Source organism: Myxocyprinus asiaticus, chromosome 24 (genome assembly GCF_019703515.2).
Source record: "Myxocyprinus asiaticus isolate MX2 ecotype Aquarium Trade chromosome 24, UBuf_Myxa_2, whole genome shotgun sequence".
NCBI classification, from domain to species: Eukaryota; Metazoa; Chordata; class Actinopteri; order Cypriniformes; family Catostomidae; genus Myxocyprinus; species Myxocyprinus asiaticus.
Window position 1 is genome coordinate 16,624,708 of NC_059367.1, and position 126,033 is coordinate 16,750,740.

Below are 126,033 nucleotides of genomic sequence, written 5' to 3' on the forward strand. Positions count from 1 at the left end.
GAAGGGAACAAAGTCCCTTAGAAGACATCATTATAACTCTCCTAAAATGTACCTCATACATGAGGTACATTTTAGGAGAGTTATAATGATGTAAAGAGAAAAGAAAATAGATTTTACAGGTGTACTTTAATCTAATACTTTATCTTAATTATATATTAATATAATTATACATATTATATACTCTGCACCCATCTACTGAGGTACTTCAACTTGAGAATTAACATTCCTTGCGTTTGAACATCATATTATTATTATTTTTTTAGACATTTCCGTTGAAGCAAAGAATTGTGGGTTGTGAGTGCCCACGAAGGAAACACCTTATGCATCCTCTAAATTCCTGTGAAAGAAGGTCACATTAGAAGTGTCCTACTCGCTTTTCTGAAATGAGACAGTCTCGATGACGTATGCGGCCGACAAATGCGACCTCCGGAGGATGCTTTTTTTTTTTTTTTTTTTTTTTTTTTCAGATGCAGATTTTATTCCATACAAGTTTCACCGAAAACTGAAGTCAATTCTGATGCTTCCATCATTTATATATTGTTTGACACTATTATGATGATAACATGAGGTTGTTATCAGCTGAATCTCATTACCAGAGTAACAGCAGAGTAAAGCTACAGGAGTGTTTGGTTCTGAGAAACAGTTTAAGAGAAAAGAAAAATCCAAAAGTTAAAGCATCAATTTTCTCATTGGTACAAGCGTTTAAATCGGCATCTACTACACTAGTCTGACAATCTCCTTAACAATAGACATGTTGAGCAATCTGTCACATATGAAACGTTAAATATGAATATAACACTTCATTAGTTTATAAAGCAGCAAACAGTGATAATAATGCTTCATTAAGTTAAATGTTGTTCCGTATATCTTTTAATGTTACTGGGTCAGGACAGTTATAATATAATGACTTTACTCAACAGTCAAACCTTTTGCAATCAACACAATATTTCCTTTCAAAAGTTTACATTTCTAACATTTTCAACATTCTTTTAAATTCTACAGACAGAAGAAATAAAATCAAAAAGGGAACCAATTAAACAGTAATAACATGAATAAGAATAACATTAAGAAAACAAACGTTTCATCTATTTTGGCAATATTTCCCAAATGTAGCAGAAAAAGAACTTTTCATCAGAGGGAAAATAATAAATCAAAGTAAAGTTCTACACGAGAACAGACTCCCCCCCCCCCCCCATTAGACTTTTTGTCTAATCTTATTGTTTATTAAAGTTTTTATATTTTGGTTTCACAGCGCAACAAGAATCAGAGTCCCAGAAGTTTAAAGACTTTTTTTCTGTGAATCTAGAACATGTTATTTTGATCACTCATTCAAACAGTAAATATCAGATCTCATTTGTGTTGTATACCGTTAGTTAACCATTAGCTAAACCGATCTGCAACACAAAAAACATTAAAACACACAAGAACAATAAACATCAGGCTTGTTCGTGTGCTTTGAAGAAAGAGGAACTGACACGTTAAACACATACGAGGTATTTGGTCATATCAACACTATCACTAACAGCTATTTGGCAATTTCAGCTTCAGCAACATTAATAAAAAGCAGTGGTCATTATTTCTGATTTTATAAACATTTGAAAATATTTCTGGTATTTGCTAGTCGTCATTAGTAATTTCCAGAATACAATCTGTGAGGTAATCAAGAGTGTTTTAAGAAGCTTGAGCTACTCTATATTGGGTTCTGAGCATTACGCTTTGGTAAATGGTCAGGCAGACAACAATGAAGAGAGTTTGTGGAGCACCGTTAAATAAAGAGAACCGTTCGATCTTTGGACGTCCCTCAAATTTCGCAGGAGGCGGATTAAGACAGAACACGAGTAGCAACGCTGAGGAAACACTTTCAGACTCTAAAGAGTCACGGCAGGTCCATCAGAGGCTGAAGATCTTCTAGAACGGTTCTGAGGGCATCAGTTCAGATCCATCAGAAGGCTGGCACACGGGTGGGCACATCTCAGAGCTTTTGGTTGAGGTAGAAACGCTTGACCAGCAGTAGGCAAAGGGTCATCTCGAGAGGTCAGAGGTCAGGCTGAGGCACAGGGTCTTTGGATGTCCAGTGTTTTGGTGGGAGGAGTTTAAGGGGAAAGTGGGCGTGGCTGGTGGCTGCACTCAGGCTAATGCGGTGAATTATAAACGTCCAATCACAACGCACATACACATTTAATAATAATAAACCAATCAAGCTCTTTTAATCCTATGCATTTTTGGTTTGTTTACAGTTGTTTGTTTTAGTTCTGCTAGACGCACACTTGTATGCACTTTGGTTGATTTGTTTGGAAACTGTAAAAAGTTTTCCTCTTTAATAACTGACAGATATCTGATGTGAGAAAGTAAAACTAATAGCTCTAATGTGGTTTGGTTTTAAAATCAGTGGCTCTGTACCAAAACGGCAGCATCCCAACAAAAATGGCATTTCAAACAGTGGGCATCGTAATTATTCCTTCAAAGACAACATGCACTGGTCTAATTCTGAGACATGTTCATTCAATAATATATCAACTATTTAACACAATACTGGTGTGTTTAATATTAAAATATTATTAAGAAAATCATGTTGAGCTCTATTGGTGTCAACTGTGATTTCCTGTGGCACACAGTGATGTTGCCTAAGTAGTGTGCTTCACATCAGTCACGTCAGTTAGGATGCTGCCTATGTAGACAGTAGACAGTGAGGCAGCTCACTATGTAACAGCCTGTGTGAGAAATACTCTTACATTCATCATTCACACATCTGAGGCACTGAAGAAACTCTCGTTTACACTGAACTCTGACTGACGTGTGTGTGTCTGGAGATTTCACATCATGTAAGGCTTTGGCGGGGGTAAAGGAGGAAACAGTGCAGCCGAGAGGAGAGGGGTGTGGGGAAACTGTGGTAGAGGTGTGTTCACCCTGTGCCAGTGCTGGTGCCCGTGTTTGTGCCCGGTGGGTGGAGAGGTTCAATCATGACCTCACACTGACCTGTAGCTGCCTGATGCTCTGCTGTAACACCCTGCGGCGTTAGCTCTATAGCATCAGCAGCAGTGCAGATGGTGGAGTCTTTAGCTGTCGAGTCTCTCTGTGAGCCGCTTCCTCCTGACAAACTCCAGTCACCCTTAGTGCCCTTATTACAGAAGAAACTGTGCCTGTATCCAAACATCAGGAACAGAGCGCAGAATATGATGCAGGCCATGCCAGTGTGAATGCCAACCACGATGCCAGTCATTGAGCCATCAGCAACCTGACGACAGTTACACACACTCTGCCCTGCTGCTGTATCTTTCACACTCTTTCCTGTCTCAGCCAATGAGACGAGTCGCTTGTTGCTGATGCTGTCACCGTTTCCATTAAAGGCAGTGAGCTGAATCTCATACACTCCTGCAGATTCCAGGTTAGAGATGGTGTGTGTGTTGATGTGGCCGGGGAATCTCTCTTCTGTTCCAAACTTCTGTTGTGGCAGCATTCGATGAGAGAGTTTAAATCCCTCCACTCGACCCGGTTTACTGGGCAACTCCCAAAACACCTGCATCGCTGTACTGTTCAGAACCTTAGTGATAAACTGGGCATACTGGGAACGCCCCCTAGTGTCGTGGTGATGATAGTGTTGGACTGTTGGCTGGCACCCAGCGGCGAGTACGCTTTCACGTATATGGAGAAGGTGGTCGCTGGCTCCAGATTACTGAACTCATGCTCAAATGTGTTTTTACTAACGGCTTCCTGAAGCTCACTCCTGTCAGGCTCGCCCAGTTTGCGGATGTGCAGCACGTATCCGATGATGCGGTCGGTGACGTGTGGTTCCGGCTGCTTCCAGCGCATCTGCAGTGAGGTGGTTGAGAGTGGTGTGACCGTGAGGTCCTGAGGGGCTTCTGAGAGTTCGGTGGACTGAGAAACGGCGAGTCTGGTTAGTTCCGGCGCCGTTCTCTGCGATACACTGATAAATGGCCTCGTGTTCAGCGGTGATGCACGTCACAGCCAGCGTACTGTTGTTGTTGGTGAGTTTGACGTGGTCTCCAGGTGTGAGGACCTTCCCGTTCTTCAGCCAGATGAGGTGAGGATCAGGAACACCTTGAGCCTGACAGGTGAAGACTGCGCTGCTGCCCGCAGGTTTAGACACCGACTGCGGCCACTGCAGGAACTCTGGAGGAGCTTGCACCACCAGTGCAGTTCTTCTCATTCTGGTTCCGGGTCTGTTAGCGGAGCACACGTACACACCAGAGTGCTGCACAGACACGTCTGAGATGATGAGATTACCTGAACCCAACACCTGAATGCCCTCCACACCGATAGAGTGGCCGTCCAGTCTGCTCCAGGAGACGATGGGTCGTGGGTTACCGGTGGCGATGCACTCGAGGATGGCTGTCTGGTGAACGTTTACAGTGAGATTCTGAGGACCAGAGAGAATCACCGGCTCCTTATACAGATGATTAGCTGCAACTGTGACAAACAGTTGTGCCTCGTGACTGTAACGAGTGTTAGCGATGTTTTTAGCGACACATCTGTACGTGCCGCTGTCAACACGACGCACTCCAGTGATGTGCAGAATACCGTTGGGCAGGAGTGTGTACCTGTTATCATCAGTGTTGAGTGTGGTTCTGGTTCTTGCCAGGTGATGTTGGCCTCCGGGACGCCACTGACCGCGCAATAAAAGCGAGCGACGCCGCCTTCATCCACACTCATGGACTCTGGGTGCGTGTGGAACTTCGGTAGCGATGCGAGCTGCACATGTGCTTTGCGACTGATGATCAGCCCGTATCGGTTCTGCGCTGCGCAGTCGTACTCGCCCACGTCACTCTCGTCACCGTCACGCCGTTTCTGGAAGTTCAGAATCAGGAGCGTCCCGTTATCCAGCACGGCCGCTCGCACTACAAGAGGTACGGGAAAGCCGTTCCGTCGCCAGGTAATCGTGATAGGCCCCTCCCCCTCCACCTGACAGTCCAGCATGAGGGGGCAGTCCCTCACAGCGATGACATCACTGGGTTCCTTGATGAATGCCAACTCTGAAGCTCCACCCAAACGAATAATGTTTGTGATGATGATGAAGAGGATGAAGATGGTGATGATGAAGGTGCATCATGAGGGATGTTGAGACCCTGATGAAGGAGAACTTCTGTGAGCTGTGAGCGCGAGGAGCGACAGCAGCACTGGGAATATCTTCATTATTTCTGCGGTTCAGATGAGCTCAATAAACTTTCATTTACTCATGACTGATGCTCTGAAATCACACATTTAAAATCAGGTGAAAATGATCCTCTTCTGCGGTGTTTTAATCCTGAGCGCGTGTGTGTGACTGACACACTGAAGCGCGTGTGGTGCGCTCACACTCCTGCGGGGGCGGGGCCCCACCTCCGGAGGATGCAGCCTTCCAAACGAGACACAGCCAACGTCATAAAACTCTCACACAGAAGAGCATCTCCACCTAAGACAACACACCCTACTGAGTAAGGACCATAAATCACAAATCTCACTCACATCTGCTCCCAAACTTAGTGCAAACTAAGTTATGACTTATCCTGTTCTGTAATGTAAAAAGGTTTTCTTATCATACATGTTTGGTATCATTCAAGAGGTCTCAGTGCAACTGGTAAAACGGTCTCATTCCCAATCAGCAAAGTCAAATTACAAGTAAGATTTAAGAATTTAGTAAAATACTGTATTCTGTCAGGGGCATGTCCCTCCCAGATCTCTCACAGGGACTCTATGCTATATGCAGATTAGGTGTATTCTTTGTAAACATCAAACAACCTGGAGTGGTGTAGTGGACTAAAGCACTGAACTGGTAAGTGGAAGGTTGTTGGTTCAATCCCCACAGCCACCACCATTGTGTCCTTGAGCAAGGCACTTAACTCCAGGTTGCTCCAGGGGGACTGTCCCTGTAATCAGGGCACTGTAAGTTGCTTTGGATAAATGCGTCAGCCAAATGCATAAATGCATAAACAAACACATCTGAAATAACAATGGAGTTGTTTGGTACTTAAGGAGAGATGGCAAAGGAATCAGGGAGTCTGTAGTCAGATATCCCATGCTTATTGCTGTGTGTCATTTTCTATTGCCAGGTATGTTTCTTTGACTTGTCTTTTATTTTTAGGAATGTTTATTTATTCTGATCATGTGTGATTGGCTTTGATTGATTTTGTAACTTACATTTTAAATCCTACTTGGCAAATAAATTGTTACTTTTTGATTTATTTGGTATACATCCGAAATCATTGATCACTGGTAGATTCGAGGGACGCCTTTGGTTACCGCAAACTTATGTCCAGGATAATGATCATTACTGGAGCTTATGAATAGGAGAAAACCACGGAAGACCAGTCACTGCTGATCACCATCTTAGCAAGTTGTATGAAACGTGACTAAATAAAGCTATCATCTGCTTATGAGCAAGCAGTAGGAGGCCGAACCAGATGATATTAGTAATCCCTGCAGCCGCTGACTATGAACGGAACTGGGTTTGTAATTATGTAAAACTAGGTAATTAATCGGCTGGCATATGACTCTGAGTGACTATCGGGACCCGAATGAAAGGATAATGAAAGTTAGTACGATTCAGAGTAATCAATAACTTAAAAAGATTAAATTAAACGAATGATCAGAAATCAGTTAGAGCTTAAATCTAAATTAGAGGTTAAATTTAAATTGGAGTCAGATTAATATAAAATTGGAGTCAGATAAAATGTATTTTAATTAATCAGTTTAAGTCAATTGATAAAGTGTTTTTGCTTCAGTGCTCAGAAAAGACAGCACAATGCAGAAACCTTCAGCCATTTTATTTGAATCCACTTCTGTCAGCCAAGAACAGAAAACTGAGGCTGCAGTGGGCAGAGGCTCACTAAAACTTGACATAGCCTGGTCTGATGAATCTCGATTTCTGCTGAGTCACAAAGATGGTAGGGTCAGAATTTGGCACCAACAGCATGAATCCATGGACCTAATCTGCCTTGTCAACAGTCCAGGTTGGTGGCGGTGGTCTAATGGTGTGGGAAATGTTTTCTTGGCACACTTTGGGCCTGTTAAAACCAATCAATCATCGCTTGAATGTAACAGCTAATTTAAGTATTGTTGCTGACCATGTGCATCCCTTCATGGCCACAATTTAGCCAATTTACTTCTAATGGCAACTTTTAGGAAGATAATGCACCATGTCACAAAACAAAAGTCATCTTAAACTGGTTTCATGAACAGTTCACTGTTCTTCAGTGACCTGCCCAATCACTGGATCTGAATCTAATAGAACATCTTTGGGATGTGGTAGAAATCGAGATTCACTGCATCAATGTACAGCTGACAAATCTGCAGAAATTGTGTGATGCAATCATATCAACATGGACCAGAATCTTAAAGGGATGTTTCCTACATCTTGTGGAATCCGTACACAAAGAACTGAGGCTGTTTTGAGAGCAAAGGGAGGCCCTACCCAGTATTAATATAGTGTTCCTAATAAAGTGCTCAATGACTGTAAGTTTCTGTTTGAAGTCCTAAAATTCTATGTAGTATTAGCACCAGGAAATGTCAGATAAATACAATTTAATTTCTGCATGCACTCACCACGGCTAAATGACAATGAAAGCTTACTTCACTATCCATTACATAATCATGTGTAAACAGTGTACTTTCTGCAGTACCTAATTACACATGTCCAAGGCTGCATGTTACAGCAACTAGAAGCTGCTACATTGAACATCTGTGCCCATAAAAGGGAACGGTAACTGTAACCCTTGATAACATACTCCAAATTGCAAAACAATGACTTGGACTAAAAATAATAATATAAATAACCAAATACATTACATATATTAAATTACTAATGTCATTTTTCTCTTTATTTAGGCCATAGAGTTAAATATAAAGTTTTGTCTTCTCAGTCTTAAAATATAAAAAGTTACATTTAAAATGAAGACTAAAGAAGAACAAACAAAAGTGTAAGGTCTAAACTCAAAAAAGTAATTTATTTCACATAAATAAAACATTCTAACAATTCAGGGGCCACACAGTAATCAACAATGTTATTAGTCAATGAACAAAAATTAAACAGCCAGAGATCTCAATATTAATGTTAAATTTATTAGCATGTCTTGTAGTTAATCATAAAATAATAAGTTACAAAAACATATTTTAACCCTCTGATAAACAGATACCATCATCTGACTTGTAGCATTTACAGAAATGCTATTAATATGAGTTTACATTCATAACTGTTTACTCAATATTTTTGTTAAAAAGTTCTGGCTACATATAACTTATAAATGTAGTGATTTGCCTAAAACTAAAAACAGGGGAAAAAGCAAACACACAGCAAAAAATAAAATAAGAAAACTGACAATTTTATGACTTCATTGGTCACCTCAGATATTGGTAGCTGCACAATCTGACTAACAAACTCTGTTGTTCACACAATGTACAGCAGAGGGTGTCCACTTCCTATGTAGGGATCTCGCTGTGTACAAATGTTTATGAAAACTTGGCTGCTTGTGGAGGAGGTCCTAAAAACCCTCCAGCCTGTTTGGTGGCTGCACGAGAGGGAGCGAGACCAAGCATCTTCTGGATATTCTGTGGGTACACATTTATTCAGTGGTAAGGGTTAGGACAAGCATTACATAAGGCCCTGTTTACACCTGGTATTAAGATGTGTTTGTGTAAATGGGGTGCAAAACATTTGTAATTGGATTGTATTGGATCACTTCTTAAACCACATTCTGAGTCAGAAACACATGACCACATTGTATTTGTACTTTAAAAAGTGCATCCGTCCTAATGGATCCCGTACAGCAATGAAGGACCACCTATTCACCCGTCAATCAACCACTGCACTAAAAGAAGGGTTTTAGGGCACCTACACACTACAGTTTACGCTGTGTCAGATAATGCTACAAAATCCATAGATTTTAACGGTGCAAATGAGTTTGTAAGAATAACGCTACGGCATGCGACCAAAAGTTGAGAACATTTAAACCACTGCTTCAACGCACTCTGTCATAGACATCTGTTGATCAATGAGAATGTCAGAGATGCTGGTCTAGTTGTTCTTTCAGAAATCATTTTGCTGTGTTTGCGCTTGATTTCAAACTTACCCGGCTCTTTCAATGCCCTGAAAACGAACCTTTCAGTTATACAGTCATAAAACCAGAGACCCTTCCATCCACTGAATAATTAATGTGTAAATAATAGATAAAGATTACCTGTCTAATTGACATGGTGCACAGGATGTAGAGGAAGATGAAGGAACAATCAGTGTAATCTTCACCAAGGAGGTTGCGGTGTGAGAGGCCTTGGATATAGGATAAGGGAACGAATGGAAGCTTGGCCACAACACGACCATCAAAGCTGGATTGAGAAACAAAAAATAAGATCTTAAGGTGCAAAAATGAAATAGCTGTCCATATCACACAACTTTAGCAAATCAAAGCAGGTATTACTGAACAGTGATAATAAAGTGGTGTGAGTAATGTATGGGCCAACATACATGGAATTGAACATGCCCATCAATGCAGTGAAGCAAAAGCCAATGGCAAACATCGACTTCATCCGTACCTGCAATTAAAAATATTTGTAATGCAATACTATTTACAAACAGGCTGCAACTTGCAAGATTTATCATTATAATAAGAAATAAAAAGCATAAAGTAATCGTGAATTCTTATATAAATTTGAGCAGAAAATATTACAATACCATGGACAGGTCTCTGTTATTGTTCTTGAGTTTCTCCTCTTGTCTCTCTGTTGAAAACAATATTAAAGTCACTCAATTTTTTCCCCGTGACAAATTAGCGTAAAAATTCTATATCGTCTCACTCACCAATTTTTTTCTTCTGCTGACGCCCAGCTGATTCAGTAATTGTCTCTTTCTTTTTCTCCACTAGAACAAGTTGCACAATTTTAAACCATGGCCACATGGATTAAAGATATGCCAAGGACACAGAGATATAGACACTGTATGTAGACAACGAAAAGACATCATCTGTTTAATTAACTTACGTTTTTTACTTTGTTTTTCAACCTCTGCCTTTAGTCTCTTGTACTTGTCTGTGCGGTATACCAGCACCCATGTTATTCCTGTAAAAATAGAGCGAGGAAACCCGTTATATATGCAGTGATTATCTGCTCACACAGAGCTCAATACATTCGCTTCTATCTGACAGGTAAGGCACGTGAATTTAAGGTTTACTTACCTTCCGCTAATAATGCCGTGCAAATAGATATAAACACAATCAGAATCGTATCTGCAAACATTGTGCTCATTCTGGAGAAAGTTCTAGGAGTGTAATTATGTGTTAAATCTGGATACTTTTGGTTCAAGCACACGCTCGAGTGAACAGCAGCGTCAGCATTAAAACGGTGACATCATCCATGTGCGTCCAATTGTGTGTTCGAGTTCCTCGTGGGTGCTGAATTTGGTTGCGCTACGAGCTCTTGACTCCTGCTAGTGGCAGTGACCCAATATTTATTGGACATGAACGAAGTACTGATGTAACAAAATGCAAGCCATAAGGGATGCTTTTCTCTAATTCATACTTGTGGACAACTCAACTGAAATATTGCTGTTAATAGACACTTCCTTTAATTAACAGATACAATTACTGTACATTAGTCTACTCCACTCTTAATAATAATAATAATGTTCACTGTAGGTACAGTATCCAGGATCTACATTTGCAAGACTGTAGTGTATGTTAATATAAAAGGAATTAACAAAAACATTCCAAAACACAGTCTTTCGAAATAGTGATTTAACTTAGCTTTCTAGTGAAACATTTAGCCAAACAACAAGAGAGGAGGTGAGGGATTTAATAATTGGTGTATTAAAATATGTTTGTTGATAGTGTATTGTGTACACTATGCAAATACTTTAAAGTGATGATAGTTAACCCAAAATGAAAAGTCTTGCATAATTTACTCACCCTCATGCCATCCCAGATGACTTTCTTTCTTCTGTTGAACACAAACAAAGATTTTTAGAAGAATATCTCAGCTCTGTAGGTCCTTACAATGCAAGTGAATGGTGACCAGAACTTTGAAGGTCCTAAAAACATGTAAAAACAGCATAAACGTTATCCAAACGACTCCAGTGGTTAAATCCATGTCTTCACAAGAGATATGATAGGGGTGGGTGAGAAACGAATCAATATTTATGTCATTTTTTGCTATAAATATCCAATTTCAAATTATTATTTTCTTCTTTTGTTTTTGGCAATTCACATTCTTCCTGCATATCGCCACCTACTGGGCAAGGAGGAGAATTTATAGTAAAAATAAATTAGAATTTTGAAAATATAAATTTAACAACTGGAGTTGCATGGATTACTTTTATGCTTCCTTTGTGCTTTTTGAAGCTTCAAAGTTCTGGCCACCATTCACTTGCATTGATTGGACATACAGAGCAGAGATATATTTCTAAAAATCTTCGTTTGTGTACAGCAGAAGACAGAAATTCATACACATCTGGAATGGCATGAGGGTGAGCAAATTATGAGAGAATTTTTACTTTTCGGTGAACTATCCCTTTAACTTAGAACAGTGTTAATGTGAGAAATTGGACTATGTCCTTGTGTGCCAATGTAAGAATATATAAGATGGAAGAAAATGCTGTTGATGAAATTAACAAGAAGCAATTCAATGGTATTAGTGCACATACTGAACCAGAAAATACCAAGTAGTACATGCAAAGCACTGCACTGCAGACCACACTAAAGTAAAAAATAAAATAAAATAAAAAAATAGTATCATGGTGTTTCCATGGGTTTTGGACATGGTACCATGGTAATACTGTGGTTTTTGGAAACGCTATTAAGTATCTTGGGGTATCTTTTAAATACCATGCTACATGAATATGGTAATCATTCAGTGCCGTAGTATCAATGTACCATGGTATTACCATTTGATACTGTAACCAGGGTGCCACTAAGATTCACTGGGCCCGGAATAAAATTGTATGGGTGGGCCCAATGAGTAGGCTTAGTGCAGTGGTTCTCAATAAGAGGGCCTGGGGCCTATGGCTGGGCCTCAGCAAACTTCCAAGGGAACCTCAATAAGCTATAATATAACAATCTAACATTCTATACTAAATCTAAAAATGCTAATAAATGCTAAAAAAATTCAAGATACAACATGTAAACTGACACTGTATTTCTTATTTTAATCCAACAACTCCTTTCAACAACTGTTTTTATTGAAAAAAAAAAAAAAATGGGGATTTCGGATTTCATTTTGGACAATGGAGGGCTTTTACTCCAAGGCCCCCCATGTCCAAGCCCCAGATACCAGGCGTGTCAATAGTTTAAAATACTTGCCACAATCCATTTAGTGATTCCATATGTTTCAGGAACTGTCAGTTTATCTGTTGTAGGCCTACATGATATGTTTTAAGTTAATGTCAGCATTTAAATAGTTATCCTATTTTAATATAAGTTAAAATCAATTTAAATCATTTTCAACAAGTCATCTTCAGGCCCCCTTGGAAGTCTGCTGAGGCCACCGACCCCGTAGCTGAGAACCATTGCCCACCCCCCAATCACGGGTCTCGGCTGTCCCTCCTGATGACACTCCTGACCATAACCACCATAGTAATACCTTTTTTGGAGGGATCAGATTTGTAATAGGTAAGTGGCGAGTTCTGCTAATTCCGGAGAATTTCCTACAAGCAAATGTAATATAGCACACAACAATGTTCAAAAGGAAAAGGTTAGACAACTGAAAGGAAGGAGAGGAGGAGCGCCGCCGCTGCTTGCCGTGGTAAAAGCAGCCCAGAGCTCCAGTGTGCGCACTGACAGCATGGCAGGAGACAGCGAGAGCAAGTTGGACAACCCAGCCGAAAATGAGCATGTTGTCAGGCAACCTTTCCTCATCGGGGTAGCCGGCGGCACTGCCAGCGGAAAGGTTGGCATTCTGCTTTACCTTACATAGATCCATACATTAAGGAGATATATAATCATTCCTTTTTGTGTTTGTCTGAGAGATGAAAGCAAACTGTCCGCGTGGCTCATTGTCACACGAAATAATCAGTGTGCTGGTTACATTTATTTTATTCCTCGTGACGGTTTGATGTCTCATAATGTAACAAAATTGGGCAGATTTACTTTTAGAATTTAAGGAGTGATTTAATTTATGTAAAAATAAATATTTAAAAAAAAATCCGATTTTAGCAATTAAGATGAAAGAAAATAATATATAAATGATTTTAAAGCTGGTACATACTTACAGTGAGAAGATAAGTGAGTTCTTTGGTAGTTTCTGTCCCTTATTAAAACAAAGATGTTGATTATTTCCCAGCTTTTGACAGCCCACCCATACACCATCGCCATAGTGGACTTGGCAACTTATTAATAACCATTTAATCAATATCATTTTCATCCGCAGTGCTCACAATCCAATTTAATCGGATACATTTACGAAACGTTACAAGAAGGTTATTAATGGTTATTAACCGCTTTAGTGTCGAGGCGACATATTGAACCGACTGTCTTTTGTTGCCGGTTGAATCACCACAAACCCTCTGACATTCCATCAGATTCATTAAAATCCCATCAGCTGTTGAACGCCCTAATTACAGTTTTTAAGATACAATGTGTTGTGAAGAAAGCAAAACTGTGCGGGTTATATGCTATACAACATTTGCACGCGCCAGAGGTTTTTTGATTGTGGGATGTTGTCAACTGTTATCCTAGCAGACACAAGCACAAAGAACAGCGTCTATTTATTTAATTTCCTAAAGGTGGAGGGTGATATTTGAGCATGAAATAACAGTTGATTTATATTTGTGTTTGTCATTAAACTTAAATAACTACGGTATCTTGATGCTAAAGAGGAGTAATTGCGGAGCTATTGTTGGTCAACGTTATTGAGGTCAGCGGCACAGTGTGTCATATCTTACCTCATTACGTGCGTAAAGGCGTGAGTAGCGCAGCGATGCGTCAAGACGGCTCCTTTATTCAAGCGTGTTTGCTTTTGGGCCTATATTTTTTTGTATATTTCGCACTAAATGTTTGTAGAGCATATTTTTTTCTGCTGTTCATATTTCAAATGGCAATTTTATTTGATTTATAATAATAAAAGTGTGCTCCTTACAAAATGTATTTTTTTTTCTTCCTTTTTTTATTTGTATTTTATTTATTTTTTTAAAAATTTCTGGTTTGAATGTGTTTGTTTCTCGTCTGGTTCCGTTTGTTTATCAAACATAAATTTGTATTGCAAAGTTTTCTGCAGTTTATGAATTATTTTGTGACTGCTGTTTCCCAGCTGTCAGGTGCACACTTCTTTCTCCACCACACTACATGGGAAAATGTGTTGTTTCATTTCTCAGTTTTGAATACTTTCCCTGAAGCAGTTTGTTTTCAGTCTTGTTGAAATGTCAATCCCGACTGTTTTGTCCATATGTTATGCCTCGAATGTAGTATCTTAAGTGTACTGCTTTAAGGAAAACAGTTTTATTTATATCCTGCATTCTCTTTGAAAATGCTCTACCAAAGCAGATAGTGGTAGTATTCATAAATTTTGCCAGTGACTCAGCCTTCTAATGATGCCTTTCAGTTTGATGTAGCCAGCCATTTCTCATTGGACATCTTTGTTTTATGATTGTCTGGTACACCTAATGTGATACTTACATTAAAGGAATATTACGTGTTCAATACAAGTTAAACTCAATTGACAGCATTTGTAGCATAATGTTGATTACCACAAAAAATTATTTCGACTCGTCCCTCCTTTTTTTTTTTTTTTATCCCCTTTTTTCTCCCCAATTTGGAATTCCCAATTTCCACTACTTAGTAGGTCCTCGTGGTGGCACGGTTACTCACCTCAATCTGGGTGGCGGAGGACAAGTCTCAGTTGTCACAGTCAATCCGAGCATCTTATCACGTGGCTTGTTGGGCATGACACTGCGGAGACTCACAGAATGTGGAGGCTCATGCTATTCTCTGCGATCCACACACAACTTACCACGTGCCCCATTGAGAGCGAGAACCATTAATCGCAACCATGAGGAGGTTACCCCATGTGACTCTACCCTCCCTAGCAACTTGCTTAGGAGACCTGGCTGGAGTTACTCAGCACACCCTGGATTCGAACTCGCGACTCCAGGGGTGGTAGGCAGCGTCATTACTCACTGAGCTACCCAGGCCCCTTTGTCCCTCCTGTTTTAAATAATAACAATAAAAACAATCTAGGTTGAATTGGGCTCATTTTTTGGAGGGTTTAAAGGCAGAAATGTGAAGCTTACAATTTTATAATAGAACTTGTGTTAATTCCTCTGTCAAAACTCATGTATTATTTGAGCTGTAAAGTTGTTTAAATTGCCATTTTTACAGTCATTTTAGGTTTTTAGGGGTTGTTGATATTATGTCATCATGGCAATGAAGTTGTAAAATTGGCTATAACTTTACACAGAAATGGTTAGTAAGCGATTTTATCACAGTAAAATCATGTTAATATGAATTTTGTTTGTGTTGTGGCTAATCTTTTGAAATAGTGATTATTTTAAAGTTTACGGTTTGGCCCCCATTCACTTCCATTGTAAGTGCATCAATGGAACCCAGATTTGTGCTTTTTAGGAGGGGCAAGTCAAAATTTCTTTTTGTAGTAATCAGCATTTTGCCACAAATGCTGTCAATTGAGCTTACAACTTAACAGTTGTTAAGTAAATGAATAGGCACACTGTTAAAATAAAAATTTCAAAATGAATAATTTTAATCAATATATCCAGTTATTCTGTGAATTTGTGGTACAATACTGTAGGGATTCTTGGGAAATCTTTCTAAGTCAAAGTCGTGTGCCTGCCGTAATTATTCAGTTCAAACAGAGTAGACCGTACAGTGTTTTCACGGCTACTAGCATTTTTGTTTATTAATCAAAAGGTAAATTAATCTCTTGCTTTGCCTGCAGACCAGTGAGTCAGTCAGTGCTACAAGCTTGGCTGGAGGTTGATAGACTACAGTATGTGCACAGACTACATTAGCAAATGTCCAAGTTCCTTGTCAACCACTGCATCTTATAATAGTTCTTAAGCTCTTTTGCATAAGTGTGGAAAAGTGTAATTATTACATAAATTGTTTATGAAGTAAAAAAAAAAAAAAAGAAGGATGCTATTCTGCATGCATTACCAGCTATATCACTGAGCTTCAAGTTCAATGTTATAGAGGTTCTATCACTCAATATTGATTGGACATTCAGATCCATCAGTTCTGAACTACCTCTTTAACTCTAAAAGGTAATACACTACATTGTCAAAAGTATGCTCTCTTTGAACATTCAAATTTAAAACTATGGGCACTTTACTACTAAAACAGCTTCTGGGAAAGACTTTCCTCTAAGATGTTGGAACATGGCTTTGGGATTCAGACACAAGAGCATCAGTGAGGTCAGGCACTGATGTTGGGCGATGCAGCCTGGCTCTCAGTTTGTGTTCCAGTTCATACCAAGGTGTTTAGTTCTGGCTTTGTAAAGGGCAGTCAAGTTCTTCCACATCACTCACTAAATATTTCTTTATGAACTTGTCAGGCTGGGGCAGAAAAGGGCCCTCCCCATCACTGTTGCAACAAAGTTGGATTTCTGTAGAATGCCATTGGATACCGTAGCATTAAGATTTTTCTTCACTGGAATTACTGAATAGGCAAACTGATTAATTAGAAGGGGGTGTCCACATACTTTTGCCTTGTGTTTTAAAAATTCTGAAGGCCTTGAAGAAGACCATGACTGTTTCGTCTTAACATATGCTTGGTGTATATGTGTGTAGCTGCTTGTATATTATCAGGGACAGCTTGGACTGTTTGTGGATTATGCTTTTTTCTTTTCTTTCTTTTTTTTCTCCCCCTTTTCTCCCCAATTTGGAATGCCCAGTTCCCAATGCGCTCTAAGTCCTCGTGGTGGCGTGGTGACTCGCCTCAATCCAGGTGGCGGAGGATGAATCTCAGTTACCTCTGCTTCTGAGGCCATCAATCCGCACATCTTATCACATGGCTTGTTGAGCGCGTTACCACAGAGACGTAGCATGTGTGGAGGCCCACGCTATTCTCCGCGGCATCCACGCACAACTCACCACGTGCCCCACCAAGAGCGAGAACCACACATAGCGGCCACAAGGAGGTTACCCCATTTGACTCTACCCTCCCTAGCAACCGGGCCAATTTTGTTGCTTAGGAGACCTGGCTGGAGTCACTTAGCATGCCCTGGATTCAAATTCGCGATTCCAGGGGTGGTAGTCAGCATCAATACTCGCTGAGCTACCCAGGCCCTCTTGTGGATTATGCTTTAAATGGATTGAAACACTGACAGGCAGCATTGCAGCTGGTTGGGAAAAGCTTTGTAAGACATTTAAGCACAATCAGGCAGGTATGACTTAAATACAGAGTTACATATACCTTTGTAGGATTCTGTTGCATGTGACAGCACTATACAATACAGCTGAAGTCAAGAAGTTTACATACACTTTGGTTGAAGTCATTCAAACTCATTTTTTAACCACTCCACAGATTTAATATTAGCAAACTATAGTTTTGGCAAGTCGTTTTGGACATCTACTTTGTGCATGACACGAGTAATTTTTCCAACAATTGTTTACAGACAGATTGTTTCTCTTTTAATTGACTATATCACAATCCCAGTGGGTCAGAAGTTTACATACACTAAGTTAACTGTGCGTTTAAGCAGCTTGGAAAATTCCAGAAAATTATGTCAAGCCTTTAGACAATTAGCCAATTAGCTTCTGATAGGAGGTGTACTGAATTGGAGGTGTACCTATGGATGTATTTTAAGGCCTACCCTCAAACTCTGTGCCTCTTTGCATGACATCATGTGAAAATCAAAAGAAATCAGCCAAAAACTCAGAAAACAAATTGTGGACCTCCACAAGTCTGGTTCATCCTTGGGAGCAATTTCCAAACACCCGAAGGTACCATGTTCATCTGTACAAACAATAGTATGCAAGTATAAACACCATGGAACCACGCAACCATCATATTGCTCAGGAAGGAGACGCATTCTGTCTCCTAGAGATTAACGTAGTTTGGTGCGAAAAGCGCAAATCATTTCCAGAACAACAGCAAAGGAGCTTGTGAAGATGCTGGAAGAAACAGGTAGACAAGTATCTATATCCACAGTAAAATGAGCCCTATATCAACATAACCTGAAGGGCTGCTCAGTAAGGAAGAAGCCACTGCTCCAAAACTGCCATAAAACATCCAGACTACAATTTGCAAGTGCATATGGGACAAAGATCTTACTTTTTGGAGAAATGTCCTCTGGTCTAATGAAACAGAAATTTAACTGTTTGGCCAAAATTACCATCGTTATGTTTGGAGGAAAAAGGGTGAGGCTTACAAGCTGAAGAACACCATCCCAACCGTGAAGCATGTTGTGGGGGTGCTTTGTTGCAGGAGGGACTGGTGCACTTCACAAAATAGATGGCATCATGAGGAAGGACATTTTTGTGGATATTTTGAAGCAACATCTCAAGACATCATCCAGGAAGTTAAAGCTTGGTCACAAATGGGTCTTCCAAATGGACAATGACCCCAAGCATACCTCCAAAGATGTGGCAAAATGGCTTAAGGACAACTAAGTCAAGGTATTGGAGTGGCCATCACAAAGCCCTGACCTCATTCCAGCAGAAAATTTGTGGGCAGAACTGAAAAAGCGTGTGCGAGCAAGGAAGCCTACAAACCTGACTCATTTACACCAGTTCTGTCTGGATGATAGCGATATTGCTTTTAGACAACAGTTCAATAAACAGTTTAATAATATTAAATATGTTATTTACATCATAGACAAAAATTGGCCTGTTAGTTCCTGAATTTCTTCTTAGCCAGCAAAAATAGCTCCAAAAGAAGCCCAAGCATCAAGCACGTTATCTGCATTGCTCTCATACTATGTTTTGAATTAGTGATATTTCGTTCTTAAACTGTTCAGTGATTTTGAACAAATCTTTTAAGTTACAAATTGTTCTTGTTAATTCCATTGTTTTGGCAGTGAATGAATAAGTTTGATTCATTACAAATCAGAGTCAGTGATTGAATGACATCATATATAAAATATAAGATGCTCATTTGTCGCCACCTGCTGCCATAGATATGCAATCTCCAGAAATGTTCACTTAACGAATCAGTGAAAAAAATCGAAAGAGAAGCGGAATGACAAAAAGTGAAGCACCCAGTGCCATTGGACTGTATATCAGCACTCTGCTGCTCGTCCAATCAAATTTTAGGACTGGAACTAACTGTTGTATAAATATATTTATAGGGTATAGGCCTAGCATATCACTGCACTAGCTTTCTATTATTTTATGTAGTTTGATTCATGACTTGTGATGTTGTTGACTTTTTAACATTAAAGGAATAGTTAACCCAAAAATTTAAATTCTCTCATCATTTACTCACCTTTATGCTGACTCAAAACCCGTAAGACTGACTTTCTTCTGCAGAACACAAACAAATATATTTTGATGGAGATATGAGCCATTTGTGTTCATACAATGCAAGTCAATGGGGTCCAACACATTCGAGTTCCAACAAAGACATAAAGCTAATCCATAAAACTTAAGTGTTTAGTCCATGTCATCTTAAGTGATATGATCGGTTTTGGGTGAGAACGCAGTGTTCTGTGCATGTGTCAAGTTCGAGGAAGTGTAATCAAGCTTCATGATCACCCAACCTAATATATCGCTTCAGAAGGTATGGATTAAACCACTTAAGATGTGTGGATTACCTTTATGCTGCCATTATGTCCTTTTAGGAGCTTGTAAGTGTTGGACCCCTTTGACTTGCATTGTATGGACATAACAAAAAATAATTAATAAAACGGTTCATATCTCCATCAAAATATCTTCTTTTGCAGTTTGCAGTAGAAAGAAAATCAAAAGAATTTGAGTCAGCATAAGGGTGAGTAAACAATGAGAGATTTAAAATTTTGTGAAAATTATTCCTTTAATACTTAAGTTTGCTGAGGTAATGAAACCCTTCTAAATAAAAGGTGTTCCCACAGATTGTATGTCTTTTGTAAAGTCAGTTTTATATTTGAAGGTAGAGAAAGTTGTTCCTGTTTCCCCTATTTCGTACTTGGCTTGTCCTGTTCAGGGTGTGTCCTTCACCATATCAGTATGCTTGGGGACTGAGGTATGTTTTGGCTCGTAAGTGTACTGTTTTTGGAAATAAGATCCGTTTTTATGAATCAAGTCAGTCCACCAGAGACCAGGCATTGCAAAGCTGCAGAATTGTGCATAATTCTCTCGCCTTGCAGTGACAAAGTGAGAAAGCACCTGCTTGTGCTCTCATAACTGTTCATTGTTTGTGGTTTTTGAGTGTAAGGCGTGTCACCTGTGAGTGTATGTAGGCTATAGGCTTTGTTTGTTTAATTTTTAATAGCACTGTTTTTGTGTCAGCAGAACAAATACATTTATGGATTGAATAAACACTGCATAAAAGAATTAGAAGGCATATTGTGCAATCACAGAGCCAGTTCTGTTATGTAATGTTCTGTGTTTATGCCTTGAACGGGGGTGGTGCGGTTTTGCTTTTTCCTTATGAGTAAAAGATTTGAGGCTTTTTTAATATTTCATGTTTTTCCATTAAACAGGGGGCACTTAAACTATTGGTTAACTACAGGTACCAACAGTCTTAGTTGGTATTTTGTACTTATTTTTTCAGTCCTATCCAAAGCTCATGAAACTTGCTTTAAATGGGATAGTTCACCCAATAATGAACATTCTGTCATAATTTACTGACACTCATATTGTTCCTGTATGACATTCTGTCTTCGATAAAGCACATAATGAGATGTTATGCAGTATGACAGCCTCATTCACTATCATTGTATGGAAAAAAGATGCAATGCAATGGAATGGTGACTGAGACTAACATACTGCCAAACATCCCCTTTTGTGTTCCATAAAAGAAAGTCATGCAGATTTGGAACAACCCCTTACAAAAAATGCTGCAAATTTGCTGCTCGTTATTGTCACATGCAAATGAGCATTTTATTTGCCGCAGGTGTTTGCCAGAAGTTTGCAGCTCTGCGGCAAACTTTTGTCAGCAATGGCCAATATGCTGCAAGTTTGCCGCAAAGCTCATTTGCATGTGAAAATGACCAGTGGTGAATTTGCTGCAAGTTTGTGGCAAATTTACAATGAACTCTCGATTTTTGTAAGGGACATGAGGGTGAATAAATGATGATAGATTTTGCACTGTTGGTTGAACTGTCCCTTAAAGTACATGCATGGAACCTACTCGCATCACAGTCTTGTAATCTCTGTTTCTCCAGTCATCAGTTTGTGGGAAGATTATGGAGCTTCTTGGCCAGAATAAGATCGACCATCATCAGAGGCAGGTGGCCATCCTCAGTCAGGACAGTTTCTACAGGGTACTGACCTCTGAACAGAAGGCCAAGGCTCTCAAGGGACAATTTAACTTTGACCACCCAGGTAGACCAGCATATGTTTGGATTGCTTAATTTTAATTCTTTTGGTTGACCTAATATATGGTTTAGAACTCTGATTACGTCTTCATTACATTCTTTATTGTATTGCCAGTTACCACTGCTTGATGTAGTGCAATATATACTTGAGCAAAATATAGCTTAGATCATGACATTAGATGCAGTCTGTGTACTTTGGCAGCTGTGTATGTGTGAGTCTGAGTGACTGTCTGCCTGACTCAGCCACCCTCAAACACACACGCATCCTATGCCAAATAAAGTGACTTATCACAATTTGAACAGTTTCAAATTCTATGCTGCGACCGTTTGTATCATCCTGGTTTTCTCTGTCCCACAGATGCGTTTGATAACGAATTGATAGTCAAGACCCTTTGTGACATCATGGAGGGAAAAACTGTCCAAATTCCAGTCTACGACTTTGTTACCCATTCAAGGTCAGTTCAGACTGCAAATGAGAACGTTTTTGGTAGCTATGATTATCTTTGCATAATGTGGACATGTTTGTATTTATGCAGTCTGTTTTTCAGGTATTTCCAAATACGCTTGTTTGTTTTCCTTACACATTGCAGGAAAGAGGAGACGGTCGCAGTGTATCGAGCAGATGTGGTTTTATTTGAAGGCATCCTCATGTTTTACTCACAAGAAATCAGAGATCTGTTTCAGATGAAGCTGTTTGTTGATACAGATGCAGATACACGTCTGTCACGCAGAGGTGTGTGTGTGGGCTTTATTAAGATCAACTTGTCTCAATAAAATCTAGGCAGAGCCAAGTTGATACATAGTGTAGTCGCTATTGGATAGTGTATTTCACAGCAATTTGATTCATATCGTCATACAGTTCTCTCTCTTTCCCCTCTGCCCACAGTCCTGAGAGACATCAGTGAGAGAGGTCGTGACCTAGAGCAAGTGCTGAGCCAATACATAACATTTGTGAAGCCTGCCTTTGAGGAGTTCTGTCTGCCAGTGAGTTTCTTCAATTTATTGTTGAACTATACCTTATATATGCTGACTTTGTAGTATTTGGAGAGGATCTGTGGCATTTTTGTAATTATTTTATGTATTTTGTATTCATTTTTAGCATTTGGGGGTGTATATTTGTTATAGAGCTGTTTAGTTTTGCAGTGCTTTTCAGTCTGGGTTTTTTAAAATGGCAGTTTGTAATTTATGAGTAAAATAAGGTCTGTGTTTAATGTTACTTTAAGAGACTTTACCATTTTGCTCTACAAAATAAATTACACACAGCCAATTCATTAAAAAATAATACAAATTATTTTTAAAAACCGTGTGAAAATTATCAGTGGCAAATTTGTCGCAAGTGTGCTGCAAAGCTTATTTGCATCAGAAAATTATCAGTGGCGAATTTGCAACAAATTTGCCATGAACTCTCAATTTTCGTAAGGGTCATCATTTACTCATGCCATCCCAGATGTGTATGACTTTCTTTCTTCTGCAGAACACATTTTTTTTTTTTTTTTAAAGAATATCTCAGCTCTGTACGCCCATACTATGCATGTGAATGGTGACCAGATCTATGAATCTTCAAAAATCACATAAAGGCAGAATAGAAGTAATTTCTAAGACTCCAGTGGTTAAATCTATGTCTTCTGAAGCGATATGAAAGGTGTGGGTGAGAAACAGATCAATATTTAAGTCCTTTTTTCTATAAATATCTTCCTTTGACCAGCCCTGCCCAGTAGGTGGTGATATGCACAGAGAATTCGAATCGCCAAAAAAATAAAGAAGAATTTGAAAGTTAAAGTAGAGATTTATCGTAAAAAAGGAATTTTAATGCTGACTTATGTGATTTTTGGAGATTCAGAGTTATGGTCACCATTCACTTGAATTAAAAGGACCTACAGAGCTAAGATATTCTTTTAAAATTCTTTATTTGTGTTTTGTAGAAGACAAAAATTCATACACATCTGGGATGGCATGAGGGTAAGTACATTTTTGATACATTTTTGGGATAACTATCCTTTTAACTAATGTTAACCACATATCGCCTCCGGTTACACGTGTAACTTCGGTTCCCTGAGATGAAGGGAACGAGACATTGCGAGAATCGCTATGGGGAATTCCTTTCGACAACTTGGTTAAAGCGCTTGTACAATAATGCCAATGCTGAGATTAGCAATGGTGTTTGAGCCCAGCCCCTATAGGGGCGCAGTTGGCCTAAGCGGTTGTGTGAACACCATTTCTTCTGAATTTTCTGACTGAGGGACAAGAGCGCATCTCTCGAACCTCGAAACTCTGAAGTAGTAGTGCAGCTAGATTTCACAATGTCTCATTCCTTTCATCTCAGGGAACCGAGGTAACTGGAGACATTCTCTTTCAATTCAGTTCACTCAACATTGCGAGAATCGCTATGGGGAACCAAGTTCCATCATGCCGCACTATGTGACGTCATACCCGCTGAGGTATAAACACTTGAAAAAGAATAGGAAGTCACAGGCCTACAGGACGGTGACTTATTAAAGACATATCTTCAAGTGTATGAATGAATGAATAACGCCACATGGTGAAAACCAGATGGAAGTTAATCTCTATGAGCCATATAAAGACACACAATCTAAATTTAACCCCTTCACAACCAAAGGTTGGGAAAGGAAATGTATTCGTTATTGGAAGTGCTTGTGACTTCTAAGGGGGGCAATTTCAACAACAGCCTATATACAGGTGGCTGTACCAAAATATACATATATCAGGTAGCCTGCCTGTAATAAAAAGGCCAGGGCTCACCTGCTGAATGTTGGAACAATAAGTGCTCTAGACAGAGCGGAGTTTGGAAGAGATGGACACCACGTAGTGTTTGTGACAACCAACCTGCTGCAAAGCATATGTCCCGCAAGGACACACCATATGTCCATGCCCATGAAGAGGCCATATTTCTAGTTGAGCGCACTTTCACACCAAAAGGGCATCTCCCGCCCTGCGATTCATAAGTGAAGGCACTCGCATCAATGATCCAGTGAGAGAAACTTTCCTTGGAGATGGACATGCCTTTTGTGCGTTCTCCAAAACAAACAAAGAGCTGATCCTACAGCCAAAACTGGCGGGTGCACTACACATACATGTGTAATGCCTGCACAGGGCATAACAAACAAATGCATCGACTGCTCCTCATCCGTATTAAACGGTGGGGGAAAGAAGGCATGTAGGCGGACCACTGAGCCCGAAGGGCGTGAATAGAACCTCAGGCACATAGCCTTTCTGGTTTGATGGTGGCTTTTGAAAGACCCAGCCCAAATAGCAGGCATGAGCTGTTGACCGACAGCACCTGTATATCACCCACCCGTTTAACTGAGGCCAGAGCCAATAGGAGTGCTGTCTTAGAGAAAGCACACGCAACTCAACAAATTCCAGTGGTTCGAATGGGGGGCTCGTGAGCACATTCAGCACCAGGTTTAAATCCCAAGCTGGGAGTGTTGCAGGGCGAAGGGGATTAGGCGCCTTGCTCGCTTGAGGAACTTAAAAATAGAACATGTCTGCCCATGGAGGAGCCAGCCTCGGGGGCGTGGTATGCCGACATACAGTTGTGCTCAAAAGTTTGCATACCCTGGCAGAAATTGTGAAATTTTGGCATTGATTTTGAAAATATGACTGATCATGCAAAAAAACTTTTATTTTATTGTCTTTTATTTAAGGATAGTGATCATATGAAGCCATTTATATCGCATAGTTGTTTGGCTCCTTTTTAAATCATAATGATAACAGAAATCACCCAAATGTCCCTGATCAAAAGTTTACATACCCTTGAATGTTTGGCCTTGTTACAGACACACAAGGTGACACACACAGGTTTAAATGGCAATTAAAGGTTAATTTCCCACACCTGTGGCTTTTTAAATTGCAATTAGTGTCTGTGTATAAATAGTCAATGAGTTTGTTAGCTCTCACGTGGATGCACTGAGCAGGCTAGATACTGAGCCATAGGGAGCAGAAAAGAACTGTCAAAAGACCTGCGTAACAAGGTAATGGAACTTTATAAAGATCAATCACTTATTAATAAGTGGAAAATTCAGGGATCTCTTGATACCAAGCCAAGGTCAGGTAGACAAAGAAAGATTTCAGCCACAACTGCCAGAAGAATTGTTTGAGATACAAAGAAAAACCCACAGGTAACCTCAGGAGAAATACAGGCTGCTCTGGAAAAAGATAGTGTGGTTGTTTCAAGGAGCACAGTACGACGATACTTGAACATAAATGAGCTGCATGATCGAGTTGCCAGAAAGAAGCCTGGTTACAATATGCCCGACAACACCTTGACACGCCTCACAGCATCCCCACTGTGAAGCATGGTGGTGGCTCACTGATGTTTTGGGGCGAGGGGGGGGTTGTGAGCTTTATAGGCATGGGGAGTCTTGTGAAAATTGATGGCAAGATGAATGTAGCATGTTATCAGAAAATACTGGCAGACAATTTGCATTCTTCTGCACGAAAGCTGCGCATGGGACGCTCTTGGACTTTCCAGCACGACAATGACCCTAAGCACAAGGCCAAGTTGACCCTCCAGTGGTTACAGCAGAAAAAGGTGAAAGTTCTAGAGTGGCCATCACAGTCTCCTGACCTTAATATCATCGAGCCACTCTGAGGAGATCTCAAACGTGCAGTTCATGCAAGACGACCAAAGAATTTGCATGACCTGGAGGCATTTTGCCAAGACGAATGGGCAGCTATACCACCTGCAAGAATGTGAGGCCTCATAGACAACTATTACAAAAGACTGCACGCTGTCATTGATGCTAAAGGGGGCAATACACAGTATTAAGAACTAAGGGTATGCAGACTTTTGAACAGGGGTAATTTCACTTTTTTCATTGTTGCCATGTTTTGTTTTATGATTGTGCCATTCTGTTATAACCTACAGTTGAATTTGAATCCCATAAGAAATAAAAGAAATGTGTTTTGCCTGCTCATTCATGTTTTCTTTAAAAATGGTACATATATTACCACTTCTCCAAGGGTATGCAAACTTTTGAGCACAACTGTATAAAGGTGTTTGCAGGTTATCCAAAATAACATTTTCAGTTTATGAGAGCACATGATTCTGGCATTTTATCAAGAGGAAGTGGGTGGTGAAATGTTGGAATGCTGTTGTTGTTGTTTTTCCAGGATGTCATCTTGACTTTATTTCCTCATGGCTTCTTATATTTTTTTCCCTCTTATTTGTTTTTCTCTCAGACAAAGAAGTATGCTGATGTGATAATTCCAAGGGGAGCTGATAACCTGGGTGAGATTTTGAGTGTTTATTGTCCAAATGTCTTATTAGAATTTATCAGGGAAGAGAAGAGGCTCAAATACTTTGATATAGAAATGTTATGGAACAGTTTATCATATAGTTTGTTTTGAAAAAAGGAATGTTTTGAGGGTGCAAAGCAAGGCCAGGTTTAGTCTTTATACCTCAAGCGTTCCCACATATTTGGTCTTTTTCTCACCCCTAGTGTCTTTTGTTTCTCAGACAGTCTAACTAGTCATCAACTAAAAGATTTTATTTTCGTTGACTAAAATTACGTCATTTTCGTCACTAAAACTGACTAAAACTAATGAATATGAGATGACGAAATATTTACTAATTTTAAAGGACATTTTCGTCAAAAGACTAAAACTATGACTAAAACAAAAAACTTTGAAAAAAAATAACTGCAGCTGTGTAATTATATTATTTAAAATATAATGTTTTACTTCAAACATTGCTGAGATATAATGCATAAATATCTGCATATGCATAAAACTCTAAATGTGTCTGTGTAAAGTGATTAGAAATGAAGTAACAGGTCACATTTCTTTTGCAGTGCCAGTGAGCCATATTGACACTGATTCATTCAAAAGTGTTTGTATATGATATACTTTCACATCTAAACTCCATGTTCAGTTGTTTATTTCTCTCTCTCTCTCTTTCTAGTTGCCATAAATTTGATAGTGCAGCACATTCAGGATATTCTGAATGGGGGCTTGACCAAACGCTTGAACGGCTACCTCAACGGCCACAACACACCTCGTAAACGGCATCCCTCAGAGTCTAGCAGCAGGCCACATTGACCAACCCTCTCCCAGGATGTTAGGAAATGCAAGAGAGAGGGAATGTTCAAAGGAGGGATGCAAATGGAGTGGAGGAAGGGAGGGAGGGAGGGAGGGATGGAAGGAAAGAAAGAAAGAAGGATTTCTTGTGCATTCTATTAATGAGTCAACACTGTATTTAAGACTAAACAAATCAAGAATTTCAAAGACCGCCTTCTTTTATTTCTTACTGCTTCCTTTGTTTTTAGTTTTGTTTTTTGACTGGCTACACTTGATGATTTAAGGTTTGGAAAGAAAATAGAACTTCTAGTTTTGGCATGGTTAAAGGTCAAAATCGATTTTCTTTCACTATTTATTTGTTTATTTTTGTTTCATGCTTGTACCTCTGAGAATGTTCATTTAATAAATGGGGGGATGCAAATTGAATATTACATGACATTACATAAATACAAGGACATGAAATGGTAATGAAGATTGAACTTTAAATTAGTATTATACCTCATTAACTCATTTGTTTCTATCAGAAATAACTAAATTTGCAAACAACTATTTTCGCATCACCAGAATACCCATCAGAGGCCAAAGATAATGGATGTTTTGAAATTACTTTCTTTTCTGTTTCTGATCTAGTTGGTTTATTATAAGGTGTTCTGACATTATTTACATGATGTCCCTCTAAAATAAGTTTCTTACAGATAAAAAATAACTTGCCTACATTTCACTTGAACTATTCAGGTAGTGTTGCTGGATCACAACAGGCCTCTCAGGGTGCTATTATTACAACAACAATAAATCATAATTTCAGCCGAGCTGAGACAGTGAACATCACTGATTTGAAAACTGGAAGACCACTAAATTGACGGCATTTACCATTAAATCTTACAATTAAATTAAGCCCTCATTAAGCATGGTTATGTAATGTTAAACCAAACCAAGTGGTTGATTGTGCAGAATTGCATTAGAGTGTTAGCATCAACAGTAAGCTATTTGTCAAAAGAATTATGTTCATGTACTATGCACGGTTCCCTTGACTCTAATAATGCAATTTGATACTCTGTTCATGGCGCTCTTTAACTGGACTTCGTGAGAGGCATTTAGACAAATATTTGGGATTTTTACTTAAAAAGAATTCTTTATCCTATTTGTTCACTTTTCAATGTCTCTTTCATGTACTTTTGTTTTGTTTATAACTGACCTGTGACTAGTATTTCATCTGTGTTGTGACATCCTAGATGTCTAGACTACCCATAAAGTATACACCATGATGCCACTTTGGTCAGTCTTTGACAAAGCTTACCAAAGAGTTAATTTAGTGTTCTTGAACAGATATTTTCACACTTTTTTTTAAGTTGTCTGGAATATACACACTGCTTATTTTCCTCTGTAGCTGTAGAGCTGCAGAGAGGCCATTTCGTGGCACTCTGCGGAAATCAATTCAGGGACTTGCGATGTGAAACACCCACCTGTTGACCCAGAATTTTGAACGAAACAATCCAATTTTAAAATCTGACACTGATTGTAAATTAATCCCATATCTTTTCCTTTTGCTCTTTGATTTGAAATCTTCAAACAGACTTCCACATACAACTGGGTTAATAATGACTGTTCTTATTCAATTTAATTTAGATTTTACTGTATTTTCTTATCTGGCTGACTTATTTATTTTTTCTTCAGCATTGCTGCTATGATACAGGGTTACTCATTTACGATCCAATGTAAATTCTAAATTATCAATTATTGATTGATGTAAATTAATATTTATTTGACTGAATAATTTCATGTTTCACTTTGACATGAGAATAATTTGTTAAAAATTAATCATCAGATTATTTAATCAGTGTAATAATCATCCTTTTTCTGGTTAAAATGCAAAAATCTAATTTTGTGACAGATTTGATGGGCAAAGGAATTCTCATCCCTGGGCTTTGTTTGTTTGGCCAAAATTGTATAAATTATTGCAAATATTGTGTTAAAGTCTGGTCCATGTTCTCATTTTAGTTTTTTTTTTTTTTTTTATATTAAATGTTGTATTCAATCAACTTTGTCATGAATAGATTTGAAATTATCAACAAATGTTCCTAAAGTCTGAATCATATATAACAGATTTTGTGCCCTTGTCATATTTTGTATGTTGAAATGACTCTTTCCTTTATTTCCGTGTCAAATTCCTTTTGAAATGTTACATGGCTTAGCTAAATATGTGTAGATATTACATTTCTAAACAACATTTGTTTGGAAACACCTACACCTCTCATGCACTATTGCAAAGGGTTTGGATATATTAGCACAGATTTAAACACCAGCTTTTGACCACACAGCCCAGTCACAGGACCTGACTACAATCATGGATTCATAACTGCGATCATCTCTTAACAGTTTCCACACTCAGTGTGTAATCCTACTTGGCTGAAAATGATGCAAATATTCTAGTAAATTATTTTTACTGAAATGTGTAGGGTTCCGAAGATTTAAAATGTTGCAACTGTCATCGTATAATGTGCAATCAATTAGTTGGTTCCTACACTACTGTCTGTAATAATAGTCAATTCTGCTTTTACCAGAATATATGGCAACCTTTATGTGTTTATGTTGATAACAGACAGAAATCCCAGACTGAAATGGTTGTCTGAAAACAAAGAGGGGGATGTCAAAAGTATAGGGTTCTGCATGATGGACTTGTGTTTGTTTAAACATGTTTCTTAAATTATTTATGCCTTTGAGTTTTGGTGCTTCCAAAGGGGTTGCAAAATGTTCAGAAAGTCTAAATAATACTGAAAAACAACTCTTCTTTGCGGAAAAGGTTGCATGTTTGAACGATTTTGTTGGACCAAACAAAGCTACTGTTACAAGGCTTTAAAACAACATTTTAGTGATATTGCAATGAGTATAAATAACACTTTATTTTAAAACATTTAACTCTTAAAGCTGGAGAAATAGATGGGCTTTTTTGTTCCTTTTAATGCATCTCTGTGTGGTTAAATTCATAACTGTATCATCCTGTAAATGTGTAAACAATTGCAGATAAAAGTTGTATAATAGAGTGATTGTGAAGCTGATTAAAATAAAAGTTTTTGTACTCCTCGTGCTTGTTAAATATTGGTTGCCTTAGAGGAACACACATAGCAATCTGAGAGCTGTATAGTCACATTCGCCGGTGTCAGACAAAGGTCAACGCTCTCTTTTATAAGCTTTATTGCAAGCTGAACAAAATTACACAATGGTCTAGATTAGTTCAAAGATAACATGAGAGCATACATCAAAGTTCAGGGGGTTATATTGTCCTTTCACCCCATAGAAATAGGAAAAAGCCACCTTAGGCCTAGTTCCCGCGTCATCATTATGCGACTATTGCATGACGTCATATGGCGCCCTGCAGTACTCATGCGATTTCATGTTGGTCGTTTAAGCTCAGGCGATTCATTCAAGGAAGAGGATCCGTGCGTTAATTTAGATACATAGCCCCTTATTTTAATATTTTGCACAAGTATGTCCACGAGTGACTTCTATCTGAGGTACTATGTGGGCCATAAAGGAAAATTCGGTCACGAATTTCTTGAATTTGAATTCAGGCCAGACGGTAAGTGAGGCGCCAACTTTAGCTTGCTAACGTGCTAACATTCTTTATGTTGATATGCATTTTGCATGATCCTTCTAGTAGGCCTAGAATACTGTTCTGGTAATCTTGTAAGAAAGTTATTAAAGGCTGATGTTACTGTCTGATTTGTTTAGCAATGATAAATATTTGTTGTGTAAAACATTTACTAATATTTTAATGCAGTTGGAGCATAGAATGTTCCAGCTGTTTATTTTTGACAAGTATTATTTCTTATATAGTTGTTCGTTTTATGATAGGATACTTCAAACTGACTTTTAAAGATGAAATGCTTTCACATAAACATCTTTTTATGGATTATTTTGTGTTTTCGTCCAGGCAAGCTGAGATATGCCAACAACAGTAACTACAAGAATGACGTCATGATCAGAAAAGAGGTAAAGTAGGCTGCTTGATGACGTCACGTTTATCATACATCTGAATAGTTTGCATTAAATGGGTTTTATGTGTTTTTTCCACCTCTTTCAGGCATATGTTCATAAGAGCGTGATGGAAGAGTTGAAGAGGATCATAGATGACAGTGAGATCACAAAAGAAGATGATGCTTTGTGGCCTCCTCCAGACAGGGTCGGCCGACAGGTTTGTGGGCAAAAATTATTTCTTGTTACCTCAGCATTTTAGTATTATTTTCGTACTCCAAAGTATGTACTTGCTTTTAAACCACTGTCTTAATATAGTCACTTATATGAAAGAACTACATCATGCATCAAGTTTTTCATGCAAAAACACTGTTTAGTCATTGCTGTGGTCACCATATGGGCTTAAATCTCATTGAAAATGCTAATCATTCCTCTCTGTTCTTTTTAAGGAACTCGAGATTGTCATTGGTGATGAACACATCTCATTCACAACTTCGAAAATCGGATCTTTAATTGATGTCAACCAGTCCAAGTAAGTATATTTCATAGATTGATTCTTAACCCGTAATCATGTAGCTGATGCATTTTTCCAAAGTGATTTCCAAAAAAGGAACATCACAAGCAGTTTATCAGACAAGAGCCAATCACTGTAGATCAGTGAAGCCAACAATATTCACAGCAATGCCGAGTTTCAAGAGTACACGAGCAGTGCAGAAGTAAAAATGTATAAAAAAAAGAGAAGAGAGTTTATTCTTCAATCACTTACGATTAGAGCTGCATTTTGTAGGTTCCCAAAAATCTCCTGGTTACTTTTGTCTACTCATAAGCAATGCTGCATTCTACAATGTCAGGCATACTTTTTGTGATCTGTGTTATAAGAGTGGTAATATACATTGGTGATCTTACTCCTCAGGGATCCAGAAGGGCTCAGAGTGTTCTACTATCTGGTCCAGGATCTCAAATGCCTTGTATTCAGTCTCATTGGGCTTCACTTTAAAATCAAGCCCATCTAACTGCCCGGCTGCTTTTACTCTGGATGAAAATCATATTTTGGTTATTGTTTCTCCCATTGTCAACATTTGTATATTGCTTGGTGGTTAGCTTTTTTTGTTTGTTTGTTGTCTTTTTTTAAATAAAAACTTGGTCTATTGTTTCTCTTCACATTTACATTTGTTTCCCCATTTCAAAAGCACATCATTCTTTTCAAGTTGGGTTGAAAATGCATACGATTTTCTTTCAAAATGAGATCTTAAAGTGATAGTTCATCCAAAAATGAAAATACCTTTATTTACTCAACCTAATGCCATCCTAGATGTCTGTGACTTTCTTTCTACTGCTGAACACAAATGAAGATTTTAAGAATATTTCAGCTCTGTAGGTTCAATGCAAGTGAATGGGTACCAACATTTTGAAGGTCCAAAAAGCACATAAAGGTAGCATAAAAATCCATAAGACTCCAGTTGTTAAATGCATATCTTCAGAAGTGATATGATAGGTGTGGGTGAGAAACAGATAAACTGGTGGCCAAACGTTTGGAATAATGTACAGATTTTGCTGTTTTGGAAGAAAATTGTTACTTTAATTCACCAAAGTGGCATTCAACTGATCACAAAGTATAGTCAGGACATTACTGATGTAAAAAAACAGCACCATCACTATTTGAAAAAAGTCATTTTTGATCAAATCTAGACAGGCCCCATTTCCAGCAGCCATCACTCCAACACCTTATCCTTGAGTAATCATGTTAAATTGCTAATTTGGTGCAAGAAAATCACTTGCCATTATATCAAACACAGCTGAAAGCTGTTTGGTTCGTTAAATGAAGCTTAACATTGTCTTTGTGTTTGTTCTGAGTTGTCACAATATGCAATAGACTGGCATGTCTTAATATTAGGTCAAAAATGGCAAAAAAGAAACAGCTTTCTCTAGAAACTCATCAGTCATTGTTTTGAGGAATGAAGGCTATACAATGCTTGAAATTGCCCAAAAACTGAAGATCTCATACAAAGGTGTACACAACAGTCTTCAAAGACAAAGGACAACTGGCTCTAACAAGGACAGAAAGAGATGTGGTAGGCCAGATGTACAACTAAACAAGAGGATAAGGACATCAGAGTCTCTAGTTTGAGAAATAAATGCCTCGCATGTCCTCAGCTGACGGCCTCATTGAATTCTACCTGCTCAACACCAGTTTCATGTACAACAGCAAAGAGAAGACTCAGGGGTGCAGGCCATATGGGAAGCATTGAAAAAGCCACTTTTGAAACAGAAAAAGAAAAGGTTAGAGTGGGCAAAGAAACAGTTACTCACTCACCCTACCCATTACCTTTTTTGAACCGTTGCCCTCTGGTCGAAGCTTCAGAGCTCTGAGCACCAGAACCATCAGGCACAGGAACAGTTTTTTTTCCCTCAGGCTATCCATCTCATGAACAGTTAAATTGCCCCATTGAGCAATAACTATGTGCAATACACAATTTAGTCTTTTTTATATTTATCCAACCTCTTCTGCCATTTCATTCCTCTGAAGAAAAAAAAAATGCTATGTACATAACAGATAACAGATTTGTATTAGATTTGCACTACGTATGTATGTATGTCTGTGTGTGTATGTATGTGTATAATTATTTTTTATTATTATCTATGTCTTGCTGCTGTATTTGTATTGTTGTACACTGGAAGCTCCTGTCACCAAGACAAATTCCTTGTATGTTTAAGCATACTTGGCAATAAAGCATATTCTGATTCTGACATTGAACAACAGATAATTGGAAAAGTGTGTTATGGATCTTAACCCCATTGAGCTTTTGTGGGATCAGCTAGACTGTAAGGTGCGTGAGAAGTGCCCGACAAGACAGCCACATCTATGGCAAGTGTTACAGAAGTGTGAGGTGAAATGTCACCTGAGTATCTGGACAAACTGACAGCTAGAATGCCAAGGATCTGCAAAACTGTCATTGCTGCACAGGAGGATTTTTTAATGAGAACTCTTTGAAGTAGTTTAACAAGTTCTGAACACACACTATATATATATATAAAAAATGATTTATTTTTTTCAATTTGTAATAGTAATTTTTCATGTTATTAATGTCCTGACTATACAATTGTGATCAGCTGAATGCCACTTTGGTGAATAAAAGTACCAATTTCTTTCCATAAGAGCAAAATCTGTACATTATTCCAAACTTTTAACCATCAGTGTAAGTCCTTTTTTACTATCAATCTCCACTTTCACATTCTTCTGTTTTTGAAAATTCATTCTTTGTGCAGATTGCCACCTATTGGGCAGGGAGGAGAATTTATATTAGAAAATGACTTAAAAGTTGGTTTGTTACTCACCCACTCCCATCAGTGCTTCTGAAGATATAGGCTGAGTTCTGAATTGCATACTACTCGTACTACTTCTGCCACATCTGTCTATGGCAGAAATAGCAAGAGTAGTGTGGTAGTATGCAATTCCTAACTCTGCAATAGTTTTAACCATTGGAGTCTTATGGATTACTTTAATGCAGCTTTTATGTACTTTTTGGAGCTTCAAAATTTTGGTACCTTTTCACTTGCATTATGAGGACCTACAGAGCTGAGATATTCTGCTAAAAAAACGTTTGTGTTCAGTCATACATCTGGGATGGCATGAGGGTGAGTAAATGGGAGAATTTTAATTTTTGGGTGAACTATCCCTGTATTGGTAGTACTGATGTTTGTGCTTATGCACTTTGTACGTGGAGGTCAAAAACAGAAGGTTGTACACAATAGGCATGTGATGCTCACAAATATGTTCATTTGTGGCTGAACTATGTCAACCAATGAAAATGTTTATTCAGCTTTGTTACAGACAATATTTACCATCAGATACATTTTCATATGACAAACATCTCTCTTCTCTTTTTTTATTCCTTTATGTTCTCACATCTCTTAAGGCACAGAAAAAAATGAATTTTTGTGGTATTACAGCAAAGATCTATGTTAGTTATTTAATGTAAATTCATTTACAAGCATTTGTGAACGCTTCATTTATATGTACTTCAGTTGTGTATGATGCAGAGATACATTTGGATAAAAATTAACAAGTTACTTCATCTTGAAGTGAAAAATCCAATGTCCTAAATAAGTACATTGATAGGTGAAAGGAGCATTTAGGAGACAGTGCTTGGTTTCTGTCAAGAGTGTAGATGATTGACATACCTCTACAGTGACACTAAAACTCATCTCTAAATTAATAAAGGGGATGGTTTAACCTGGAAAAATTGTATTGCAAAAGTCCAAATACAGTAGATTTGCTATACATTTTTTAATACACTTGCATTTTTAAACATTATCTAGCTTTATCTAAGCATTATCTAACATTAACCACTGATATTTTTTGCTTATTGATCAGTTTCTTAAGCATCACACGTTTGCTATCCACAAAGTATAAAGCTCATTAGTTCTACAGTCAACTTTTAAAGATAACAATGACATACAATAAGTCATTGTCTGATAACAGAAAAACACAAAACATAGATGTTCTGAATCCAGACAATTTGAAAATGCCCAGTGCTCTAATAGACTTCTTCAACAGATTAAGTGATCTTTTAATGAATGGGCTTTCCATCGAGGACTGTAAAAATGTCTTCCAAGGACTTGTGAACACACTTAAGGAATTCATGAACATTTCTGGAAGGGTAGCTGGACACATTGCACCCAATCCATTCATCATGGACACCATAGCCCACTCCGAAACCATCAGGTACCACAGGAGCGAATCCGCCAAGACTGACTGCAGGGCTAGTGAGAGTACTGGTGGACAAGATATTGTGGTTTATGGTGGCATAGGCTGAGTCCAGGTACAGACTAGGCAGTGCCATTCCTTTAGAATTAGCCAGGTTGCGCATGGCAAAAAGATGCCGATCAAACCCTTGACCTAGGTGTAAATGCAAAAAGAAATTAATGACAATGATATACTTAAAGTCTAATATATAGATACAATTTCCCATTTAACTAATGATGTTTTTGATCCAAAATAGATTCATAACACAAATCTGACTATCTCAGTATTGGTAAGATTAAGATCAATTTAGCTTTCAAATGCACACTACACCTTTTGAGTGCGATTTACGAGTTGTTACACTCACCCATGGCTGCCTCTTTAGTGAGCTGGCTGTGGTATTTGGAGCATTCATTCAGCAGCCCTTGTAACTGTTCAACTGTGTGCTGTCCAGGCTGCTGGACGAAGGCCTTGGCACAGCATTTTGTGTGAATGCTAGCAGGACGTATAGTTTCCGTGCGACCGTGTTTAAAGGCTGCAGTGCTGCAGGACTCATATGTGGCAACAGTCTGCCCGTACTGCCGTAGGAAGCCCATCTGGAAAGCCAGTTGGGCAATGGCATCTGGGCTTAGCTTATTTTTCTTAAGTTGCACCTTTCCACCTTTCTTGAACTCCATAGCATCAATGGTGAGCTTTGACACCGCGGCATGGAAGTTCTCTTTGGCCTTTGTGATTCCAGCTTTTAACTCCGCATTGAGTTTGAACTCTAATTGCTGAACTGCAGAGGCAGAGTCCACAGATGCTGGTGGAGAACCAGGGCCAACCAGAGGCTTCTCTGTGGTGTCCTTGAAGACCTCATTCTGGAAACGTAGGACGGCCACGCCATCACCCCAGGAGTGCTCAAAGTTGATGGCCGCCTGCCCATCCTTAGCCAAGATGATACTGAAGGACTTGTCATACCAGCGGTTGCAGCCATCCCCATGAAGCATGTTGTGGGAGATGTGGATATGGTCTCTCATGTCCTCCTCATCCAGGCAGAGGCAAAACAGAGCAGTGTCTACTAAATTCAGAGCTTCACCATTTCCAGAATCCAGAAGCTTCTGTCTTAACCCTGCCCATGTGTTTCTGTTCTCACTAGTCAGAACACCCAAAGGAAATGCAGGAGCAGGTGTAGGGTCTGTTAGGATGTATTTAAGGTGAGCTTGAATCTCAGCAGGATTTACCAGGTTACCATCCCGATCCAATGCATCAAACACATACAGGTTGCCTCGTCTTATCACAAGCAGGTGGTGGCCCTTCTCATCTGTAAAGAGCTCATCGCGATTGTACTTTGGTATACGTGTGGAGTTGAAGAGGCGGAAGTATTGGGACATATCCAGAGGATACGCATTTACCATGTAAGCTCCGAACCATGAGATGGAGGAGGGCACCCATCGGATCAGCTTCTTGAAACTGTCTGTGTCACTCTTGGCAGGGTTAAGGTGAAACACCTCAGGCTCAAGCAGACCAGCACGCAGGGTCTTCATAAACCGCACAGCCGAGCAGACCATGTTGGTGGCCCGCACAAGCTGATTGTTGTACTCAGGTTTGGGGTCAGGATTAAAGGACATGAAGGGGTTAAAGTTAAGCACAACAGACTCTCGTGCAGACAGGTACATGTCAAACCATGGAGCTACAAAACAAAACAGATAAATTGATTAATGGGCCTGAAAATCAGAAATATTAATTCAGTTATGCATAGAATGGTTCAAAATGGAATGGAATCCTACCTGAGATATAGCTGGTGTGCTTGTTGTTCTTGTCCAAGGCCACAAGTTCTTCATGCAGCTGCTTGCCTATACCATTCTGGAAGTCATGTGCTACTTTCTCTGTATTACTGTAGGATTTCAAGGGCACAGAAACAGACCGAAAAAAATGTCAAAGCTCGAGTTTATTCAGCTAAGAAATATTTATACAGATCCCTTAGATCATTACCTGTACTGTTCATCATTAAGCAGGGGTATTTGGGCTGCCAAATATCTCCGTATTGTATCCTCCAGTTTGGGGACTGGTAATCTGTAAATGTAATTAATTATTAAATGTAATTCAACCTTTACAATTTACCACAAAAATAAATAAATAAAAGGAACTAAAATTGGAGCAAGGGGGACATATTTTCATGTAACACCGTGTCCCCATTCCCCTTGCAACCCAAGCGTAGAGTTTGCACTTTCACCTACATTCTCTAATATGACATCAAACCCACATAGACATGTTTTAAATGTAGTATTTAGAGTTACAATCACTGTCAGCATCATATTCTTTTTGTACCTGTCCAAAAAAAAAAAAAAAAAAAAAAAAAAAAAACCATTGTAGAGATGCATTCTATGACATATGTATGAAATCCCCCTACCTTGGTAAACTCTTCTGGTAGTGCATGGTCGGGACGACACTTTTGTGCAAATACTCAATTCCAGCTCCATCATTAATGCTGTATTGGCGCTGAGTGGTAGTCAGGACTGTCAGGGCAGTATTATTCCTCAACAGTTTTAATTTACCCAGTGTTGAGTAATATTGCGTATAAAGCAACCCTGCCATCATGCAACTTTCAATGTGATGAGTTATAAATTTTGTATTTGACTAAAAATATATTTTCCTTCAATTATAAAGCGTCTGTCTTGTTTGATAGTTCTGCAAGCTACCAACACAGTGAATGAATTCAGGGTGTCTGATAAATGCAGAGCAAATGCAGTCCCTGTCAGTAGCGCCAACAATTAATCTATTAACTACCTGTGAAAATATTTGTCAAATTTACTACCTAAAAAGTTTTGTCCCAACAAGTTGAATGTTTATAAAAATCCGGCTACTTTACAGCTAAACAACAACAACAAAAATCTGATTTTAATATTTGATTCATTACTTCCGCCTCACGAACTGTCCCGTTTTTCAAAATAAAAGCCCATTGCTTTCAATCAAAGTCACATTCAAGACAAGTAAGTCCTCTCGGCGGCCATCTTTGGAACGTTCGCGAGCAGCTATTTTCTATGGATACAAGCGACTTAAAAAGTCGCAACTCCGTTGTAAAAAACTCTTATTTATTTGAATGGGGAAAGACCGAATCTCCAAAACGGTTGGTCAACATTTCGATCAAATAACATATTTCAAATCAGCTGTAAAATCTGACAAAAATGGTATCATAAATTGTGCTAATTTACCTCAGATCACGCAAAAAAAAACAAAAAAAAAACAAAAAAAAAAAAAAACGCTATTATCAGGTTGGTTCAGCTAATGCGAATGCGCTTTCTCGAGTTGACTGACAGTTGATGTCTGTATCTAAACGGTGATTGTTTTTTTTTTTTACCTGTAAGGCGGGACTTCCTTATCTACATCCGCCATATTATACGTTCCATTTTATCCCATTCATTTTAATACAAGTGGTCCGTCTTGGGCTAAACAATCTTTGGTTCTTTGGCAACGCAATTTGTAGGCAATGAAAATTAAATTTTCTGTAATAATAATAATAATGTTTAATTTATAGCGCCTTTTCAAGGTTCAAAGTCGCTTTACAAGAAAATTACATTCGTAAACATTACATAAACACAGTTACAAGTTAACAGTTAGAGATTTACATATAATGCACGGCGAGACAAGGTAAGTTTAGTCAGGTAAATAAAGGCTCTGCTTTGCAATCCATCTAATGATTCGACTGAAATGCATTTTGGACCTTTACTCAAAACAAGGATAAATGATGACATCTCACCAGAAAAACATCACTCCATCAGATAAAAGCAATAAATAGTTTTAAATTATATACTTATTTTATTTGTAAATGTATAGCTAAATTAAACTATATATTATGTCAACGATCCCCAAATGTCCAAATATATCAAGCATTGACTTACATGTCACAGGCATGCAGACTCCAAGCTCACAAACCCCACGATTGGAGGAGTATCTCCCTTTCAGTCTGTTCCTCTCATATGATTGGTTTAGCCGCATATGCCTAGGAACATGATTGGTCGTCGGATGTTCCTTTTGGGATGCTGTAAGTATGAATGACGGACAGCATCAATGGGAATCAGCTAAATCAGGCTCATACCAGCATCATCTGCACTGGAAGCGCGATATAATTGTCCATATTTGGATTAGAACTGGGTTGAATCTCACTTTATTTTTAATTAAAGAGGAAATTTAGGTAAGCGAAATATATATATATATATATATATATGAGAATACATACAAATCACGACTTGTAAGGGACCGAAAGACGCTGGATTCTTATAGCGTTTATGTCCGAGTTGGAGGAGGGGGTGAATGTATTTATCCTCCTTCGCTATTTCTATTACGAACGCTGTATTTCATTTATCGAGCATTAATTTTCGACATTCAGTGGATGTAAGCCTGTCGTCTTTTTCACAATAGCTTGCATTTCGTCCGTCAGACCGTTATAGATGCATGCTGTCTGCATTGCGGTGCAAGGGTATTTAAAATCTTGCGGAGATATGATTATTTGGACACTCCAATGATGATCCAGCACAAAGCATTTGTTAATTCATTCAGAATACCAACAATAATGTTTTTCTCAAATCTCCTTTAAATTCCAGATGATTAATTTCTATAATTTCTATTGGTTGTAATCACATATGTGCCATGCCATGGGATTCAGTCCTGAGAGATTAATTTGACAAACACCCTGTACTGACCTCAATACAGTCTTGATCTTATCTTTACATTTGAAGCTGCCCAGACCCCCCCCCCCCCCCCCCAAAACACAGTGGCTTTATAGATTTATCTTTCTTGCATTTAAAATATTTATTCCTGCTTTTCTCCCCTCCATGTCCAGCAGACACAGAAATGGGAGCTCTGAGCAGACATGAGTTTTTCCAGGAGGTGGGAACAGGTTGCCTGCTCCCGACTGTCCTGCAGGGTCTAGAACAAGTATGGCAGCTGATACTCATCTGCATAGTGTGTAGGCTGCTGTGGAGATTTGGTAAGATGGGTTATACAACAGAGTATTTACTGTAAAGCCTAATGATTTCATGCCATTAAGTACAAAAACAGTCAAACATAAAATGCAATTTAACCTATCATCCTATCTCTCTCAGGTCTGCCCTCTTTTATGAAACACCTGAGTACGGTATCAGGTGGCTTTTACACTCTCTACCTCTTCTTTGAACTGCACATGGTTTGGGTTGTGCTTCTCAGCCTACTTTGCTATCTCATCCTCTTCCTGTGTCGTCATTCTAGCAGCCGTGGCCCCTTTCTGTCCATCACAATCCTCATCTACCTGCTTCTAGGGTGTGAAGACACATTATCTCAAACTCTCATCTGTGTTGCATTTTATTATAGATAATAACTTTTAATAGAGCCTGGTAAATTCGAGGTACAGTGGTATATCATTTTGTGCTTTCTGTTTCAGAGAGTTGCATATGATGGATACAATTACCTGGCATAAAATGAGAGGTCAGTCTGTAATGCTATTTTGTTAAAGGGATAGTTCACACAAAAATGAAAATTCTCTCATTTACTGACCCTCATGCCATCCCAAATGTGCATGACTTTCTTTCTCCTACTTAACACAAATGAAGATTTTTAGAAGAATATCTCAGCTCTGTTTGTCCATTCAATGCAAGTGAATGGTGGCCAGAACTTTGAAGCTCAAAAAGCACACAAAGGCAGCATAAAAGTAATCCATAAGACTCCGGTGGTTAAATCTATATCTTCAGAAGTGTTATGATAGGTGTGGGTGAGAAACAGATCAGTATTTAAGTCCTTTTTTTGCTATAAATCACCACTTTCACTTCCGCATTCTTCTTTTGTTTTTGGCGATTCACATTCTTTGTGCATATTGCCACCTACTAGGGAGGGAAGAGAATTTATAGAAAAATAAGTCTTAAATGTTGACCTTTTTCTCACCTACACCTATCATATCGCTTCTGAAGATATGGATTTAACCACTGGAGTCCAGTGGATTACTTTTATGCTGCCTTTATTTGCTTTTCATAGCTTCAAATTTTTCACCATTCACTTGCACTGTATGGACAAACAGAACTGAGAAAAAAATATTTGTTTTTGTGTTCTGCAGAAGAAGGGCATAAACATCGGGGATGGCATGAAGGTGAGTAAATGATGAGGGATTTCATTTTGGTGTGAACTATCCCTTTAATTGATATCAATGACCAGGCTAGTGAGATAGTGGATAGATGTTCACTACACATGACTGTGCCTAAAATGGAAATAATATTGTTGTCATGGTCACCCAGGTTCCCAGATAGTAGTGGCCATGAAAGCAGTTTCTCTGGCCTTTGACTTAGACAAAGGCATAGTAGAGAAAGTGCCCTCCCCAATGGAGTTCATGGGCTACATTTACTTTGTGGGGACGGTGATCTTTGGACCCTGGATCAGCTTCAATAGCTACATGGATGCAGTGGAGAGTCGAAAACTTGTGAGTCTCATCTTAACAGCCCTCTGTCTAAAAAATGGAATTAAAGGAATAGTTCACCTAAAAATGAAAGTCTCTCATCATTTACTCACCCTCATGACATCCCAGATGTGTATGACTTTTTTCTTCTGCTGATCACAATCAAAGGTTTTTAGAAGAATATTTCAGCTCTGATGGTCCATACAATGCAAGTGAATGGTGACCAAAACTTTATAACTCCAAAAAGCACATAAAGGCAGCATAAAAGTAATACATAAGACTCCAGTGTTTTAATCCATGTCTTCTGAAGCGATCCAGTCGGTTTTGGGTGAGAACAGACCAAAATGTAACTAATTATTCACTGTAAATCTTGCCATTGCAGTCTTTAGGCACGATCAGGATTTCAAGCTCGATTACACTTTCTAGTGCTTGACGCATGCCCAGACCGCTAGATGATGCTAGGAAGTGTAATCAAGCTTGAAATCATGATCGCCAAGGAGACTGCTGATGTCAAGATTTATTGTGAAAAGTAGTTATTGTATGGTCTGTTCTCACCAAAAACCAACTGGATTGCTTCGGAAGACATTGATTAAACCACTGGAGTCATTTGGATTACTTTTATGCTGCCTTTATGTGCTTTTTGGAGCTTCAAAGTTTTGGTCACCATTCACTTGCATTGTATGGACCTACAGAGCTTCTTCTTCTAAAAATCTTCGTTTGTGTTCTGCAGAAGAAAGAAAGTCATACAAATCTGGGATGGCATGAGGGTAAGTAAATGTTGATTTTAAATAAACTTGTCTGTTCTTTTCCATAGAGCGTCTCCTGGTTTATGAAGTCAGTCAGCAGCTGTGTGAAGAGCCAGCTCTGTCTGGTTATCTCCAACTGTGTTGCACCCTATCTTTTTCCCTATTTCATTCCAGTCTTTGGAGACAAGCTTCTCCGCAAGTGAGTGTAAATTAGAGCAGCTTCCGTTTGACAAGTCCTAGCCATTATTAATTAATAATGTCTGTATAATGTTGAATGAACTAGTGTACTGAGGTTTTAAGATGCAAAAGGGTTCTTTCATTGGTGTTATAAAATTGCTGTTGGTATGCCATTTGGAGATTTTCACAAATATGTTGTCTTTAAAAAAAATGACCAAGGGGTGGATTGAATTGTGCATTTGAATATAGATGGAGAAACATGTTTGGCTTGTTTAGTTTATGTTTTGAAGGCTTTCCATTTTTACCCTGAAAACATTACAATATTACAAATGTGCTTCAAATGGAAAAATTTGATTTTATTCAAGTCAAAAATATTATTTACTGAATCAACCTGAATACATAAGGTTACACTAACTAAACTAATTTTAAGGGTTAGACCAAGTAAAAATAGCTCCTTAAGGTAACAACTGCGGGTTACAACTTTTTACAGTGTCTGATCTGTCATGTCTTCCTTTATTTTTCCCAGCAAGAAGAGGCGAAAGATAAGGTATAATCCAACTTACTGTATATTATTGATTAGTAAAATGGAATAAAACATACATAAACATTGAGCATGAAGAATGAAGACAAATGATTGCATGCATAAGACGTGTTTATCAGCTAAAACAATCCACTTATATTTGGTTAGACTAGAGAGTTATGTATAATTATTTAAATTGTATCCACTTCTATCCATTAGTTTTGTATTGTGTTTATTTATAAATTTCACTTCATATTTCAATGTTTTTCAGAGGCTCTATTACAAGGTAAGCAAGCATCAGCCAAGCTTTTACTGCTAAAACGCAATAGTGTCATGTCTGTACTTTTTTTTGTCTCTAACCTGTGATAACCTTCAGCTTTGTGATTTCTCCTTCACCAGGTGGCTACAGGGCTATGAGAATACCCTGTCCTTCCATTTCAGTAATTACTTTGTGAGTTACCTTGGCGAGACAACTGCCACACTGGCAGGAGCTGGTTTCACCGAGGAAAAAGACAATCTTAAATGGTTTGTATAAATGAAAGATTCAAGTACTACCAATACACTAATGAATAAATGCCACTAAAAAAATAATAATTAATTGGCCTTATTACTTATATTCCATTTTCTCCCCTCCTTTCTGTCTTTCACTCAGTCTATCTATTGTGCTGTTTCTGTCTTTCCAGGGACATGACAATAGCGAAGCCGCTAAATGTTGAGTTTCCAAGGTCTATGGTGGAGGTGGTCACTTCCTGGAACCTATCCATGTCCCACTGGCTCAATACTTGTATGTTTTTGTATGGTTATTTGTTCAAGTGTTGGTATTATTTGCTTCTGCAACACCCAGAAATGTATTTTAAAATTTGAAAAAGTTAATTCCATTTTCCCTCCAAAGGCCAGCCTTGAAATACAGCATGACCAGCTTTAATTTAGATTGTTTATACAATGTTTTGTTTATTGTTTGTCTTATCTCCAAGTATTTGTATAAGTCCTATTTTTCTTTTTTCTTCCTTTTTTAGATGTGTTTAAGAAGTCCCTTAGATATGGGACCTTTACAGCTATTATCTTGACTTATACAGTGAGCGCCCTGCTTCATGTGAGTGTTTTGGCTCTTTGACATTGTGCACTTGGTTTAATTAATTGCAGTCTTTCTCAGGCTTAAGTAAAACATTTTATTTCTGTGCCCACAGGGTCTAAGCTTCCACATTGGGGCAGTGCTATTTACCCTAGGCTTCATAACATACATTGAGCATGGTGAGTATCTCTTTAATAGCTAACACATATTAATGCTGAGGTATTTTTTTGTTGTCAATTATTGCAACATTCAATAGCTCTACTTAAAATTTACATCAATACAATTGAATTATATTTAGTAATTTTTTATTTCTCAAATGGAAGTGTAAAGACTTTTACACGCTATTGATTGTCTTTCAGCTTAATGGGCTCTCAATTGTGTGTGTAATGGATTGTGCATTTATTGTCTGTTCCAGTGCTGAGAAAACGATTGTCGGTCATTTTAAATGCATGTGTCCTCTCCAAGAGATGCCCATCGGACTGCAAACACCAACATAAAAAGGTCTTGTATATTGTCATTATTGCAAAAAAAAAAAAAAAAAAGAACAAATCTGTATACAGTATCTAAAGTGACCTGTGCTAGTTATTTTGTTGTATTATTACCCTAAAATGTTTTTAAAGATTTCCTGTTTCAGTGGTATGACCAAAATTAAAGGCTTGTAACTCTACATTTTTTTAAAGAAAACTTTAAAAACAATTAGTGATATAGATTATGATAAATTATGAGACTCTCAGCCTAAGAAACTGCTGACAAAAATTAACCAAATATTAACTTTTTTTTTTTCTTATTTTTCTGATTTGACATATATCTCAGGGTTTAAATATGGTAGATCCAAAAAACTGTTCCCAATCATGTCAATTGTAACAAAGCAATCAAATGTTATAGCATTACAAAAATAATTTATCCTTGTGTCCAAAAATGTCTCCAAGTGTTCAAAAGCCTCTCCAAACAAATAAAACATAATAATTGTACATAAGAACTAATTACAAATTCAAATACAACAATGACTAAAGGTGTGTTCTCTCTCCAAAGCATGCAGGCATGATTAATGAGATCTCATTCAGTTCCATTCTGTGTCACTTGAGCCATCATTCAGTCTGTGTCATGTACTTAGCGCCATCTCCTGGTGGCCATTTGTAATCAGAGAGAACGATCTTCTCTGCCCATATTTGGAAGACTTCCACCTCTGGATGTGGCGACCTAATACGACTGGTTTAGCGTTCCATGACGCTGAATAATGTACTACATCATTTCCGATGAAGTTGTCCGATCCAGGAAAGCTAACGTGTTTTAGCCAGATAGCACATTTTGTACTGTGTGCACATAGTGCTTTGTGTGGATTATCTAATGATCTATGCATCCGATTATGTTGTGTTTGGGCTCGTTTTAATGGAAATCCCCTCCTCTAAGTAATGGTATGTGATATTTTATGTTCTGTTTATGTTTCATGAAGTTGTAAGCAAAAACACAGCTTATAAGCGATACCTGTTTAAATGTAACATGTATGTCAAAGACTTAGCTTAGCTATTAATAGCTACTTAGCTATTACTCGCAATATTTTTGTCTTTGTACAAATAGGCTGGTTGTGTTCTACTCTGTGAGAGCTTTCCAATGACATATGACACATGGCTATTTGATCAATCTGAAGTTTTTATCGATTACATTAATATGTACAGTGCAAAATTATTAATAAATTATCAAAACTGAACACTTCTGATTTGTCTGCAAATTTTAAAGCACTTGTTCAGTTTTGGTCATAATGCCTACATGCATTGTAAAGTACAGCTTCTAAGCTTTGTGTTGGTCAAAACTGTAGTTATTAATATTTTGATAAAAAAAAATTTCTGCTGACAGGCCAATCCGAGCTTAAAAGGTTAAAACAATGTATGATATGTTATGTCTTAAACAATGTGACAGATTTATTTCTAATGTTTACTTTTTTCTCCATAGGCAATGTGGGTATATGTAGTTAACGGGACTTTTAGTATGTTAGCAGTGCTACATTTAACATACATGGGCTCTATCTTTGGCTCCAGCATAGATGATACAGATTCTGATGAGGTACCACCCATATTTTCCATTAATTCCTATGGCATCCTAATTTAATGTTATTGATTTTTGTTTCAAATGATATATTTTTGTCCACAGGATAGCATGGCCAGCCACACCATTCAGAAATGGACACAGCTCAGCTGGACAAGTCACTGGTTGACCTTTGGCCTTTGGATCCTGTATCGCCTTATTTTATGAACACTGAGACCTACACACATACAGAAAGATTAGGAGATAATAGCAATAACTATGTTTTGTACATATGGACTGTGGAGGGGCCATAGCCATTCATGACATCACTGTGAACTCTAGATGAACTTGACTGGGGATCAGAGTGCTCACAAATCCAGGGGAAAAAAACGGATTTACATTTACTATTGATCCAGATATCTCAAAAGTGTTCTAAATGACATTAGATGCTGCACACTAAATGTTTTTCAAAGAAGGGTTATTTCATATATGTTTTAAATTTTTGTTCAACTTCTAGATGTGTGAAAAGAAAGTAAGTATTCTCATTAGTTGTTTTAGAGAGCCCTAAAGTCAAACTGCACAAATAAAGACTCAACCAGTGCTCTAGAATTCTGTTCTATAGTTCAGACACAGTTTAATGCCATTTTAGAGATCAGACTTGCTCAAAAGGAGTTCTACTGTTGATGGTCCCAGAAATCCAGAACTCTGGAGTATTGGTTGGTTCATTTGTTCAGCCTTGACTTGGCTTTGGCATCTTTCATTTTCATTCTCATTCTAGATGGAAAATTGACTGCTAATGCTGTTTCACTAAAGCACATACCATGCTGCAATTCACAATCAGAATATGTCCATACCTGCCTCTGCTGGCATGAGAGACAAACTTGCCAAATTACCTTTTAAATGATCATTCATTCTCATAGGGTTCTAAATTAACATACACTGAATTTCACATCCTCTCTTTTGAATAAATTGTTTTAGTGGTGACAGTATAGGAAACTATAGTAAGCCCTATTTGTGTTCAGCTCTGAGTGTCTTTACTAATGTCATGGTTTGACATGTCTTATGTTTTAACTTGTTTAAATGTACATTATTGTTCACATCCTCCAGCACACCATGAATTTAATATTTGGGTATTTTTTATTACTCTGACTTTATTATTACTATTTAGTATTTTTAAACATCATTACGCTGAATTGGACACTGCTTGATGATGAGATTTTAAGTGCCAAATAGAATAATAATTATAAATAGTTGATATTAGTGTTTATATAACTTTTTATTTATTGTGTTCTTACATTTTCAACTTAAGATTCATCATGATATTTATAAAAAATGTTTTACTATATTGTTAATTCAACCCATACTTTTGTTTGTGAATAACAAATTAAATAAAGACTTCACATTACTTGGATGTACAGTCTTATGAACAGTTGAAGTCTTATGTACAGTTGAAGTCAGTTTACATACACCTTAACAAAATACATTTAAACTCAGTTTTTCACAATTCCTGACATTTAATCGTAGAAAGCATTCCCTGTCTTAGGTCAGTTAGGATCACTACTTTATTTTAAGAATGTGAAATGTCAGAATAATAGTAGAGAGAATGATTTATTTCAGCTTTTATTTCTTTCAACACATTCCCAGTGGGTCAGAAGTTTACATACACTTTGTTAGTATTTCGTAGCATTGCCTTTAAATTGTTTAACTTGGGTCAAACTTTTTGGGTAGCCTTCCACAAGCTTCCCACAATAAGTTGCTGGAATTTTGGCCCATTCCTCCAGCCAGAACTGGTGTAACTGTGTCAGGTTTGTAGGCCTCCTTGCTCTGCCCACACATTTTCTATCAGATTGAGGTCAGGGCTTTGTGATGGCCACTCCAATACCTTGACTTCAAGTCATTTTGCCACAAATTTGGAGGTATGCTTGTGGTCATTGTCCATTTGGAAGACCCATTTGCGACCGAGCTTTAACTTCCTGGCTGATGTCTTGAGATGTTGCTTCAATATAGCCACATAATTTTCCTTCCTCATGATGCCATCTATTTTGTGAAGTACACCGGTCCCTCCTGCAGCAAAGCACCCCCACAACATGATGCAGCCACCCCCATGCTTCACGGTTGGGATGGTGTTCTTCAGCTTGCAAGCCTCACCCTTTTTCCTTCAAACATAACGATGGTCATTATGGTCATTTTGTTTCATCAGACCAGAGGACATTTTTCCAAAAAGTAAGATCTTTGTCCACATGTGCACTTGCAAACTTTAGTCTGGCTTTTTATGGAGGTTCTGGAGCAGTGGCTTCTTCCTTGCTGAGTAGCCTTTCAGGTTATGTCGATATAGGACTCGTTTTACTGTGGATATAGATACTTGTCTACCTGTTTCCTCCAACATCTTCACAAGGTCCTTTGCTGTTGTTCCGGGATTGATTTACACTTTTTGCACCAAACTAGTTTCATCTCTAGGAGACAGAATGCATCTCGTGAGCGGTATAATGGCTGATTGGTCCCATGGTGTTTATACTTGTGACTTGTGGAAGTCTTGGCTTATTTCTTTTGATTTTCCCATGATGTCAAGCAAAGAGGCACTGAGTTTGAAGGTAGGCCTTAAAATACTTCCACAGGTACACCTCCTATTCAGTACACCTCGGATCAGAATCTAATTGGCTAACTGTATAAAGGCTTGACATCATTTTCTGGAATTTTCCAAGCTGCTTAAAGGCACAGTTAACTTAGTGTATGTAAACTTCTGACCCACTGGAATTGTGATATAGTCAATTAAAAGTGAAACAATCTGTCTGTAAATAATTGTTGGAAAAATTACTCGTCATGCACAAAGTTGATATTCTAAACGACTTGCCAAAACTATAGTTTGCTAATATTGTCCGCAATGCTGACGAAGGTCATCGCTGACTTTGGACACTTACTCCACACTTAAAAAATGTATGAAATGTATTGAATTAAATAACAAAATATCAAACCAAGTGGTTTCTGCAGACAAATGTTGCTAGACCTTTACACAGGTGATCTATCAGTCACCACAAGTGTAGTTCATCACATTTACGTGACCACAGGTGTAGTTAATCACATTTACTATAGATATGTTCCACTGAGTGACACTAACAAGTAACACTAAGTTATATATTATTTTTATAATTTTTAAACCTTACAAACGCTTTTTGTTATATACGCTTTTGAAATTAGTTTGACTTATTTCGATTTTTTTAAATGTAATGCACAGATGTTCATACATTTAAAGTGTTAAAATACTTTTGATTGCAGTGTTTCTTTTATATACGAAGTCCATTGCTTTATTTTATTTACAGTAGGTGGCAGCAGCGCAAAAGAACCCTGTGGAAGCAAAACGAAACGAACAACACATGGGACAACATGGCGATGTCCTCGCGCATGCTATTCTTGTGCCGTTTGACAGGCCAATCTTTAGGGACTGTACTCGGTCACAGCCGTGGAAAAAAACTCGTAGCCCAAAGATGGTATATTACTACCAGTGCGAGGAACAGTGAGTAAAATGCATGCTTTAAAATGTATGCACACACCTCAATGTTGACTCTGTCCAGTCAAACCCAGTGTAGGTCAGTCAGGGGTATTTTGGAAAATGTTGCTACAATATATCGTGCAACATTTTTGTTAATTAGGATGTCCTGGTAGTATACCAAGCGTAATAAAATTGCATTAATTGCACATTTATGTCGGCTCTATAGTAGACTACCGGCATACAGTTATGAGGTGACCGACCTCCTCGACAGAAAAGCCAAGAATAGAGGACATATCAGCTGCTCGTGATGTGACAACAGATCAGGTCAAAGTGAATTACAGCCCAAATGTCCCTGGTACGATGCGGCCATGTCGTGCGCTCGTCAAATTGCTTGCTCTCACTACACGTTATCATAGTAACCATAGTTTCTACCAAAACACCATACTTACTATTATTGTTAATTATACAAAATAGTCTATTCTACAACTAAAAACTGAAAACTTTTAATGCGTTTTGGCTGTTTGTTTACACGACAACAGCGTTTTGGAGCCTGAAAACGCAAACTTTTGAAAACGGGTTTCAAAGTGCAAGTTTTGAAAACGATGCCGTTATCGTCTCTGTGTAAATATACAAAAACGCGAATTTGTGAAAACGATGACGTCATGCGCACGCGTATTACGTGTTCAGTCTATAGGCATGCCCGCGAGTACTTCAAAACAATGCACAAGACATTCAAAACTACAATGGTGGACTACAGGACTGTGTTTGTGCTTCTCAAGATTTTGAGTTTGACACTTCTCCAGCAAAGTAATTGTAGTAAAAAAGCAACCTCATCATCCGTCCAGACAAAATTGCTCGATGCTTTCGCCATCTTCATTGTTTGTATTCACCTAGTGTTTCTTTACAAAGTGACATCGCCAACTACTGGCCTGGCATGCATAATACAGCGTTTTTAGTCGTTTCCACGGATCCATGTGAACGGGGATCGTTTTGACAACGTTGTCGTCTGTACACGAAACTTTTCAAAAACACAAAGGAAAAACGTTTCCTTTTTAGTACATCGTTGTCGTGTAAACGTACTTAAGTTTTCAAGATTTTTTCTTTTCACGTTTATGCAAACTTGAGTAAATATTGCATCAAATAAGTGTTTCACTTTAGACATTTTGTGTACATCTGATTTGGCAGTTATATCGGTCATCGTGCCCTCTAGATATTGGTATCAGCATGGGCCATCGAAAAACCCATATTGGTCGACCACTACATAACACTAATACTAAAAAGTACCATGAAATGGTGTTTTTTGGACTTGGTACCACGGTAATGCTATGTTTTTTTTTGGACATGTACGACGGTAGTACCATGTTTTGGGTACAGAACTATGGTATTTTTATAATATTCCTAAAAGCAATGTAAATAAATATTTATAAAAGGATAGTTCACCCAAAAATGACAATTTTTGCAAAATGTACTCACACTCATGCCATCCCAGATGTGTATGACTTACTTCTGCTGAAGACAAAGATTTTTAGAAAAATATTTCAACTCTGTAGGACCATACAGTGCAAGTGAATGGTGACTAGAACTTTGAAGCTCCTAAAAGCATATAAAGGTAGCATAAAATTAATCCATAAGACTCCAGTAGTTAAATCCATATCTTCAGAAGTGATCTGAAAGTTTGGGTGAGAAACAGATCAATATTTAAGTTATTTTTTATTTTTTTACTATAAATCTCCACTTTGACTTTCTTCTTTTGTTTTTGGCGTCTCACTTTCTTTGTGCATATTGCCACCTACTGGGCAGGGAGAAGTATTTGTAGTAAAAAAAAAAGGACTTTCATATTTATCAGTTTCTCACCCACACCTATCCCATTGCTCCTAAAGATATGGATTTAACCACTGGAGTCATATGGATTACTTTTATGCTGCTATTCACTTGCATTGTATGGACCTACAGAGCTGAGATATTTTTCTAAAAATCTGTGTTTGTGTTCTGCAGAAGAAAAAAAGTCAGGGTGAGGAAATAATGAGAAAATGTAAATTTTTGGGTGAACTATCTTTTTAATACCTACATACATTCCTATTTCATACTTATTCAGTACCATGGTAAATATCTAGTAAGTAGTACTACCAAAGTATTACCATCACTGTACCACAGTACTTTGTAAAACTCCCAACAACAGTATTATAGGTGCAACTGTTTTTGAATGGCAACTATGGTTACCATGGTAAATTTCTATAAGTGTTATTATTAAGACACTGGTTCAGCCTTGTTGCTCATAAATTTTATCTGAATTGTCTGTATTTAAAAAAAAAAAATGTTTTAAGTTTTTTTTATAATTTAAAATTACATTTATAACAAGTTTAAAATGTACTATACAAATGTATTAAAGTAACAACGTAATTTAAATGAGCATTAATTTTTATAAACATATTCACGCTCTTTTTCTACAGAACTACAGTTTAAACTTGATGAGCAGACAGCCCATAGCAGTCTTGATCTTTTTAAGAAGGACACGGGTGTGATCTATCGAATGCTAGGCCTGGACCCCTCTGTCGTTAAGGATACCCCCCTCCGATTCCGGGACTGGGCTGTGGTTCTTGCTGACACCCAGATTGACTCTGGACGGCACTACTGGGAGGTCACAGTTCAGAAGTCCCATGAGTTCCGAGTGGGAGTGGCTGAAGTGTCGACATCACGCGATGAATGTGTGGGCACAAATTCCACTTCCTGGGTGTTTGCTTTTGTCCAGAGGAAGTGGTTTGCTATGACCACCGGTAAGCAGGTCCCAGTGCCACTGGTGGGGAAACCCGATCGGGTCGGGCTCTTGCTGGACTATGAAGCTGGACGGCTCAGTCTTGTGGACACCCAGAAAGCTGAAGTGGTGCACACTATAAAAACACGGTTCCGCTCACCCATCTCTCCTGCATTTGCACTCTGGGATGGAGAGCTGCTTACACACTCTGGACTGGAGATACCACCAGGGATTCAGTGACACCCACTTGCTTATGCACACATGGATGCTACATGCCTCTTAATGGATAGAGAAGGTGGAACAGAGGCTTTATGGAAAGACTAAAGCAATTGTGATGGGAACAGCACTTTCAAATTACTGTCCTAAACTAACTGAATTAAGCTGAGTAATTTTCCCAGATCTGTCTGTATGTTCAGCTGATGAGAATATCCTCACAATTTACTGATTGTGATAATGCAGATGAACTAATGAATCTGTATATACACATATACTGTAAGAATACTCGATACTCGTAAGTCCATTTTCATTTTATGTTTCGCATCGGTGCTCGATTACGGTGTGTTGAATTCAGCTATATGAGAGAAGTTTTTCTTTAAAAAGACACTTTTCACCAGTAATAATTCTTTATTTACAGTTCATACACTCCATCATCCTTTTTCTTTGTCTGTTTCATTCTGTACACTTTACATATACACTACCGGTTAAAAGTTTTGAAACACTTGACTGAAATGTTTCTCATGATCTTAAAAATCTTTTGATCTGAAGGCGTATGCTTAAATGTTTGAAATTAGTTTTGTAGACAAAAATATAATTGTGCCACCGTATTAATTTATTTCATTATAAAACTAAAATGTAATTAAAAAAAAAAAAGTTTTTGAAATTGATGACTTGGACCAAATAATAAAGAAAAGCAGCCAATAAGTGCCCAACATAGATGGGAACTCCCAGGGTGATACCTCAAGAAGTTGGTTGAGAAAATGTCAACAGTACACAGATTCTAGGCAAAGGGTGACTACTTTGAAGATGCTAAAATATAACACAGTTTTGATTTTTTTTGGATTTTATGTAGTCACAACATAATTCCCATAGTTCCATTTATGTTATTCCATAGTTTTGATGACTTTACTATTATTCTAAATGTGAAGATTTTTTTTTTAATAATAAATAAGTGTTTCAAAACTTTTGACCAGTAGTGTACTTTTTCACATTCATTTAGAACTAAAACACACCGTAACTTAACCTAAATGTTATTTCCCTGTCCAATCCAAGTTCAGTTTTATATCCAGCAATAAAGTTTGCAGACTCAAGTCTCAAATACCATTTATTTCTTGCAAAATAAGATCCTTGCTCAGTCTTAAACAGCAGGCTCAGTTAAAGCTTTTGTGCCCTATAATAAATTAAATTTTTAAATTACTTAATACTTTACAAAAATGTCTATTAACAAGCTTAAGAAATTCAAACATCTTAAGAAAAGTTCAAATATACAAATACGTGCTGAAAATGTTTAGCTCAAAAATATTAATAGCCCAAATGTAATGGAAAGCCTCTTCATATGGCCTACTTGATTATATCATAAGTAGTCTACAGGATCTACACTTTGTGTTTACACACTTGTATTGAAAGCTAGCTTACTAAATTTACACAAAGTGTGCAATATGCATTTGAGTTTTTACTTCAGTAATGACTAACTTTGGAGTGTAAGGAACAGCTATAACAGAAAATAAATCCAGTGCACTTAGAATAACCATTTCTAAATTGGTCCAAGCACAAACCAAACTGTCCTTGATGGACTGTACTAAAAAATTCTAAGTACTTGGTAGTTTCATATTCCACAGTAGATTGAAATGAGCTCAAAGTGATATAGAAAAGAGCGAAACTACAGTAATGAGTCTAATGACTCTTATTAGAGAACAGGGAGCATAGCACTATATCACTGTGCAGGCACAGTAACACCTGTCTTTGTCATAAATGTAGGAGGCCCCTGTTTGTCATCTCACACCCACATGCTTCCCTGGAGTCATAAGAGACAGAGGTTTGGGATTTTCAATGTCAGTGCACACTTATACTAGACCCTCTATGGTCTCCATGCTCTTCGATTCCTCTGCGTCCATTGTGGAATCAGAGCGTGAGTCTGTGTGGAGCTCCTCCAGCATTAGTGTGTGTGTATAAATGCTCTGGTACTCCTGTAGTAACTTGACCACACCATCATGTCCAAACTGCATAGCGTCATCGAGTGGTGTGTTCCCCCATCTGAAGAACAAATAGATAGGGATGCATACTAAATTAATAGATAAAAACAGAAGAGATCAGAAATAGAGCTATAGAGAATAGTGTTTTTCTACCTGTCCTTTGCATTTGGGTTGACTTTGCAGGTTTCAGTTAAAAACTTGACAGCATCTAAGTGCCCTGAAAGCAGAAAAAGTTCCCTTAAAACAAATAATAGGAGGTTTCAGAGACTTATGAATAAATGACTTCAGCTTTGTTCACACTGCACCCAATTCCGATTTCCCAATCCAAACTTTAGGACAGACTGTCTAAGCTGTCATTATGCAAATGATAAAATAACTATTGTTATCAATTAAATAATAACTACAGCACAATGTCATTGTCACAATGTGCATTAATTTATTTATTATACAGTGAATGCCACATAGTTCACTATATGGGGAAACTGTGAGCAAAAATAAGTAAACTTTGGACACATCAGTGGACACTACAGTGCATGACATTACATCTACATTTTGCATCTACATAATGAAAAACTACTTGAAATCCGATCTGACCATTCAATAATCTGATTATTTGGATTTTAAACCACATATGATTTGGTTTGAATCAGGTTTGTAAAAATGGTTTGGATCAGGTTTGTAAATATCAGCAAACAATTAGATCATCAAAAAATTTAAATCATATATGACAAAACAACAACACGTATTTTTCTGCCTGTCTGAACAAAACCATTATTACCTTCTGCTGAGGATACATGCAGGGCAGTACGTGAGTCATAGTCAGTCAATTCCATATTGAGCGCAGAAAGAGCGATTCTGTGAAACAAATAAACCTCTTATTGACGGTACAGACTATGCCAATTAAAATGTTTGAATGTATTTTTAATTGCTAATAAATTTAGGGCTCATGTGATATAGTTTTACCTCCTGAGAGCTGAAACATCACCACTGTAAGCAGCAAACATCAGATCCACCAGAGACTTGTTCTATAATATCCCACATTGTAAATATAATGAGTGATCAACTCTGAGTCAGTCTTGTTAACAGTATGTGAAATAGCTAATTCAGTCTGTCGGCTTACCCTCTCATGGCCTGTCTGTCTGCGAGGGTCTAACTTCTTGGCAAAATGTCTTAGATTGTCATAGTTGTGGAAGTTAAAGAGGGAGACCAGCTCCTAAAAGAGAAACCCAATGGTTAATGGTGTGGCTATGTCCGGAATAGCATCCTACTCTTACTATTTCTGCATAGTAAAAAAGTTTCTGCATGTACTGTATGAAATGCCTAGATGACCTACTACATTTGCCAAAACTTGCAGTTTACAACCAAGTACACTGCATGGAATACTGTATAATGCAATAAACGTCCATTTCCAGTGTGACAAATAAACTGGAAGTAGCACAGCCGCAAATTTAATTCTAGTTATGTAATTGGACTGCCAAGTGTTAAGATGTTTTTACATTATTTTGGAGTAAAAAATTTTTTTTTTTTTCAACGAGATGACAGCTGGACACCACTAGCTGAATTACATGCGCATAATAAGGTCATAATGGTCAAAACAATGTAGAATACTTCTGTTTAAAATGTTTATCATTGCACAATACATTGTGTTCAGTGTATATGGGATCAATATTCCATCAAAAGTATTGCAGTCACAGATCCAAAAATAATAAGTGTGAATCAAAATAATAAGCGCAGATAAAAAAAATAATAAGCGCAAAAATAATTAGCGCAGATCAAAATATAACAAGCATGAATCAAAAATATATACATTTAAAATATGCTGCAAAAAAAACAAAAAAAAAAAACAGAAAAATTAAAGCAAAGTCAGGTTTTCCTTAGTTATATTACTGTTTTTTGTGCTCTCTGACAATTTTGCTCATATTTTAATTTTTTGTATGCTTACGCTGTATTTTTCTTTGCTTTTGTTTCAAAGTTCTGTGCTTGGTTTTCTAAAACTTGTGAGTAGAGTTTCCTGTAAATCAGGGGGCATTATTTTGTGTCCCTATTGGTCCACTAGTTCTTGATCGACAGCTACTCCTCTAGCCAGTCATTCGAAGAGGGGAGGTGACATCACTCCAATGCAACTCCGACGGCTGCAGCTCAATATTATATTATTTGTGGTTGATAGATACGCTGCTTGTGTCTGTTTTGAGTATTTTCTGTATTTTCAGCAATAATGCACACCTTTTAGATTTTTTATATAAATAAAAGTCCAATTATATGTAAGCATTTCTATATTCATCAGTATTGTAATAGGCCTTGGTGTCGGGATCTGGATTTTATTTCATGGAAAAGCAGATCAAGTTGGGTTCTGAACTCACGACTACATTGGTACAGCTAGTAAAAACATGCATCAAACATCCACACCAACCCAGCATTGTTTTTTGTTTTTTAAGATATGTAGCCAATAACCTACAAATAAGGAAGTCTTAAATAATGCCTAAATTAAAGACTCTGCTAAATAAATTCAGCTGACTCGATACGTGTTAACGGACTATGATAATGACCTACTCGGACAACACATTGTTTCCTAGAGCTGGCAGAAAATACTCAAAACAGACTCAAGCAGTGTATCTATCAACCACAAATAATATAATATTGAGCTGCAGCCGTCTGAGTTGCATTGGAGTGATGTCACCTCCCCTCTTCGAATGATTGGCTAGAGGAGAAGCTGTCGATCAAGAACTAGTGGACCAATAGGGACGCAAAATGCCCCCTGATTTACATGAAACTCTACTCAAGTTTTGGAAAACCAAGCGCAGAACTTGGAAACAAATGCAAAGAAAAATACAGCGTAAGTGTAAAAAAATAAAATAAATCTGTTGTTGTTTTTTGCAGCATATTTTAAGTGTTTATATTTTTTTATCTGCGCTAATTATTTTTATCTGCGCTTATTATTTTGATCTGCGCTTTTTATTTATTTTTGTGCTTGTTATTTTTTTATCTGCACTTATAATTTTTTGATTCACGCTTATTATGTTGATTCACGCTTATTATTTTGGATCCGTGACCGCAATAATTTTGACAAGAATTTGATCCCATAAGTGTATACTACACAGTTAGCAATACAAATGTATTCCATTACAAACACAGACAGAGACATAAAGGGTGAGAACAAAAGAGATCATGAAGTAGTACTTGACAGAATTGGATGCCTCGGACACTGTTGCCCACACGGTCAAGAGGTGGAGACCAGCACATCACCCCCATGATATTAGGAACCACGAGCAGCACAGCACCAGATACCCCAGACTTTGCAGGCAAGCCCACCTAAAGGGGAAACCATACACAAAAATGAAGAGCTTAATGATACTGAACTATTTCTGCATTTTTAATCTCGTGCGACCCCACGTACATGAGTGGACATTGTATTTTAGCTTCGCTATACGCAACGCATAATTTAAATAGATTTAATTTGATTGATCTCAATTCAGGAGACACTGCTGTCGTCAGAAAAGGGTTAAACTTTCGACGTATGGTGTCATGTGACAAAACAACATGGTGCCGACCACAGCAGAGTTTGTCTTTGGGAAAAACGCCAATAAAGCTACATCTGGTAAGGAACATAATTACATTTTTACGTTGAAACCTGTTTGAGTTAAAAGATTAGAGTCTCTAGTTTCATCTGATATGCAATTTTAAAAAATTGAGCGATTTATTGTGAAAAGTCATGCTGCTAAACACAATGTACACTAATGTTTATTTTTCCTTAGAAATCCTACATTTACTGTGCATTATCACATCAATGGGTTCATTCAAAAGATGAAAAATGTTGCTTTCATAGGCTTTATATGGAGTTAGGATGTAAATAAGATGCATTTCTAACTGTTCTGAGACCAATGCAGACAGACAGAACACTGGAGGTTAAGTCATTTATTAAATAGGGAACAAGGGAGCATCCTATAGCTCTCTATGCAACTAAGTGTATTAAATCCAAACTTCCTATCAAACAGGGGTGGACTGGCCATCAGGAGAACCGGGACTTTCCCCTGTGGGCTGGCTGCAAAATGGGCTGAAATGGGCCGCCGCGTTATGCAGAACGGGCCACAAAACGGTGCCGCGATATGCCGAAGGGGGCAGCAATACGCAGAAAAGGACAGCGACCCCGCCCCGCTCAACATCTTTTGGGCCAGTTTCTATGTAGAATCCCATGCCGATTTCTCTTCTCAGTCCATCCCTGCTATCAAAAGTTCAGTTTCAGGCTGCAGATGATGTTCGGACCACTCAACATGTTTGGCAGACATGGGACAATGGTAATCAGTACATAGATTCAGAATGTATAATGTATAATTTTATTTTAACATTGTTGGCAGTGATTGGATGATGCTGGCCATTACTTTGAATCAGAACTAATTATGCTAATTTCTGATGTAATGTCTGTAACGTCTCAAAAACATGAATAACCAACACTCCTAGAAACATAATAAACAATTTGATTAGGAAAAATCTGAATTTCTGTAGCTTGGTATTATTTAAAATGTCACAACTTAGTCTCACTGTCCACATATGTTGCCATGATTTTTTAGGATTTTTTTTGTTTTGTTTTTTTTTTGCATGTTTATTAGGTGCTGCTAATTACAAATCAAAAAGGGAAATGTAAAATGCACACAGCAGTCACGCTCAGGTCTCAGGAGGTTAAAGGGATAGTTCACCCAAAAATGAAAATTCTGTTATCATTTACTCAACCTCTTGTTGTTCCAAACCCGCATGACTTTCTTCCGTGAAAAACAAAACAAAATGTTTTAAGCAGAATGTTAGCCTCATTCCCATTGTACGTAAAAGAGATACAATGAAAGTGAATGGTGACCTCAGCTAACATTCTGCCTAACATCTCATTTTGTGTTCCAATAAACAAACAAAGTCATATGGGTTTGGAAAAACAAAAGGGTGAGTAAACAGTGTGAATGTGTCTGTGGGACTCACGTGAAAGGCAAACTGGCCAGAGAAGTCATACATGCCACAGGAGTGCATGAGACTGAGCGTGTTCCGTACAGCCTCTGCACTGAGCACACGCTCGCCTGTGATTGGACAGATCCCTCCATTAGCTAGTGTAGCAGCCAAAACACTGCCGGATTCACACGTCACCTCAATAGAGCACAGCTGGAATTGAAATAAATATATAGTAACATAAAAAGACAAAGAGGTGGAGTATAAGCAACTAGATTTTTACATTTTCTGAAAAAAATAAATAAATAATTTGAGTGGTGCTTGCCCATGCAAATCTCGCCACCACTAAAGAGACTAAAGACTTGAGGAGGTTGGTTTACCTGAAAGTAGAAATCAAGGGCTGCTGTCATGTCAACTCCAATGGGAAAACACTACAGAAAAAGAGCAGAATAGCAGAAAATCATGAATGACAAAGTCATGACCAACACAGATACTGTCAGTACGCTTATAAAATGCAAATAACCCAAATGCACTCACTTTTTTCTCTTTGAGATAATAGCCAATTGCATAGTTCCTATCACCGGTCTCTTTCTCTGATTGGAAACTTTAAAAATCAGGAAAATGTTATCATACACCAATAAAACTGTAAATTTTTTGATCACAAATTGTAGGTTCACTTCTACGAGAATATGACTGAGCTAAACTCAGTGCAAACAATGAAGTTATGTTAAAAACTCACGTGGCATTATTGAATCCAACATATTCTCTGCCAACCATTCTCTTCAGATAATCCATCATCTGAAACAAAAATCAATATTTATAACAAGCCAGATAACAGCAAACACCTGGGACATTTCACATGGTGGTGGAGATGTTGCAATATACTCACAAAGTCAAACTTCTCTGCCTTGTTGGATCCAGGCTGTGATAGAGAGAAAAAAGGAGAGAGTGAAAGGAAGACCAATAAAATCATCAATAGTCGCACCAATTAAATGCAATAGAGACAGTCATAGGGTTCCCACACTTTTTGACCAATACATTTCCATGTGTTTTCCATGATCTTTCCAGTTGTTTGTGATTACTGGGATTGTTAAAAGTTATTTAGATTCAGAAAAATTCACTAATTAATCATTCAGACAGGTTTATGAACAGGTTTGACAAATTCATTGATTAGAACAAACTCAAGAGAACAATTTTCTTATAAATTGGACATCACTATGGCTTGCAAGCAAGTTTTACTTTCAAGCTCTACATGACAGCAATATCTAGCAGATATTAAAACATATTAAATATTAATTGGTGGTGTTTAAAAGCGTATCTAGAAAAAGATGGTCTACTCTAACACATTCAGCATTTACAACATTCACTGTTCTTCTTTACATTTAGACAAATAGGCCCAACATTTGCAATAAATAATATATATATATATATATATATATATATCTTTTTTTTGGTTAAGTAAAAAAATAAATAAAAATGACAGCCAACAGAAATTCCAGTGGCATAGGGCTTGTTTGGTAATTTACTGTATCTAAAGATCCAGTGAAGTACAAACATTAACAGTGCAGTATTCAGTCTTACACATGGTGGCAGTGTGCACAAGTGTGTATTTGTGTGAATTGGAGGACAGAACGGACAAAGATGTTATGATCTGAGCATAACTGCTTTATACTTTAAAAATTATAACCTGAACCACTGTGAGAAAAATGTGTGAGTTAATTTAATATGTATTCTGCATGTGAAATCCTACCAGCAGCATCTTCAATGACAACTAGATGCGTAAAGTTTGTCAATACACACTCTGATGTTGGCTTGACAAAGCCAAATGTCTTAAAGTTTAACTCTAATAAAAAAATAAATAAGTTTGAAGGTTACAGACAGACAGACAGACAGACAGATAGATAGATAGATAGATAGATAGATAGATAGATAGATAGAAAAAAGAAAACAATACAAGAAGGAGAGAGAGACATTTAAATCAGATTAAAGGTATTTCAGAATGTGGAAAAAAGTAATACTAAAAAATAATTAGGTGTGTCCAAACTTTTGACTGGTAGTTTGTTTTCCATTTCACTTGAACCTGAACCCTGATGTTTTAAAAGTTACTATAAATATGAAGTCAAATGACTTAGTATGAACCATGATAAGAAGCATGAAGGTTGAAGTCAAATGATTAAATATGAGCTATTGGTTCCTACAGACTTGTACAGGAGACTAAATGTTCCACATATTGGGTTGCATATGTCTTAAAAAGTGACATTAAGATGACCAGTTCCACAAGCTCCAGAGGGAAGTCCCATGAGGAAAGGTCAGTGCAATGCGATCACGGCTGTGAAATGTCTTCTTCGTAGAAGTACTCCTGTGTGCATCTGTGCTCAGTGACATATTGTGTAATGTGAGCACATATCAGAAAACAAACTTTTGCACTTTTGAACTTGTACTGTATGATGAAAGTAGGGACCATTTAAACCATTTAAACAGTTCTAGAACTGCTAGTGATTATGAACTGTAGAAAATTTTACCCTTAACGAACAACCCTGATAGGGGTGTCTCTCAACGTGCCCTCTGATTGGTTGTTTGGACACACCTCTTGAACACTTGAAGCTCTTATTATGTCATTCCCCATATGACCACCCACTCCCCCAATACACACAAACAAACCATTTTAACAGCTATTTAAAACCAGGTCAAAAGAAAAGGACAGAAAACAATTCTGTTCCACAGTACAATAAGCATATTTGATTTAATAGCCTGCAACACAGCAATGCTGCATAATTTAAAGTTCTTGTAAAGGCCACCATCATAAGATAATCATCGCTTTTATACTTCTCCATCAAACATAGCTGCTATTTTTTTTTTGTAATTAACATTTTTATTGATTCATGAGCATATGACAGTAAAAAAAACTCAACACATATATAATGAATCAACATTTTACATTTAAACCCTACTGATACAATCCCACCCTGACCCCTAACGAACACCCCTGTGGTCCCACATAACACACACACAATCCAAAAAAATAAAATAAATATATATATATATATATATATATATATATATACATACATATATACATATACACACACATATACATACATACACAGATACACATACATACACTTACATAAAATAAAATATATATACACACACATACACAAATAAATAAAATCCCTCCCCGAGATTCCCCCCAAAAAACTAAATATTTGCCCCATTTTTTAGCAAATAAGTCCCTCAACCCCAGCCTTCTGCTTACCGCCTCTTCAAATGCAGCTACCCTCCCCATTTCCACACACCATTCCGAAAAAGAGGGTGCTCCATTTGACTTCCAACCCCTTAAAATTACTTGCCTGCCGATCATGAAACTGGTCATAACCCAGTTTTTTGTATGATTGTCCCCTAAATGCATGACCGCTCCATCACCCAAAATACAGAGTCTGGGACAAAGCAAAACTTGAGTGTTCAAAACGTCACACAAATACCTCTGAACCCTCAACCAAAACTCCTGGATCTTAACACACCCCCAAAAGACATGGGCAGTGTCTCCAACTTCTGACTGGCATCGCCAGCAAGTGGGTGTGTCTTTAAGACCAAGCCTCTATAATCTAGAGGGGGTCCAATAAAATCTATGTAAAATCTTAAATTGCATAAGGCGAACCCTTGCATCTCTAGATACAGACTTGACATTTTTAAGAATCTTAGTCCACACTCCATCCTCCAATACCAAATTCAAATCTTTTTCCCATACTCTCTTGAGAGAAGTCAAGGCTCCATCCCCCAGACTCTGAGTTAGTAGGGAGTAATACACTGATGCTTCATGGCCTTTTCCAAAAGCAGCAATCACCTCTCCCAAAGCACCTGCCGCTTTAGGGGGGTGCGTGCCACTCCCAAAAATAGTGCAGAGAAGGTGGCGAAGCTGTAAATACTTATAAAACTGAGATCTGGGAATGCCAAAATGTTGAACCAAATTTTCGAAAGATCTCAATACTCCACCCTCATATAGGTCACCAAGTGCATTAACCCCCCTCACAATCCAATCTGACCAACAAAAAGAGGACTTATTAATACATAGTTTAGGGTTCTGCCATATGCTCGAGGCAACATTTAAATAAATATCAGAATTAAACACTCTGGACACTTTTGTCCATATCGAGTGCAAATGCAAAATAACGGGATGCGACTTAACCTCTCCGGCTAGTTTAATCGAAAGGCTATGCAGTGGCGAGATAGGGGCAAGAACTTCCTTTTCAATACAAAACCAGGGAGGGGCCCTCTCAGGTGGAAGCGACCAATGAGCCAAATGTCTAAGACCGAACGCATAATAATAAAACAAAATCTTGAGTAGGCCTAGCACTCCTCTGTCAATTGGCCTATGTAACTTATTGAAATTTACCTGGGGCGCTTACCATTCCAAATAAAGGACTTCGCTATGCTATCAAATTGCTTGAAATAAGACAGGGGGACATCTACAGGGAGAGATTGAAGCAGGTAGTTGAATTTTGGAATACAATTCATTTTAATTACATTAACCTTCCCAATCATCGATAAATGTAATAAAGCCCACCTGCTGACATCGCTCGAAAACCTTTTTATTAAAGGGTCAAAATTAACTAACTAAATCAGACAAATTTGCTGGGAATAAAATCCCCAAATACTTAATGCCCTGTTTGGGCCACTGGAAGGCGCCCGGCTGGAAAGCCATTTCTGGGCAGTACGCTGTCAGCGCCAAAGCTTCGGATTTAGACCAATTGACTTTGTATCCTGAGAACTTGGAAAAGGAATGAATAATTCTGTAGAGGCAAGGCATAGATCTAGTAGGTTCAGAGACAAATAATAAAATATCATCTGCATAAAGCAGAAGCTTATGCGCCGCACCTCCCGCTGTCACCCCTGGAAAATCATCCTCCTTTCTTATCGCAGCTGCTAATGGTTCCAGGGCAAGACAGAACAATAACGGGGAAAGAGGGCAACCCTGTTGAGTGCCCCTATCCAGAGTAAAATAATCTGAAATTAATCCATTTGTTTGTACCGCTGCTACAGGGTGTTTATAAAGTAACTTAATCCAACCAATAAATGTACTCCCGAACCGATACATTTCCAAAATCTGTAGCATAGGATCTAAAAAATTCTGCGGCAAAACCACCTGGCCCCGGAGCCTTGCCAGTAGGTAGGGACTTAATTACCTCGTTAAGCTCCTCCAAGGTTATCTCAGAATCAAGAGAGTTTTTTTGCTCAGTCGTCAGTTTAGGAAGATCTAATGGTTCCACAAAGTTTCTAATCTCTTCATCAGTAGGCGAAGGCGTGGACCTATAAAGATTAATATAGAATTCTTTAAAAACATTATTAATATCAATGGCTGAGGTAAATATTTCACCACCAGCAGATTTCACTGAGGGAATGGTAGAAAAAGACTCTCTCTGCTTTATATATCTAGCCAAATGCTTCCCTGCTTTGTCACCCGACTCAAAGTATGACTGTCTTGCCCTGAATAACCAAAATTCCACTTTCCGCGACAAAATAGTATTATATCTATATTTCAATCGGGTCAATTCTCTGAGGCCATCAGCTGACATACGGCGCTTCAGCTCTGCCTCGGCACTTTTAATATTTCCTTCCAACTCCACAAGTTCTCGTGCTTTAGATTTTTTGATGAATGAGGCATAATGTATGATCCGGCCCCTAAGAACCGCCTTAAGTGCCTCCCAAGCCATGCCCACAGAGGATACTAAGGACCAGTTGGTCTCCATATAAACATTGATTTCAGTCTTTAACATTTGTTGGAAATCAGGATTTTGTAAAAGGGATACATTAAGGTGCCAACTATATGATTTCTTTTTCTCTATATGTGGCATATGTGGCTCTATATGTGGCGTGATCTGAGACTAAAATGTTTCCAATTGAGCAATCAACAACAGATGAAATGAGGGATTTGGATATAAAAAAAAATCTATTCTAGAATAAATCTTATGGACTGATGAAAAAAATGTATAGTCCCTACCGGTTGGGTCCAAAAGTCTCCAAATATCCGAAAGACCAAGATTTTTACACATCCTATGAAGTGTCAGTGTTGCTCTAGGGGGTTTACACACTTTAGCTTCACTATGATCAAGGACTGAATCCATCAAAAGATTAAAGTCTCCTCCCAATATTATATCATGAGGGGTGCCAGCAGTTTGCAACATCCCTTCAAGATCTATAAAAAAGCCTTGATCATCAACGTTAGGTGCGTAAATATTAGCCAAAATCAGACTTTGCCCTTGAATTTCAGCTAAAACAATAATTACTCTTCCTAATTTATCTTTAATCTGTTTGAGAAATTTGAATTGTAAATGTGTATTTATCAATATAATGACTCCCTTGCTCTTACTTGAGCCAACACTAAAGAAAACATGTCCACCCCATATCTTCCCAAATTTTTCAGCTTCCTGCGGGGAGAGATGTGTTTCTTGAAGAAACACTATATCATATTTCTTACGTTTAAGAAAAGTAATAACCTTCCTTCTTTTTATGGGGTGCCCCAACCCATTCACATTCCATGTGGAGAGAGACAACTTATTCATATTAACATTTGACATATTGATATAATAAAAAAAAAAAAAAATTGTGTGTGAAAAACAAAATTATGAAGACCACATTCCCCATTAGTGAAACAATCAACCCCCGAACATCCCCTGGAACAAAACAAATAGAAAAAAGAAAAACGTGCGCATTAACCCCGCGCACGACAGCGCCAACCGGCGACAATCCCTCTAAACTCAAAAGGTCCATGAATGCACACGAGTCCCCACGACAACTTTGCCATCAGATTGCTCAATTTGTGAGGCAAAATTTTTTTTTAAATTTTTTTAAATTCTTTGTGAAATAAACCCAGTTAATAGGAAGAATGAACACAAAAAATGTGTAGATTCATTCACAGAACTGTCTCAAAGGTGTGATCTTCCACAAAACAAATTCCAGCCGATATAAAACCGTTCAGATTCCTCGGACAGACAACATAGCTGCTATTTAAACAGGACTTGTGGTCTCAAAAACCACATCAGAACCAAAATTTGCAGATTTAAGGCCAGTTTCTACCTGTGGGCTACATACACATTGCCAATCAAACATTTACTGACAAATAAACTGAATTATCAGTAACCATCAAAGAAACACATTTAAAATATTATATAATTACCACTTATTCTACCGCATCATCTATGTATAGTCCTTATTTTTATTCAAAACACTTAATTTATTCTGTTCATTATTAACATAAAATGTTTTATGAGCAATAATTGCACATGTGTACTGTTAGAACATGTACACTGTGCAGTGGGAGTAAGTAGCATTGAGAATTCCAATGTATATGTTACGTATGACAAATAAAATCATTGCAACCACTGTCTGTCTCACTGCAGAACACACATCATTAAACCACATCTTTAAAATCTTTTAAAGGAATTTTCCGGGTTCAATACAAGTTAAGCTCAATCGACAGCATTTGTGGCATAATGTTGATTACCACAAAAAATAATTTAGTCTCGTCTGTCCTTTTCTTTTAAAAAAAGCAAAAATCGAGGTTACAGTGAGGCACTTACAATGGAAGTGAATGGGGCCAATTTTTTGGAGGGTTTAAAGGCCGAAATGTGAAGCTTATAATTTTATAAAAGCACTTACATTAACTCTTCTGTTAAAACTCATGTATTATTTGAGCTGTAATGTTGTTTAAATCATAATTTTTACAGTCATTTTAGGGTTTTAGGGTTGTTAACATTACATCATCATGGCAAAAAAGATTAGAAAGCAATTTTATCGCACTCAAATCATGACAACACGCATATTGGTCACATTTTGTGGCAATACTTTTGAAACAGTAAGTATTTTATTGTTTACAGATTGGCCCCAATCATTTCCACTGTAAGTGCCTCACTGGAACCCAGATTTCTGCTTTTATTTAAAGAAAAGGATGTACAAGTCAAAATACATTTTTGTGGTAATCAATATTATGTCACAAATGCTGTCGATAGAGCTTAACTTGTATTGAACTCAGAATATTCCTTTAAGCAGAGTTATTCACACCATTACAGTTCAAGGTAAATGAAGTTGCAAGAAGGACCATCTAACCTTTATGAATATGAGAGTGGCCTTCCCTGCTGAAAAGACAATCTTAGACCAACATGAACTGCCATGCTGGACCAATCTGGTTCATGTTCATTAGTGCTAGTTTTTATGCTGCTCTTGCTGGACCACCACCACGGTGAAACTGTTCAACCAGCATGTCCAAGGAATTCTTGCTGGTTAAGCTTGTCAGGCAGCCTTGTTAGAACACCAGCTTTGCTTCTCTTTCAGCTAGGTTGTAACCCACAATTTTCCATTACACACACTCTGAATTACTCTGAATAGGATGATATATGTTACATTTTTACCAAGAGAACTATAAATGTCTAAAAACAAAACAAAAAAGCATTGAAAGACTTTCTTACCTTTAGAAGAGAGCTGATTACAATGGCCCCTGCATTCACCATGGGATTATGGGGTTTATCTGGAAAAACAAAACAAATAGGGTTTACAAAATGTCAAATCTCAAAATCAAAGGTGCATCTTGTCGAAAAGGAACGTATCTTGTAAAGACTGCAGATGCAATGTTCCTCAGAACTGAGGAAATCCATTGATAAGATTTCTACTAAAAAGAGGTCTGATAACTTGTCTATCTGCTTTATAGCTTCCTCTCATTCCATGACCTTGTGTTGCAATAGAACACAAAGACTCTATGATATCTCTAATTTAGAGTCATGCCCTTGGTTTTAACCCTTTTGTCCAGGGCACAGAAAAGTACAGAAAGATTATAAAATACAGTAGAGTTTAGAAGAAATCTGACCTAACGGCCTGCTTCAGTATCAGTTATCGCCTGATAAATTATCTGTATATGCAAAGGAAGGGTTCTTAGTGTAAGTGCTTTACTTATAGATTGTGATACAGTGGTCCCAAAAGGTTCACTTGAGTCACACATTAAAAGGGATGGTTCACCTAAAAATGGAAATTCTCCCATCATTTACTTACCCTCATGCCATCCAGATGTGTAAGACTTTCTGTCTTCTGCTGAACACAAGTGAAGAGTTTTAAAAGAATATCTCAGCTCTGAAGGTCCATACAATGCAAATGAATGGTGGTCATAACTTTAAAGTTCCAAAAAGCATATAAAGGCAGCATAAATGTAATTCATATTACTCCAGGTGGTTAAATATGTCTTCTAAAGTGATGTAATCACTTTGAGTGAGCAACAGATCAATATTTAAATCCTTTTTTTACTATAAATTCTCCTCCATGCCCAGTAGTTGGCGATATGCATGAAGAATGTGACTCGCCAAAAACAAAAGAAGAAAAATGTGAAAGTGGAGATTTACAGTAAAAAATGACTTAAATATTGATGTGTTTCTGACCCACACCTACCATATCACTTCTGAAGACCACTGGAGTCTTATGGATTACTTTTATGCTGCCTTCATATGCTTTTTGGAACTTCAAAGTTTTGGTTGCCATTCACTTGCATTGTAAAGACCTGAGATATTTTTCTAAAAATCTTTGTTTGTGTTCTGCAGAAGACAGAAAGTCATACACATCTGGGATGTCATGAGGGTGAATAACTTATGAGAGAATTTTCATTTTGGGTGAACGATCCCTTTAAAAATGCATGAATATCATTGCATTATATAAAACATTTCAAACCATGTGGCATTTATAACAATAGATATACTGTTGAAAATGTAAATAAAAAACATTTAGACACTTCCTTGTTGTTCAACTTAATGGAACATGTACAAACATAATGACATACACTTGTGGGTGCTCTGCTGTGGGAACCTGTATGCACCTGAATGTTACTGACATCAAGTATCAAAAAGGAAAAAAAAAGTAATTGCAAACTGAATGTTTTAATATTTATTTATCTAATGCACTGACATTCATACATTTCAAGTGTGGCTTAAGTGTTCATATACTTTTGGGGCTACTATATGTGGTCGTATGGTTGAGTCACAGAACAATGAGCAAAATAAGAGTGAAATTTCAATAATTTGTTTCTCACCCTCTTCATCTAAATAGAGCTTGTTGAATTTGAGGCCACTAGGTTCTTTCCCCACATATCTGTGCACAAGTTCAGTGCCAGACTCATGCACCGCGAGCGCATACTCCAGAGGCTTCACACATGACTGAAGACAGAACGGCATGTTTGTGTCTCCTATAGAGTGCCTACGGAAAGAGGAAAATTATAAGCAAGAGAGGTAGTTAGAGAAGGAAGGAAGAATGAGAGAATTACACTCATCACATAGATGTGAGTAAAGAAGATGGAATATCTTACCTCTGACCATCCACTGTACACAGAGAAACACCCCAGAGATCAGGGCTGAACTTTGCCAACTGAGGAATGTAGTTTGCTACCTGCACAAACAAACACATATAGAGAAGAGAGCAATGCATAAAATCATGCAGATACGGGTCAAGAGCTTCAGTTAACGTTCACATCAACCATCAGAATGGGGAAAAAAATGTGATCTCAGTTATTTCGATGATTGTCGATAAAACATGATTGTTGGTGCCAGATGGGCTGGTTTGAGAATTTCCAGAGCCATAGCCTAGCGGGCTGCGCTCATGACATTTGGTGCTAATGCATTGCGGGTGACCAGAGTTCAAGTCCTGGGTTGTGAGGTCCTTTCCCGATCCCATTCCCACTCTTCTCCCTCTCATTTCCTGTCACCTTTCTACTTTCCTTATCCCAGTAAAAAGCCAAAAAGGCCATAAAAAAAGATGTTGTATCAAGTTAAAAAATAAAAAAAGTCCTGCCTTTGGTTCCATTTCATTGTGTGTTAAAACATGTCCATCTAGCTGTTTCTGAAAGCAAGAAGGTGTCTTATGTAAATGACCCCCTAAGAAACATGTCCAATAGGTGTCAGGTGAATTAGACAAATTAGTCAACAAATCATTTAAGCAACCCATCGACTAGTTTATTTTGCAGCGAGAGTGAACATCTTACCTTCCCTCCTTGCTGAGCCTTTGCGTTATAAAACAGATGGTTGATGAGGGAGGAAAAGGCCTCAAAGTCTGGTATAATGAACTTCCTTTGAAAGGCTTGAGTCAGGAGGACTATATTACTGCCAACACATCTAGAAACAAAAATACACACATGTGCCCATGTTACACAACTGTAATCCGTAACGTGTTAAACTGTTGTACATGTCTGAATATGGATATTTGATCCACGTTTATTAACACTTACTGAATTGGTTCAATTGTGATAAGCCATGGCTCAGAGGACAAACAAACATCCTGTTAATGGCTTAGGTGCTCAAGCTCAACACACACACAAATACAGCAAACACAACAGGTGGTGCGTTGTTGGCACTGTTGGTGAGCAGAGAGTCAGAAAAACAATTTGTATGCGAATGTGTATGTGTATGATGAAGGTGCTGAAGAAATGACTAATGGTATTTCCAGCCTTCCAGAAACAATGGGCTCGCATTCACCACGCAAGTGCCAACATTCCAATAAACATACATGTACTGTATATGTCATAACAGCTGTGGGACATAAAACTGAAAATGCTGCCACCCTCCACACTCTCACGCACGCTTATACAGATTTGCATTGCTGAGTACATTTCCCACTCACTTTCTGAACAGTTCCTGGTCCATCATTGCTGTCCCAGCAGAATCTTGGACTGCTTGGTGAATCTGCCTCATGCAGTCTCTCAAACGGGGGTCAGATGTCAGCAATCCTGTGCTTCTTAGTGCCTAAGACATTCAAGAACACACCTTGGAATATTTGAACAACTAAATGCCAAAAAACAGTTCAGTGCTCAACATACACTCTATTGTGTGTTAAGTGGATTCTCTGGTTTTCTTTGGGAGTTGCCAGATACACACATATTTTATACCCACCTATAAGTTGAGGAAGATATCATGGTTATATCACTGGCTATATAGGTAACTGACATATAACATGTCAATAAAAACAGCATGCATAATGATAGTAAAAGAATTAGCAAAGTGCTGTCTAAATTTGGTTTAGATGGAATATAGCATGTCACACTGTCACATGTCACCTTCCCAAAAGCATTTCATGTGAACTACCCATATATAGAGCTCTTAAAGTCAACATAAAATGGCTTTCACAACCCATTTTACTTCACTAAAGTAACATATTTCTGAGTGAAATAGGCAGGACTTCATTTTATCAATATGGAATTGTGAAAAGTGGTCTCTGTATGAGAGGTACAGAGGAGAGGGGTTGAAAAATAAAAGGGACTGATAATCTCACCCAAAAAGAAAAGTTTTGTCAGAGGCAGACCAAGCTATTACATTTTGACGAAAGATTACAAGCACTTTTTATTTAATGTTGACTTAAACATAAACGGATAATTTCAACTGAAAAACACCTTAATAAACACATAGCTGTTGGAGCATTGGACACAGTAAAATAAGAAAATAGATCACAATATGAGTTTCTGTGCCTTTAAACTATTATACATTTTTGCAGTACTTGTGATATGTCCTTAATTATAGGCTAACAATATGAAGCTCTTTTGTTACAGTACAACAGTGCTTATATATACAGTATATACATACATATACATACATATGTTTTATATATATATATATATATATATATATATATATATATATATATATATATATATATTTGACTAATGAAAGAATCATCAGTCATTTGGAATGAACATGTTTTCTTAGGTCAAAAATACATAGCACCATCTGAGCTGTTAAATTTCAGCTGTGCACGTTGTCTTGTGATTTACGGTGTTTTTGTTATTAGATTCATTGGTGAGAACAAACATCATATATATACAAAACAACACCATGAACATACAGTATATTTTAGCAGTGTAAGTAAGTTCAGACTTTAATGGCTGTCTCTATTTTTGGGTGGCATGTGCAACATGTGTGCACACAGGAATATGTCTGGAAATAAAGACTAATGTGCCTGGGTGTTTGTTTTATATTGGTTAATACAGTCCATCATGTAACCTTCCTTGTAATATAAACCCAAATATCTAAATACAGATCCACAAGTGTATGGGGATTATATTTAATAGAGACTTGCTTGACGATAACCTTTTTGGCCCAACAACTTGGCCCAAACCTGATGTGTATTTATAGTAACATTACATAATACCCAAGATTTAGGAATATAACTGATGTAAGTGTAAATGTGCCTCAAATCAGTCATACTTTAAAGGTGCAAACAGTAGGTTAAAGCAAATATATTTTTTATTTAGCCTATTTTAATTGTTTTTTGTTCTATTTGTTTCTTTGTTGTACAGAAAGATAAAAAGTCACTGCTGTACATGTTTAATTAAAATCACACACATTTAATGTTGTCAGCTGAGAGAATCTGTTAGTGCTACTTACAGCCAGGAAACGTGCCACTGAGATTTGATCTTCTCCCTGGGTAATGGTGTAGAACAACAGGTCCTCTAACCCAGCAACTGCCTTCTTACTGCTCAAAACACAATTTCACATTTTCATAACGCAATACACTATTTACAACATTTATTAATTTGTCTGTTTTACTTATCACTTAATAAAGTCAATAACTCTTCAAAAGGTACTATTTTTGTGGCAGCATAATGAACAGGAAACGCCTCTCTTGGGATTTACCTGTATGTCCCTGGATCTGCATCTGTGATGACGTGCTGATGACGCAGGTGCTGGCTAGGTGATGCGCTCGTATGCAACAACAGCCGCGCAGGTGAATGCCTTCTGCCGCAGCTTTCCAAACTTCCTCTTTCCAATTTTCCAGCATTTCTAGTAAAAAAAAATCCAGCCCTAGACGCCCGCAGAGTTTTAACACAATGCATAATTAGCACAGAGAGTTTATACTTCTGTAAACGACCTACAGTAGATCTAAATTAGACTGAATAAATAACGAGTGTCTCATATGCTTATGAATAGTCTTCTTTCTTGTAGATTCCACGAGTCTGATCGTTCCACGAGGAATGGGAGTGACTGTTGACAAATTTAGACGGTAACCGAGGGCTGTTACTCAGGTGAGGACACGCCCCCTGGGGGGGCGTGGTTAAGAGAGAAAATGGGAGATAGATTATTGGTGGATCACAGAACCGAAGACACAGAGATGGATCAATGACCACCAATAAAAGAGAGAAATTTTGCAACCATTTTATGGTTAGATTTTTAACACTAAATTAGACCTAAATGCATTACTAATAGTGAAATAAAACTTCTATACGACTACAATGACTTCTGTTTTAAAACGGAGCTCAGTGGCGGACTGGCCATAGGGAGAACCGGGACTTTTCCCGGTGCGCCGGCCGCCAAATGGGGCCGAACGGGTGGCGATAAGCTGAAACGGGCCGCGACTGGCTGAAGAGGGCCGCAAAACGGCGCTGCGATATGCAGAAAAATACCTTTTTCCTCTTATCAGCTCCCTACAATAGGTGATTTAAGGTTTTACTATCCTAGTTGGGATATTTGTTCTCCACAGTGTAAGCAAAATGCAGATGTATTTAGGCCTAATATACAGTAGGCCTAGTTATAGTAATAAGTACCCATTAATACTTAAGCATGAAGCTACCTTTCTCATGCATTAAAACAAAAAATACATAAACGATTAAGAAATCGTCTTTATGAGGATGCCTTTTGGCCTGTCCCCAACCCTGTGTTTCCAACTTCTCCTTGGGTATTTGCAAATATAAATAAAGTAATATAAGTATAAATAAATAAATACATGGAAATAAAAGCTAGTATTTAGTACTTATTCCCTCTATATACTGTATATTTTTATGTTTCAGTGGACATATTTTTAAAGACTTTTAAAGACAAGTTTTGTGTCCAAAAGGTTTGTCAACCCTATTACTAGTTTAACTTTCCCTTGTTAAAATACTGTACAATTCCATAAATAATCAAAAGCCCTGACATCATTATCTTCTCAGGGTGTGAACTCTACAAGTACAAGCAAGTGTCTTCTCTTTTTTTTAATCACTTTATCCTACATTTTGTTAGGTTTGTCAGAAGGAGGCAATCTTAAATTGTCATCCCTGTAACCATGATTTTGTACAGAAAACAACTGATAATTTAAAAGTGGATATTTGTTGAAATATCAGCTTTAAAGGGATAGTTCACCTCAAAACAAAAATCTCTCTCTTCATTTACTCACCCTCATGTCATACTAGATGTGTCTTTCTTATACTGAATACAAAGATTTTTAGAAGAATATTTCAGCTCTGTAGGTGCATTCAATGCAAGTGAATGGTGACCAAAATTTTGAAGCTACAAAAAGCACATAAATGTAGCATAAAAGTAATCCATAAGACTCCAGTGGTTAAATCCATGTCTTCATACCAATATGATAGGTGTGGGTGTAAAACAGAGAAATATTTAAGTCCTTTTTTACTCTAAATTCTCTTCCCTGCCCAGTAGGTGGTGATATGCATGAAGAATGTGAATCGCCAAAAACAAAAGAAGAATGTGAACGTGGAGACTGATGGTAAAAATCAATCTCTTTCTCACACACACCTATCATATCTCTTCTGAAGATATAGATTTAACCACTGGAGTCTTATGGATTACTTTTATGCAGTCTTTATCTGCTTTGGAGCTTCAAAAATTTGGTACCCATTCACTTGCATTGTGAGGACCTACAGAGCTGAAATATTCTACTAAAGGAAGAAAGAAAGTCATACACATCTGGGATGGCATGGAGGTGAGTAAATGATGAGAGAATTTTCATTTTTGGGTGAACTATTCCTTTAAATACTGTTTCTAATAAACACCTTGTAGTGTCATATCATAGTGTTGGGGCCACTTAGTATAATATCAAATTGCTGATTTGATGTTATACTAAGAAGGCTTGGATTCACAGGGAACAAAATTGTATGGTAGGGACAATTTTATGGGTGGTCCCTCTTCCCCCAGGCCTGATTAGTGGGGCCCCCTCAAGGGATAACATTTAGAAAATAAATAAATGAATAAATTAGACAAAATAAAAACTGAGAGCCCTGACTTGACTCGCAAGACTTACTGTTCTGGAGCTCCCCCTGGTGGACATTAGTGTTACTACATAGTTTAAGCCCAAACTGATGCACAGGTATGTGCTCTTTTAATTCAGTGTACAACAGTTCAAAGTTGGCACTCTGAATTTGTACTTTTACATTTATTTATTGAAATTAAATTACTTATTAAATCCATATGATCTGTTTAAAATAACAGGATTATCTCAAATGGGGGTTATGAGGTTGGCAGGGGGCATTTTCAGTGGAGTGCTTGAGATTGCTTCCCTTTACAACAGTCCAAACAGGAGGTCTCTTAGTATCTTATTTTGCCTGCAGAGGGCAGACCATACCAACTCACCTGTACAAACGGATACATAAAATCAGCTCTGACAAGCCTCACCTTCCCACAGCCAAATACCAATGCAGACATTATCCTTTCAGTTATACTGGGGGGTTTATCTAGAGCCTCAGTTTGGTCAGTTTGTGGAGGAGCATAAAAATAAGTGTACTTTTTTGAGGACTGCACTGACAGAATTGCCAGTTAACTCTGATTGAATGCATTCCAGTGAGGCTGTGCAGGCCATTGTGCTGTTGTCTTTGGGGACCAGTCACACACACACACACACACACACACACACACACACACACACACACACACACACACACACTCACACACACGCAAAGAAATTGAACTTTTTTCTCTTTACCAATTTGATTTATCTTCCTCTACTCTCTTCAACCAGCTCCACCTCCACTGGTAGATATTATGTGGAGGGCACCTTTTAACCAGAGGCTGGAGTAAAATTACACCCACTTATCATCAGATCAAACACCCCTTCCCCTCCTATCATTTCTCTTGGTGCTGGCACACACAGCCAAACACACATGCACACACCCTAACCCATGCTCTACTGATGACCATGCGTCTCTTGGTGGAGAATGTTTTTCATTCCTTCTCTGTGTCCATGAATGCTGGCTTTGTCTACCTGCTCCATCTTAAACCCCCTCTCTCCCCTTAATCTTCCTCTTTTCTGCCTTTCCCAACATTCTCTGATCTCCCCTTTACTGGCCAGAAAGGCCTTGTGTGTATGGTGAGATACATTATACATGGTGTGCCTATTAAATAAAATTCCGAAAAGCATTTTGACCATAAACTTAATAATAATATTTTTTATTATGCTCTCATTATTGACAAATGATGTGGTAACACATTACAGTAAGGTTGTATTCGTTAACATTAGTTAACTACATTAGTTAACATGAACAATACTTTTACAGCACTTATTAATCTTGGTCAACATTAATTTATTATATATTGTAAGTACAGTTTTACATTAAAAGTAGTATACATTAACATTAGTTCATGTTAGCTGAAGTTCATTGTTTGTTCATGGTACCTAATGTATTAACTAAAGTTAATAAATAGAACCTTAAAGTGTTACCAATGATGTTTACATTATACTTACTGTATACAGTTTAATGAAACACTTTTTGTATGACTCTACAAGTCATTAACTTTTCATATTAGAACTACAGGTAACACTTTACATTAATGTTCCCTATGTTAAGGCTTCATTAAGGGGTTTATTAATAACTAATAAGGCATTTACAAATGTATTATAAATCATTGATATGCAATTATAACAACATGAATAAAAAGGCTGACTTTCATGCAATACTTGACAAATAGTGAGTATTTTAACTTACATAAATGCTTAACAAATAATTATAAATTATAGTGAGATTAAAAGGAAGCATTATGTCATATTTATACAGGCTACTTTGTTTATATTCATTATTGTAATGTCTTGACTCACTTTTATTTTCACGTAGTTACCTAGCCCTATTACCTTAGGTCCTCTGGAAAAAAAAAAAACTTTTCAGGTCTTCATGCTCATTCACAGCATATATCATATAATAAAGCCTGATTATCATTAAACCATAAATAACTTTATGTACATAGGTTTCTAAGTAACTCTTAATAAATACTGCATATGTGCCCACTTTACATTAAAGGGATAGTTCACCCAAAAATATACATTTTCTCATCATATACTCACCCTCATGCCAGTCCATTTTTACTATAAATTCTCCTCCCTGCACAGTAAGTGGCGATATGCATGAAGAATGTGAATTGACAAAAATAAAAGAAGAAAAATGTGGAAGTGAAAGTGGAGACTGATAGTAAAAAAAGGACTTAAATATTGATATGTTTCTCACCACACATATCATATCGCTACTGAGGATATGGATTTAACCACTGGAGTCTTTTGGATTACTTTTATGCTGCCTTTAGCCTATGTCCTTTTGGAGCTTCAACATTTTGGTACCCATTCACTTGCACTGTGAGCACCTACAGAGCTGAAAAATTCTTCTAAAAATCTTTGTTTGTGTTCAGGAGAAGAATGAAAGTTGTACACATCTGGGATAGCATGAGGGTGAGTATATAATGAGAGAATTTACATTTCATTTTAACGTTCATTTTCACAGGTTGTTAATACTGAATAAATGTTATTAAGCTTTTATAACGTATGAGGTAAAATGGCTCACTATTTGGCAGGGATTGCATGAAAGTCAGCCTTTTTATGCATGTTGTTATAATCGCGTATCAGTGATTTATAATGCAGTTGTAAATGAATTATTAGTCATTAATGAACCCCTTTACAAGGGAACATTAATGTAAAGTGTTACCAAATTACATACTGTATGTAAATATGTTGATTTATGTTTCCACATAGATTCTTTTTTTTACAATTATTTTTTTATTTTGCTTAGCAACTACATATTGAAAAAAATGCAGATATTAAATAATGACAAAAATAACATTAAAAAAAAAAAAAAAAAAAAAGATTGACTGTCCGTATCTAACATTTGAGAGAAACCTCAACTCTTCCATTGGTTGTGGTCTCCACCCCAAAACGATTTCTTGCACACACATTAAACTTCTTATCTTTGCAACATATCTAATAAGCCCAAATATGTAATGTGGTAAATAATAATCTTGATATTTTAAATATACAGTAGGTCTGAAAGGTCAATAAAATACCCTGATGATTTTTGACTTGGCTTTGTTGATACTTCTTGTTGTGTTGGTGTTGTGTAATAGATCAATATATGATAAGACTAACTATCCACATACCACCTGGATTCTTTGCGAAATGGTATAACAAACAGGGTCAGTTTCTCAGGGCAGTTCTCAGGACTTAACTCTCACCCTCAAATGTGGACCAGGGAGCTGCTAAGAATGCAGAATTCTGTGGTGAACTGTTTGTTTTGTTTAAGTAATCATTGTATGTGAGTGCGTGTGTTTGTTCTAGCATCCAAGAAAACAAAAAGGAATCCACACACCAGGCCATAAAAGGTGCACACACACACACACACACACACACACACACACACAAAGAGAAAATGAGGTTCAGAGTCCAAGATCCATTGAGAAAAATATTTTACTGAAGATTTGCCATGTATAGTAACAAAAGTGTACAAATGTGAACAAACAAAAAAAAGTGAATATGTGCAAAAAGAAAAAAAGAAAAGAAAACATAGCAAATGTTTCAGACCATTATGGACCATCTTCAGTGCTTAACATCTTCAGTGTAGATAGCATATATATATACAAACACAAATCAAGCGCAACATTGATTATAGACACTGATTGGAGACACTGGATAATGATCAGGGATAACAAGAGACTAGTTAATCACTTAACCAATAAGTGAATGATACACAAGTACCACCCACATAGGTGGAGTAATCCATTGTATACACAACAGCAACAAATACAGGTGGGTGGGAATGACACCTACAGAAAACAGGAAAGATTTTAGGTTTCATTAAGGCCAAGAGGTTGTTCCTATTAAAAATCCCTCTAGGAAAAGAGCGGGGTCCAGAGGCCTGGGACGTGGCACCAGGAAGGGAGCGAGGTCCGGCGGTTGAGCCGCAGGGGCGGAGCAGTATGTGGCTCAGGAGGTAGAGCGGATGGAGTCGCAGGAGTTGGAGACTCAGGGGGCGGAGCCGCAGGAGGCGGGGACTCAGGGGGCGGAGCATCAGGAGGCGAAGCGGGTGGAGCCACTGGAGGAAAAGTCTCAGGAGGAGGAGCGGGCGGAGCCGCAGGAGGAAGAGTCTCAGGAGAAGGAGCTGGTGGAGCCACAGGAGGAAGAGTCTCAGGAGGAGGAGCGGGTGAAGCCACTGGAGGAAGAGCAGGCGGAGCCGCAAGAGGCGGAGCGGGCGGAGCCACTGGAGGAAGAGCCTTAGGAGGAGGAGTGGGCGGAGCTGCAGGAGGAAGAGTCTCAGGAGGAGGTGCGGGTGGAGCCACTGGAGGAAGAGCAGGCGGAGCCACTGGAGGAGGAGCAGGCGGAGCCGTGGGAGGCTCGGAGGGTGGAGCCGTGGGTTCAGGGGTCAAGGTGGCCTGGAACTCATGCACTGGCTCTGGGATGGAAGAGGATTCAGGCTCTAGCTCTGAGATGGACAAGGCTTCAAATGCTAGCTCTGGGACGCAGAGGCTTCAGGAACTGGCTCTTTGACCGTAGCAGGCCTTGGCACTGGCTCAGTGACCGTGGCAGGTGTGGGTACTGGCTCGTTGACTGTGGCAGGTGTGGGCACTTGCTCGTTGACCGTGGTAGTCATGGGCGCTGGCTTGTTGACTGTGACAGGCATGGGTGCTGGCTCGTGGACTGTGGCAGGTGTGTGCACTGGCTTGTGTACTGTGGCAAGCGTGGATGCTGACAGGGGCAGGGGAATGGCCTCCATGGCCATGAACGCTGGCAGCAGCCAGGGGAACAACCTCCATGGCCGTGGACCCCTCTCCTCCTCCTCTTCCGTATGGCCAAATACACAGCTGCAGGATCGGCCGCCGCCTCCTGGCGGTCAACAGCGGACAAAGCTTGAGCAGCTGGTAAGGGCTGGGAGGTGGTAGCAGTGAAGTTGGGTTCCCACAGCCTGAGTAGGAACCTCTCCTCCATGATTTCACAGATGCAAACTACCACCTCACAGAAAGACCAAGCCTCCAGGTCTTTCCATAACTCCCAATCCACAGGTTCATCTATTTCAGACAGGAAGAGATATATCAGGGCGGCCTCACTATAACTCAAGCCCTGAGCTGCATTGAAAAGTGCCTCGGCATAAACATAAAAAGGGTGGTTGCCCTGACGCCAACTCCCCGGATTGCAGCCCAAGGCTGAGTCATGGGAGGCCGGTTCCTGCCAGACTGGAGCAGGAATTAAGAAAATGCCCATCGTCTCCGCTGGGTCTATTTTGTCGGTCGGTTCTTCTGTCAGGGTTTGTGCAGGGAAGAGATGAGAGAGTGAGGTTCCAAATGCAGAACTTTAATTTGAACAAAAGAAGTGGATATAACAATGAATGCAATATACAAACAGAAAGGTAAAACAAACTCTACAGCTGGTTACACACTAACATACAAACAAGAACCGACAAAGGAACAAAGAAACTGAGAATATACTGTATATACAAAGGATAATAAGATATATGGGGAACACCTGGGATAAAATTAAGGAAGGAATTAAAGACAGAGACAATGGAGGGAAACAAAGGAACTTTCAAAATAAGAGTCTTAATAGGAGTCCAATACGTGAAACGTACCCTCTTAGCAGAAAGGTCAACCACTTTCTTGGATACTGTCTTTGAAAAAATTGATTGTACAAGACTTTGGCTTGGCATTCAAAATTCTCTGAATTGCTGCAAATCCAAATGTGGAAACTCTCTGCATGCAAAACACTGTTTTTGTCAGTAGGTTTTACATAGAGTTCTGTTCTATAACAAAACCAATGTGTCTAAAAAATTTATACGTAGATCTCCGGTTTAATTCAAGACAGAACTTGATGTTTACATGCAGGAAATTCAAATAGTCGAAAAGAGAACAATTCCGCCTCACTACCATTAAATATGTCATCAATGTAACATCTGTAAAAAATAACATTTGAAGAAAAAAGATAATTGTTATGGACATGTTGATACTCATGGTAACCCATAAAAAGATTGGCGTAATCAGGGGCAAAAGTTGCCCCCATTGCTGTACCCTGAAGTTGTAAAAAGAAATCATCCTGAAACCTAAAATAATTATTTAAAAGGATCAAATGTGCCATTTCTACTAATAGATCGGTGGGGGGCAATTTGTTCTCTCTTGTGTTAAGAAAAATTAAAGTGCCTGTAATCCCATAGAATGAGGAATATTGGTATAGAGACTAGTCATATCAAGCGTGGCCAGATAGATCTTATCATCAACAATTTGAACCAGAGATAGTTGTTCTAGAAAATAACTCATGTCTCCAAAATATGATGGCAGTTGAGTCACTAGAGGTCTAATATGGGCATCGATACATTTGGAAAGAGGCTCAGTCAGTGATCCTATCCCAGACACTATTGGTCCACAAGGAACATTAGTGAGGGATTTACTGTATGTCCCTTAGGTAAAGTATAGATGGCAGGTGTTGTAGGGAATTCTTCTAATTTCACCAGTATAATCAGATGTATTCATTAAAACCAGCCCTCCACCCTTATCTGCTGGTTTAATTTGTCAAATTTCTCAAATTGTGAAGGGCCTCATTTTCTGCCTTAGTGATGTTGTCTTATTTGAAACTCAGAGGTCTGAAACAGTGATTCTCTATCCCTTTCTACCAATTCACAAAAAGTGTCTCAGTGAGTATGTCACATCCAAAAGTATCCCTAGAGGCCTTCGTATCCAGAAAGAACCAACTCTAGGTCATCATGATCAATCTTTTTGCACTAAATGGTGTGGGATTTTGATAAAAGCATCTCTTGACCTCACACTGCTTGTTATTGAGTTTGTTCAGAAAGAGATGGATGAGATCAACAAACAAATTTCTCTCACCGAACAACAACTAAACAGTGTTACAACAGAGATTGACTTTGAATCACTTAAAACGTATTAGAAAAAATATTGCCAAGAAATATGTAAAATTAAGCTTAAGAAATTCAAGAGGGATACACTGGACTATTGGGATGGACAGGTTTAGCCATGGCTACAGAACATCCAACATCCACAACCAATCCGATTTTTTACAGGGACCGACCCAAACATTGCAGTAGATCCAGGGCTGCCGCAGAGGCAAGAGAGGCTCAAGGCGCAAGAGATACGATACCAGACAGACTACTCTGAAGACCCCCAGGGCTTAGTCTTCAAACTATCTGACCATCCATTGACTAGGGTTTGTCTTATGTTCCTACTTCAATTCCAGATCCTTTTCAGGTAAAACATTGAAAGTTTCACTTTTTTCTGTGTTATCAAATTGAAAGATTTCCTCTATAAAGATGGCCATAATTCATCATTGCTGACTACTTCTGTAGCTGACAATAGGCCTAAATTTAAGGCCAAAAGTCAGTTTTGTCCCCAAATTATGAGTGCTCCAATTAACACTTTTTGTAAATTGGTAGAAAGGGATGTAGAATCATTCTTTCAGACCTCACTAAGGTGGAAAATGAGGCCCTTCACAATTTGAGCAAAAATCAAGATGTCATCATTAAACCAGCAGACTTAGGTTTCAGGATGATTTCTTTTTACAACTTCAGGGTACAGCAATGGGGGCAACTTTTGCCCCTGATTACGTCAATCTTTTTATGGGTTACCTAGAGTATCAACATGTCCATAACAATAATCTTTTTCTTCTAATCTTATTTTTTACAGATGTTACATTGATAACATCTTTTTATTTATTTATTTATTTATCCCCTTTTCTCCCAATTTGGAATGTTTAATTCCCACTACTTAGTAGGTCCTCGTGGTGGTGCGGTTACTCACCTCAATCCGGGTGGTGGAGGACAATTCTCAGTTGCCTCCACTTCTGAGACTGTCAATCTGCATCTTTTCATGTGGCTTGCTGCGCATGACACCGCGGAGACTCACAGCATGTGGTGGCTCATGCTACTCTCCGCGATCCACGCACAACTTACCACCCACCCCATTGAGAGCAAGAACCCCTAATCACGACCACAAGGAGGTTACCCCATGTGACTCTACCCTCCCTAGCAACCGGGCCAATTTGGTTGCTTAGGAGACCTGGCTGGAGTCACTCAGCATGCCCTGGATTCGAACTCACGACTCCAGGGGTGGTAGTCAGCGTCAATACTCGCTGAGCTTCCCAGGCCTGATGACATATTTCTTATATTTAATGGGAGTGAGGCGGAATTGTTCTCTTTGAGACTTTTTGAATTCCCTACTTGTAAACATCAAGTTCTCTCTTGAATTCAATTGGAGATCTATAAACTTTTTAGACACATTGGTTTTATTTGAGAACAGAACTCTATGTAAAACCTACTGACAAAAACAGTGTTTTGCATGCAAAGAGTTTCCACACAAGTGGAAGATCTTTGAAACACAGTATACCTTATAGCCAGTTTTACGACTGCACAGAATTTGCAGCAATTCAGAGAATTTTGAGTGCCAAGCCAAAGTCTTGTACAATCAATTTATTCAAAGACCATATCCAAGAAAATGGTTAGATACAGCCTTGGAGAGAGCACGTACTGTTGACCTTTCTGCTAAGAGGGTACCAAAGAGCAGTCATTCTTCACGCATTATTTGTTCCACAACCTACAGTCCTATTAGTGCTAAAGTGAAGGATATAATTAAAAAATATTGTCATGTGTTAACAGTCGATAATGTAGACAAGAATCTGTTTACTAACTTGCACTCTTTTTGTGCATTCTAGAGGACAAACCATCAGGGACAAATTGGTTCACGCTGACTGCAGCACAACAATAGTTGGACGGGATAAGACTTTGGAAGGTCCAAATGTTTTTTTTTTCCCTTGCAGACATTGTCATTCTTGTCACAACTCCAAAAAGATTAACACTTTTGTTAGTTTCGTTACTAAAAAGCAATACAGAATTACTTGATTTATTACTTGTAGTTCCACTAATTTTGTTTACCTTTTGACTTGTCCGTGTGGCTTGTAATACATTGGCAAACCAACAGACAACTCCGTATCTGCATTAATGAACATCGTAGTTCCATCTACAGAGGTGACCCAAAACTTCTGGTTGCCAGCCATTTTAAGGAAGCCAATCACCCTGTCCACACTCTCTCTGTTAGAGTTACATTGTGCTGTAGATACTCAAATCTGGAACATAGATCACTGCAGTGTGAAAGTTGATGTATTTTTTTTAGTTAAATCGAAACCTCCACCTGTAGTTGTTGCTGTTGTGTATACAATGGATTACTCCACCTATGTGGGTGGTACTTGTGTATCATTCACTTACTGGTTAAGTGATTAACTAGTCTCTTGTTATCCCTGATCATTAGCCTGTGTCTCCAATCAGTGTCTGTAATCAATGTTGTGCTTGATTTGTGTGTGTGTGTGTATATATATATGCTATCTACATTGAAGATGTTAAGCACTGAAGATAGTCCATTATGGACTGAAACGCTTGCTATATTTTCTTTTTGTTTGTGCACGTTTGTACACTTTTGTTACTATACATGGCAAATCTTCAGTAAAATATTTTTCTCAATGGATCTTGGACTTTCTCTTTTTTTTTTTTTTTTTTTTTTTTTTTGTTGCAACTTTTATGGCCTGGTGTACGGATTCCTTTTTGTCTAGTTTGATCTATTTTAATTGAATCAACACACCCACTTAATACTTGTGACTTTATCAATTGGCGCAGGACTAATTTTGTATTTTTTGTTCTAGCATCCAGCAATGGTAAATAGCATTGGTTCCACTGAAAGTAGAGAGCAGCTTCTGCAACATTTAAGATTGGTTTTGTACAAAGCTCCACAAAACATAATCACACCTGATGAAATATCCCAAAAGCCAAAGGTCTGGACTGTTCAATTATCTAGCTTTGATTAAATCATATAGTGAAAGCTGGATCAGAGTTGAAGAACATTAAGTTTTGGACAAAGTCGAAAGGGGAGCTGTTAAACCTGGACAGGGGTGTCCAAGAATAATTAAGCTTAGTTGTGGACTAAATCACATTATCAATGAGGACTTTTCATTTAGAAACTGCTTTCTAAAATCCTACGTCCCAGGACACTGGCCCTCTGTTTGCCATAGCTTATCTCAAAAGTTATGAGAATAAATAGAAAGCTTTATGAGACCAAACAAAGACAGAGCGATCCCTCTCCTTCTCCCTCATCTGGCCCCCCATGTGGACAGTAATATCAAACAGAATCATATGGTTTCCCACGGCCATCACAGTTTGATTAGACTCGAGGCATAAAATCACAGAAAATGTTATTTTAGTTTGCTGCCATGCAAATGAGGCCTCTAAAAGTGTAACCAAGAAACAGAGAGAGTACTGAAAGGATATTTGTCACTGCTGGTGTTTTAAAGCATTTTAATTACAGTTTAGTCTGAGTTGACACAAATGTTCACTCATGTGTAGCCATTTGGGCATCTTATCTTGGCACATGGATCAGAGCATTTTGTGAAGTGAATGTTTTAGGGTGTTGTATCAAATCAAATCAAATCACTTTATTGTCACTCCACCATATACAAGTTATGAAAAACATGGGTGCGTGGTCCCCTCATTACAGTCGTATGTCAGGAGAATGTAATATACACTGTACACAATAAACAGTGCTGGATAGATTACTTCTGAATTGTAATATGGTACTGATTACAAATTACATGTCTAAAATAGTAGTCAGTAACGAAATCTCTTGGATTACATTTTTAAAGTAATATAATCTGATTGCTTTGGGATTACTACTGGTTTACTTCTGACCTAATTCTTATTTATTTGATGTCACATGCATTCAATTAGAATAAGCTTGTACCATTCTGACATAATGTTGCTTAAATGCATTAAATAAAACTTATTTAATGGACCACAATATGAGAATTGATATGATTTTTGTGTGTGTTTTACTCACTATTTGTCTGTTTCTGAGTGAAAATAAAAAAGGCACATAAAATTCTGGCAGTTTTGGCATTACAAACGGCATCCATGTGTGTCAAGTTACAGATCAGACCAGTCATATTTGTGAATCAACGTCTCAAAAATGTTAGCAAAAGCGCATTCCTGTACATTTTGAAGCCGAGAACAAAAGCACCCCCACCCCCCTCCCCATTTGAAAACACTTGAAGATTTACCGAACATATATTAGATGTAGGCTGATTTAGAATTAAAAATGTAAAATAGTTAAACAGAAAAATAATTAGAGGGATCAACAAATTATGAACAATTTACTGCCTGTGCCTGATTAATATGTAATCATGCAATCCAAAAAAGTAACTAATATGATGAGTATTTTAAAATGTAATTTAATCTAATTACAAGTACTTGATTTTTTAAATCTGATTACATAATCCAGATTACATGTAATCTGTTACTACCAAGCACTGATAATAAACAATATACACACAGTATACACATAATACACAATATGAACATAATGCATTTTTACAGAATGGAAAATACAGATTTACAAAATGCACAAAGTGCTTAAAGGGTTAGTTCACCCAAAAATGAAAATTCTTTTGTCATTTATTCACCCACATGTTGCTCCAAACCTGTATTCTGGCATAAAAAAAATAATTAAAAAAAATCATTTTCTTACTAGAAAACTAGAGTATTTTTGTCTTGTTTTCCAGTAAAATTACATAAGATGTTTTGTCTTGTTATCAGTGAAATTGTAAAAAAATTTTTTAACATTAATGCTTATAACAAGAAAAAAAAAAAAAAAAAACGATTTGCCAGCGGGATAAGAAAAAACTTTATTTAAAGGGAAAACAAGTTTATTTTCTTATCCCACTGGAAACAATTGTCTTGTTTTAAGCATAAACCCAACTAAATTTTGTTAGGTTTCTCTGAAAACAGGACTTAATATCTTGTGTTATTCTGCTTTTCTTGTTTCATGGATGTTTAGATATTTTCACCGGACAAAGATAAAAATTATTTTTTCTAGACAATTGTTTTTTTGTTTTTTTTTTTTTTTTTTCAGTGTATGAATTTCTCTCATCTGTGAAACACAGATACTGTACCTCAGTCACCATTCACTTTCATTACATTTTTTCCATTCAAGTGCATGGTTACTGAGGCTGTCAGTCTCTTACATTCTGTCTTAAATCTGCTTTTTTGTTCTATGGAAGAAAGAAAGTCTACAGTGACTCAACATGAGAGGGTGAGTAAATGATGACAAAATTTTCATTTTTGGGCAAACTATCACTTTAAACAGTTACATACCATCTAGTTGATTTTTGTTTACCTAATTCTTCTTTATTCCTCTTTAGCTATAAAGGAATGGTCTAAAAGTCCCAGGTTTAGTAGAAAAGCCTGGCCAGTGCTTAATCTTCGGGCATGGATCGGCCCTCTGTCGCCAGGGCTTATGGTTGGTGTTTTGCTGCTTGTTCTGGTTCTTTTGCCAATCAGCAGGCCTCACATCATCTGATCTCCAACAACCCAGCCACCCTACACACCCCTGGAGCCTCGCCGTGTTCCTGCCACCACTCTTCTCCTCTCCTCATCCCTCTACCTTTCCGCACCCTCCCTCCATCCACACCCGTGGTTCTCTTCTCCCCCACTGCCTGGTGCTCTCTCACATTCCTCAGGTCTGCACACAGAGCCGCATTGTGTGTGTGTCGTACAGAGCACACAGTCAGGGCTCATTTTGGACACACACACACATTCACATCGAAAAGGGTGTGCACACATATCCCTTCATAAAACTAATAGACATTAGAGCATGAGCATACAACCACAAACATATGCACATTTGCTTTCACCAACACACACATACAGACTTGTACACGCTCATCTACATACACAGGATATCTCATACGGAGGCCGAGATTCCAGTATCCTCATTTGTGTTTCTTTTTCACTCTTTCAAGCCTCACTCTCTTTCACTTCTTACAGTTTGATCTTTAAATCCCAAGAGCATTACAATGTTCCTCTCCTCCTCTGTTCCCACAGTGGGATAGATGATATGGTAGATGTTTTATTGTGATTGGATTGAGAAACAGTTGCACAGAGAAACAGAAGGAAACAAACTTGTGTGTATTGCCAACTAAACTGGGGAAAACACAACAGAAATTCATCTGTGACAGGCGTTTTCTCCAGTCTGAAAAGGCAATGAAGCCCTACCAACCAAAAAAGTTCCTCATTTACTGTAAAAGCAGACCACTTTACAGTCATACTCCAAAGATCAACAGTATTTATTCAACAGATGTGAAGCATTTGAGATAACAAATTGGACACGTGAAACAAAGAGCTGCTGTTAGGTTATATTACATCTACTCTGAAGCCACTGGCGATCCACCAGAGAAATAATGTAATCTTAGTTTAGATTTAGTCAGGTTTTGTTAAGTATTGAAGGTTAACTAATTATACAAAAGGGTGATACAATGAGGACTAACAAGGACAGTAAAAGTTCTAGAATTGTGGTATTGTTTAATCAAAAAGACAATATACTGTATGACACCAACCTGTTCCAACCCGGTACAACTGTTTAATAAGCCCCCCAAAATAAAAGCCTCAGTATTAAGAAATTAGCTAATCGAATTGTTACATTAGGCCCAAGTGAATATATACCAGACACATCCCTATTAGAAAGTTACTATGTCAGAAAGTTACAATAGTACAGCCCTTGTTGGCATTATGAACCCTTGAATCAGTGTATGGAATTCTTTACATCTAAATTCATAAACTTCTTTATATGTCTGTTTTAGGTCTAGTTTTAGATTTACCACCCATGGTTCTATAAAGAATGTTTTGAATGTTGCAAGAGTGTGATTGCATTTAAACAGCTCATTTTCGCTTCTGTTCAATTTCACCTCCATTACTCTAGCATTGAGTTTAACTTGAGTTTTAAATGGTTATGTGCAACTATGTAGGTGAATTGACATTGCATTTATTTTGGTTCCCCAAGTCTCCTTTTTATTTTCTGAGCAAAGGGCATTCTGATGAACGTTCACACAAAGGCACACACACACACAGAGAGAGAGAGAGAGAGAGAGAGAGAGAGGCACACCACTTGCCAGGAAAGGGCAATGTGAAGGGGGTGGATGGGTTTGGATGGAATTGTTCTTGAGACAGAGGAGTGGCAGATTTTTTTTTCTCTTTTTTTCCCAATGGGGTGAGTTGGGGGGCTGATATGGCTCGTATTTCAGCGCTCATGGGGGTCGGGGTTGGACTCACTTTTTGGGATATACTAAGATTCATAAATGCGCCGGTGGACATAAAACCGCGGAGCTCTGACTGACGCGGTGGGTGCTGTCTGTGTGCCTGGCGTCTGATCGTCCCAAGAAACATCCACATCCACTTTTACACTCCCCGCGAGAACAGAGCGGCCGATACGCCGATTTTTCGGCGACTTTCACCCTTGAGGAGCTGCATGTCTAATCTTTAGACATGTTCAGATTAGTGGATTCACGGACTCTCCTGCTACTTGTAGCATCACATTGTGTTTTGGTATCCCTTGTCAGATGCCAACAAGAAGATGACCGTAAGTTGGAGCTTTTCACATTGAATTCAAAAGTTTTCTGCTAAAAAAAAAAATTGTACGCTGTTGCCATGGTGACAGGAGATGAAAGCACGGAATGGATCAAGGCAACGCTATTAGGTTTGCGCGCTTCACCTCTGGACTGTGGATACCTTTGCTCATTTTTTGAAAAAGACCCTGTTTTCAGATTTCAAGAAAAGTTTTGGCTGGTGTTACAATGAATGCAGTCTACACTGCAAACATTAAATGCCAAGCCACCGGCGTAAACTACAACACTGTACACAATGTTTTGTTAGGTTACCTAAAAGTGTAATTTTATTAAATAATAATAATAATAATAATAATAATAATAATAATAATAATAAAATGCTACTTAATCCGAATAAATGTACCTGTCAAATTAGGTTACTTCAAAGAAAGTAATTTTAATGTGGATAAATAAATTATAAATAAATCCTTGAGGTAAAAATTTTTGTAATTAGCGTTTAGTTTGAGCGTCCTAGTTGTCGCGTGTCGCTCTTGTAAACATTGTAATAGAAGGAAAGATGCTGATGCAGATGCTGATGTTGCACGGCAGGTTGCGCTTTAGAAGTTTATAGAAACAGTTGTGCTGTGTTAGAAAGTTAACAAAGTTGAAATAACGGCTTAATTGAAAAACGGAAGATTTACTATTTCTGTCTAAACTGGTCATGCTTCAAAATTAGATGAAACCTGCTTTTATCAAGGTTAATGTGACCTAAAGGCTGTGTTAGCATATGTCCGTGTTTGTACATGTATTTTTTTGTGATAGTTCTAGAAACTGCACTCGTAGAGAGAAGGTTTGTGTGTAACAGTTTTGGCTTTGTACGGTAGTGACTGATATCCCGATATAGGCCACTTATTCATCCACTGGTGTGTATGTGTGTGTGTGCTGTTTCAAAGAAGATTAGGATTTGTTGTCCCCACAAGGGTTCAAACGGGGCACCTTCAAGCACACGTGCAAAGTGGTTGGAAAGCAAGAGCTACACAAATATTCAGGGTTTAGTTCAGGGGATTTTACGTTGATTAGAGGGAGATTTGGGCAACTAGGTTTGGTGGGTGGATGGGGTCTGGAATCCTGTCTGAAAGTAGTGAACCCACCTGAGACAAAACATCAGACTGGCAACTTCAAAGAGCAACAAGCATCTTGCAATGAGAAAGAGAGTGAGAGATGTGAAGTGTAACACCATTTTAACTGTGATAGTTGGTCAACTTTGAAGTGACAGATGAGAAATGACTGGCTCACATGATGATTTCCTTGTGCTCTCCTTAATCTCTTAATCTAGAGTATAAACAAGGAAATGTTAATTACATAGAAAACTTGCTCAGATCGACCAGTATTTGCATGGAAGTAAACTGGATTTTCCTTATTAGATTTAAACAGCTATAATTGCCCCATTCATGTCCACTATAGGACTTGGACTTGATGTCAAATTACACTTTCATATGAATATTTGGAAAGCAAACACATCAAGGACTCTTTCTGTGTGTATTTGCATTAGGGCTGTCCTTTCCGACCAACTAGGGTGTGTTTGCTCTGGTGGTAAGCGAGACCATTTGATCCAGAGTGAGGGGTGTGTTTGCATAAGGCACCAGCCTGTCAATGCAGCCCTTTCTGTGTTTAAGAAAGCCCCATTCATGGCTAGTTTAGTAGATTTGGGGTTCAGTTACACACATACAGATTCCAGGAGCCCACATTTTACACCAGGGTGTCAAATATGCGCCCTGCAAATATTACTAGCAGTGTTGTGCTGAATGCATAATCTAAATGTAACCAGATGCCAGCCGCCAGGTGGACTTCAATAGGTATTGCCAACTATGCATGTAAATACAGTTTCATGAACTGGGGACTATTAAAGACTATTTGATTAGTAAGTTATATGATGATAATCTGTAGCTGATTTGGTTAATTTACTTTAGATAATAGGAGACCACATGGTGTTGCAGAGTAAGACATACTGTCTCTTGAGCAAGAGGTTGATATTTGTTGTGTGGTTTTATTTATTTGTTTTATCAACCTTTTTGCCTTTATTCTAGAGTAGCAGGAGACAATGAAAACAGGAAAGTAGGGGTTAGACAGGGGAAATGGGATCGGGACATGACCCAGGTTGGATTCGAACAGCTCTGACAATTGTTTGACTTTATAATTACAGTAATAGGAGCATATTGGGAACATTTTGTGTGTGTGTGTGTGTGTGTGTGTGTGTGTGTGTGTGTGTGTGCTCACCTGTCTCTTACCCCGACACATCTTCTTTCTGTTGCCCCCTGCTGGTGGCTACAGAGGAAGTGTTAGGCGGCTGCATCCAAGATGGCCAGCTGTACGCAGACCGTGACGTATGGAAGCCGGAAGCGTGCCGCGTCTGCGTGTGCGACTCGGGGGCAGTGCTGTGTGATGAGGTCATCTGTGAAGACCTGAGAGACTGTGCCAATCCCATCATTCCACCTGGAGAGTGCTGTCCCATCTGCCCAGCTGATACCGACGAGCCTATCGGTCCGCTTTCTGCTCATACACCTCTTTGCTTATCATACCTGTCCTACAAACCCCACAACCTTACTGTCTGCTTTGTGTTCTGTAACTATGGCAACAGTGTCACATTCTAACAGACTACAACTTTCAACTATATATATATTATACTATTATATGGCTTGTGTTTTGGTCATGTGATTGTGTTTAGAACTCAAAGCAAACATGTAGTAGGGGGAGAAAGCAACACTTCTAAGTTTTATTTAACTTTGTCTGTTACTTTTTCACATTTTAGACTCTATGGCTAAAAGGTGTCCATAATAGAACTTATATAGTAATTTGTATTATACAGACAAGAATGTGCAGTCTTGCCACCAATTTGCTGTGGAGACCATGTTTTTCAGTCAGGAGATGTGCAATTTAGTTTAAAGTTATAGCATAAATTATATACTTAAGCCTCAGAATTCTTAACACATGATTTGGCTGTTTCTCTAGATCGCCTAAAATAATGAGAATAGCATTAATGGTTTTCATTAGGTCAAATTTTGCAGGAAAGATTAAATTAAATGCAAAAACAAATCCAATATTTTATTTAGAGTGGACTCACCTTGGCCATAGACTGTTTTTGTTGGGACAAACAGCATTTTTTTTTAAAAATTTGAGCCTGAGAATGAGCGGTCATAGTATGACCTCTTTCAGACAACCTAATTAACAAAGAATTTAGAAGTGTTCTTTCAAGTTTTTCATGCACCTCATTTTCAGTCAAACTTGACAGCTGATATTGTTCATTTTCCAAATTATGTGTGTTGCTGCTGCGTAGACACACACAATAACAAGATGAACATACTTGTCGAAACATTTTTCTTAATATTTCAATATACTCTAGCTTACTGCATTCAGCTCATGACACTGATCCAGAATGAGTTTTCACAATATATCTTGTTCGATATGTTGCCTCATTTGCTGGGCAGCACATAACAATGCCCTTAATGTCACTTCTAGTATTCAGCTACAGCATAATGTGCTGCCTATCATATTTTAATCTTAACATGAGCTTGCAGTTTCCTATTTCGTTTTTAACATTTTAACTGAAGCAGACTGGGAAGAGAATGATGCTGTTTTGGTACACTGCCTAGTGGGGTGCCGTTAAGCCTTTTCAATTATGTCGTTTCAGCTACTGTTCATTAGTTCATACAGCAACACTGAGAGTGTCTAACAGGTTTAGCGTCCTCATTATGAGTTAGTATTTACTGATTACTTCGTTCAAAGCATTTTTGTCCATCTGTGACTCTTTGGTGACCTCTGGCTTTTTCTGACGTGCCTTCAGTGCTGTTAGACAGTTTAGAACACTGTTGTGATTCGGATGTTAATGACTTCAGACAGCCATGAACTGTTATTCCGAGGTTTTGATAGATTATTTGCAGCAAAATGTATGAGTTATAAGTATTTAATGCAAGGCTGATTCTATTTTTTTCCATGGGAAGTTATTTAATTGAATAACTGCTGATTGATAAAATGCAAGAAAATCTAATTCCTTGAGTTTCTAATTGCTGATCTATTTCTTTCCTTTATCCTGTGACCTGACTCAATAGGATCGATTGGTGCAAAGGTGAGACATTTACTTGATTTATTTATCATTGTGCTTAAGAAATGGCTAATGTTGTATAGATGACTTAATTATAAATTGTGTAATTAGTCAAAAAATAAGTTCTTTCTGTGTGCTCCTTCACAGGGACAGAAAGGAGAACCAGGCGATATTGCTGATGTAAGTCGTTTTCCTGAAGTAAACAGGTGTAATAGTGTAGAGCAGCTGAAAGACTGCACTTTCAACTTTGTGTTTTAGACTGATTTTTCAGAATTTTCAAAACTTGAGTTTTTGGTCAGCTTTTTCCATTCTAATAATTTCTCTCCCCATTTGTTTCTGTAGGTTGTAGGACCAAGAGGACCCGCTGGCCCAATGGTGAGAGGAATTAGAAACACCCTAATTCTAATCCTAACCCTGTTGATTTCTGAATTATTTGGCATCATGCAGTTGAGGTTAAATGCACTACCTGCTTAGTGCACTTTCCCACTAGGGGGTTCTCCTCAAAGTTTACTTAAACTCTGTGGAAACTCTGCTTTTCTTTCAGAATTCACTTTAGAGTTAACAAAAAATGTCATGCCTTTTTAACAGTTTTGATAATGGTTTTAAATTTTCTTTCTGCCATTTCAGGGACCCCCAGGAGAGCAGGGACCACGTGGCGAGAGAGGAGATAAGGGTGAGAAGGTAAGACATTCTGCCTCTTCAAACAATTTTTTTTTTCACACTTGTTAGGTAAAGTGATGTCAGACCTTATTAGAGGTTATGTGGAGGCAGTAGATACACTCTGGGGACTGTCATGTGAAAAGGCTTTAGTTAATCTCTCCACTCTCATTTATTTTCCGCTCATATGGCCTATGTTCCCCTACTTAGGGAAGTCTTGGCCCAAGAGGAAGAGATGGTGAGCCTGGTACACCTGGTAACCCTGGACCCCCTGGTCCACCTGGACCACCAGGACCAAATGGACTTGGAGGAGTATGTTTCTCATCTCTTCTCTTCTCTTCTCTTCATTATTGTACAACATTGTATCTCATGGGGTTATTGTGTTTCTCTGTGTGTGCGCAGAACTTTGCTGCTCAGATGGCTGGTGGTTTTGATGAGAAGGCAGGAGGTGCTCAGATGGGTGTGATGCAGGGACCAATGGTGAGAAAAAACCCCCCAGTGGTGGTTGCTTTCTTCACACAAGCATATCTAAATCTATTTACTGTTCAAAACATATATCTCATATCTCCTTCAGACTACAACCCAGTTTGGATGAAATATCCTATCTGATCAATGTTTTGAAATTCCAATCAGTTAGGCTAATACACAATATAAACTTTTGTTAATTGTCCATGAGTTAGACATAACAGTATTAGGGCCATAGAGAGCACTTGTTACCTCTATTTATTCGAACATTTGTAAGGTCTGCCCTCTTGTGGTGTACACTGGAATAAACATTTCATTTCAAGTAACAACTCACATGAAGTCTCAAAGAGCACTTATTATGGTTTTTAAACGTGCCTAATTTTGTTTTAAAGGTCTCATACAATAGATTTACATGCATCCAAGGTCAAAAAACACTTTAATTGCTCATAATTTAAATTGCAGCATTACCTTTTTTCCCCAGTGTCAAAAACGACTCGTTCAATGATCCGTTCTAAAGGATTCATTCTAAACTCCTCCTTTCAGAGAGCCTACGCTGCTCTGATTGGTCAGATGTCCCAGTCTGTTGTGATTGGTCTACCGCTTAGTGTACTGTTTGAGGGCGGGTCAAAGCTGTTAGCGAGAAGCTAATGAAGACCAGAGGCGGGGTTTTTGTTACCAAATTATGTAGGTTAGAACAGGAAGTAAGTCTGGAATTACTAACGACTCGTCTCAGGTGTTCAGAATCGGTTCTTTCTTTTGGGAGTCAATAACTCCATTTGTCGTGCACTTTGATTTGTGAAACTTTGCAGACTCTTTTACATTAACAAACAGCTATATAACACACTACATGAAAGGTAATATTTGAAAAACCATAATAGGTGCTCTTTAATATTTAGAATGAATATGATCATAGTCCTACATTTAAGGTGCTGCTGTATTCAAATAAATCAACAATATTAATTTTAGAGCTTTGAAAGACAATATGCCAGATACATACAGTGCTAAAAAGCTCTGAATTAAATTAGAGTTGTCAATCGATTAAAGTATTTAATTGAATTAATTACATGATATGCCAATTAATTCATAAAATGAATTGCAATTAATTGAATATATCATTATTTCTCGAAAAAAGAATAATTAAAATAATTGAAGTTATAATGATTAAATATTATAAACAATGATATTTCAATATAAATAAATAGAATATATACAGTAAATGTAATAATTAAGATAATAATTACGCATTTCCTGTGCAGCTGGATATATGCTTACTAATCCCTCCTGAAAACAGGAAGGTGGTACTTTATGCATGAATTGCTTCAATGGTAGGAATATTTCTTATTACGGTCCAGTTTTTACGGTTAAGTATGTTATTTTTTTAACACGTTATTTTTTATATAATTAATCGCAATAAATTAACGCGTTATATCAACAGCCCTAATTTAAATAAATTCTCTCTTGATCAAGTCGGAAACATACAGAACAATTTCAAAAAGAAAGAACAGAAATGCTCTCACTGGTGCCACCTACTGACAAAAATTAACTATGCTGTTTTTATTTATCTGGGTCAAAGTGGCAATGTTGCAATTTTTCCTACAGGGTCCAATGGGTCCCCGTGGTCCTCCCGGCCCCTCTGGAGCTCCTGTAAGTAAATACACACAATATTTTTAATTATTGAAAGTAATGATATAATGTAGATCATTTCCTCAACAGAATCTACCATTGTTGAGAAGATCTAAGTAATCTCTAAGCTCCCACAAATGCCAGCTCATAACCCCACACTGCCATCTGTTTCATTTCCAGGGCCCACAAGGTTTCCAAGGCAACCCTGGAGAGACTGGTGAACCCGGCCCTGCTGTGAGTGTCCCAACTGATGGTTTCAAAAATATGCCTACACATATGACTTTATATACCCACACACATACATACATACATGGCCTACACAGATGACACATTCATACCCACATATAAAATGACATGGCTTTACAAACAGAAATGTACCTACTAGCACATCGATTTATAACTTCTGTGTTACTTTAGGGTGCCCTTGGACCCCGTGGCCCATCTGGGCCTCCTGGAAAACCTGGAAGTGATGTGAGTAGCCTTTTCTGTGGCTTGATAAGCAGCCTAGTCTTGGTGAATGCTTGACAGATGTACTAACTACTCTGTCTGTACCTGTCTTCTCTCCTTCCAGGGTGAGGCTGGAAAGCCTGGTAAGGCTGGTGAGCGTGGACCCCCAGGCCCTCAGGTAAATAAAAATGCTTTTCAAAGTCTTCAAAAACCAACAAGTGTCATTGTTGGTCAATTGTTTTATTCTACTCAGTGTCTGTAGTTCAGTATGTGAGTTGCTTTAGCTTTAATGGTAGAGCATGGTGCTAGCAACAGTTTCCAGGGAACACACACATACTGATAAATGTATACCTTAAATACACTGTAATTCACTTGGGAATAAAGTACCTCCTAAATGCATTAATGTAAACCTGTCACGGTCATACCTTTTGTGCATAGATATGTACTATCATATCGAATATGTTTCTCATTTGTTTTACAGGGAGCTCGTGGATTTCCTGGAACCCCTGGCCTTCCTGGCATCAAGGGACACAGAGTGAGTTTCAGCTAAGGCTGGCATCTTGTTCCTCTGTATGTTTGTTTCTGTAAATACACATCTCTAACATTTGAATCTGTTTTGTAGGGACACCCAGGTATTGATGGAGCTAAAGGAGAGAGCGGTGCTGCAGGTGCTAAGGTACAGAGACATAATAAAATTCACATTCAAGCCAAAACACCCAACTGTGATAAAGTATGTAAAACTCATCCAAACACACAGTCTATAATCATATCAGATAATCGGTGTGTAAGTATATGCTGACAGGAAGGCTGAAAGCAGCTCATCAAAAATTCTAAAAGACATTAACTTCATGTAATGTAGATGTTGCAGAGATGAAGCTATTTTTAACTATGAAGAGTATACTGAGCATACAGCATAGTGACATGTATTACCTGCTCATTTACAGATGCTTAATATGCTAATTCATTTTAGCTTAATGTTTTGAGTGATTTAATTTGAATTTATGTGATGCTTGATCTGATTTGATTAACTCTTTTTAAATATGCAACACTATCTCAGGGTCAGAGTTGTATATCTGCAGAAATGTGTGCAGTTGTAAAGACTAATTTACAAATCTCACAGTGAGAACTAACACAGTATGTGCACACAGGCCAGCTATGATATAATTATCCTAGTGGAATCTGATCAAAATTTAAGTCTGATCTCATTTCTTTGCAAAACCAATTTAAATTAGAAATTTTTATTATGCAAGACATGTGTCTGTATCACTTTCTTAAAATTCATCATCCTTAGCTTTATCTGCAAAAATCTCTTCTTCCAGGGTGAGGCAGGTTCTTCCGGTGAGAATGGTGCCCCTGGACCAATGGTGAGTAGCTACAGTAAAATTACCATATAGTTAGATAACAGGTATTATTACCTGGATCACCTGTGTCATAGAGTTAGGGAAAAAGATTTTAAACTCTAATTTTCTTCTTCTTTGTCTCTCAGGGTCCACGTGGTCTGCCCGGTGAGAGAGGTCGTCCTGGAGCACCTGGTTCTGCTGTAAGTGTAGACTATGATAACGAGTCTTTCTTAAAAATACTATATTTTAACTATGCTATAATCCATTAAAGCATAATGCGAGATGATATTTCATAGTTAAGCATTGTGATCATGGAGACTATAGTATAATGATATCTACTGAACATTTTGTGTTGTTATTATAGTTTGTTTTGGTATAAACCTTTATGAGCTGGATAAAAATATACGAATATTTCTGTTGCTAATTTTTCCTTTAAGTCATAAAGATCCTTTCCATATCTGTCCATAGGGTGCTCGTGGTAATGATGGTCTGCCAGGTCCTGCTGGTCCTCCTGTAAGTACATTTACTCAAAATGTTTTCCCACTCTAAGATATCATTGAATAGCTCTACCAGTGTTGTAGTCAAGTCACTAGTTCTCGAGTTCGAGTTGAGTCCGAGTCCTCACTTCTCAAGTCAACATGATCTTATGTTCCCGTACTTATAATTATAATAATGATTTACTGAAAAATCTTTTATGCATTCCAGACAAACTTGTGCAGGTAAGTTTTCTACTGAGGTGAAAGACTTGAGTCGCAACATGTTCTTTGTTAACGGTTTCTGTCATTTCTTACATTGTCAGTGAGCATCAGAATATCATACTTACAGTCTGACTTTAACCATGTATTATACACCACCGACCAAATGGCGAGTTGATTCCTCAAACTCTGGTATTCTCCCTCGCTATACCATGTCTACAGAGGCAGAATATTTATATGGATAAACAGAGGCAGAGTTATTTTGTGTTATAATAGATTTGTGAGTATACATGCCATGTTTTGAATGGCACACGCACTCTCTGAACGAGAGCAGAGAGATTTGAGAGTGCACGTACAGTTTTGAGTGAAAGCAAAGGAAATCCGCGTGCGAGTGCAGAGATTCATGTGATTTCATGCCATAAAAGGGAAGAACGCAAAAGTTAATGGTTGTAACGAGTCCTCTCCTCCAAGTCAGAATGCACCCAATGCTCGAGTCCAAGTCCGAGTCATTAGTGTTCAAGTCCGAGACAAGTCACGACTCACGAGTAATCAATATTACAGCTCGAGTCTGAGTCCTGGACTCGAATATTACAACACTGAGCTCTACCATATGATATTAGCGAAATTGAAGGTCTAACATTTTTAAAGCTATCAAACAAATGCTGGTGGTCGACTGATATAGGGTTTTCAATGGCTGAAAATGGTTGAATTAGTATAATACAAATTGATAGCAAATGAAACGTACATAACATTGCTGGAATTGAAAGAACACTTATTTTACACAACATTTACTTAAAATTCACTAAGAAATATTTGAAATCAGAAAATGTGCTTTATCCATTGACAAAGCTGTTGGTATACTTTAGAATGGACAAAAGGAAGAAACTTCCACTTCTATTATCGGCTGATGGCAGTAATCCTAAAATGACCAAACAGATATCTGATATAACTTGGTATACACAGTATATTATCTGATAAATATTATTAACTGTACTATATGTCTCAGAATGACAGTAAATTAATCTGCAGTTGTTTAGGGTGCATAAAGTAGTAATCAAACCTCTTTGGCCATTTGCTGATGTTTGTTGTCCTGATATCTGTTCTCAGGGCCCTGTTGGTCCTGCCGGTGCTCCAGGTTTCCCAGGATCCCCTGGTTCTAAGGTAAAATACCTCTCATTTGCAGCTCATTTCTTTCAATTTCTTTAAAACTTTACATTTTAATATAAACAAATAGTATGATTAAAACAGTTAGCCTTGCTAATGAGATGGAAAAGCCTGGTGGACTGATGTGATCTTCACTCCTACAGGGAGAAGCTGGTCCTACTGGTGCTCGCGGACCTGAGGGTGCACAAGGACCCCGTGGAGAGGCTGGTACACCTGGATCACCTGGGCCCTCTGGTGCTTCTGTGAGTAAAATGATAGATTTTGTGAAAAGAATGATTTTTTGCCAGTGTCCCAGCTGAAAAGACCAGCTTAACCAGCATGCAATTCCTATGCTGGTTTGATGCTGGTCTAGCTGGTGGACCAGCATAACCATGTTGTTTACTAGCAAAACATAGCTGGTGAAGCTGGTCGACCAGTAGGGTTATTCTGGTAATGACAGTAAACCAAGAAAGTCTTTCTGGTTAAGCAAGTCAAAAAGCATTGTTGGAACATCAGCACACCAGAATATTATATGTTGTGGACCAGCATTCAAAACACAACATATGCTTGTGACCAGCTTTGTTGTTTTATCAGCAGGGGTAACTGTAGCAAACTTCATTGTGGTGTTGAAATGTTAAAATAAAAAAATAAAAAATCCTCGAAAAGAACAAGAAAACACAAACACACAAACACTTTAACTTTCCTCAATCAGTATGGAAGACACTTTGGAAGAAACTTTGCATCAGGCACTTTATACAAAGTATGCAGTATGTCACACAAGTCAAGTTATCTATAACCAATATTATATTCCACTTTATAACCCCAAAATGATGATTGTGTTAATCTCAGACTCAATGAAATAGACTAAGCAGTCTGAACAGTCTACAAATGAATTCACCAAGGATTGTGATGTAGAATGTTGTAATGTAATCCAAATTTACAATTACAAAAACAGCTTGAACAATAGAAACTGAAGATATGGTAAACTTAGTACACTTTTTCTTTTTATAACAGTTCAATACATTATTGTGATGCATTTTCAGGTGTTTCGTACTTCATGACAATATTTTTAATTCATATATAATTTTTGTAATAAATTACAATAAGTTCTATTAAATGTCAATATTAAATGTTCACATGTTAATATTCTACAGGGTAATCCTGGTACTGATGGTATTCCTGGAGCCAAAGGATCTGCTGTGAGTATATTCTTCCCTATCATTTGCAGGCAACAAAATGACATCTCCACCTAATGTTCTTTGATTTAAGATTAAGATGAAAATTTTTAGTACAAAATTTATTTAGTGCATTATTACAGTGAATCTCTTGCAAACATACTTAATTGCTTTGTGCCCTCTTGCAGGGTGCTCCTGGTATTGCTGGTGCCCCAGGTTTCCCAGGACCCCGTGGCCCACCAGGACCTCAGGGAGCTACTGGACCTCTTGGACCTAAAGGCCAATCTGTACGTAATCATGTCCTGAACCAATTATAAGAAATGCCTTTTATGTTTTTCAGACATCTTAAAATAATTTTACATGATATACTAATTGCACATGTTACAGATTTTTGTGCTAAACATCCTTTGTGTTGTGTTCGAATTGTCCTTACTCTTGGACAGTTGTTGGATAATTAATGTATTGATGCATTGTACTAACTGAAAACACTACTGTATTTATACAGGGAGACCCCGGTATCCCAGGATTTAAAGGCGAGGCTGGACCCAAGGGAGAGCGTGTAAGTACCAAATACATCAACATCATACTTATCATTACCTATAATATTATGACTTAAATTTGTAAACTAGTTACAACTCTTCCTAAGTTTTTTAAGAAAAGCAGCTAGAGTTGTTCATCCCTTTCTATCCACTTAAAGACTGCTGGTCATCACTATAATCTAGCAAACTAATCAGGCATTTGTTTGTCTATCTTATACAGGGTGTTGCCGGACCTCAGGGTGCCCCTGGGCCCTCTGGAGAGGAAGGCAAGAGGGGACCAAGAGGAGAACCTGGTTCTGCTGGGCCTTTGGGACCTCCTGGAGAGAGAGTAAGTACCATACTCTTAATAAATTTTACTCTGTGGGAGAGCTGAATGATAAAGCTCCAACAAACACCACACTAATAAGTCTAAATCCTTATGCATGATGTGTTCTTCCCTGCTAGGGAGCTCCAGGTAACCGTGGATTTCCTGGTCAGGATGGTCTAGCTGGAGCAAAGGTTGGTGAGATAATACACCTTAATGCACAATTGTTAAGGTGCAGTCACACTCGATTCAAATGCTTGAGAATTTTCCAGTAAAAAGTCTATACTGACATACAGTGCAAATATAATAAACATTCACGATGAGCAAAATTACACTGATATTAAATCTTGTTCTCAGAGAAATCCAACAAAATGTAGTGAGGTTTATGCTGAAAGCAAGTAAAAACTGTTTGCCAATGGGGTAAGAAAAATAAACCTAATTCAAAGGAAACCCCCATTGGTATTTATTTATTTATTTTTTCATTACAAAGAATACAAACTTCAAGGCTGCAGTGTTGTGGAGTAGATTGTATATTTTAAAATTTCGAATTTATTAATATTTGTTATTTGTCTTGTGTGACCACACCTTTAGAATCATAGTAACTCATCACAGTTGATTCCCACTTACCCCTGTATTGAAATGTTGCCTATTATATTAGGGTGCACCTGGTGATCGTGGTGTTCCAGGTGTGACTGGACCAAAAGGATCAACTGGAGATCCTGGCCGCACTGGGGAGCCTGGTCTGCCTGGAGCCAGGGTGAGTCATTATTATTGTGACATTCATATGATTACCTGGAAAACAGATTGTTCAAGTCATGAATGTTGCATTGATAGAGCTTACAATCAAATATCATTTATTATCATTATTTTTTCAAGATCTCACTGCATTTTTCACCATTAATTTTTAATCTCCTGTCCCCTCCCCTCATAGGGTCTCACTGGTCGCCCCGGTGATGCTGGACCCCAAGGAAAAGTTGGAGCAACTGTGAGTATCTCTACATTTTAAAGTTTCCCTATATGCACCCTGCCGAAAATAAACCCCAGCTTAAACTAAGCTGATGGTTTGTTGGGCTTTAGCTGATCTAGCTGGTCTCCTAGCCTGGCCAAGCTGGTCTTCAGCTAGTGTTCAGCTGGCTTTAACTGATCTTGCTGGTCTCCTAGCCTGGCCAAGCTGGTCTTAAGCTGGTGTTCAGCTGACTTTAGCAGATCTAGCTGGTCTCCCAACTTGGCCAAGCTGGTCTTCAACTGGTGTTCAGCTGGCTTTAGCTGATCTAGCTGGTCTCCTAGGCTGGCCAAGCTGGTTTTCAGCTGGTGTTCAGTTGGTTTTAACTGATCTAGCTGATCTCCCAACCTGGCCAAGCTGGTCTTCAGCTGGTGTTCAGCTGATCTAACTGGTCTCCAAGCCTGGCCAAGCTGGTCTTCAACTGGTTTAGCTGGGCTCCTAGCCTTTCCAAGTTGGTTCTTAGCTGGTTTAGGTGGACAGCCAGCTGGTTTCCTAGCCTGACCAGCTGACAAGTACTTTGCACCCAAAACCCCTCTAAAACCAGCACACAGACCAGCTTGATTAGGCTGTAACTGCGGCTAAAACCAGCCTACAATTTTAAGCTGATTTAAGCAGTTTTTATCTGCAATGTACTCACTTTAACAGCTAAGAAATACAGCCTACAAACAGATGTAAGCTTTAACCTAACAGCCACTGAACATTTACTGGGTATAACCAATATTCAGATAATGATGCTAAACGCTGTGTCGCAACACAGTGAATTTCCAGTATGCCAATATTTTACTTGTTACAAGTGGATGAGAGTCTGAGGGTTTGCTGATTGTGTTTTAATTGTTGTAGGGTGCCTCTGGTGATGATGGTCGACCTGGTCCTCCTGGTCCTCAGGGAGCTCGTGGTCAGCCTGGTGTCATGGGATTCCCCGGTCCCAAGGGAGCCAATGTATGACCATCACACTATTAATTACTACAGTGTTCATATTTAGGTCCATTAAACTGAGATCTTGAGTCTGGAATGTGTTGCACTTCATGAGATCATATCTCTTTCACACAGGGTGAACCTGGAAAAACCGGAGAGAAAGGACTTGTTGGACGCCCCGGTCTTAGAGTAAGTCATTGTCTCAGCATTATCCAACTGACAAGCATATTTAGATTACCTGGTTTTATCTGGTTTGCCAATGTAATAACACCAGATCATTCAGGCTACATTCAAATAAAATATAATCAGGCATTACCATTACAGTTTTCTAAGTAATCAGACTTACAATTTTTGCCGGACGGACAATAGATAAATAAAAAAATACAACATATTGACATTGAAGGAGGGACCCAAGCCATAGTACCAGAATACCAGAACCAGAATATCATAGACTTGAGGGGTGGGCTCTTTTGACATGGGCCAGTAAGCAACCATCTATCAGCACCATAGCAACCAACCAGAACACCCTAGCAACCACACAGAAATGCTCTAAAAACATTCAGATGCAAGGACCTGGCAACAGCCCACAACAACCTAGCATTGTGGTGCCAAGTTCTTCAGAAAATTTAAAAATACAGTTTTCTCATTCTTTGTCTCATTGTTTATTCCTCAATTAGGGTTTGCCTGGGAAAGATGGAGAGACTGGACCTACTGGCCCATCTGGCCCTCCTGTGAGTAGCACTTCACATAATCAACAATGCCTAATGACTTCAATCTTGCTGTAAATCAGTAGTTTTATTTTTCCATTGACAGCTGTCTTCACGCAGCCTAAATTCTGATTTCAATGTAATTTCAGGGTGTTGCTGGTGAGAGAGGAGAGCAGGGTCAGCCTGGTCCTTCTGGCTTCCAGGTAAATTTATTTAAGCACACAATAACAAATGCAGTCTCTTTTAATTACCGACTAACAGAGGAATCAAAGCTAAATTTATTAAAAGCAATAATAATTGCTGTCTTAAAGAATAATAGAGGGTTTTTTAAGAATTACTCTCTGTTTCTGCAAAGGGTCTACCTGGACCAACTGGTGCCCCCGGAGAGCCTGGTAAACCAGGTGACCAGGTAAGAAACGCTTTGAATATTTATTATTTTACTTCATTTGTGCTCCTGTGATGTCATTAGTGACCTTAACCTCTTCAACTCCGCATACTAATAGGACCAGGCTAGTCCAAAAAGGGGCGCTAAGTCGCGAAAAAAGTTTACACTCAAAATGTTTAAGTCTCCAGCTACATAAGTCAGGCATATGAGGTATCATTTGAAAGCTTAGAATTTGAACTTTTAACAGATAACCATCACTGCTGCATTTATGTTACATAAAATAATGAAATAAAGCCTGAAATCATTTGCATTGCAAATCAGCGCCACCTAGAGGTCATATGGTAGAAATATTAAAATATACAAGTATATAGAATATACAAGTCTTTCAAATTGCACTTAAATAGACAAATCATATATCAAATGGAAGCTCTCATTCTAAGGAATATGACTGTTTGAAAGATTTTCAAAAGAATCACAAAGTGAAATATGATATCTGTAAGACATCAAATACAAATGTCTCTTTTATGCGCTGATCACTGCTTCTGTAAGCCCCAAATAGCTAAAAAATGTATATGCTTATACCTTAGGCAGTTTCTAAAAAATAAGCAATTTTCTTACTTGTCTGTGACCTTGCTTGTGTGAATAATCCAATGTTATATCTTAGATGTCCAGATCAAAATATTTCAGTCCAGCAGGAAAAGCATGCTAAACAAATCATTGGAAATATATGTTATAGATTACTGATGAAAAATTAGTTGTTATACATCATCGCAAAGGGGAGGTTCTCAGCTTTCTAATGACACCTAGATTGAGCTTCTAGTTCTCACAAAATGATAAAAATGTTTGGCAATTAGTCCACAGTATGTCTAAATGGTGAGCTTTTAAATTTGAGTATGAAAAATTGCAGACAGCATCCTAAAAAAGTCCCAGAGTTGAAGAAGTGAATCATCTTAACTACAGTATGCTGAATTTATCTTTTACTCTTCCTGTCCTTCTCTATAGGGTGTTCCTGGAGAGGGTGGTGCTGCTGGTCCCACTGGACCGAGAGTGAGTTCATGTCCTTGACTAACATGGCTACAAAATTACAGTCGATGGAAATCACAAGTAATGTTTTGCACAGAAATAACCCTGTCTTTCTGCCTGTGCTTCTCTCAGGGTGAACGTGGTTTCCCTGGAGAGAGAGGAAGCTCTGGCCCTCAGGGTCTCCAGGGACCCAGGGGTCTTCCAGGAACTCCCGGAACTGATGGACCCAAAGTGAGACACCAAAACTATGCTGAGACTGCTCCATCTAAAATCTGTCCATCCTTCTTAATTCTCTGTTTGTGTACTTACTTTCATAATGTGGACATATCTCCTCGAAGAGTCATATCATGAATGCTGTAAATCATATACAGTGGCCCCAAAAAGTGTTTGGACACTTAAAGGGATAGTTCACCCAAAAATGAAAATGCTGTCATCATTTACTCACACTCATGCCATCCCAGATGTCTATGACTTTCTTTCTTCTGCTGAACACAAACAATCTCAGCTCTGTAGGTCCATACAAACAATTCACTTGCATTGTATGGACAAACAGAGCTAAGATATTCTTCTAAAAATCTTTGTTTGTATTGAGATTTTTCATTTTTGGGTGAACTACTGTATTTCTTAAAGCCACACTTAAAAATGAATAAATGTCATTGCATTAGAAAAAAAGAAATTAAAAAGTGGCATTTACTTAGAGAAAGATAGCACACACACACTTTTCAAGCAAAACATTTCACAAAAAGCAGTTCGTTGGGTTGTAAATTATAAGACAGAATCAGTATTAATATTAAAATTAACAGAATGTATATTCTGTTTAAAATGAAGACAAAAAGGTATTTGGACAATTTCTGGTTGTCAAACGAGTGGAACATGTCCATAGATCATTTGATGAACTGTACTTGTAGTTACTCTGTTAAGGCACCTGTGTAAATCTCAGGAAAACTGACTTCATACGTTCAATACAAATGACCTTTAGACCAACTGGTTAAATGTAATTGCAAAAATGGCAAAAAAAAAAGTGAAGTTAGTTCTAAGAAAAGGATCATCGTGTTTACATATATAATGAAATTCAAACATATTTGTGACCAAATAATTTTGGGGGCTACTTTGAGGCCACTTACTGTACATTCTAGCTTCACTTTTGTCATTTATCTCTCTATGACCCTTTTGCTTCAACTCTCTGGAGTGTGAAAATCTTAAATATTGAACAACAAACATGAACCCAACTAGAACTACAATACAAGAATCTACATTCCCTTTCATTACCAGCTTAAATTAAGTAATTCTGTTCATACTCAGTTCAATGTATAGGACAAGTCAATGCCAAATCACGCAGCTTGCTACAGCTTAACAAGCTTCCTTACTTTTCGAGTGCCATTTACCCATAACAATTTTGTCACATTTATCAATATGACCACTTTAGCACAACACTCTGCCATCTCTCAAACTCCACCTCATGTCTATGTTTGATCTCCAACAGGGTGCAATTGGACCAGCAGGTGCTGTTGGAGCTCTGGGCCCTCCCGGTCTGCAGGGAATGCCTGGTGAGAGAGGAGCTTCTGGAATCTCTGGACCTAAAGGTGACAGAGTAAGTATCTTTAGGATAATCTGTCCTCCCAGTGATTACATCAACCCAAGGATGGGTGTAATTCAACTTCTTTACAGTTTACTCCAAACTATCTAATGTATAAGCTAAATGAATGATTACAAATGACTTATTGAGGATCTCCTTCACTAGGGTGACAGTGGAGAGAAAGGGCCTGAAGGTGCTCCTGGCAAAGATGGTTCAAGAGTAAGTACTGTTTAGTTCTGAGCTCAAATAAAGACAACTAATTTCTAAAGTCTGGAAATGCTTGCTTGTTTCTTACCTGTTATACATAATGATGTTTCTATCATCTTTCTGTAAGGGCTTAACTGGTCCAATCGGTCCACCTGGTCCTTCTGGCCCCAATGGCGCAAAGGTGAATGTCTAATATCTACTCTGGTCTGCAACCCAAAGTTGTATGGTGAATTTTTGTAGCGATAACTGTTTAATTTGTTATTCTTTTTCTTCTCTCATAGGGTGAAACTGGTGCAATTGGACCAAATGGTGCTCCTGGTACTCGTGGTGCCCCTGTAAGCAAAAATCGATTTTGTTTAATGTGACCAGTGTAATTTATTAGACGTTGTAACATTACAGCTAGCGAGTAAAAGTAAATACAAATGGAGTTGTGGCTTCCTGAAAGTGTCATATCTCAAAGTCATCATTAATTTGTACATTCTCTAAAATCATCTCTTCCCTCATTCTCTCCTCTTCCTATCAGGGTGATCGTGGTGAGGTTGGTCCACCTGGACCTGCTGGCTTTGCTGGACCTCCTGTAAGTAGAACCACAGTTACATTAACCCAATTACTCAATATTTCTTCAGTGAAACCATGATAAGATTAAGGGCTGTCATTTATCATGAAAGATAATTTTCCTCAGTTTTGACTTCATAAATGAAAATGACTTCTAACAAACCAAACTTTATAAACAACACTGACATAGTGACTTAATAATATTGTAGGCAGCAAATTAAGTTGAACTTAAAAAAAGCAGTGAAAAGTAAACAGTTAAAGGAATATTTCGGGTTCAATACAAGTTAAGATCATTTGACAGAATTTGTTGCACAATGTTGATTACCACAAAAAATAATTTCGACTCGTCTGTCCTTTTCTTTAAAAAACAAAAAACAAAATCAGTAGTTACAGTAAGGCACTTACAATGGAAGTTTATGGGGCCAATTTTAGAAATGTGAGGCTTGTAATTTTATTAAAGCACTTACATTCATTATTATCTTAAAATTAATGTATTATTAGAGCTGTAAAGATGTTTAAATCAACATTTTTACAGTCGTTTTAGGGTTTTAGGGTTAGTTGACATTACATTGTCGTGGCAATGAAGTTATAAAATTGGCTATAACTTTACACATAAAAGGTTAGTAAGTGATTTTATTGCACTAAAATCATGTTAAGATGCATATTGTTTACATCTTGTGGCTATACTTTTGAAACAGTGAGTATTTTAACATTTACAGATTGACCCCCATTCACTTCCATTGTAAGTGCCTCACTGTATCCCAGATTTTTGCTATTAAAAAAAAAAAATGTTTATCCCCTTTTCTCCCCAATTTGGAATGCCCAATTCCCACTACTTAGTAGGTCCTCATGGTGGCATGGTTACTCACCTCAATCCGGGTGGCAGAGGACAAGTCTCAGTTGCCTCTGCTTCTGAGACAGTTCGCACATCTTAACACGTGGCTTGTTGTGCATGACACCGCTGAGACTCACAGCATGTGGAGGCTCATGCTACTCTCCGCGATCCACGTACAACTTACCACGTGCCCCATTAATTACGAGAACCACTAATCGTGACCACAAGGAGGTTACCCCATGTGACTCTACCTTCCCTAGCAACCAGGCTAATTTGGTTGCTTAGGAGACCTGACTGGAGTCACTCAGCACACCCTGGATTTGAACTCGTGACTCCAGGGGTGGTAGTCAGCGTCAATAATCGCTGAGCTACCAAGCCCCCCTGATTTTTTCTATTTTTAAAGAAAAGGAAGGACAAGTCAAAATAAATTTTTGTGGTAATATGCTGTTATGCCACAAATGGTGTCAATTGAGCTTAACTTGTATTGAACCCGGAATATTCCTTTAAGAAAATTTCAGGGAAATCAGACTCATTGATGCTAACACAATTCCATTAGTATGGCCAATAGTTAACAATTATGAATTATATTTTATCAATTAAATTTAAAATGGAACATTCTTTGAGATGAAAATGGGGAAGTATGTTTGCATGTTGGCACTGGCGGTGTAAAGACCATCATATAAATGCAAAAAAAATGCTTAACAAAAACATCTTTCAAACTGTCACCTATTTTTGCAATACACAATATTTAAGGAAACCCAATAGATGTGCTGCTAAACTCAATATGCTGTAGTGATACAATGAACATAATGAACAAAAAAAATTGTATATACCTTTTTATTGTATTTGACTCTCTCAAATAACCTAGTGAAATGTCATATGCTCAAATAAGGAGTAATATCTTTAGAGTCAAACTTGCAAGTAGTCAGCATGAGTGTTAAATCATGAGAATACTAAATCTGATTGTAACCTGTCACCTCTGTCTCTCTACAGGGTTCTGATGGCCAGCCTGGAATTAAGGGAGAACAGGGTGAGTCAGGACAAAAGGGTGATTCTGGAGCTCCTGGACCCCAAGGACCATCAGGAGCACCCGGCCCAGTGGTAAGTGCATCACTAACTCAGCTAGAGTTATTTGGAGAGGTTATCGCTGTCTACACTGGTTTTACACTGATATGCAATTACAAGTGGTTATTGTCACTTGACACTTAACTGTCTGCAAAGATAAATTTAGAGTTTAGCTTCGAAGAAATTGTTATGTATACTGTATTCGGCTCATCAGTGTTTACTGGTTGATTTCAGGGCCCAACTGGTGTTACAGGACCTAAGGGAGCACGCGGAGCCCAAGGAGCCCCTGTAAGTAAATTAGTCATCAATTAGCCATTGAATTCTATTAATATGCAGTCCTGTGTTCAGTATTTACTGAAGCCTGTTAATTTGACAGTGAAGATTTTTACTGTATTGAGTTGACATTTTTCTTGTTTAGTTAACAATAACATATCCCTTCATTTTAGGGTGCCACTGGTTTCCCAGGTGCTGCGGGAAGAGTTGGACCACCTGGCCCCAATGTAAGCCTCTTCATTTTACATATATATCTCTCAATGTTGTACAAAGACATAGTACAAACATTTAAAAGAAGCACACTCTTACAGTAGAAACACAGTACATTAGTGGTGCTTGAACTACTACTGTTTAAGCTATGGACATTAATGATACTTCAAATTGTTGAGGAGAGATGTGCTATAACTTTTCTAAGCAATCTTACTAATGACGTTCACCTAATAGGCATATAAAAGAGTGAAAAAATCCCATAAATTTACATTGAAGGAGCAACTAGCCATTTATAGGGACCAAAATATCATAGACTTGTTGGCTCTTTTGACTTGAACCAGTACACCCTAACAACTGCATACAAACATGGTAAAAAACACTCAAAACACCTTAGCAACCACATTATAGCGGCACCACTCAAAATCATTTTTGTCTTTATCTCTTATTCGCCTATTCATGTATTTTTCTCTCTCTTCTCAGGGTAACCCTGGTTCTGCTGGCCCTGCAGGTCCTGCAGGTAAAGATGGTCCCAAGGGAGTTCGTGGTGATGCTGGTCCTCCAGGAAGACCAGGAGATGCTGGACTGCGTGGAGCTCCTGGTTCCCCTGGAGAGAAGGGAGAGGCTGGAGAAGATGGTCCTCCTGTAGGGCTCAGATTATTAATACATGCCCATTTCAGCATTAAAGTCACAACTGACTAATGATGCATGCGCAGTTGAAGTCAGAAGTTTACATACACTTAGGTTGAAGTCATTGAAACTCATTTTTTAACCACTCCACAGATTTAATATTAGCAAACTATAGTTTGGCAAGTCGTTTAGGACATCTACTTTGTGCTTGACATGAGTAATTTTTCCAACAATTGTTTACAGACAGATTGTTTCACTTTTAATTGATTATATCACAATTCCAGTGGAACAGCACCTGCACAGAGCTCCAACAGCACCTGCTGGTCCAATTGCACCCTGTTGGAGATCAAACATAGACATGAGATGGAGTTTGAGAGATGGCAGAGTGTTGTGCAGAAGTTTACATACACTAAGTTAACTGTGCGTTTAAGCAGCTTGGAAAATTCCAGAAAATTATGTCAAGCCTTTAGACAATTAGCCAATTAGTTTCTGATAGGAGGTGCACTGAATTGGAGGTGTACCTGTGGATGTATTTTAATGCCTACCTTCAAACTCTGTGACTTCTTGCTTGACATCATGGGAAAATCAAAAGAAATCAGCCAAGACCTCAGAAATAAATTGTGGACCTCCACAAGTCTAATTCATCCTTGGGAGCAATTTCCAAACACCTGGAAGTACCACGTTCATCTGTACAATCAGTAGTACGCAAGTATAAACATCATGGGACCACGTAGCCATCATACCACTCAGGAAGGAGACGCATTCTGTCTCCTAGAGATGAACGCAGTTTGGTGCGAAAAGTGCAAATCAATCCCAGAACAACAGCAAAGGACCTTATGAAGATGCTGGAGGAAACAGGTAGACAAGTATCTATATCCACAGTAAAACGATGCCTATATTGACATAACCTGAAAGGCTGCACAGCAAGGAAGAAGCCACTGCTCCAAAACCGCCATAAAAAAGCCAGTTTGCATGTGCACATGGAGACAAAGATCTTACTTTTTGGAGAAATGTCCTTTGGTCTGATGAAACAAAAAGTGAACTGTTTGGCCATATTGACCATTGTTATGTTTGGAGGAAAAAGGGTGAGGCTTGCAAGCCGAAGATCACCATCCCAACCGTGAAGCATGTGGTGGCAGCATCATGTTGTGGGGGTGCATTGCTGCAGGAGGGACTGATGCACTTCACAAAATAGATGGCATCATGAGGAAGGAAAATTATGTGGATATATTGAAGCAACATCTCAAGACATCAGCCAGAAAATTAAAGCTCGTCGAAAATGGGTCTTCCAAATGGACAATGAACCCAAGCATAGCTCCAAAGTTGTGGCAAAATGGCTTAAGGACAACAAAGTCAAGGTATTGGAGTGGCCATCACAAAGCCCTGACTTCAGTCCGATAGAAAATTTGTGGGCAGAGCAAGGAGGCCTACAAACCTGACTCAGTTACACCAGTTCTGGCTGGAGGAATGGGCCAAAATTCCAGCAACTTATTGTGGGAAGCTTGTGGAAGGCTACCCAAAAAGTTTGACCCAAGTTAAACAATTTAAAGGCAATGCTACTAAATACTAACAAAGTGTATGTAAACTTCTGACCCACTGGGAATGTGATAAAAGAAATAAAATCTGAAATAAATAATTCTCTCTACTATTATTCTGACATTTCACATTCTTAAAATAAAGTAGTGATCCTAACTGACCTAAGACAGGTAATGTTTTCTATGGTTAAATGTCAGGAATTGTGGAAAAAAAAGACTTTAATTGTATTTGACTATGGTGTATGTAAACTTCTGACTTCAACTGTAATTCCATTCTGCCTACTCTCGAATCAGATTCCTAACCTTTCTTCTTCATCCACATGTAGGGTCCTGATGGTCCTTCCGGCCCTGCTGGACTTGCTGGACAGCGTGGTATTGTTGGTTTGCCTGGTCAGCGTGGTGAAAGAGGTTTCCCAGGTCTTCCAGGACCCTCTGTAAGTAGACAAAAGCAACAGAAACATCAGTACAAAATTAAATAAGTGTTCAGATATCAGGTTATATCAGAGTAAGAGTCAGGTAATTAATATTAAAGGTGACGTGTGTAATTTTTCGATGTTAAAATACTTTCTGTTTTCATAGATTATTATCCAGACACAACTATAAGTAAGCCATTTCTAGGATGATGTCCCCGAAACGTGTAAACACTGTGGCTCTGTGGAGCTATCAAAACATTAGTCTGATTGTTTAAGCAACCTGACCAGCCCACACAGCAACAATGGTTCAACCAATAGCATCAGTTTGTGGAGGGACTATCTGTTTGTTTGACCAATGGAAGACAGTGGCAGGCTGGAATGTACAGAAAACCTGTTTAAAAATATACATTATGCCTCTTTTAAGAAGACATATTTCTAGCCCACTCATATTTAAATAATTTTTCTTATAACAATATATTAATCTCCGTATTTTTTATGTATTAAACAATATTGTATTAGAATATGTATATTTCTTATAATTAATCTCCTGAATTAACTGTATTATATTGGAATATATCTTTTGCCCAAAATTCTGATGCTGATGCAATCTTATGATACCTAATCTGACACTAATTCTGTGATGAAAATGCTTGATTTGTACCACAGGGTGAGCCTGGCAAACAGGGAGCTCCTGGTGGTTCTGGTGACCGTGGAACTCCTGGCCCTGTTGGACCTCCTGGATTAACTGGACCTGCTGGAGAGCCTGGACGTGAGGTAAATAAAGCATACATGAAATGACACGAGAACCAAAAAAGCAAAAGTAGACAGTCTAGACTAGATAATAAGAGTAATCTTACTCACACTTGGCTGAAGAGGGTCTGAAGTGAAGCCAGTGAACACATGCATAGTAAACAGAATCTACCAATATTAATACAATATGACAATATATGACTCTTAACAGTGAGCACTCAGTCATCCATACTCTTTGTCTTCAGGGTAATGCTGGTTCTGATGGTCCACCTGGTAGAGATGGAGCTCCTGGTGTGAAGGTGAGGAAACGCCTATAATTAAAAAAACAAATTGTATCAATTAGACCATCTTGACCATATACTGTATTGGCCATGTAGTCTAATGCAGGAACATTCCACTTTCCAGCCATCTGAAATATGTAATGTGTTTTGCTTGATCTCCTCTAGGGTGAGCGTGGTAACACTGGCCCTATTGGGGCTCCTGGATCTCCTGGTGCCCCTGGTGCTCCAGGTCCCGTTGGCCCAATTGGCAAACAGGGAGACAGAGGAGAGAATGTGAGTACTGAAACTTCAGGGATCTCATATTCACTCATATAAGGATTATATAAGCATCTTATGAATATAAGAATGCATGACACATAAGCAGTAACATGCCTATTACTGGCATGGTCAAGACCATTATTGCCACCATTATTTAAATCGCTGTAACCAATGTTTACAAAGCTATCCTCAGGTTACCTCATTTTTGGCACTCATAGTAAAACAATCACAATTATCACCACTTTATTTTGGATAAATCCTACAGGGAGCTCCTTAACATTGATAATTTTATTTAGTTCGGACAACACTCAACAACATTTCAATCAACAAAAACCTATAAACTGTGTTAGATAATGAAAACACATTAACAATGCACACTTAAAACAGTATCCTGATTTTTCCCATTTCACCCACAAAATTCCCATCTGCATTTTCAAGATGCACATTTTCATAGATATCTTTCATCATGCTTCACATCAATGTTCTCATCACTAAAATAAGCCAGACCATCCTTACAAAGATTAAAAGCCCAGAGCTTAAGAACTTTAGCAATATTAACCACTTATATTACATCAGTTTTGTTTATTCATTGTTATATTTTTTACCTCTTTTTATTCCTTCCTAAAGGGTCCACAAGGACCAGCTGGACCCCCTGGAGCTGCTGGAGCTAGAGGCATGGTTGTAAGTATATTTTGTGATAAGAGCAGAAAGCTAAAAACTTATGTTGCCAAAGTTAAATGCTCAAAACAGTCAGTTTTAATATTTTATCATCAATCCACACTACACTTCACCCCGCTGGCTAAAAACACATTGGTGCTCTGATGGGAGAATACAGTAACCTGGAGAGTTGAGTTTTTCCAACCTTTCCAACTATCTAACATTTTTGTCAGCCAACCTGAAAATGTGCTTCATGTGGTAACATCTAATTTAACTGGTTTTTATTCTGGTCAAAAATATAATTTAATTAGACTCTATCAGCCTAAAATACAGTATATTATCCTGATTTTTCCCATTTCACCCACAAAATTCCATGAACAAAAGTCAATTATTAAGGGTCATATCAGTTAGAAATTTTGGTGACACTTCCATTTGTTAACATTAGTTAACAACATTACTTAACATGAAGTAACAGTGAACAATACCTTTACAGCATTTACTAATCTTGGTTAATGTAAGTTATACTAATAAAAAAAATGTTTTTATCAAAAGTTGTACTGTATATGTTAACTTTAGTTTATGCACCATGAACTAAAATGAACAATGAACAACTGTATTTTTATTAACTAACATGAACAAAGATCAATAAATGCTGTATAAAATATATTGTTCATTGTTTGTTTATGATACCTAATGCATTAACTAATGTTAAAGAATGGAACCTTATTGTAAAGTGTTTCCGAAATAGCTCTTTAAGGTAAGAACTGCACAGTTTCACTTTTAACTGTTACAAAAGTAACTGTAAACTTCCCACCTTTAACCAAAATAAGTTCATTTTTGGTGGTTTTACTGTATATTATTACTTTGTAGTGAGCCATGTGTTGATGGATCTTTTTTATTTCACTGCATCAGGGACCCCAAGGACCTCGTGGTGATAAGGGTGAGGCAGGAGAAACTGGAGAAAGAGGACTGAAGGGACACAGAGGATTCACTGGTCTGCAGGGTCTGCCTGGACCTCCTGTAAGTCCTGCCTACCAGCCTATATAAAGGCAACAATGATAAAATAAACATATGATATTTGTTAACACTTTTTTTGTTGTGTCTCTACGAAAGGGTTCTCCTGGAGACCAGGGTGCTGCTGGACCTGCTGGACCAAGTGGAGCTAAAGTGAGTTCCTGCCTTCTTTTACAAGTTCTCAAAGTTTAGATGTGAACAAGCAAGCCTTTCTTTAACAAACTGATAATGCAGAACCACACTTTAGAACCTTTAATACTTAGGTTGGTTACTAATGTTCTGTTTAACCCACCTTGTTTGTAACAGGGACCTTCTGGGCCTGTTGGACCAGCTGGTAAGGATGGATCTAATGGTCAGCCTGGACCCATTGGACCACCCGGGCCTCGTGGACGTTCTGGAGAGAGTGGCCCAGCTGTGAGTACAACATATACTATAAAATGGCTTCTTAACCATTCTCTATTGCATACAGAGAACTCATCCATGTTGGAAACACATTCCTCAACTAGCACATAATGAAACTTGCACATAATAAGGAATTTAATAATTCTGGGTCTGATTCTGATCCGATTTAACGATTCCATGAATGATTCTTTTATTTTACTTATTTTGTCTCAGTTAGTTAGTGAGTGAGTCTTTAGGCCAAGATCAAGATTTGAGTTGATTTGTTGAGTTCCTCTACTCATTGATTTAAAAGAACAGGCTCATAAAATAAATTTGTTTGCTAATTGGACTACAGTAGTTGCATTTCATTCATTAAAAATATCCAACAAATCTATCAAAAGAATGATTTGTTCTCGAATTGCAGGAAATGCTGTCAGACTTTTTTAGTATGGTAGAAGAACAAAGATTCAACCATTTACAGAACTGAATGAAATCATTAACTTTTTTTATTTCACCCAATTTGGAATGCCCAATTCCCAGTGCTCTTTTAAGTCCTCGTGGTCACGTAGTGATTCTCCTCAATCCGGGTGGCGGAGGATGAATCCCAGTTGCCTCCGTGTCTGAGACAGTTTGCATGTGGAGGCTTCACGCCATCCACTGCGGCATCTGCACTCAACTCACCACGCGCCCCACCGAGAACGAACCACATTATAGCGACCACGAGGAGGTTATCCCATGTGACTCTACTCTCCCTAGTAACCAGGCCAATGTGGTTGCTTAGGAGACCTGGCTGGAGTCACTCAGCATGCCCTGGGATTCGAACTAGCAAACTAGCGAGCTCCAGGGGTGGTAGCCAGCGTCTTTTACCACTGAGCTACCCAGGGCCCCCTATCATTCACTTTTTTAATGAAACCAGAACTGATCCTTGATTCACAACCCTACTCTCCAAATTCAAAACCTCAAATACTATATTTGACCACTACAGTTCCCAGACATCATCTTAATAGGTCTATATAGCTTGTTAATTGGAAAAGAACATGTCTGATTAATTTTTTCGTCTTCTTGTTTCATCTCTTCAGGGTCCACCTGGTAACCCTGGACCCCCTGGTCCTCCTGGTCCACCAGGCCCTGGCATTGACATGTCTGCCTTTGCTGGGTTGTCTCAGCCTGAGAAGGGACCTGATCCTCTGCGTTACATGCGTGCTGATGAGGCCTCCAGCTCTCTCAGACAACATGATGTGGAAGTGGATGCTACACTGAAGTCAATCAACAGCCAGATCGAGGACATCCGCAGCCCTGATGGCTCCCGGAAGAACCCTGCAAGATCCTGCCGAGACCTGCAACTCTGCCACCCAGAATGGAAGAGCGGTAAGAAAAAAATGACAAAAGAAAGAGAGAAATGCAGAGACAATCTAGGAATAGAAAAAGTTATACGTGTGCTTTCGAAACTAGAAGGCCAGAAAGATCAAAAACATGTTGATATGCACCACAATAGTGCTTCTAAATGGCAATTTGACAGTGCACTTTTTGAATTACAGTACAAGTATTTGTGTGATACATGTACTGTATATTCAATATTACTCACTGCAATATCATTGTTGTAACCTATTTGCTGTCCACAGGTGACTATTGGGTAGATCCTAACCTTGGCAGCAGTGCTGATGCCATCAAAGTCTTCTGCAACATGGAGACTGGAGAGACCTGTGTGAAGCCCAGCACTCCCAAAATCCCACGCAAGAACTGGTGGAGCAGCAAGAGCAAGACACAAAAGCATGTGTGGTTCGGAGAGAGCATGAATGGTGGATTCCATGTAAGTAATCCAGTCATCTTGGATGAGCTGTTCAGTGGTTTTGGTTTTTTATGTATGGGCCTTTAAACTTAATTAAGAGACCTAAGAATCCAGCTGAAAAGATCAGCATTAGCTAAAATTGGCAAAGAAGTTGACAAAGCTGGTGGACCAGCATGGTTTTTCTGGTAAGGCTGGTTTACCAAGGAAGTCATGTTGGTTAAGCTAGTTGAGAAGCCTTGTTGTGACACCAGCACACCAGTATCCAATATACAACATGTGCTGGTTTTTTTAATTATTTTTTTAATCATGTTTCCTATCACAAATCAATCCCAGATATTTCTAAAAAGAAATCAGAAGACTGTGTTTTACCACAAAAGGCACATCTGGATTTGATTTTAACACCTGGTATCCATAGCCAAATTTCCATAGCTGTTTTAGGGAGCTGTTCAGGGTTCTGAATCTCTGTTGGTCCATGGTGCTGAAAATCTATTTAATATTTAATCATAAACCACGTGAGACAAGGAAGCATTTCATTTCATGTCCAGAGATGGAACTGTGCTGAAACATAACTACTTCCTACTTTGCCCTTTGTCTCCATCTACAGTATGTAGCTTGTGTATTATGTTATTTTATGTTAAATCACATTTGATTTCCTTAAACTAATGTAAATTACCTGTTTTGTAAGTAAAAAGCTTTTATTTTTTCTTTTACAGTTCAGCTACTCTGAAAATGGCCAGACTGCTAGTACTACCAGCATCCAGATGAACTTCCTGAGACTGCTTTCTACTGAGGCCTCACAGACCATCACCTACCACTGCAAGAACAGCGTGGCTTACATGGATCAAGCCACAGGCAACCTGAAGAAGGCCCTTCTGCTGCAGGGCTCCAATGATGTGGAGATCAGAGCAGAGGGCAACAGCCGCTTTACATACGGCGTCCTGGAGGATGGCTGCAAGGTGAGCCATACAATATAATATATTTTTCAAGCATGCAGATAATGGTAAAAAATATATAGGGGAGAATGTGGCTAGTCATAACACAGTGAATTTTTTTCAGGGTAGGTTTTATTTTTGAAGGTCAGTTTTTGTATAGTCACATATCTTGAAGTCTTGGCTGCTAAAAAGCTATTGACAAATTCCACCATTATTGATGAGGAAAAAAGATACAGTTTATATAACTTGTTGACCATTTGTTGCAACATTATATAGTTTAAGTTTTCCAAATGGATCCTGCCATTAAAAAGCCTATTACAAGCTATTTAGAAAAATGCTTGAAACAGCAAAATAGTAAAAGGTTACATATAAAATATCAAACCATTGTTTTGACCAACAGAAAATGTAATTAATCGTATAAAATGACATATAAAGCACGTGACAACCTACCACATTCTGACATTTATGAAAAATACCCTTCATTATTTTGCTGACCCCTGTTTGGATTTATTGTGCTTACTTGTTTATCCTATTACAAAAAAATTGATACTAGAATTTTACTTTGGAGGACAGAATTCATGAAAATTATTTAATTTTAATTTCCAAAACCAGGTGTTTGAAACAAACATACAAATCCACTGCTGGGGAAAAAGAGAAAATTGTGAATTTGGACTTAAAATATGTAATTGAACTTAAATATCTGTGTGACATCTAGCCTCGTTCTCCCCTAATATAATTTTTTATCTGATGGTTGGACAGTAGAAAGTGACACTCCCACTTACATTGCTTTTTTTCTGCTGTGTCTTACAGAAGCACACAGGTCAGTGGGCCAAGACTGTGATTGAGTACAAAACTCAGAAGACATCCAGGCTGCCCATTGTGGACATTGCTCCCATGGACATCGGAGGAGCAGATCAGGAGTTTGGAGTGGACATTGGTGCAGTCTGCTTCTTGTAAAAAAATAAAACATATGTGGATTATGAAATAAGACATGGAAAAATACCAATGATGAGCAATAACCGTGAAGATGCAATACACACTCCGAATAATGAAATGCGGAAGAAAAGAAAAGAAATTTTAAAATTGACGAAAGCTTTTTTTCTCTAAAACACAAAAAGTCTTGCTGTCCACGTTTAGTGCACAGGAAACCAGCACTAAACGGGATCGTCCCAACTAGTCTCTCCCTCTGAAATCCAGCCATGTTTCCCAAAAACCCTCAGAGCAGTGCCTCCTCCTGATGGGAGCCAAGAGGGGGATGGAACGAGTGCATGCAACCAAATGAGCAAGAGATTAAATGAAGGACAGAAACATGGCTTGATGTCATCACATCCTGCAGGGGCGGGTGGGTGATGCTGTAGGGCGTTACGGCTGGATACCACAGTAGTCCCTCCCACTAAAGAAAGAAGGCCACGCCCAGTCCCACTTCACCCCTCCCTCTTGAGTGTGACTCAAAAGAAAATATCACATTATGCAAGATTTTGTGAAATGTTAAGCCAGAGGAGGGAATAAGTTAATATTTACTATGTATAATAACAAGAAATCATGATTCAGTTGTTGTAAAAGTGGAGCAGCCAGATCTATATATTTTCACAATTATGTGTTTGTGTGTGTGAGCATGTGCCTATGCACACCAACAATATTTTAGGGGAAGTGCAGTTCCATTTTGTTTTTTTGTTCCCCCCCCAACCCCCCTTTTTTTTTTCTTTTCTTTTTTTTTTTTCCTTTTTTGTGTACATCAACATTTTTCCCTTGATTGCCCATAAAAGGAAGTTTTGGTCCCTTAACAGAAAAGCAAAAACTAAATATCAAATAAATATGGAAACAATTTCTATTATTGTTTATTTGCATGATCTTCATTTGTCAAGAAAAGCTACCTCACACAGGAAAAACGGTTAAAATCTGGATGTGAACAGAAGCAGCCTGGGGGTCAGGACAACACCCCGTCGTGGCTCGGTCCATCTTCAGAAGGTGCTATTAGTTTTGAGCTATCAGTCAGTATTCCCAGAATTCCCAGACCATCCCTCTCCCTATCTAGCCTCATTAAACACACACCGCCTGCTCAGAGGATACGGAACTAATGGACAGAGGGACTCCTTTGGGAATGCCGAAATTTGGCTCCCAAAGCATCACCGTAGCACTGAGCAGGATGTGTGTGTGCGTGAGGGTGTGTATATTTTTGTTATAATTAATATTATTATGATCATGATCTTTTTTTTTTTTTTTTGGTTTGTTTGTTTGTCCTCTCTTTTTGGTTCTGGTTTTGTTACGATTTTAATTAATGTAAATTGAAAATAAAAGAAAAAAACAAGGAATTATGAAGTCAGATTTTAATTGTGTTTTTAATCATTACTGATGATATTATGAGAAAATTGGTAAATGAATTTGTGCATAGGAGTATACTCCTTTAGTACACAAACAAAAGTCATATAAATATATGAATTAGGCATGAACATTTTTTATTTTTCATGAATAAAGTGGTGTAAGAGGTTCTGCTCTCATAATGGCTGCTTTAAAGAGAACTCACATTCTGAAATGAGGTAATACAGGAGAAACCGGCCAGATCTCAGCTTTGCTCATATCACACAAATTGGCAGGATAGCTGATTTAGTCCTGACTTAAGACTTGATTTATGCTTGCATGCAACTAATCCAACATGCCATGAGGCTGGAGAAAAGCTTTGAGTGGATTCCTAAAGCAGATTTTTTACAGGTGCCATTGGTGCCACACACCCACAGCCCAATAAATAAATTAATAAAACTGTAGCTAAATAAATATGATGTCATGAACAATCTAAAGCCATTTTCCATTAATTTCCACTTTGGATCAAGCTGCTGTCAAGATTTATCAAAATGATATCACGTAACCAAAAACCAAGGCAATAGGCTGTGAAGTACAATTCTATCACTGTACCCATGCAACTGCAATATACTGTATATAGGCTATATACTGTATATATAAAGTGAAGTATGGTGCTGGTGATATCTGTGGACTACTTTTTATTATCAGGGACTGGGCATCTTGCTTAAACAAGAACTTTTTATTTTTTTTATTTTATTTTTGACTTTTTTTTTTATTCTTTTTTTTTTTACAAAATTTACAAGAATGATAATATATACATACTGTATATAATATATTTGAGGATAAACAAACACAAAAAAGCCAAAGGCTTATATCCATTGTGGTCCTCTAAGCGCTTTAAATGAAATAAAGTAAAATAGCAGGCTCAGAGAATTAAAAAAAAAAATGTTGTTGATGAGTTTAGTCTCATTCTTCTAATCTCATTCTTCTGATCTAAAATGGACCAATGACCTTTCTCAAAACAATCACTTTAAAAAATTCAGCAAATTAGGTGTCAATTTGAGCATCCAAGTGACCAAAAAGACTCACCGTTCAGTGACTCTTTCTTAAAGGGAGATTTCACCCAAAAAGGAAAACTGTCTCATCATTTACTCACTGCATGCTATCCCAGATGTGTATGACTTTCTTTCTTCTGCTGAACACAAACGAAGATTTTAGAAGAATATTTCAGCTCTGTAGTTCCTAATGCAAGTAAATGGAGGCCAGACATATGAAGGTCCAAAAAGCACATAAAGGCAGCATAAAAGTAATCTATACAACTCCTGTGGTTTAATGTATGTCTTCAGAATTAGAATCAGAATATGCTTACATATACAAAGATTTTTTCTTGGTGACAGAAGCTTCCAGTGCACAAACAATACAGCAACAAGACAGAGATAATAATAACAATAATAATAATAAATAAATAAATAACTAAATAAATAATAATAATAATAATAAAAAAGCCAATAGAAAATATAAGTATATATTTCAGATCGATGGGTCTGTAGTCATTAAGTCCTTGGTGTTTGTGTGAAGTGAAGGTTAGAGCAGGTGTGGGGTGTGAGACTGGGCTTTTCAAATCTACAGTAAAACACATTAAGGTCGTCAGCCAGCTGTTGATTCCCTACAGTGTCTTGAAATTAGTAATGTCTTTCAGGACTCTCCACACCGATGCAGGGTCGTTAGCTGAAAACTTGTTTTTCAGCTTCTCAGAGTAGATAATTTTAGCCACTTTAATTTCCTTAGTGTGTTTTTGGCCTGACTATACAAGATTTTGTCCCCGCTTCTGTAAGAATCCTCTTTGGCATGATGACACTGTCTGAGTTTTGCTGTAAACCATGATTTGTCATTGTTGAACGTTAAATAAGTCCTAGTAGAAATGAGCATTCAAAAACACTCCAATCAGTGCAGTCAAAGCAGGCTTGTAGTTCCAGCTCTGCTTCATTGGTCCATCTTTTTACAGTCTTTACTACAGGTTTAGCTGATTTTAGTTTCTGCCTGTAGGTTGGAAGAAGATGACTCTGCTCTAGGGACAAGAGCGATATGCATCCTTTAATGTTGTGTAGCAGTGATCCAGTATATTTCTGTCTCTGGTGGGGCATGTAATGTGCTGTCTGTATTTTGGCAGTTCACGGGGAGGTTGGGTTTGTTAAAATCGCCAATAATAATAATAAGTGAGTCCGAGTATTGTTGCTTTTTGTCTGTGATCTGATCAGCCAGCTGTTGCAGTGCTGCGTTCATGCACGCTTGTGGTGGGATGTACACACTCACCAGAATAAACTAGGAAAACTCCCTCAGCGAGAAGAAAGGCTTACAGCTGATAAAGAGCGCTTCCAAATTAGGACAGCACATCTTCTTTAATGTTGTTACATCTGTACACCAACTTTCATTGATGTAAAAGCATGTTCCACTGCCTCTCATTTTCCCCATTAACTCCGCAATGCAATCTGCTCTGAAAAGCAGAAAGCCCGGAAGATGCACTGTCCGGAATGACTTCACTGAGCCAGGTTTCTGTGAAGTACAAGACATTAGAGTTTGAAAAGTCCTTGTTTGCACGGGAGAGGAGTAGTAGTTTGTCCATTTTGTTAGAGAGAGAGTGGAGATTCTCTAGATGAATACTTGGCAGAGCTGTTCAAAAGCTGCGCTGTCGGAGCTTGACCAGCGCGCCGGCTCGCTTCCCTCGCTTGCATCTCATAGCGCGCTTAAACAACACAGCTGGGTCTCCGAATAAAATGTCCAGCAAAACGTCCGAATAGTCCAAAACCGGGAAAAGATTGTCTGGTATGTGCTGCTGAATGTTCAGCAGTTCGTCCCTGGTAAAACTGATTGGAAAGAAATTACTAAACACAGGACAAATAAACAAAAACAACAAAAGAATTGGAGAGCTCCACACCGAGGCGCCCATCCATGCCGCCATCTTGAGTCTTCTTCTGAAGGAATGCAATCATTTTGGGTGAGAAACAGATCTATATTTAATTCCTTTTACACTATAAAT

The 126,033-nt window shown here is 38.2% G+C and overlaps 8 protein-coding genes and 1 pseudogene across 11 annotated transcripts; 5 read left to right on the plus strand and 4 right to left on the minus strand.

Moving 5' to 3' along the window:
• Positions 1 to 2,803: 2,803 nt before the first annotated feature.
• On the minus strand, positions 2,804 to 7,070 carry LOC127415373 (immunoglobulin superfamily DCC subclass member 3-like; annotated as a pseudogene).
• Positions 7,071 to 7,914: 844 nt separating this feature from the next.
• LOC127415209 (calcium load-activated calcium channel) lies at positions 7,915 to 10,349 on the minus strand. Its single transcript, XM_051653850.1, has 7 exons — positions 10,161 to 10,349; positions 9,967 to 10,044; positions 9,788 to 9,847; positions 9,662 to 9,708; positions 9,455 to 9,522; positions 9,171 to 9,315; positions 7,915 to 8,541 (listed from the first exon to the last, which is right to left on the minus strand). Exons 1-7 carry the CDS (start codon positions 10,228 to 10,230, stop codon positions 8,443 to 8,445), a joined length of 567 nt encoding a protein of 188 aa, XP_051509810.1. The 5' UTR covers positions 10,231 to 10,349; the 3' UTR covers positions 7,915 to 8,442.
• A 2,214-nt stretch (positions 10,350 to 12,563) lies between these two features.
• LOC127414832 (uridine-cytidine kinase 2-A-like) lies at positions 12,564 to 27,514 on the plus strand. Of its 2 annotated transcripts, XM_051653168.1 has the most exons (8): positions 12,564 to 12,864; positions 21,232 to 21,391; positions 21,743 to 21,839; positions 21,975 to 22,117; positions 22,271 to 22,368; positions 23,307 to 23,343; positions 26,587 to 26,635; positions 27,308 to 27,456. In XM_051653168.1, the coding sequence occupies exons 1-7, from the start codon at positions 12,760 to 12,762 to the stop codon at positions 26,601 to 26,603; spliced, it is 657 nt and encodes a 218-aa protein (XP_051509128.1). In that variant the 5' UTR covers positions 12,564 to 12,759; the 3' UTR covers positions 26,604 to 26,635; positions 27,308 to 27,456. The 2 variants fall into 2 exon arrangements, with proteins under 2 accessions (XP_051509128.1, XP_051509127.1); XM_051653167.1 differs by lacking the exon at positions 23,307 to 23,343 and having other exon boundaries at positions 12,568 to 12,864; positions 27,308 to 27,514.
• Positions 27,515 to 30,780: 3,266 nt separating this feature from the next.
• Positions 30,781 to 32,548, plus strand: LOC127415078 (protein mago nashi homolog). The gene is made up of 5 exons (XM_051653620.1): positions 30,781 to 31,000; positions 31,355 to 31,413; positions 31,505 to 31,615; positions 31,845 to 31,927; positions 32,309 to 32,548. The coding sequence occupies exons 1-5, from the start codon at positions 30,910 to 30,912 to the stop codon at positions 32,406 to 32,408; spliced, it is 444 nt and encodes a 147-aa protein (XP_051509580.1). The 5' UTR covers positions 30,781 to 30,909; the 3' UTR covers positions 32,409 to 32,548.
• A 152-nt stretch (positions 32,549 to 32,700) lies between these two features.
• Positions 32,701 to 39,060, minus strand: LOC127415077 (carnitine O-palmitoyltransferase 2, mitochondrial-like). Its single transcript, XM_051653619.1, has 5 exons — positions 38,532 to 39,060; positions 38,114 to 38,194; positions 37,909 to 38,015; positions 36,507 to 37,811; positions 32,701 to 36,295 (listed from the first exon to the last, which is right to left on the minus strand). The coding sequence occupies exons 1-5, from the start codon at positions 38,717 to 38,719 to the stop codon at positions 35,967 to 35,969; spliced, it is 2,010 nt and encodes a 669-aa protein (XP_051509579.1). The 5' UTR covers positions 38,720 to 39,060; the 3' UTR covers positions 32,701 to 35,966.
• Positions 39,061 to 40,177: 1,117 nt separating this feature from the next.
• On the plus strand, positions 40,178 to 48,487 carry LOC127414821 (protein-serine O-palmitoleoyltransferase porcupine-like). Of its 2 annotated transcripts, none has more exons than XM_051653152.1 (15): positions 40,178 to 40,313; positions 40,965 to 41,108; positions 41,224 to 41,416; positions 41,538 to 41,581; positions 42,382 to 42,563; positions 43,354 to 43,484; positions 43,989 to 44,009; positions 44,254 to 44,268; positions 44,382 to 44,507; positions 44,666 to 44,766; positions 44,999 to 45,075; positions 45,170 to 45,233; positions 45,470 to 45,555; positions 47,005 to 47,115; positions 47,203 to 48,487. In XM_051653152.1, exons 2-15 carry the CDS (start codon positions 40,973 to 40,975, stop codon positions 47,302 to 47,304), a joined length of 1,389 nt encoding a protein of 462 aa, XP_051509112.1. In that variant the 5' UTR covers positions 40,178 to 40,313; positions 40,965 to 40,972; the 3' UTR covers positions 47,305 to 48,487. The 2 variants fall into 2 exon arrangements, with proteins under 2 accessions (XP_051509112.1, XP_051509113.1); XM_051653153.1 differs by having other exon boundaries at positions 40,191 to 40,313; positions 40,962 to 41,108.
• A 1,952-nt stretch (positions 48,488 to 50,439) lies between these two features.
• LOC127415165 (SPRY domain-containing protein 4-like) lies at positions 50,440 to 54,622 on the plus strand. Its single transcript, XM_051653782.1, has 2 exons — positions 50,440 to 50,587; positions 53,014 to 54,622. The coding sequence occupies exons 1-2, from the start codon at positions 50,458 to 50,460 to the stop codon at positions 53,553 to 53,555; spliced, it is 672 nt and encodes a 223-aa protein (XP_051509742.1). The 5' UTR covers positions 50,440 to 50,457; the 3' UTR covers positions 53,556 to 54,622.
• A 1-nt stretch (position 54,623) lies between these two features.
• Positions 54,624 to 74,399, minus strand: LOC127415164 (glutaminase liver isoform, mitochondrial-like). Its single transcript, XM_051653780.1, has 18 exons — positions 74,080 to 74,399; positions 73,831 to 73,918; positions 72,074 to 72,195; positions 71,439 to 71,568; positions 70,767 to 70,846; positions 70,494 to 70,657; positions 68,893 to 68,951; positions 61,320 to 61,352; positions 61,170 to 61,228; positions 60,968 to 61,034; positions 60,811 to 60,861; positions 60,467 to 60,643; positions 58,682 to 58,813; positions 56,625 to 56,717; positions 56,468 to 56,529; positions 56,283 to 56,359; positions 55,658 to 55,721; positions 54,624 to 55,565 (listed from the first exon to the last, which is right to left on the minus strand). The coding sequence occupies exons 1-18, from the start codon at positions 74,277 to 74,279 to the stop codon at positions 55,376 to 55,378; spliced, it is 1,848 nt and encodes a 615-aa protein (XP_051509740.1). The 5' UTR covers positions 74,280 to 74,399; the 3' UTR covers positions 54,624 to 55,375.
• Positions 74,400 to 90,602: 16,203 nt separating this feature from the next.
• LOC127415213 (collagen alpha-1(II) chain-like) lies at positions 90,603 to 123,192 on the plus strand. 2 transcript variants are annotated; one of them, XM_051653860.1, is made up of 54 exons: positions 90,603 to 90,855; positions 93,152 to 93,361; positions 94,927 to 94,943; positions 95,067 to 95,099; positions 95,262 to 95,294; positions 95,547 to 95,600; positions 95,787 to 95,888; positions 95,979 to 96,056; positions 97,641 to 97,685; positions 97,845 to 97,898; positions 98,082 to 98,135; positions 98,236 to 98,289; positions 98,593 to 98,646; positions 98,734 to 98,787; positions 99,431 to 99,475; positions 99,598 to 99,651; positions 99,920 to 99,964; positions 101,254 to 101,307; positions 101,454 to 101,552; positions 102,444 to 102,488; positions 102,653 to 102,751; positions 102,970 to 103,023; positions 103,224 to 103,331; positions 103,448 to 103,501; positions 103,966 to 104,064; positions 104,239 to 104,292; positions 105,151 to 105,249; positions 105,361 to 105,414; positions 105,903 to 105,956; positions 106,082 to 106,135; positions 106,288 to 106,341; positions 107,320 to 107,364; positions 107,473 to 107,571; positions 108,824 to 108,931; positions 109,082 to 109,135; positions 109,251 to 109,304; positions 109,405 to 109,458; positions 109,647 to 109,700; positions 111,507 to 111,614; positions 111,813 to 111,866; positions 112,025 to 112,078; positions 112,542 to 112,703; positions 114,550 to 114,657; positions 115,303 to 115,410; positions 115,632 to 115,685; positions 115,833 to 115,940; positions 116,553 to 116,606; positions 117,495 to 117,602; positions 117,696 to 117,749; positions 117,903 to 118,010; positions 119,057 to 119,345; positions 119,600 to 119,787; positions 120,480 to 120,722; positions 121,509 to 123,192. In XM_051653860.1, the coding sequence occupies exons 1-54, from the start codon at positions 90,762 to 90,764 to the stop codon at positions 121,653 to 121,655; spliced, it is 4,476 nt and encodes a 1,491-aa protein (XP_051509820.1). In that variant the 5' UTR covers positions 90,603 to 90,761; the 3' UTR covers positions 121,656 to 123,192. The 2 variants fall into 2 exon arrangements, with proteins under 2 accessions (XP_051509820.1, XP_051509822.1); XM_051653862.1 differs by lacking the exon at positions 93,152 to 93,361 and having other exon boundaries at positions 121,509 to 123,191.
• Positions 123,193 to 126,033: the final 2,841 nt, after the last annotated feature.

What these genes read in the sequence shown, in the direction of transcription:
- LOC127415165 (XM_051653782.1), top strand. Translation starts at nt 50,458, where the DNA reads ATGGCGATGTCCTCGCGCATGCTATTCTTGTGCCGTTTGACAGGCCAA. An exon ending in TACTACCAGTGCGAGGAACA is followed by an intron (nt 50,588 to 53,013) that starts GTGAGTAAAATG and finishes CTTTTTCTACAG; the next exon opens with AACTACAGTTTAAACTTGAT.
- LOC127415209 (XM_051653850.1), bottom strand. Translation starts at nt 10,230, where the DNA reads ATGAGCACAATGTTTGCAGATACGATTCTGATTGTGTTTATATCTATT. An exon ending in ATAACAGAGACCTGTCCATG is followed by an intron (nt 9,523 to 9,661) that starts GTATTGTAATAT and finishes TTTTAATTGCAG; the next exon opens with GTACGGATGAAGTCGATGTT. An exon ending in ATGGGCATGTTCAATTCCAT is followed by an intron (nt 9,316 to 9,454) that starts GTATGTTGGCCC and finishes TTCTCAATCCAG; the next exon opens with CTTTGATGGTCGTGTTGTGG.
- LOC127415077 (XM_051653619.1), bottom strand. Translation starts at nt 38,719, where the DNA reads ATGATGGCAGGGTTGCTTTATACGCAATATTACTCAACACTGGGTAAA. An exon ending in TACCAGAAGAGTTTACCAAG is followed by an intron (nt 38,195 to 38,531) that starts GTAGGGGGATTT and finishes TTACATTTACAG; the next exon opens with ATTACCAGTCCCCAAACTGG. An exon ending in GCACACCAGCTATATCTCAG is followed by an intron (nt 37,812 to 37,908) that starts GTAGGATTCCAT and finishes TTTGTTTTGTAG; the next exon opens with CTCCATGGTTTGACATGTAC.
- LOC127414832 (XM_051653167.1), top strand. Translation starts at nt 12,760, where the DNA reads ATGGCAGGAGACAGCGAGAGCAAGTTGGACAACCCAGCCGAAAATGAG. An exon ending in ATTTAACTTTGACCACCCAG is followed by an intron (nt 21,392 to 21,742) that starts GTAGACCAGCAT and finishes TCTGTCCCACAG; the next exon opens with ATGCGTTTGATAACGAATTG. An exon ending in TTGAGGAGTTCTGTCTGCCA is followed by an intron (nt 22,369 to 26,586) that starts GTGAGTTTCTTC and finishes TTTTTCTCTCAG; the next exon opens with ACAAAGAAGTATGCTGATGT.
- LOC127415164 (XM_051653780.1), bottom strand. Translation starts at nt 74,279, where the DNA reads ATGCATTGTGTTAAAACTCTGCGGGCGTCTAGGGCTGGATTTTTTTTT. An exon ending in AGGCTCAGCAAGGAGGGAAG is followed by an intron (nt 70,847 to 71,438) that starts GTAAGATGTTCA and finishes TTGTTTGTGCAG; the next exon opens with GTAGCAAACTACATTCCTCA. An exon ending in GTTGGATTCAATAATGCCAC is followed by an intron (nt 61,035 to 61,169) that starts GTGAGTTTTTAA and finishes TGATTTTTAAAG; the next exon opens with TTTCCAATCAGAGAAAGAGA.
- LOC127415078 (XM_051653620.1), top strand. Translation starts at nt 30,910, where the DNA reads ATGTCCACGAGTGACTTCTATCTGAGGTACTATGTGGGCCATAAAGGA. An exon ending in ATTTGAATTCAGGCCAGACG is followed by an intron (nt 31,001 to 31,354) that starts GTAAGTGAGGCG and finishes GTTTTCGTCCAG; the next exon opens with GCAAGCTGAGATATGCCAAC. An exon ending in CAGACAGGGTCGGCCGACAG is followed by an intron (nt 31,616 to 31,844) that starts GTTTGTGGGCAA and finishes GTTCTTTTTAAG; the next exon opens with GAACTCGAGATTGTCATTGG.
- LOC127415213 (XM_051653860.1), top strand. Translation starts at nt 90,762, where the DNA reads ATGTTCAGATTAGTGGATTCACGGACTCTCCTGCTACTTGTAGCATCA. An exon ending in CTGGCCCATCTGGCCCTCCT is followed by an intron (nt 105,957 to 106,081) that starts GTGAGTAGCACT and finishes ATGTAATTTCAG; the next exon opens with GGTGTTGCTGGTGAGAGAGG. An exon ending in CTGGACCAAGTGGAGCTAAA is followed by an intron (nt 117,750 to 117,902) that starts GTGAGTTCCTGC and finishes TGTTTGTAACAG; the next exon opens with GGACCTTCTGGGCCTGTTGG.
- LOC127414821 (XM_051653152.1), top strand. Translation starts at nt 40,973, where the DNA reads ATGGGAGCTCTGAGCAGACATGAGTTTTTCCAGGAGGTGGGAACAGGT. An exon ending in GAAAAAGACAATCTTAAATG is followed by an intron (nt 44,508 to 44,665) that starts GTTTGTATAAAT and finishes CTGTCTTTCCAG; the next exon opens with GGACATGACAATAGCGAAGC. An exon ending in ATGATACAGATTCTGATGAG is followed by an intron (nt 47,116 to 47,202) that starts GTACCACCCATA and finishes TTTTGTCCACAG; the next exon opens with GATAGCATGGCCAGCCACAC.